The sequence below is a fragment of the Phoenix dactylifera genome, chromosome 5, assembly GCF_051530095.1.
Source record: "Phoenix dactylifera cultivar Ajwa chromosome 5, Ajwa_hap1_PhDact_Kaust_v1.1, whole genome shotgun sequence".
NCBI classification, from domain to species: domain Eukaryota; kingdom Viridiplantae; phylum Streptophyta; class Magnoliopsida; order Arecales; family Arecaceae; genus Phoenix; species Phoenix dactylifera.
The window spans coordinates 6,545,893-6,690,071 of record NC_143194.1 but is presented as its reverse complement, the minus strand read 5'-3'; the positions used below and the strand labels follow the sequence as shown (position 1 = coordinate 6,690,071).

Sequence of the window (144,179 nt, the reverse complement as noted above, 5' to 3'; positions counted from 1 at the left end):
CGAACACGTGAACAACATTCCGACCACGTGATGCAACCCACGTTCAATCGGACGCTTATGAGGTTATCCCGATCGCGTAACACCGTAACATCTCTCCTCCGCGGGACACCACATTCGGCGTCCTTTGTCCAAATAATCGCCGAGGGGAACCATTCTCGTGATGTGTAGCTGATTGGGACCGGCGCCCGGATTCCTCGCCGTGGGCGTCACGCCCGACGGCGACGTGGCTCTGTACGTGTCCGGCGCCAGGCGCACGGCGAACAACGCGACTGGATCGGCTCCGCGGATAGGCGGGGGGGGGGGGGGGGGGGGGGGGAGTGGGGGTAATCCTGCGGTACGCGCACGTGGGAGGTGACTGGACCAGCCGGTCGCTGTGACCGGACGGGCCCGTTAATCGGCAGGTGGCGCCCGCGAGGGCCCCGCCATCGGACGGCTTAGATCTCGCGCTCGTGGGTTGGGCCCAGGAACTTGTAAAGTTATATGGCCACGTTAAAGGGGTAATTATATAAAAAAAGGCAAGAGAAAATAGAAAGAAATTAGAGGCTTCGGTTTTTCTCCAGCTGCGAGGAAGGGAAGAAAGGAAGTAGGGCATTGCAGAGAGGGGTGGGAGGGAGGGGGAGAGAGAGAAGTAAAGGACGGAGGATGGACGCTCGTGAGGTGTAGGTGTATTTTGGGAAGAGTTTCTTCCAGAGGTAGGAGGGGTTTCTCCGGAAGACAATTAGGCCTGGTGCGAAATAGATCTGCGATGGAGAGGGACTTTCTGGGAATAAATGCCCAGAATTCCGGACCGCCGCCGAAGGAGGACGGCAGGGGGAGCCGCCAGGACTCAGGTCGGATTATTTTATCTCTGAAACCTTCGATTCTACTCGAAATATGTAAAAAAAAGCAATCATTTTGATTTAATTGTTGCTGAGATTCTTAGTGTCTAGTATTTTTCTCTGTTCGATGTTTTTTTTCTTTTGTCTTTCTTCAAGAAAAGTGGGTTTTTGTGAAGGTTTTGGTGTAAATTTGGAAGGTATTGATGAAATATTTGAGCTGTAATTGTTTTCTGATGATTTTTGTTTACTGGAGTGGTGTCTTTTTTTTCCCTGTGGATTTGGTGTTTTGATTGCTTTTTTAGAAGTTATTGTTGGAATCGCAGGATTAGGGTTTGTTTCTTTAATTGCAGCCATGTTTTGTAAGTTTGCACAGATTTGTATCGCTGGATTTTGCAAGTGTTCCCAAAACACCCCTGCTTATTAATGATTCTCGATTACTAAGTAAGGAAAGCGGTGTTGCTGGCGATCTAAAATTTCTTCCATGCTTTGAACTGGGATTGTTATTTGTCTGTGATATTGAACGTGGATTTGGATTTTATTCTTTTTATGAGTGAAGATCATGTTTAGCTGATAAAATTTAGCTGCAGCTGTTGAGGACCCTCTTTTGATCATAAATTAAGGTTTAGTTGCATTTTTTTTTCCTATAGTTGGATTACTGTTATCTTTTGAGAAGGAACCCAATCATGTCATACTGCGTTCATCTGGTTCATTTGGATGTATTTTTGGTATTTAATTCCAAGATTTTAGTTAGTAGTTCAAACCTGAGGCTCATAGTGTTCGAGTTTACAGACTATCCTTGGGAAAAGCTTTTCATTTCGTAATTGCTGACATAGTTGTTTACAAATTTGGGTATATAAATTTTGTTATTTTTCTAGGTTAAAAGATTGAAATTGGTGATGGATTATTTTATACTTAATTCATGACATTTGCATAGACTTATGCAGCTTAGTGCCAATACTGGCAATTTAGCACTAACTAGACTGTAAAGGTCAGTTATGGTTTCTAGCAATCATGTCTGAAGAACCTTTTTTTTTTTTTTTAATTTTGGTGGGTGAAAAGCGAGAAGAGGGAAATTTCTTCATTCTCCTCTTCATTCCCATTTTCCTTACATATCTAGTTTGTGGAATTTGCAGTCCACATAGGAAGCTCTGCTATGCCGTGGCCTTTCTCGAGCAAGACCACTGCTATGCAGCCGTTTATGTCCTTCAAACAACATGAAGAGAGACCAAGGAAGATTGTATTTGATCAGTTCTCTTCTGGATTTCAGCCAATATCTACTGTCGATGCCTTTGAGGCCAGTCACAAGTCCTCCCTTGCATTAGCACCACAGGTCTCAATAATTGTCAAACTGATCTTGGCATCACACTACTTGTTTTGATCAAGATATTGAACTAAAACTTTTGTCATTTGAGCTTGCAGAAATCCTTCAGTCTCGATAGACAAGGCATCCACCAATACGGGATTCATGCAAGTTCCTTTGGTTCTTCTGCTCACCAATCAAACGAGCCTAGAATGTTCCCAGTCGTCGCACATCACTCCATCCCAGTTGCCATGAGCAGCCCTTTCTTCAAGGTCCAAGGTGTACCAAGTGGTTCGAGTCTTGCAGTCAACCCTTTAAAGCAGCAGCCTTTTGGAGGAGGGCTTGCAGTCAGCGGCCCTGTTGGGGGTTCTGTGGTTGGAGCCCTTGCTCAAAGGTAAGTGCAAAAATACTTTGTTCTATGCTTATTTTTAGGAGGTTCTTTAATTGTTAACTAATTCCAAAATGGAATTTTGTAGGAGTATAACCAAGCCAGCTTCCACTACCGCACAGTTAACAATATTTTATGCAGGTTCTGTGAATGTCTATAATGATGTCCCACTGGACAAGGTAATGGATTACATGGATGAAATTTGATAACTTCTAAAAAAAAAATGAAGATTTTGTGGCTCTGAGGCTAGTTCTTACAAAGTATTCATGTTGTAGGCTCAAGCAATTATGTTGCTAGCAAGCAAGGGATCTAATGCGACCTCAAATGCTGTGAATCCACAATCTGAAGCACCTGCACAAGCCCCGACCAAAGTAGCAGGATCTGATGGTTTAAATACAAATCAGAACCAGACCCCTGCACCGAGCCACGTGGCTTCACCTTGCTCGGGCCTTTCTAGCCCATTATCAGGTACTTCTCAAACAGGGCCTCACTCTGGTAGTCGTTCTACTGCCAATGATGATACTCCTGTGGTTAAGTCTCTTGGCTTACTGGCTCCCACAATCCAAAACGGGACTTCAAAAACTCTCACTGCTGCATCAGGCTCTACTTCTGCTGAAACTATCATGCCAACAGGTATTTGTTGCATTATTTGTGTATCAGTTACAATTTTTGTTCCTTCATAGTAATCTGCTGTGCACAATTCAACGTGGTTTTTATCTCTTTTTAAGCATGATATTTTCACCAAAGTAGTCATGTCTGTAACTTTTACTATTGGAAACTGATATACTTTTGATAACACTCTATACATGTTATATTCTTTCTGGAAACATCATTTTTTTTTTGGCGAAAATGAGATTAGATATGACAAGAATAGGGTCCAAATACTTGTCAAACACGTCCAACATACTTTTGTGGGTTGGACTATTAAATTAGGTTTTGATTTTACTCGTACCTGGATCTAATAGTTTGTCAATGTAATGCACATCGTTCATTATTGTGTGTGCTTGAAGCAAGAGACAAAGCCTGTAAAAACAGAGTGATGAAGAGTTTAAACTGTAGAATTTCTAATAAGCCAAACAATTATAAGTTCTGTCGTATGGTACCAAAAAAAAAAGAGAAAGAATTAAATCTGCCATATAGAATGAACTCACATATGGCAATAATTTTATTTCTTTCGGTATCCGTGTTGTATCTATATCCTATTTTTTCTGGATTTATTGCATTGGTGTGTCCATATTGTGTTGTATCCATGACCATACTTCGTAGTATCTTGTATACAAGATCGAGAATTGGATAGCATCTGTTTGAAACAGATCCTTGTATTCCATTTTTGCACCAAATGCACCATACTGAAGCTCCTTGCTTCTCGTAGGCAAAGATTCTCATTAGTCTTATTATTAATTACATTGGCCAATCAAATCTAGTGCTATCTTAATATTAATAACTGCATCTGAATAAATGGGTGATTTGTATTTGCAGCTGTACCCCAAGCTCGGAAGGCATCGTTAGCCCGGTTCTTGGAGAAACGAAAGGAAAGGTAAAACTTTCATGCTAATTCCAAATATTACTTGCCTGTACTTGATTATATTCGAAGAGTTGCATTTCCGCTACGATACTATAGTTTTACTAAATTCGAGAAATGGAGAGTTTGCGGTAGTTTGAGTATGTGGTTTGTACCTTTTCCTGTCTGAGTATATATTTTATAGGAAATTGTCCACTTTCAGAATTGTGGTGCATTTATTTGATGACATTGTATATTTGTTTCAACCTAAAGTTCCTTTCATTTATTTGGCTGAGGAAGCTCATTCACGTTTTCCCATTTTCTATTTCAATTTTATGTAAACTTTTGAGCTCCTCTTTTTTTTTTTTAACTCCTTGATTTTCGCTACAGGGTGACAAATGCTGCACCTTACTCTTGTGTGAAGAAATCCCCAGAAAATGCTGCAGGATTTGAGTGTGCTGATGTATCTAGCAAATCCTCATCAATTGATATTGCCTTGTCAAGCAATCGGGAGGACTCATGGTGTTTGGGCCAGCAGAAGAATAGTGCAGATAGCAGGGAGTCCCCAAGTACAAAATTAGAGATATAAGCTTATTTATATATTTCGACATCCCCTTCTTTCTGCAACTGCAGTCCGTCATTCATTTGGGATCCTCAGCTTGTTATAATATATTTGGTTATGTAGAAGTCTTCTATATTTGAATGTAATCAGAAGAGTTCAACAACTAACGAGAGAGCTATTCTGTAAAAACTTCGATTATTTTTGCCCCTTCTATTTCCTATTGCCATATTGTAGAAACGATACTGATTATGGTTATAGCTCTTAAAATTCTCTTCTGTTTTTGTTTTTCCTTTAACTGTGAATGCTACCGGTGGTATGATGAAATGTGTACAATGTCTAATTTCCTTTTGATTTTGGTCAGATTCTGGGCTTTGTCTAACTCCGGTCAGTTGGCTCTGCACCAAAAGCACCGAAGCACCTAACATATTTTGAGACACAAATGGACTGTGTCCATGCTTTTCCTCTGACCAGAGGAAGATGCGGATGGATCATAGGTTTTTTTAGTAGTGTTCAAATCAAAGCCCTCTGTTGAGAAACAAATGAAAGGTCTAACCTGGTGATACTAGCGCTGAAGTGTTAGGTTTCTTTCCCAGATTTTCATTTCCTTCTGGTTTTGCAACATCCTTTTGAGCACCGGGGAAAGGTAATGGACTTCTCTTGGTATTTCTTCTTTCGCAGAAGATCCCTTCTTTATATGTTATATGAATCACCTCCAAGTGTCTCTCATTTTCTTCTGTAAATTTTGAAACCATTTATGAACACTCGCCTTTACAGCAGCATGAACTTGTTTTAACTGCTCTCTTCATGTGCATGTGATGGTCTCCTAACATGTAGCATTTTTATGAAAAAAGAAATTAAAAAAGAAAAAAGAAACAAGAATGTAGCATAATGATTCTGTTGATTGTCCAATGTTTAGCAAGCACTAGTTTGAGGTAAGAGTCATGATGCTGAATCATAGGTGAAAAGGAGGCATAAGAAGGGGTGCTATTGGGATGTACAAATACGAAGGTGTAAATCTTCTTTTAGGTCCACAGGAAGGTGTGAAACTTGATGTTCTCTTTAGATTTGGGGTATAGGAATTATTCCTTTAGGCGCTTTTGGGATGCACCAAAAGGTTATACATGCATAACCATGCCATTTAGATGCACCAATAGGTTATACATGCATAACCATTTCCACAGTGATGGAAATTGAGGAGTACAATGTTACCTGGAAGAGGAATTTGAAGAGCCTATTGGGGGGTCATGGTGTGAGGCCCAGCCTCATTGGGTCGGCCTGTTGGCTCCTTCTAGCATCCAATCGTGGCTCAGAGGCCTATCCAAACCAGAAACAAGACAGAGCTCTAGTTGAGCAAGGCGAAGTCGTAGCCGCCGGGATGTCTCGGTTTCATGGGTTAAGGGGTTGAACCCCTATTTTAGGAGAATTTTTCTCTCGCCGCCGACCGCCAGTTGTTGTCGGCCACTATTCATAGTGGACGGCCGTGGATCCCCTGACCCCAGGCACCACTACAGCCACCTCTCCTCTCTTCTTCTTCCCTAGCTAGCGAGAGAGACTGTTTCTCCCTTCTCTCTCCTCTCTCTTTCTCTTTTCTCTCTCTTTGTTGTCTCTTTCTTTGTTTCTCTCTCTTCTCATGGTTCAATGGACTAAGGAGGAGGGTTCCAGATATTCTCTTCGTGGACCTAGGTTGACTCCAGTAAAGGATCCTGGACTCGTATTGATGTGACCGTCCATCGTGCTAGCTTTTACTTTGCCATTTGTCAGCCCTCTTTGGACCCCCATCACCAGCAACCTAGCATGTCACCCTTGTTGTATTTGATACCTATTCCTTGATCTGATGATTTGAAAAACATTGTTTTGACTAATTTGGGCGATTGGGCACCACTGGACTCTATCATCATTAGTTTTTATTGTGTTACTCGTACCATAATCTGATTCTTATTTTATGAGTTGATTGGTTTGATTGGCTAGAATGGACCGACCAGGATCGTCGGATGCTACTATTTAATCGATCCAGTCCTTCATTCGCCTCGATTGTTGTCAGCTATCATTGGATCCATAATTGATAACCCTTAATCTATTATCTTTTTCTTGATTGGATATATATTTTTTGATCAGATGGATTGAGTTACATTGTGCTAACCGATTTGAATAGTTGGGCGTTGCCATCTAGCCGGCCTCACATATCATCCTATATGAATCTATTTTCATAGTCAGCCCCGGTTTTATATGAGACTACAATCATTCGGACATTGTTAGAACTGGTCACCCATGATTTCTATAGAAACTCCTGTTTTGACCCTTTTTGGGGCTGTCGGCCGCTGCCGGTTGCTTGTTGTTCGGCCATGGGTCCCTAACCCTGGGCACCACCCGCAACCATCCTCTTTCTTCCTCTTCCTTGGTTAAAGATAGAAGATTCCTTACAATCTCTTATTTCTTTCTTCCCCATCCTCTCTCTCTCTCTCTCTCTCTCTCTCTCTCTCTCTCTCTTCATGATCTGGGGCTCTGTAGAGAGTCCCTGGTCTTTACTTTGTGGACTCCAGATTAGCCAAAATAGGAGGTCCAAGACAGGCTTAGTTGTAACCATTCAACATGTTGACTTTTACCCAGTCTTTGTTGGCATCCTGATCATTATTGGATTCCACTAATTCTAGCCATACTCGATCGTTATATGTTACTTGTACTTTGATTTGATCTTTAATTGGATAGAATGAACTTGACCAGACCGACTAGATTGTTGGGCCTTACCACTCGATCAGCCCTATCCTTCTTCATTCTTATCAAGCATGAAGCCCTGCCTCTCTCTGTTTGGGTCCCAGTTGACTCCAATGTGGAGGTCTTGAATTGCCCCGATATTCGGCCTGTAGCTGACCCATTTCCTCGGCTCTTGTTAAGTCCTTTTAGAATTGGGCCATCATTGATCTTTATTGAGTCATTTAAATCACGCCCGACCTTAACCAGTTCAATTCACTCTATTCAAACCGACGCATATAGTCGGATATCGCCGTTTGACTGATCTTGCCTCTCCTTCACCCTAATTTGGGCATAAGGCCATGTCTGCAGTAGTATTTTAATTTTTAACTTTCCTTGGCTTCTAAGATAATGATAAAATTAATTATATTTTAATGATATTACAGCATGCAAATCTGACCCATCTAATTGAAGTGAAATTTTGAAGCAAGATGATGTAAGTAACCTAATGCTTCAAAGTATGTTTTTCGAATTTTGGTAAAATGATTATTAGTTTATTGAATATAATATCTATTTTATACTTGGAGAAATGTGTCTCGCATGTTATTATTACAATAATCAGTCTTTTTATTTTAAATATGTTATGTGTTATGTTATAATATTTAGAAAATATGATTGGGCAAAAAGGGGTAGGGAAAGCCCCTTGGTAAGCTATTTCAAGCTATAAATAAAAATACAAAGCAATGAAGAAAGGGGGAGAACCTCTCCAAAAACTCGGATAACTTAACCACCGGAGGGCCTTCGCCAGAATCCTCGGCCAAGACTTTGTGCAGGTACCCCGGAGGGCGGGAGGTGGCCTTCTTTCTCCATCCTGGCCGACGTCTTCTCGGCTTCCTCTGGCGTGGTCATCCTCAGGCCAAATTTCAACCACAGCAACATTCATCATAGTATGACAGTAGTTCCTTTAGTATATACTTGGAGACGGTAATTTTGGTTGCTGGGCTTCGTCACCACATAAGAATAGGAGACCACTCTCCTACAATTTGTGGCCTTGTGATTCGCAAACTCCGGTCTCTCTGAAAGCCTCCTAAAGCCTCATTTCCCATCATTTTTCACTCCAAGGCCGCCTTCACAAAGTACTACAACCCCGGCAAATCCTTGCAAAGATTTCATAAAACCATGGGAACCGGTTTGCGTGTCCCCCCCTGATCCACGAGGAATGGAGAGAGTAGGGCTGGAACTGGGCCAGGCCGGGCCAAACCCCTACCCAAGCCCGGCCCGAATTTTTTTTCCGGGCTTCGGGCCGGCCCGGGGCCCGATCAATTTTAAAGGAACAAGGCCCGAGCCCGGCCCGAGCCCATTTGGGCCGGCCCGATGACGAGCCCGTTTGGGCCAGCCCGATGACGAGCCCGGCCCGATCTCGAGCCCGGCCCAGTTTACAGGATTATACGCACGAATATATATATATCTCCCTACCAGAATGTATAATATTTCAGGCAAGGTCCGCCGTACCGGTACCGGTCGGCGTACCGGTGGCCGGCCGGATCGGTACGGTACCGGTCCGGTCCGGTACGTACCGGTCCCGTACCGGCCGGTACGCGGTGGTTTCAAAAACCACAGCGTGCGGCGCTGTAGTTCTAAAAAAAAAAAAAAATCGTACCGGTGCGAACCGGCCGATACGAGGCCGGTACCGGCCGGTACGGGCCCGAACCGGCCGGTACGCACCCGTACCGGCCGGTTCGGATAAAAAACCGGGAAATACCGGTTTTTTATCCGTTCCAGTACCGGTCCACGGCCGGACCGGTACGTACCGGCCCGTACCGGCCCGTACCGGCCGGTACGGCATTTCATGATTCAGGCATGACCAAACAGCAACCAACGTGAGATATTTGAAGCCTTATAACCTGTAGTTTGATGATCACATTCAACCTGCATATGTAGAATGATATATACCGTAGAAGAAAAAAATATGCCTTGAATTAACTAGCATGGGTGTTTTTAACAATATAGCAGCCCAGAGATTACTGAATTCTGCTCGAGTAACCTTAAGCATATGAAGCAGTAGGCCACCGGCCCATGATGATGTGAGCAAACCAGTATTATCAATAGACATAAGCAAAGCAAAAAAAGTGCCTTCAATTCCCAGGGGGCAGAGTTTGGAGCCAAGTACTAGTAGTGGCATCCACTTGAGCCGGCCAACCATTTGAGAAACACACTCATCAATCACAACAAATAAATAATCAGGCAAGCCATGATGTGACCTATTTACGGGCCAGGTGTTTCGCTTGGCCCACTCGAGCCTGAACTCTTTCGGCTAGCCTCTGGTTAAACATTTTAGGCCCGGCGGGCTGGATCTGGCCTGTAAATTTTGCCCATCTAGTGGACGGGTGGGCTTGGGCTTCGAGGATAAAGCTCGGTGCATTTTTTTATCTTCTTATTTTATTTGTTTATGCTGAATATATTTATATATTTAATTGATAATTATTGTTAATATACAGTAGCAGAAAGAATCGTAACGTATCTACATTTTCACCAATTTCCAAAAGAAAACGGAGTAGAGAAAATTCAGAAAAAATATGTAACCCCAGCCCATTTTCTCCTATTTTGGACGAAACAAACTTACTAACTAATTCTTTTATTCTAGTTAGTAAGAGAGAACATCGAATTAAGAAATAGACTTAAAAGCTAAAAGAGGGTATCTTGACCAATTGCAAGGTAGTAGCTATTGATTGAAGCAGTAGAAGCTAGTCGACAAAAGCAAAGCGATCTTCTAGGCCAGGAACGAGGCCTTTTTCCGGCGCGTAAGCTACCATAAAGGAAAAAGGCCTCCGTATTAGAAAGAACTTAAATATTTAGTGATTCAGATTTAGCATCATTTAAAAATAAATAAATAAATTTTATGTGTATGCTAAAAAATAAAAAAATAGTCATGAGGCTTGAGGCCTGGCTCGAAGTCTGAGTAAGGACTAGTTTTGGGCTTGGAAGGTATAAGCCCAAAGGCCGGGCCATGCCAAACTGGGCCCTAAATAAATTGTATTAATATTTGGGCAAAGTCCGGCCCACCGGCCCATGATCAGGTCTAAGGTAGAAGGCAAACTTTATTCTGGTCATGCTATAATTTGGCTCGATGATATCCACACAATGCTATCCAACCTGAAATGCTATTCTTGCAATTTTGGTTTTCTATAATTTGACTTGACTGCATCCACACTATGCTGTTACCAGCATGAACACCTGCAACTTAGGACTCCTTTGCAAATTCTGTGTATTGCTAGAACTGCTGCTGGATAAGCCAGCAGCAATCCTCACTACTAAAAGTCTGGGCCTTCCATGTAAAAAGGTGTTCCTCATGCTCCATTTACGTTACAAAGCAAAGTATTCCACAAAACAGGGGCAAGACAACTAATTTATCTAACACAACAGTAGAAATTTCAAGTAAAAACAGCAAAGAAGTCATTTAATTTAATTTAATACACGTAGTCCCATAAATACTACACATATTTTCTCATTTATCTAAATTATAAAGCCCAAAATTCCAAAACATGCTAAATGTACAGTCTCTCATAAAATATGATATTTTTTTTTTCTAAAAGACCCTGGACTTCTAATTCCTCCTCTATCTCTATTTTTTATTTTGAGTAAATTACAAAAATTCTCCTAAGATTAGATGTAAATTACACAAAGATTTACTTTTATCCAACATTTTAATCCATGCCGTTCGTCAAACCGTAAATAGGATCCAAATACCACATTAGAATAAATTTAAAAAATGATCAAAATAACCTTACCGTCCTACAATAACCAAATGGCCAAAATGAGGTTCGAATTCTCTATCAATTTATGATCTTCTCTAATAACCAGTCTCATCTCCCTTCCTACCTAGCTTCATTTTTGTCATGCGACAACAGCCTCCGACTCTTGTGCGATGTTGGCCTCCGGCTCCTATGCACCGCCATTCTCACTCTCTCATGCTCCATTGGCATCCTCTAGAGCCCCCCCTCCAAAATCTCTCCTCCTACTTGAAACCCTCTTTTCCCTTTTTCTTCTCCTGCGACACTGTTTTCCGGCTCTCATATGTCATCAAGTGGGCCTGTGGAATCCTAGACAAACTTCCTACACCAGAACCCTAGGCCTCTATTTGATGTTATTAGAGATTTGTTAGGCCTCAATTCTAAGTTATTAGATATTTTTTAGGTCTCAATTTCAAATTATTAAAAATTTATCTGAAATTTGAAACTAATGTCACTACATCTACTATTGTTTGAAATGCAATTTACTAGGGCTCTACTTGAGTTTATTAGAGATTTATCGGATGATTATTGTTTGAAATTAATGTCACTTCATCTACTATTCTTTCAAATTAAGTTTATTAGGCCTCTATTTGACATTGTTAGAAATTTATTACAAGTTTATTGTTTAAAAAGCATATTGCTCCCCTGCTTTTGATTATCATCTGCTGTGGTTATCTAGTATGAGTTATTTTTATTTTGACTTCAGATATATGTGCTCATAATGGATTGTTTCCATTTTCCCCCTCTATGTTCTAAAATGCTGTATTTTATCCATTTTATTGATATCAAAAACTACTACATGATGTTAGTGAACCAAATTGTAACATCTGAATTGTCATGAAAGGCTATCACTATACTTCTTGAAGTCAAAAAAAAAAAAAAGTTGAGGGTACGATAAAGTTTACCTTTTGGTGATGGGAATTTAATTGTTGTTACTAAATGCCACATGGCATATAACTATTTCTTCAATACCATTTGGGAGTCATAGCATTACTCATCATGATAATTGAGACCAATTATGAAAGTAAATGAGGCTATTTATATAGCAATCCAAAATATTAATTAATGATGGATCATACTCAGCCTCCAACTCGGTGGGTTCGGAGCAAACTCACGGTCTAACACTCAACATAACCTCTATTTCTCTCAAAATCTAACCTAAACCATCACTAGATCAAATTGGGATTCTCTAACCCAACCCCATCCAATCCCATCTGAAGCTAAATTCAGGTTGGGTTGGGTAAGTCAGATTAGGTTGGATTAGTTGGGTTGTGCCATATTAATTAGATGAAATTGAATTGAACAAGAATTTGAAAAATAGAAAAAAATTTGGGATTTTTTTTGGGATTAATATTTATTAAATTAAGGTCTCAATCATTCATAAATTTCAATGTTATACGTACATATCCGTTAAAAAGATTAAAGATAAAATTATATATATACATATAAATAATGTAAGTAGCTTATTTATGAATTAAAAATACAAATATAAAGTATTTAATAATTTACATATCAGGTTAGATTCGATTTCGGTTGAGTTGAAGGTCAACCCTAATCTAACCTCACATGAGATCAGGTCAGGAATTTTGAGTCCAAATTCAAACCAAATTTATAAAAGCTCAACCTAACCCTACCGAATAACCGGGTTGGTCCGGCAGGTTCCGCTTGACCCCAACCCAGGCTGCAACCTAACATATGTTCGATAAACCAATTAAATCTTCATTATTTTATTGTGGAAGTAATTAGGTAGAGCAAGCCTTCCCTATTAATGGGTCAAACCCGAAAGGCTCCCATTACTAGGCCTTAAACCCAAAAATATATAGTTGTAAAGATCTTGAGTCACAATTCTTGGTTTAGCTTAAAAACCCATTTTAAAAGCAGACAAGCACTCAAATTAAGCCCTCCCTCACTGGGCTCACTCAGCTGCCTCAATTGAAGTGGACTGGAGATCTTGGGTGAGGATTGGGCTCAAGGTCATTTGTGGTTTGGGTCTAGTTGTCATAGCCCTGGCAATGATGGATAAGCCCAATAATAGCTGTCCAATGTTGGAATGGTGATGAACATTAAAAAGCAACAAACAAACAACAAATAACAGCCTAATGCTCAAAAATAGCCTTTTCTAGATTAATCAGTGATATTTTGCACATACAATGATTTTCTCTTATCCAAGAGGAGAGTATTTGATGAACGATTATGATCTTGCCAATAGAGATTGTATGGAGAAGATAGTAAAAATAATTTTTTTTTAAAAAAATTCTCCAATGTGCTTCTCATCTTTCTCTCATTCATTTTATTACATAGGGAGGCAGATCAACTTTAAAAGGGTTGCATATATAAATAGGAAAGGAAAAGGAAAACATCCAAAAGATGCTATGCCAATACAAGAAATTGACAAGGGTATTGAGTAACACATTGTAGCATTTTACTAAGTTTCTTTAAAAAGATCAGGTGCAATAGATTTCTATCAAGAAAGAAAGTTTAATGAAGGTGCTAGCTTAGCAAATTGGTAAAGTCTTTGAGAATTGTTCCAAATAAGCTGACATCAAATCCCACCTTTGTTGAGGTTTGGGGAATGGGAGAGGGCTATCTCCCATTAACAAAAAAAAAAAAAAAAACAAAAAAAAAAAAAACCAGCACCAGGCCGTCGGAAGCCTAGGCGTTATAATGCAATAAAAGAATCATAGTTTTCATGAAAGTAGAAAGTTTGGATTCCAAGGTTTGATGCTTTAGGTGATCAACATCACTTCCCCTAAAGACATTGCCTACAAACTCGGTAATGGCGACTAAGCAGCGAAGGATTGCAGCGCTTGATCAATGACACCATATGAAAAGGAGAACCATATAGTCAAATAACCATTCATTGCACCAGGCTTTTTTAACGCCTTAGCAGAACAATGAATAGTGGGAAGTAAGAGGATGAGATACTTGAAATGGATGACATATCCACTGCCAACAATTCATTAGTAATGGATATCATGGAGGTGGACTTGAGAAAATGGAAGACGCTCAGAGCGCAGAATCCTGCCTCTCTCTTTCATTCAACTGTGGGGCAGCTTTGCCTTACTCTCTCCACCACACTCTGGCCCTCAAAGATTCTTGGACTTCAAGGGCGCAGCCACGACACGCTTTCAATTAGACAACACGGTGAGATTGGGGCCCAAGCCTAGTGGAAGGCAGGTGAAATGATGTATTCATTGGCTAAGTTGAAAACTATAGCTGCGGGGAGCTATACACTTCAATCAAACCTTCCTTCAGAGGAAATGGTCCCAAGATTGCTTCCCACAGGAATTTGAGATCAAAGGCTAATCAATGGTTTGACAAATTGTTTGCTCTACCAACCTGCTTTGGACCATTCATTATCCTTTCAGTCTGCACCGCATTGTAGGTGTTCACTTTTGTTTGCTTTTGGACATACCTTTTACTTCTTTAGAAGCCACTTACTAGTTTCCAACATGCAGTTCATGGTTTGTCCATTTTGTTTGGATAATGTCGCGTAAATAGAATTTCTTTTTTTTTTTTTTAGCTAGATGGGATAGAGGATAATTAGGTCCAAGTCGAGACTTTAATCTTATTTGCAAGGCTTAGATCCCAAATGTTGCTAGATTAAAACATGAAGTATATTGAAATTTTGTTGATGACACCTTTTGCTTATAGAGGTGACTCTGCTCAAATTGGACTTGAAACAGTCTACATTAATGTTAATAATTTCCTTTATACAATAACTTTTAGGCTTTTTTGGGTTGCTAAGGATAATGAATCCTTTTCTTTTATTTTAACATGATCACCATTTATGATGCAACAAAATAAGGCGAGCAGTCCATATCTGATTGGATGGTAGACTAGAGTTGTAACAATATTCCATATCTGTGTGTGTGTGTGTGGTGGGGGGGGGGGGTTGATAACCTACTCTCTGATATGGTAGGTTATCAATCTACCCATTTTTTATTGGACAAAAATGTCCTTACTTTCTATGACTTTTAAGGGTGTTTTTTATCTTTTCATAATTTTATATTAACTAACCCTCCCAACATGCAATTAATACTCTCTCTCTCAGAATTTTTACCGTCACGGAGAGAGAGAGATAGAGTATTTGCCGCCAAAATAGAGAGAGAGAGTACGCATTCTCTCTCTCTCTCTCTCCAACAATAAGGATAGTACACTCTTTCCATCTTGGCGGCAAATACACTCACACTCTCTCTTTCTCTCTCTTCATAAAAATTCTGTTCTTATGGCAGGGGGTTCTGTTGTTATGGCAGGGGATTGAAAATCACCAGTGAGCCTCTTATATTACAAACTAAGGTATCAAATCATCCGTTGCAATATACCTTTTATTTCTCAAAATGCCTGTTGCTCAATTTTTTTTTGCTAAGACCTTATAATGCATATTACACTATGTGTGTCATATGACTACTTCATACTTATGATATGTTTTTTCAATTAGATGTCAACAATTCCATTTATTGACATTAGTGAAGGTCAGTCAAAGCGAATATGTCCATGTGGAAGTACTGAGTGTTATCTTTCAGAAGAAAGACATGAGGAAAGCACTAGAAATTTTTCCGTATATGAAGATGGTGACACTAGTATTTTTCCGTATGCCGAACAGTCATTCAATAGTGATAATGATGCCTATATGTGGTATTCTAACTTTGCTAGAAAAAATGGTTTTTCAATAAGGCGGAATCATCTTTTAGGAGGTAAAAATCATCCGTTGGGAGTCTACTGGAGGGAACTTGTTTGTCATCGTGCTGGTAAAGCTCAGCCAAGCAAAGTGTTTGAAGTTGAACGACAAAGAAATCGAAAATCTTCAAGATGTGGCTGTGGGGCAAAAATGATAATATCAAAAGACATTGTTGATGGGGTTTGTCAGTGGAAAGTTCCTAAATTTGATAATGTTCACAATCATGAATTATTGAAAGATAATGAGGTTCGATTTCTTCCGGCATATCGTGACATAGATGTCGTTGATCAACAACGTATTAAAATATTATCAAAAGCTGGTTGTTCAATAAAAATCATAATGAGAGTTCTTGAATTGGAAAAGGGATTGGAACCAGGTAATTTACCATTTACAAATCGGGATGTTAGAAACTTAATTCACTCTCAAAGTTATCAAGGACTAGAAGATGATGCACTAGAACTTCTTAAGTTGTGTAAGAGTTTGAAAGACCAAGATGCAGACTTTTGTTATGATTTCACAGTGGATGAAAATCAGAAGCTGCAACACATTATTTGTTCTTTTGGTGACTCTGTTCGAGCATATCAGAGTTTTGGTGATGTACTTGTCTTTGATACAACATATCGTTTGAATCGTTACGATATGCCGCTTGGAGTATGGGTGGGCTTAGATAACCATGGAAATTCAATTTTTTTTTGGTTGCGTTTTATTGCGGGATGAAAAAACTCCTTCATTTGCATGGACCTTGAAGGTATTTACATTTTTTCTAATGGTAGATTTGGACTCTATATATTTATCATAAAATTTTATTTAAGTTAATTTTTAATATATGTTTATGCAGACTTTTCTTCAATTTATGAACAAAAAATTCCCACAAATAATTTTAACCGACCAAGATCTTGCACTCACAGAGGCTATATCAATAGAGTTGCCAAGTACAAAACATGCATTTTGCATTTGGCACATAGTAGCAAAGCTGCCAACTTGGTTCTCTTTTATTTTAGGTGGGCGATATAATGATTTCAAGGCTGAGTTCTATAGACTGTATCATTTGGAGAGTATTGAGTATTTTGAAAAGCAATGGGATAATATGGTTTGTCAATTTGGACTTGCTTCAGATAGACACATTGGTTTATTGTTTTCTCATCGAGCATGTTGGGCGCTACCATATTTGCGAGATTTCTTTCTTGCCGGAATGACAACAACTGGATGTTCAGAATCTATAAATTCATTCTTGAAAGCATTTTTGAATGCAAGAACAAGTCTAAAGGATTTTGTTGAGCAGGTAAATTAGACTATGCTTTATTTATTTTTTTAGCTAGTGAACATATAAATTTAATATTTGAGTTAAAATTCTAATATTTGTCTAATGAATTCTCATTACAATTTTCTAGATGGGTATTGCTATGAGTGTAAGAAACCGAGCTGGGGAAGAAGCAGCCATGCATCAAACATATCTCAATCCCAGCATAAAAACATCTATGCCAATGGAAGAACATGCCTCCAGTATTTTCACCCCTTATGCTTTTGAATTGCTACAAAATGAGATGGTTTTGTCTAATCAATATGCAGCAATTGAAATGAGAGCTGAAATATACACAGTAAGACATTGTACGAAGAATGATGGGGGGCGTTTCGTGACTTGGGATCAAATGAATGAGGAAATTCATTGCAGCTGCAAAGAATTTGAGTTCTCAGGTATTTTGTGCAGACATGCTATAAGAGTTCTCTCCATAAAAAACTACTTTCATCTCCCAGAGAAGTATTATCCAATACAATGGAGACGTGAAAGCTCATTAATATTGAAATTCAGTCATATCATAAGAAAGAAAGATGACAACTTGGAGCAAGCATTTCAATCTCATGTTGCAATTCTGCATTTAGAGTCTTCCAAGTCCAAAGGGCGTGCACAATGTACTAATAAAGAGTTGCAAAAACTTATAAGCCTTATTAGAGGCATGCCAATAGGCAATGATTCAACATTGGAATTGGAAAGTTGCCCAGTAGAGTCATTAAATCGTGATGATTGTCAGTTCATTCAAAATCCAGAACCATCCAAAACTAAAGGACGTCCGAAAGGGAAAAGACTAGGTGGAGGAGTTGAGGTTGCTAAGAAACCAAGAAGATGTCATGTGCCGAATTGTGGTGGAACAAACCATGATTCAAGGAATTGCCCAAACAAAAAAAGGCATATTGAAGAATCCATTGTTAATTCTCCCATCAAGTACGTATTTTTAGTCTTTTTTATAAACTTATAATTACTTGATGCATGTCCATATTAAAAGAATTTGTCTTCTTATTCTTGTATGTTAATAATGCTTTTAGGACACGGAAGGGCTGGAAACGAGGAAATGAACTATCTCAAAAATAATTGTTGTAGCTTTTGTTCTGATATTTGAGAGATTATTTTAAAGCAAAGTAGATATATGAGGCTCTTGGAGCAGACGATCTCTAAGCAGGGACAGAACTCGTGTTTGCATATTCAAGCGTCAATCATGTTTGTATATTTTTTGTGTGGAATCATTCAATTTGATACTTACAGTGTACTCTCTCTTTCTATTTTGGAGGCAAATACACTGTCTCTTTCTATTTTGGAATCATTCAAGCAGGGACAGAACCGATATTTACAATGTACTCTCTCTTTTCTATTTTGGAGGCAAATGCACTCCCCTATAAGGTCTGAAATGGATGATTTGATACTTTAGAAACTAATAAAAGAGGCTCACTGATGATTTTCAATCCCCTGCCATAAGAACAGAACCCCCTGCCATAAGAACAGAATTTTTATAGAGAGAGAGAGAGTGTGTGTGTGTGCGTGTATTTACCGCCAAGATGGAAAGGGTGTACTCTCTTTATTGCCGGAGAGAGAGAGAGTGCGTATTCTCTCTCTTTCTATTTCGGCGGCAAATACTCTCTCTCTCTCTCCTTGACGGTAAAAATTCTGAGAGAGAGTATTAATTGCATGTTGGGAGGGTTAGTTAATATAAAATTACGAAAAGACAAAAACACCCTTAAAAGTCATAGAAAGTAAGGACATTTTTGTCCAATAAAAAATGGGTAGATTGATAACCTACCATATCAAAGTGTAGGTTATCACTATATATATATATATATATATATATATATATGATGATGATGATGATGATGATGATGAGTTTTATGGTCTAAGCAACTTTGGGCCTTGTGAAGTTCAAGAGGGGTCATTAGTTTTAAATGGAAAGAGACTTTGCACCTAAACTTCTCTAACCTATATATCTAATTCCTGCAACTTGTTTTGTAGATGTTACACTACTTGGAAAACAAGAAGATCTGCAATTTTCAAGTTTGATTTGACATCCACTAGCAGAACTTCAAAAAATTGTCGATGCTAAGTCTCATTGCTAAAACATGACCAAGGAAATGAAACAAAGGAGTACAAGGGAAAATGGTAGAAAATATGGTAATGCTGACATATTTCCATTCCCATTTTACCAGTTGTAGAGAAGTCTAACATTGTCCCTCTTTAAACTAGGATAGATGCGATTAGCTGCCTCCTAATAATTAGGATTGAGCCCATAATTGTGCTTCCTTGGGACCTTATATTACATATGTTGTTTATAACGCCTATTAACCCATTTTGGGGGAGAAATTGCTCAGCATTTCTTGGAACATTTGGCATCACACTTTTTCTAAATTAGCACTACAGTATTATTATTTGTAAAATATTGAGGCTTGAAACGATTTAAGTTGGACCAAAGTTAGCCAATTCTAGCCCAATAATTTTTTATTTTTTTAAGTCGAGCTTGACCTTGACATAAAGACCATTCCTTGAAGCCTTAAGGTGCACTTAGTATCTATCCTATGAACACAAACCCCATATAGTGGACGATAGAGGACTCAACCTAGAATTACAGCTTTTTAATTTGCTGAAAAGAATACCAATCATTTCAGTGTTAACATGTTGTAGTTCCTACATGGTTATGCACATCTTTTTAAGATTTCCAATATCCACAGCACTGTCCTATATATTCTTAGCACTTGCAGTCCTCAGATGCTCTACATTTTTATGCAAAGGAAATTTCCATATGCCATTATATATACCATGGTCCAAACATGTGATACCCAATATTTGGGTCCGGTCCATTTGACCAGCCTAGAGTAATTGGCCCAAAAAAAAAATCGGCATGTGTTGCGCACGTGCCTGGGAAGAAGAAGACTCCCGAGTTAGTCAGACAGAATCCGACTCCGGGTTGGATTACAGTTGCGGCCGAGCTCTATTTAGAGCTCCTTCCCCCCATCCCTCTTCCACTTCACCGAAGAATCCAGCCATCGCCGGATTCTACTTCGATTTCTTTTGCGGCCGTCGACCGTGTCCACGCTGTTGCTGTGGCCAACCATCACCGAAAACCAGATAAGGACCCGACCTCCCTTGAGATACTCTTTCTCCCCTTCTTCCGGGGTTGTTGAAAACCCCAATTAGGCTGGTAGTCATTGGATTTTTGGTGAAAAGGGCGATGCCCTGTTTTTCCTTGCCAAATTGTTAAATTTGATCACCTTGATCTTTATTGAACCATCCGTACTCTATTTCGAGCATGATTCGATAAATTCTACTTTGATCGGACCAACCGGAGTGTCATGCACTCCTATTTGGTCAGCCCTGTGAAGGTGTTCAAATTTATGTCTTTTTTATAATTATGTTGAAATTTTAAGAAAAAAATATAATTTTTGGATATTAGGCTCTAAGAAGGATTTTCATGATTAATTGGATTTGTTAGTTGGAGTGCATTCAAGGCAAGTAATGTTTTATTTTTTAAAAAAAATTAACAGTAATTATAAAATTATTATATTTATGACTTTTAAGTAGTATTATTCATGATGCATGAATTTGATGGATAGTATATTATTACGAAAAATATTATTCTGAAATATCATAATGATATGTGATCTTATTATGGATATGATTGATTGATTTTGACACCACATGATTTTAAAACTGAAATATGAAATTTATAACTATTTTAATTTCGACCTAGCTATGTTGAGGACCCTACCAATGGAGGCTAATATGTAGGCACATGATTTGTCTTTAAGGTTGTGTCCAAGATGATTAATGACATATCGCCAGCAGACCAACGGTCTTAAAGAACTTTGCTACAAGATGATGCGCAACTCATCGCAAGAATATTAGTCGGTACTATGACCCTACCACAGGATGCTGTGGTCGTAACTCAGAATCGATAAGATGAAATAAATATTTAAAAGAATTTAAATCCATAAAAAGAATTTTAAGATTTTAAGAAGAATGTGATTCATATATTGGTATTGTATATATGCTGATTTTTACAAATTATTACCTATCTGATTGTCTGATTTATTTAGCTAAAGTGATCATTGTTTACTTGAGTGTTGAGCTCATTATACGATTTTTTATTTTTTTTACGGATTCAGAGAACTAGCCTACCGGAGTGTTTAATATGGGAGAGCGACTAGAAGAACTATGACACAAGTTATCTTAATTAGAGTTATATTTAACTGATATTTTATCTTAAACTTATGTTAGAATTATGAGACATTATAGTTGAGTTAGTTAATGAAATAAAGTTTGATTATTATTAGTCAAATTGTTCTGCTATATATTTATGATATCATGAGATGTCTTGCATGCTTGTGAGGCAAGCTTTCTATAAGCATACGGCAGTTGTTGTGATCTCCAGCTCGCGATCTCGAATCGGACGCGTGACAAAATACTCATTTTGTTTGAGCCAATGTTCACAGATAACTCTGGTGAGTGCATGCATGGAAACCGACTTATGGCATGCAAATATTTAGTGCTGATGTGTCACCACGGATTATTTGAATATAGGTTGCAGCATTTAACTTGTAGCATTGTCAGTAGTGAACTTACAGTTCACCATTATATATACCTTACCTACCATTCATATTCCTAGTATGGTAGTCTTCAATTGGTCAAGCTTCTTTCATGACATTGAAATCTTCCACTATCCATGAACTGTCCAAATCTATGTTTCTTATGATAGCCAACACTAATCTGCAACTGCGGACCAGAATCTTTTTCATCATCATGACGCAACTTAAACCTACAAATAGAGATAATAAAACAATTATTTAGTACATAATGTTATCATTTCAGTGTCAAAAGCCAATCACCCAAGCAATTACTCTTCTTTGGCTCCATCCACAGACCAAGCACGTACACATCGAGCATCCTCTACCTGGTTCGATGCTCACTTGACTCGCCGCGAGGCTATCGAGCCCACAACCCACCGCTCGCTCTCCCTGTGATCGGCATGAGTTCCCGGGCAGCTCGCCTCCTGGCTCCCTCCCTGACCCGTGGACAACCACAGTACCACACCGACAGCCACTATCAGTCCTCCTCCCATTGCCACCCAATAAACAACCAACAACTCCATCTCACCATCACCTCCTCAAAGCCATTCACCCTTCCACTACTAACAAAAAGCTAGCTTTCTTCCATTCTTCATCCACAAGAAGGGTCCCCCATATCATCCTCTTTAGTGACTGCTCTTGAGTAGGTAGGACATCATCGCAACCTTTGACGCATTCCGCTTTTACACCAAAGTTCCATTTGTTTAAGTGGTTGGTAGACACTTCCCACGCTTTAGTTCAAAAGATAAAGACCAAAAGGCCACCCCCTAGCACCTCTATCTTGTTTACATATATGAGATATATTTTATAAGAAGGTGAGTTGTGGGGTAAGCTTCTTTTATGTCCATCCTTTCTTACTGTTTGATTTGGTATGGGCTTCTGGAGTTGTAGGGTTTGTCCTACGGCTAGCTTTACGTGCATGCTCGTACCCGCGTGCGGCCGGCAAAAGGTCGAAGCCTCGTCAGCAGTGATTACATGTGTGACAGTAGTGGCCAACCACGTGTGGGATGTTGATGGCTACAGTAGTTGCGCAATTTGGTACGGTGATTTCTCTTTGGAAAGTGGCTAAAACTGGACGTGGAGCTTGGAGCCCGGGAGTACAAAAGGTTGGCGGCGTTTGCCATTAGAAGGGGAAAATGCTGCAAGGCTCGACTATGTTACGAAGTTTCGTCTCACCACTGTCATTGTCACTTGCCACGTGAGGATTAATTCCTTATATCACAACCACATGAACGAGCTTGCTAATCTCAGCCATCCCTCATGCGGCATGGCTTGCTAGTGGTGTAAGAAATTTTTTTAATATATGAATTAAATCTATAATTATCGACCAACGGTTCAGCAAATCTAACACCAATTCACTTCCATCTTGTTGGCCAGTTAACAAAGCAGTGAATAGAGAGGTGCTGCATAGCTTGAGTCATCATACCAAATCTACCCACTTCAAAAGTGGCCCAATATATTTGGGGGCCTAAGGCCGTTTTCTATTTGGAGCCTTTCTTGCAATGGGCCAGCCTAAGACGAACTCATAAAGAAGCTTTTTTTCTTTTCATTTTGTCTTTGAGGCTTTTTCTGCGGTAGGCCTTCTTTGGGCCGGAGCCTTAGGCGACCACCTCAGTCGCTTAAGAATTGGGCCGGCCCTAGCCCACTTCTAAGAAGACACCACTTTTTGTTATCTCATATTGGGTGATAGACTATGGAGCTAGGGTTGGGTTAACCACTACAACAATTATATATAATCTACAGGCAATACAATAAATGTTATAATACATCTTACCAACATTTATTAGAAGTGTCATGATGAAAAGCATTATCGCTTTAAACTTAAGTGACATTTCTAACAAATTTCGATGTTGGTCGTAAGCTATTCTAACATTTGTCATAAATATCTCTTTTCAACTTTATGCAATGATTATAAACATTGCTAAAAATGAAATTAATAACCTTTTTAATCTTCAGGTTTAGCGACAATTTTAGATGTGACTTTAGTGTTCTATTTTGACGTTTACTAACATCACTTATATTTGTTACTGAATGGATTATTTCAACATTGTTAAGTGTAGCTCTAATAGTGAATTAACATAGCTCTAATCTTTGTTACTGAAGCGGCATGAAGTATTTTGGAACTTATTAGTATCGCTTTGTCTTCTTAAATAATGTTTCTGAATATTGCTTGAAATTAGTCTATCCATAGCTTTTTTTGCATTCATTAGAGACATTATAGGTGTTTCTAAATGTTTCTGGAAACCAGGCTATTGAGAGGTTCTTGCAATTATTATTATATCACTTTAGGTGCTATTATGATATTTTTAATCATCGCGTTAGAGACTTCCCCCCCCATATTTACCATGATTAATCACATACACAAATCTGTAATTCAAATAGCTACTCCAAGACCATTTACATTCAATACTTCAAATCCATATAAAAAACACATTTTCAATTTATCAACCATTTATATTACCAAAATTAGAACCCAAAAGTATACAATGTGTTCAGTTGAATAAAATTTATAAAGTCATTATAAATATCTAAAATATCATAAATACAATAACAATATAAAATTATAAAAAAATTTGGAGCATATATGTCCTAGTTACGAAAGGAGTATAGAAGAAAATGGCCTGAAAAAAAATAGCATCAAACATATTGATTGCATAAAATAATAAACATATTGATCATTCGCTTGTTGTTATTTAATGCATTACAAGAAACAAAAATGTGAAATCCCTCTAGGGCCTTCCTTAAATTATTAGGAGGTAGGGATGTCATTGATCAATGGCAAACTATGGATGCATTTGGCATTGTTGTGGAGTCTGGATTGGATGGAATCCAATCAAGAATGTAGGCATTCAAAAAAGCCATAAATCAATCATACTAACTTATGGTGGAACTAGATGACAAGTAAATACTTTTGCCCACACTACGGTGTATGGCCCTAAGAACCAATAGTTGAGAACTTCCTTTTGGACAATATTTAAAGATAACTGTCATGCTCTCTAGGAAAAATGGTTATCAAGGGATGAATTTAACATTACTAACAACATCACGAGACATGGAGGAACTAGAAAAGACCATCAAAATATAATAATTTTAAAACTTTCATTCAAGAGTTGGATCTGGTTAGTTCCCTTGAAGAGAAGGAAATTAACTTGGTCTAAGAATAGAGAAATTCCTTCAATGGCGAGACTAGATTATTTCCTGATTTCTCAAGAATGGGAAAAGTATTTCTTGCTTTCTACTCAAAAAGCACTACCAGATAACGCCCCTCTTCTACTCACACGTTTTCCCGGAATGAAGCTTAAGCATATTTCACTCCAAAAGGTGGTGCCTCAAGGAAAAAGAGGTTAAGGATTATAATCAATAAGCTTTGACAACTTACCCCAACATGAGATTATATTATGAAGCCTTTGGTTCGAAAGTTGCAAGCTATGAAGATTGAACAAAAGAAAAGGAATGACTCAGAGAAAAGAAAAAAAGGTTGGAAGCCAATAATGAACTCTTAACTACTATCACTACATGAACATTTGGCATTGCCTGTTAGAGTATGTGGAGACCCAAGGTATTTTAGATTGCACATGGATGCATTCCGGATCGAAATTTCTCATAGAAGAAAACTTCTACAGGTTTCAGCAGCAGTGGGGTCGACTTCAGCAGTTCAGGAGTTGACTCGCACTATGCCGGAGTCTGACTCGAGTTTTGTCCAGATTTCAAATGTTTCTGTTTCGTCTGAGAGAGCCGACTTTCTCTGTGATGGAGTCGACTCGATATTGGAGAGTCGACTCGAGCACTGCAAGAATCGACCCCAGTTCGGACAGGAAGTTTGGAAATTCGCTGAAACGGAAGAAAAAGTCAAAGTTTGTCTTTGATTGAGACTTCTCCAAGCCAGAGGATAAGTTCAAGACATTTCAGAAGTAGTCTTCTCAGTTTCATATACAAAAAGAGTGCTAGATTAAGTCGATAACTTGAAAAGGTGTTTAAAACAGTTTAAACTCTTGATGGTGTTTCAATAGGACTCTATTCAGTTGTTGCTGATTCTGTCTCAATTACCAAATAGCCGGGAAGGCCTGGTGGTGGCAGTGAGCAACTTGTCGTCGACGGGTAAGCCGAAGTTCGATGACGTGATCGGAGGACTTCTAAGTGAAGAAGCAAGGAGAAAGGCCACGGGTGCTGCAAAACCTTTAGGGATCGCATTGAACACATATGAGCACGGTAGATTGCAAAACAAGAATGATCGCCATCGAAGCGGCTGGAAGTCGATAAGAGGCAGATCTTGACCACCTCAGAACAAGGAGACAGCATGCTGGAACTGGGGTAAAAAAGGGCACTTTAAGAGGAACTGCAAAGCTCTTAAAGGGAAGCAAGGCGACCACACTGAAGGAATCAACAGAGGTTTGGCCAATCTCGCTGAAGGCAATGATTCGGATGCCCTAGTCCTATCTTTGTCTACAAGTGATGAGTCTTGGATGATAGACTTGGGAAGTCTTTCCATGCTACATCCTAAAAGAAATTTTTCAGAGGATATCAGATTGGTGACTTTGGCACAGTCTACCTAGGGGATGGAGAGCCTTGCAATATCAAAGAAAAGAGAAGTGCGAAAGTGAAGATCAATAGTGGTACTTCACTAGAGCTGAAGGACGTGAGGCACGTACCTCAGCTACAAAGAAATCTAATTTTTGTTGGACAGTTAGCGAGCGATGGGTATAGGACGACTTTCACAGATGACCAGTGGAAGATCTCGCTGACGGTGGCTAGTGGCAAAAGGGTTGGGACTCTCTATGTCATCAACGGCACGCAAAACTTCATTGTTGTTGCAGCTGCAGATGTAGATGCCAAGGTGTGGCACCACTGACTTGGACAAATGAGCCATCAAGGCATGGTGGCTATGCATTAGATGGGCAAGCTACAAGGTCTTAAGGTGGTCGAGCTGGATTTTTGCAAGGACTACATTCTCGAAAAGCAGAAGAAAGTGTCTTTCAGCAAAGACGGTCAACTTCAAAAGCTAAAAAAGCTTGATCTCATGCACACTAGCGTGTGGGGACCTGCTCAAGTATCTTCTATTAGAGGATCTCAGTATTTTCTGACTTTTATTGATGATGCTACCCGAAAGTTATGGGTATTTTTCTTGAGACACAAATCATAGATGTTTGTTGTCTTCAAGAGATGGCGAGTAGCAGTTGAACTCGAGACAGGAAAAAAATTGAAGTGCCTAAGATTCGACAACGGTGGTGAATATTACAGTACATAATTTGAAAATTACTGTACAAAGGCTGAAATAATTATGCAAAAAACTATTCCAGGAACACCGCAACAAAATGAAGTTGCTAAAAAGATGAACAAGACGATTAACGAGCGTGCCAAGAGCATGAGGATACATGCTGGATTGCCACAGCAATTCTGGAAAGAGACGGTTAGTACTGCTGCCTATTTGATTAACAGAGGGCTATCTAAGAAGCTACAACTTGGAATTTCCGAAGAAGCATTGATGGAAAAGAAGATTGATTTGGCGCACCTCCGGGTCTTTGGCTGTACCGCATACATCAATGTGGATCCACCGAAAGAAGTAAACTAGACGGCAATTCAAAAAGATGCATCTTCGTTGGATATGGTGGTCATCAGTATGGATAGTGGTTATGGGATCCAGAAAATAGAAAAATCATCAGAAGCAAAAATATGATCTTCAATAAGAACGAGATGCAGAAGAATCATATTTCAGAAGAAAAACTTAAGGAGCCAAACTTTGTAGATCCTGAAGAGGAGTCTACAAATTCTAATTAGAAGACTCAGTTTGGGCAAGAGACGAAAGCTACAGTTATGGCACCCCCTCTACAGCTAAGAAGATCCACTTGTGGCACACACGGAAAGCCTCTTCAGCGATATGACGGGACTCTTAGCTATTTGCTGCTTATAGATAGTGGTGAACCTAAATGTTATCAGGAGGCATTGCAGGTTGATGCCAAGGAGGAGTAGGAGTTTGCCATGGATGACGAGATGAAGTCATTGGAGCAAATTCAGACATGGAATCTGGTGGATCTGCCCAAAGATAAGAAAGCACTGTCAAACAAGTAGGTTTACATGCTAAAGAAAGAGTATGATGGTAAGAAGCCATACAAGGCCAGATTAGTTGTCAAAGATTTTCAGCAGAGAACCGGTGTCGACTTCATAAAAATATTTTCTTCTGTAGTAAAGATTAGCACTATTTGAATGATACTGAGCATAGTAGCTGCAGAAGACCTATACTTGAAGCAATTTGATATGAAGATAACCTTTCTTCACAGTGATCTTGAGGAAGAGATCTACATGCAGTAGCCTGAGGGATATGGTAAAGGTGACTTAGTGTGCAAGCTCAAGAAGAGTTTACATGGACTGAAACAAGCACCTAGACAGTGGTATCTTAAGCTCGATAGCTTCATGCTTCAGATAGGTTATAAAAGATGCAGTGAAGATCACTGTTGCTAAAATGGTCAAAAATATGAGGTGTGGTCCTATCTTGGAAAAGAAGCACACTTGCTTGTAGCTGAGAGCATCAACTTCTAACATGTAATCTTGTTGTTCGACTTCAGATGCCACCCAAAATCAATTTTGTTCATAATATGGCTTAAACAACAACTTCGTGGGATCAAATCCAACTACCAATAAGCTAAATGGCCATATGGCCATTCAGCTAACGTGAAGATGATAGCTAGCCTTTTCAATTCCACCATTTTGTGTTTATGTAGTAGACATTATCAAGATGCATTAAGATAATACTTAACAACAGATATAAAGCTCTCGGCTAAGGTTTCGTATCTTGTGAAAGTCAAGAACTCTCAGGTGTGTTCTACATTTCCATCTATAAAAATTAAATCATTTCTGAAATTTTAAATGTGGAGAATTTTGTTTGGTTCTGCAGTAGCCTTGAAATGTAGTTCCTCCAGTCCCAGCCCCGCTCACTAGAGTTAAAAAATTGCATACCTCATGGGCCAAAGATAACTTCAGCTGATGAATTTGATGCAGGTCAACAGTTGAACACTGGAGAAAAAAACAACAGTGTGATAAACTCACAATTATAGTCTCAAATTTCTGCTCTCCACCTCGTCTCCAGTAAGCTGCATCTATGTCATGCGTAGGATATACTCCAAACTTTGGGTATATGTTGATGCCAAGGAAGCTTGAAATCTCCAAGTCAACTGTAATAGTTTGAAGAACTATAATATTCAAAGTGAGAACGGCAATGTCCTCATCGACAACTATAATGAGAATTTTTCACAGAATGCTGCAAATATGTTGTGGTAAATGTCAAAGCTGTGAAATTTCCTATTTGAAATGAGGATTTGGGAATCAATGGAATTGTATTCCAACAATTCAAGTTCGAGGATAAAAAATGCAACCCGAACCGCATATTTCTGCAAATTGCACGCTCCTTTCTGGAAGGAGGACTAGAATTCTTGAATAAGTGTTGATGACTTATGTGGGAAAACAATTCACAGAAAAAAAAAAACTCGAAAAGGTTGGCTTTAGGTCATTCATGTAGTGATGAACAGAACAATTAGTGGCAAGACCACCGAGTGCATTATTTGCTCATAATGTTCAAATGATTGATTACAGCTTCCTTTACAGGTGTAAAAGTAAACCCATCGACTCTGGTAGGTGGTCTTCTTGGGACACAGTCAAGTCGACGGATATGATTGGCCATCCACTGGACGTAAGTGATACAAGTAAAGCTCATGAGCAAGGGATATCCATTAGCATCAGACTAAATCATTTGGACACCTTTCAGTTCCAGCATAGCATGTACCAAAGTTGATATTGGTTGTTCATAAACTAGGCAATAAATTAAGAAGATTACATCCCCCATTAAGATCTAGTTTCCATTTATTCTTTCTCATGGAAAAAAACTAACCAGAATAACAAAAACAAAGGAAGAAAGAGAGATGATGAAAAAAGTTTTTTGAGTCCTCACAGAGCCTCTCTTTTTATTGTCTGTAGCCAGAAATTATAAAGACATGGAGAACGATATCAGAAAAGCTCAAATTTCCATGACTCCTGATCCAGAGCAGTTTTTTGGTATTGGCTAAAAGGATCAAGGCTTAATTTTCCATCTCCATCATCATTGAGAAATTCCAATCCCATGAAGTCATCCAGCCCCCAGAGGTACAACGACTCTGGCCACTCCATGCATGGAAGTTGTATTTCCTCAGCTTTAGCTTCAGAGCTGGAAGAAGAGCATGATGATGAGATGGAAGTAGAGGAGATGGAAGGGGTCGAGGAAGCACAAGGGACTACGAACTCATGGGGCTCGATCACAGGCACTTCATCAGTGCAAAATCCAGGGGATTTGCTAAGAGATGCATCAATCTCTGTAGGATCGAACGAGCTTGTGATGCCCTTCTCCTCTGCTTCCTCTTGTGCCATCTTTGGAAGAGGCTGCAAGCAGAGCTGCTCGTTTTTATCATTTCCGTCCACTGAAGCACATCCTTGCTGCTGCTGCTGCTGCTGCTGGTCAACAGTTGAAGGGATGGGCTTGTGAGTGAGTGGGTCAATTCCCATTTTCCTTAGCTTCTTCTTTATGTGGGTGTTCCAATGGTTCTTTATCTCATTATCTGTTCTACCAGGGAGATGAGCAGCAATTTTGGACCATCTGCCAGAGATGAAACCAAGAAAAAAAAAGGCTTGTTTAGGATAAAGTAAACCAAAACAAAGCACCAGGAAGAAATTAAATGCAACCAATGAGTCTAAGAAATCAACCAAGTAAACAAAAAAAGAGCAAATCAAAGAGCGCGCGCTGAGAGAGGACCTGTTCCCAAGTTGAGAGTGGAGTTCAATGACCAGCTTCTCCTCAGACTCTGACAGCAATCCGCGCTTCAAATCAGGCCTGAGATAATTTGTCCATCTCAGCCTGCAACTCTTCCCACACCTAAGCAATCCTGTACAAGCCATAGAATGGTATCCATCAATAACAACTCTAAAACGTTTTAAGAAACAAAAAAAATCAATCAATAAACATCAGACTTAACACTAAAGTTTTCATTATTTTTCACCACATACCACATAGTCTGCAATTAGATATCTTTTTTTTATTCTGAAGGTAATACTCCTAGATGTCACTGAAAGAGACGTTTATCACGATTACCAAAAGAAACATAGACATGAATCGTATCAAAAGACCAACATAAATCAAACTTAAGCTCCAAACTCTAAAACTCATCTAAATCAAATTCCTAATAAACAAATTGAAGTATCCAAACAAAGAAGAGGATCCCAAGCAAGCGATATCTAAACAAGGGACCTGCTAGCTTGGGCACAGCTCTCCAGCAGCATTGGCCATGGGTGAGGATAAAGTTGATGAGTTTCTTGTCCTCCTCTGCTGTCCATGGCCCCTTCTTAAGCCCCACCTTATCACAGCATGGCTGCCTCCCCATTCTTCCACCCCTCGCCTCTCAACTAGACCCCCTCCTACAAACCACCAAAATATGAGGGATGAATGAGAGAGAGAGAGAGAGAGAGAGAGAGAGAGAGAGAGTAGGAGATGGGACTATCAGCCTTCAACACCACCACCACCTGCCTTTATAACTTGAACTCTAGAGGGGGAGAGGCAAGGGCATGGGGCTCTCCATGCTTTGGAGTCCGAGGCTCGTGTACACGTGTCAGGGAGGGAGGGTGGCTTGGTCGCACGTGGGAAGTGGGTGTCCGGAAAGCGCCACCTCATCCGTTGGCGGTCTTTGCTTGGTGTGTAAGCGGCTCGGTCCCAAGCCTGCCGGGCTCACTTCGTGAAGTTTTCTTAGAAGATAGAGGACACCACGTAGATTAGTTTTACTTGGACTTGCAAGCATGGTTGAAGGAAATTTAAATGCCTTGATTCTTCATGAGGCTGGACTATAGTTCCCTCATGTTAGACCTTGATTTGACTGTCTAAAACTCGCAAATGTTTGTCTAGAAACACTAGGAGAGCATGTGTTACGTAATTACACTGCAAGAGTTCATGATTTGATGAGGTCATGACATATTTGATTCCACTTCTAGATCCACAACCAATGAATGTGTTAACCTAGTAATTTGCCAAGATGCATTAAGTTGTCAACTTTGTCTTAGTTGCACCCTTGTAATTTTGTTCATAATCTTGGTGTGTGTGTGACAAGCATGAGAAGGGCAAAGCAGTGTAACATCCTCAACTGGCATAAACTTGAAGAGGAAACTTACCTCTTCCATTACTTCCAATAGCATAACAATGCAAAGGGAATGAAGAATAATTAAATGGTCATGGTGGTGTCATCTTGGTGCTTTCAGTGCTCAAGATTAATTAACAAAGCAATGGATTCCTTCACAACTATAGCATTGAATGACCACTATGATTATCCTAGACAACATAACATAAGGTCCCATAGTTTAGAGCCCCTTGAACCCATGGGATATAGTTTGCCAATATATTTTAACCACTTTGTATATAATTTTATTTGATCTTAAAATGTTAAGAGACAGCTTAACAGAAAAGAAAAAAGAACATGCATGCCACTCTATGGGTGGAATTACCAAATTAATGAGCTGAAATTACAAATTCCATCATCTACAAGTGGTTTGCTCTTTAACTAATCAAATTTAGATTGTATGCCATTTGGATTGACGCGTAAGGAATAACACTAATTTGTTGGACCAAATTAATTCAAGTTACTTCATAAATGGCAACTAGAAAGAGAGGGAAAATAATTCAAAAAAAATAAAGAAAAGAAACTCTAATAACCATCAAAATTTAATGACTCTGCCCTCATTGAGCTTCTTGTAAGGTCCTTCTAAATTTTGTCCAAGTTCAAATAATAATTTTTTTTTTCTTCTGTCCTAGCATCATTTTAGCATCAACAATTCTAAAACATGATCGTCCTCCCTAATAGAATGAAAAGAAAATCTCTGACATGATTATCGACGTATTTCTTCTACTACTTAATTTTACCTATTCATAGTCAATTATGCTCAGCAAGGTGTAGACAAATTTTGATTGATCTTGTAACTAAATAGCTAGTCTCTTCAAAATTTACATGCTTGTTTATATAAAATAATATGCTTTCATGTTATGCTATGTGACTCCGGCAACCTCCATGATCAAATGCAATTCTTAATCTACCTTTTGGCTATCTTTGCTTCATAAAAACGACTAGTAATCTTTATTATTTATTACTTATTTATTTATTTGCTATGGAGAAATAAAATATTTGGCAGCTAACTTATTTCACATTAAGAAGTGGACTTTATAGTGCGGAAGGCCATGCTCATATGAACGGTGTGGTGGGGACAAAAACGCCAAGCGGCGGAGTTGGGCGAGATTCTCGTCAGCTCCATTACGGAAGATGGACCTTCAATAATACCTATATGAAACAAAGAAGAGAAAAGGGGAAAAGAACAAAAAGAAGAAGAACTGGGGAGAGTTAGTTCCGTATGTGTACATACACAATTGACCGCCCTACATACAGTAGCCCCTACTCCACTCCATGACAGATGATCACAGATCTCAACTTCACTTAGAATTTAATGAACTTCAGAAGCTTTTTGATGGACCTACTTGCATGGGTCTTTCTCCCATTGAAAACCAAGACTTGTTTTTACTCCATGGGAACATAATAGAAGACTTATACCCTATGCAAGGCAAGGTTTGTTCCGGAGGGATCACTGCATTGGCTTCCAGTTTCAATCAATCCATCTCACTTTGATGTGAACATTTTAGTAAATAATTTTCAAGTTACAAATGGGTACCAAGTGGCATGTATACTTCTAAACGAGAAAGGTGGCACATAATGAAGGTACGAAGGGTAACTTACTAACCCTGGGTAGCGTATTCTGAAAGGTAATTATAAAATAATTCAGACACTCTCACCTTTTTTTTAAAATTATAAAATAAAAATAAAAAAAGAGGCAAACGAGATGCCATAAAATTTTGGGCGAGGAGAACACAAAACCGGCATAGTTGGCCTTTCCTTAAAAAAAAAAAACATTGGAACCAATTTTTTTTTTTTTAGATTTTTGACAATAATATATATATATATATATATATATATATATATATATATATATATATATATATATATATATATATATATATATGTATAACAAATGGTCAAAACACAGAAAAGTTGAGGGAAATGTACTTTTCAAAATGTTCAAAATGGGGTTGAGACATGGTTCAAGAATATATAAAGAAGTCCTTTGAATATAAACTTGAGGAAACAGCATTTGCATACAATTTCTGCCATTCCTTGCTCCTTTTCTTTTTCTTTTTCTTTTTTTTTTTTTGAAGGCAACAAATTTTCCTGCCAAAACTCCAGTTTTTACAGACGATTCCAAAAACAGAAAGGCTCCATGATGCCTATTCATTTTTTTCCAGTTCAATTTTTTTCTTATATTTCCGAAAAATAAAAATAAAAAATAAAAGCAATACCAAAATGAGCCCTAACTCTCTTGTCATGCTTTTGGGCAAGCATTAAGGATTGTCTCACATGACCTTGCTTGATAAAATCAAGCGAAAACGGCCAAGCAAGCGAATTCATGTGAACATAAGAGGGTTTATATTGAAGTCGGCGCATAATAGTGGAGAAATCCGCGTAGTGGCAGCGTCACCGCAGCCCACATTTTGTGCTACATACTTGCAACCATGTCCACAAACTCGAATAACCTTTTGAAAAAATTCCATGGAAACATATGGTGGCATGGCATTAAAAACAAGAATCATCAAGACCGATGCAGGTGCAAAGACTTTTTTCCCATATTTCATGGCTATAAACAGCAACCATGGCAAAACCTCCTCTCAACCACCAAAAACCAATCTTTAAAATATTGAGAATTGACCAGGCCTAGGTTTCACAAAATACACTTTGGTCTGAACTCTAGGAGACCATATAAGGTCCGCAAGATTCAGCATACTTCAAATTTTCGATCTTTTTAACCTATCGAGGATATACTTATAAAGTTAGTCTAAATTTCATAGATTCTAATCTTAGATCCTTCCCCCAACGAATTAATCTTTTCTGCTCGAGCTCCATCATGTACGATTTACTTATAACCTAACACAAATTAGGTTTCCTAACAGAGCAAAAAAAACTATGTCGGGCCCAGAACATCTTGATTCCAATAGAAAATGTTGGATGTAAGAATCCACAGGCCACAGGTCCATAAATCAACGAGGTGAAGCCATTCACTAATCAGCTTCTGCTGGAATAAGCTTAAATCTACTTCTGATACGGTGGAGCCAAATTATGCAGAACATGCCATTTGATAATTATAACAAACCAAACATCTCCTCTAATAGACATCACAGCCTATCCTATTCAAATCTTTGAATGTTCAAGCAACCAATTCCTAACAGCCAGAACTGGTTTGACGTATATCCAGAAAAGTACATAGAACTTCCTTATGTTTTAGTACTTAATCTTAACAGGTACAACTGCACTTTTAAATACTAATTCTGAAGTTTTAATTAACTCTTCAACATAAGTAAATCCAATATCCATAGGACTTCTGCAAATAAAAAAAGGAAGTTGGGTATACATCTCAATATTGAGCCCTATATCAAAACTTAAGTTGGAATAGCTGCCATACCATATACAATTACAATGCCATATCAAGTCCTGTATCATATTGGTCCACGGCCCACTATCAATACCTAAATTTGAGGGACTGCTAGTTGTACAAGCTTACAATCCACAAGTTGGGTACATCTTTATTGAGTGTGTACCATGAGACATGAGGCTGTAGAAACACAAGTTTAAGTATATGATGGACTAGATATTTAACTGTTTATGCCAGATTTTGTACTATCTTTGGATGAGTTGCTGCATAAATAGAGGAGTTTGGGTCGGTCTTCAAATGAGAGAGAAGATGTTGTACATCGGGTCTCAAGAGTTCCAGCACTTTGCCACAGAGTGTCAATATCTCTAGTTTGGGCTTGCTGGTGCTCTGTACAGGCCCTCCTTGTCCTTCATACATGACAGCATGATGCCTGATGAAAATAAGCTCTTTTAGCTATGTGAAACATTGCATATTGATTGGAAGGTAAAAGGTACCATGAACTTTGCAAATCTCTCTCTCTCTCTCTGCAATGTATGTGTGTGTGTGCGCGCGCGCCTGCAATGTGCACGTGTTCGTGTGTGGGGATACAAGATGCAAAGTCTTACAGAAAGTCGATAAGGTCTTTTATCTCTGATGCTTCAGTTGGAGTTGAGGGCTGCGTATTCTTTCCAAACACATCCGCGATCACATTGAATAGAAGAGCCAAAGTCTACATATCACAAGGGAAGATGGAAAAGAGAATCTTTAATGAAAGGTCATCTCTCCAGAAAAAGAAAATGCATGAATACAGCATAGATTTAAGTGCAATAACTAATAAGTGTCTGAGCTATATTACACGCATTACGTGTGCTGCAGTAGCATGAACCATGGACAGAAACATAGAATTTCACTGGATAACATGTATTCAATTAATTCCCACACATTCTAGAAACTTGAAAGACATTTTGATTGGAACACTTGTCATGGTAACACAAGTAAGTCATCGCATAACTGTGCACCACTTGTACTCTATATGCAGCTAAAAAAGATATTTAGTCAGGCTCAATTTTGAATCAAGAAGAAACAATATTTCAACCGGCTTCATAATGTTATATTGAGCCAAAATCAAATCCCACTCGTATCAAGCACGGATCCAAGTTAGCTCAATATCAACTCAAGCTCGAATAAAAGCCCAATTCATGTCTAAATAAAAGAAGGCCCAAGAGGAGAGCACCAAAGGGAATTATGGATGTGATGCTGAGTTGATGAGAGAGTGAGTCACACCGAAAGGGTCCAGCTGTCTCACTCTACATGCCCCAGACTTCAGCCACTAAACCAATTTTGGCGGTTGACTACGTAAATACATATACTACATGCCCAATTTCTACCCTATTTAGCTGATATTGATCAAGCCAGCTTTTTTCTCAGGTTTGACTTTACAATAAATTCGAGATTGAGAACAAAGAGTTCGAACAGAGCCTAATTGGAGTTTTTGAGCAGCACTCAAGCAGCTTGGTTCAATTGACAGCCTTTATGCAGAGGTATAATAGTGCCATCAAATGGACTAGGAGCAGACATATTCTGAGCTGAAAATGCCTGGCCCAGGCTCAAGATTTAGGCCCTGAAACCTGACTCTGCCTGAATATGAAGCCCAAAAATATCCAGGCCAAGCCTAGGTTTACACATTTGGTTAAATTTGTCTGGGATTTGAATTGGGTCTGGCCTGGCATGCAAAATGAACCCGGTTTTGATCGGGTTCAGGCTTTAAGTCCCCAGCCCAGGTTCATGTTAGGTTGGGCTTGAGCTAGATAACCAAGCTCAAGTTCGGGCCTAGGCCAAACTTGGCCCATGCACACCCCTAAGTTACAAGGAAACCTAACAACCATGAATAATTAGGTTGAGAGTCGAATTTTAAATATTTATTTGAGGAGAGAGAAATGAGGAATTCATCAGTATGAACTTAGATTTTCTGTGAAAGGGAATTGTGTGACAAGGACTTTACAAATTCTGAGAGATAAGGATCAAATCAAGCTGTGATTAAAAATATATTTCAAATCAGAAAAAAGAGAAATTTTGTAAAATGCAGTGAAGTCCTTGCTCTGGGTTGAATGCATAATCAGCGGTGAACGGTCAACATATCTAATAATTTAGCTCATATATTCTAAGAGATTGCTATAAAGTCTACTTAAACACTAATTACCATTTTATTATAACAGATGAATTTCCTTATTATACTCGTAAGAGAAGAAGGTTCTTGCCCCTACTTTCCTTCATAAGAAAAGCTAAACAGAAGGGTCTAAGAGTCTTACAGCTTATGAGGATACTAAAAAAGTACAACATGAGCCCCTAAATTGGTCTTTGACAAGTATTAAGAAAGGCACCACCCATTTGTGACTACTGGCCACAATTCAGGCCTTTTGAAAAAGTTTTGCCCTTTCATGAATTCTAAAATGTGTATAGCCTCTCACTTGAATATCTGGTGTTCTCTTGGGTTTACAATGCATGTATCATGATCTGAGTGCAAAGATTAAAGTTTCATGCATTGTGCTTGTGCCGGTTGATAGCTAGCAAAAGACCAACATTTGATAGAGGAAGACAAGTCTTAAGTACACTACTTTATTCTTTTTTAAAAACAAAATAAAAGCAAATTTAAGAGCATTGAAAGTGTATACAGTAGGTTCTAAACAATTGAAAATAGTCTTCAAACAATCCAAGAAAATCCAGGACAACATAGGTATTTGGATTGGTCGTTTAAGATGCACAAGCAAAATTTTAGGTAATTTCTCAGTACTGACATAACACAACAATGCTTGCGTTACACATTAACAACAAAATTACACTTAGAATTCATATTAAATCCATAAAGGGACACTTGAGTATGCTTACGCGTCAACAAGAAACTGTAATAGTGCATATACAGCAGATTTGTATATTGGAAAAAATATGGGAAGCTTATTTACAATGCATTACATTCTATAGCTAACAATGGGTGAAATGTGACTTACTTTTTTAATAGTTATATATAATCTGTATGGGAGAAAATTGAGCATTTAAACTGTCAGGGACAGATTAAGTCTATTTAAGGTGGCTGAGTTTCAACAGGAAATGATGGGTAAAGTTTCTAGTAAGTATACTAGTCATTGCTCATGTCCGGAGTCTGTCGAACCAGGCCGAACCGTCCGGCTCAAGCACTATCGAGCCTATCCAGTACGAACCGAGTCGATTCGGCAATCTTATTCGGTTCCGGCTGTAACCGGTTCTTTACTGATCGGAACCGTCCGGAACCGGTCAGTTCGGTGCCAACTCAATGCAAACCAGCCAGTTCGCACCGAGTCAAACCAGTTTCGAACCGGGTTGGTTATGATATTATTGCCACTGCCACCTGATAGCATTAGGACAGCCTGAGAAGGCCTTCCCAACGTAATTTGAAAGCAGATCCGCCGCTTCTCCTTTCCAAAAAATCAACAAACACCAATTCCAGCTATCAGAAGGAAGATTCAAGGCTAAATAAGGTGTGCTTTCTCTCTCCTAACCCGGCGCGCATTTCTTATGTGACAAACGTACAAAACTACAATACCGTTTGGTTAGAGAGGTGGGCTAATATGCCTCCTGATTATGCGGATCACCCGGATATCTACGAGAGGCATCGCCGCTTGACCCGATTTTAAATATCAATATGTAACTTGGACTTTAAATATATGTAATTGACTGTATTATTTTTTAATTTTCACATTACTACTTGATTTGATGAATTTTATGTTGTTCATTTTATAATTTATATTATTTAAAAGTAATAAGATGCATCATTTAGATTAAACCGAGATCATACAAACATCAAAAAATATTAAAAAAATCAAATTAGACTTAAATTCATTGAAAAAATTCAAAAAAAATAATTACCAATTAAATATTTACCGAACAGGTCCCGACGTCGACCAGTACGGATCCCAGTACCGGTTTGACAGACCTTGCTCGTGTCTATTACTAACCAATATATAGCATAGCTGGCATACGTTGTATAGAGATCAACTCTCTTATTGCTCTTTCTTGATTATTCCACTTTGCAATAAAAAATTCATGGAATGACCTTGAGAAACTGAACAACCTTTGTAAGTGCTACTCCCTACAAAACTAGATGTTTATTTTTGCAAAAAAAGCGTTTTTCTAAAGTTCATTATTTCACTTTGACGCCATCTAATATGGTACGTCAAGTATGAGTTCAATGCTTATTGAACTTAATCTGGCTTCTTTAATTGTCTAAGCATTGGGTGAGTGTTGATCAACATGGTGAAGATGCCTATCTATTTGCAAAGATGCCTAATCACTAAGAAGCACAAGTCAGGTGGCAAAGCAGCAAGCGAAGGCTCTGATGTAGCTAGTAGTGCTCCTATATTTGATTGCCTTATCACTCAGGGCAAGGGGACAGAGATGGATGATACACTTGCAGCCCCTGTAAGATACCATGATCCTTCTGGTCACAGTGGCAGTTTGAGCCAAAGCCAAACATTTTGACTCAAACTACTCAGGAAGTTTTGGTCATTATTATGGCCATCATGGAAGATATACACGATAATTTGTGCATAAGTGAGGCTACCACAGTTGCAGGAGAAGTATTCCCATCCAAGACATGATGATAATGATCATTATGACACCAACTATTCTGTCTCTGTGGACTTAATAGGTGCGTTTAATTTATTTTATACTTTTCTGTACTTGTTAGTTTATTCTTAATTAGGTGATGTTTGGTATTGATACTCAATAGATGGTGCATTCCTGTAACATATATAATACATTTAGCTTTAACACAATTTAGTTTAATTAAAAAACAATCCGAAATGCAAATTATAACCCAAGATAAATACAATAAAATTATGTAAAAATATCACCTATTCTGTGTTTTAGTTGTCAAAATAATAGTCTATTATGTTTATTGCATCATACGGATACATCTATCAAGATATAACGCAGCAAAAATAAAATTTACTTTAGTTCACCAATCAATTGTAATAGAGCATTTCATTAATGTATACCTACAACCAGCAATGCTCCATTCAGCAGATAGACTTCCACAAGCAGCTGAAGCATACTGTGAATAGGTACACAATTTATTCACCACAATCACAATATTCCAGTATCTTTCAACTCCAAAAACTAATTTTAAGCTTCTTCATGATGATAAACACTTGAACTAACTTACGTCTGCAACATGATTATTGGACGGTTATCTTACCAGTTTCTATCCCTGGACCTGTATGCTTCACTGAATCACCCTGAGATTGACAACCATTTTCTTTACCACAGCTATCATTCTGATTTTCAATTAGAAACATGTCCCCAGCTCCATCATGATGTTTTATCCATCAAGACCCAAACTACTATGCAAAACATCACTGACATACACAGCAAACTTCATCTTTTCATGTATTCTCTTTTGTTTGCTAGCCAATGAAAAATGCCATGCCTTCTTGTTTGACAGATTTCAAATTGAAAGGAATCCTATCTGAAGTATGTGTAACATCTTCACCATATTGGTATGCTTGTCAATTTGCATGTGTATTGCTCTATGACCTTAACCATTTGACTTTGTACAATACGGGAGACAATGAGTTACCTATCACAATAACATGCCTAACAAACAAACAATCCATATCCACAGAAAAAGTTTCCTTGACATATGCACATCGTGAAAATGGAAATTTGACTGGATTTATTTTAGATGGAGGCTCAATTTAGTGGAAATGAGCAGATATGTTGAAGTTCAGACAGATTGGAATAATAGATCAACAAATGCCGGACTTTGTTGCCTGGTAATTGACACTTACATAGAGCACCAAACACAATGAGATTGCAGATATGCAATTTAAACCTGAAGTAACTAAATTTCTATGTGCTTTAGTAGAAGAATCTATCATAGTTTATGTTTTTTAATTTATCAAGATTTTTAAACTTCATGAAAAGACATCGTGAGGCAAGAAGACTAAAGACAGTTACAAGCAGCAATTATTTCAGAAGTAGATTATGAGGTTGTAACATTCATTATGACAAAGAATCTGGCTATCTGATAAAAGAAATTAAACAAGTAAATTCATATCTACTTGATACTTTTGAACTACAAGCTCCAAAGTCAAATGTTCCATATGAAGATGCTAGAAAAAGTTAACTTATGTACCTTCATGAAAAGTGGGCGAGCAAAGGCTAAACGAGGTAGCAATGGGCCCATTATCCGGAAAGCAATTCTCAGCATTGCAACAGAAGTAACTGGGCGAAGATGCTTAATGACTGTATGGGTTGATTCCAGCCATTCATGGGGAAGGTTGCTAAAGAATGAATGCAAAAGGGCCACAATATTACCTGAAACAAAGAAAAATATTACTTGCAAAGCATTTAGAGTTACATTCATGGGCAGAGGGCATGAGCAAAGGAAATACAAAAATATAACTTTAAATAGGTTTCAAGGCAAACAACTCATGATAATGCTAGAGGATATCAAGCAAATGAATCTGATTGACGTCGGGAGGTGTTGAACTTGGGTTAAAACTCGAAGGAGGAAGGGTATGTTGATACAACCAATTGTAGCAAGGTAGAAATCCCACTATGGCACATACGACACAAAGTGTTAGAACGGACAAACGGTAGTTGGAAGACAAGCAAGGCAGATCACTCTTTTCCAAGGCCAACAAATAGACTTTGGCAGGCCACTCAAAGGATACAGCTCTCACAACACTCACTTGCACACCCTAGGAATCCACCAAAAGCGAGGAGAAAGAGAATATGGAGAAGGCAATGGAAGAATAGTTCCTATAATAGAATTCTCACTAATCAATAATTCAAATATCTCAAGCATGATTACAAGAGGAGCCTCGATGGGGGTATTTATACGTACTACAATGAGATTCTTTTCTTCAGCTTTCCAATGCAGGATTCCAAATCCCATTCTAACTCAAAAAACCCTAACTATTAACTTTTCTAATAACATCAAAAGTTCTCAAAAAAAAAGTTCACAAAAATTAAAACACCTAGAATTAACTAACATCAAACTTTCCTAACAAAACAAATCTAGCTTGGCTTCCCATACCCATGCGCATACGGAACCCGCGACCCGTGCAGCGAGCACATGCGCTCTGCACGGTCCCCCGACTCATGCAGTCCAATCTCGTGTCTAATTTTGGCTCAACGCCACTCATCTAGGAAGTGAGCCCTAAGCACTCCGGCGTCACTGATTACATTGCATAAAGACGCTTCTTAAATAAATATATAAAGAAATTGGTAAACAGCTGCACAGTAAAAATTACAGAATTAATTTGTGCAGTAACTTCAGGATGCATATGATGATTCACATCCAAGATGCAATTCCTCTGTTAGAAATGGATACGGCTCCATGCGTTGTCCAGGCCATAGCCTAGCCATCCTTGGTCCTGTCCAAGATGGCCTAGCACTTTTTCCTTCTTTCTTGTTTGGAGGATTTTGACATGCCAAATTGTTTATACTACCACAGAGAATGTAATAAAAGAACCAAAAAACTTAAGAATTATTCCTAACATCTTTCTAGTCTAGCAAAGTAGAACATTGTATCAAGAACCTCTGCCTCCCAATATGCTCCCCCTTCTATGAAAGAACTGACAGTGACCGAAGGTAGCATCAAAACGGCTTACCAAGTGTTCAAACGCAATAACAAAGAATGTTCCAGATAGCTTACAAGAAACACTGGAGAGTTTAAGTTGTACCTATGGCTGTTGATGTATTATCCTGAGAAGCCCATGTTGGATCCAACAAAGCATAACCAACGGCAGAGTCTAGCTCCTTAAGCGACCTCTTACCATCAACAAGCCACCAACAATCTTTAATGATACGTGCTGCTTCAGAATACAGCTGCATGTGAAATTCTGGTGGGAGCTGGGCTAACAAAAGGCCACACGCTTGGATCATCAGACATGATAATTGCTGGCAAGAGTACCCACTTTTGGAAACAAAATTGGTGGCATTGATTCCAGTTGCTGAAGAAGTTGAACGGTTTGTGCTCAAGGATTCTGTACTGCCACCAGATGGAGATGTTGGTAGACCAGAATTTTGCCCAAGTCCACTTGACGCTCCATGTTGCCCATTGCTGGACTGAATCAGTGTTGGCTGTACATTAACAACAATTTGAACCAATGAAGTTACTATTTGGGAAGCTGACACTGGAAGCGAAAGGATCTCAATAGCTGCTGTTTCCAGGACAAGCTGTGTGTATGTCCCAGGATCCTGATTTTGATAGAATGCTTTCTGCCCATCAGAAATGTTGGTTGTGCCAGGCTGTGAAGATGATTGACATTTATTTTGAACTGGACGTGCACAACTGCTAGAAGGATCTCCTGCTGAATCTGACTTTGACTTAGTACTTAGAGGGGGTATGACATTATTCACAAGACCTAGTAAAAGGGTAGCAAAGTAGTCTAGTGGAGGGCAGATAGCAGGATTTGATGAACCAACATGTTGAGGAAATGACTCTGAGAAAGGTATCTGAAAAAAAAAAAGTGTCAATGGGACAGTTTGAGAAAATTAAATAACGTTAAAAAAATGAAGAGAAGTCGTTACCTTGGAAATATTAAGCATATTGAGCATCCGTACAATTAGCTTGCTTGGAAGGTGACCATAAAAATATGCAAGAATGTCCCGGACAAATGAAAATCTCAGAGGATGAAAGACCAGAAGTGAAGAATAAAAAGCAAGAACTCTATCGGCAATATCTGTGGCATCATTCTCAATGAGCCTATAAATTATTAGTGGGATAACCGGGAGCAAACGTGCTGCAATATCATCAAAGAAAGGAGGATACCTGCAATGATTGGAATCATTACTAGAAGGATTTCCCTAAAGAGGCTACGACACATCAAATAATACAGAAGAATAACTCAATAGTTCATGATGGCATATGAAAACCTGAAAACTATTATTTTAATAGTTTCTGCCTGAATAAACTTGACTCATGCATATACTATACTTTTCTGAAGTATTTTAAAATGAGCTACACCTAAATAACAAAAATTATTCTAAGGGAACATTTACTGAAACACCCCTTCACTCCTTAGAATGTTTTCTCGCACTAGTCTAAATTTAGATTTCCCTTCATCTAAGATGTTCGTGTATCAGTCTTTGTATAAATTGGTAGAACAAGGAGATCAATATGCAAATGTCAGGAGACAATAAACAAGTTAAAAATACTGCCTAGTGTCTTTGCCAGGCAAAAACAAGATGCACTGGAAAGGGGAGCCAACATGTAGTGCCATCGCAATATAACAGTTACACATTAAGGGAAATTCTAGTCATAATAAACTGGAAAAAAAAAATATATGAAACAGATATATCAAATAGAAAAACAGCAAGACATGATATTACTTGCCCTCTAATATTCAAAGATAATTAATGTCAACAGCAATTTTAGATTGGAAGGTGAACATGTTAGTCTAAAAATAACAAATTATTATCATTGTATGTAACATAACCCTGTTCTTCCCATATTTGATTACCTCCTTTCTTGTTTTCACCATTCTCTCTCTCTCTCTCTCTCTCTCTCTCTCTCTCTCTCTCTCATGCGTGTGTGCCGTCCCTCCTCTTCACCTTGGTGTCCATTCTTATATTCCACACCACATCTTCATATTTTCTATTTTTCACTTCTTTTATTATTTATATACATGATCAACCAAACTGTATTTCTTATCTCCTCATCTTGTGACTTTCCTTACGTATCTCTAATTTCAGGCTAATGTCACCAAACAGATGCAATTGAAGCACAAGTAATCGGCTTATCTTTTGATGACGAGAGCCATCAACACAGTATAGACAAACGCTACTGAAACGAGCTTCTTAATAGAAGGCTTGATATATGTCGCTACAAAATATGTCCATCATCTCCATGATAGTGGAACAAGAAGGTTTATGCAGAATTAAAAGGACATCCTCTAATGTAAATGTGAACAATTCCAATTGCTCATAGAATAAAAAAGTTCTGAACATAAACTCTAAAAGAAGGGATGAAGAAAAGCAATGGCATGCTAGGGGCTGGGAAACAAATACTTCAAGGTTTTTTGCAAGTATACATTTTTAAAGTTTCACATTTGCATGTATGACCATGTCATGTCGTATTTTGCATGAATACCCTTTCAAACAAGTTTTTTTGCATCAGGGCCTTGCCATTTGCTACTGTTAGCATTTATCAGTCGAATTCATGATTAGAGTCAGTTAACCTGAGTTAGAAGTTAATCTACAAAAAAAAAAGAAAAAAAGAAAAAGAAAAAATTACCCTCCAGACTGCTGTTGGACTAGTTGATGCTCAAGGTTATTTGAGTCAAGTGTCATGAAAAAAAGTTAACAGCAGTTAGTGGCTAGTTAACTGCAACGGTATTGGTGCACAAAAAAATGGTGTTCGTGTATAACACAGAGTAACAGGGTCCTGCATGCAAAATTCAAACTTTCAACAGGTATACTTGCAAAAGAACCTGTTTTATGACTTTAATAGTTCCATAGGAAGGAAAGAGAGATGAAAGTCTAACAAGGAATCCATGTAAGCAGATTCTTAAATTTTAACAATCTTCAATAATGCTCCAACAAAATCCATGACAAGGATGACAAGAGAGCCTTGTCCTTCTCTTTATAAGAGACTCCTTATTTTTGAAATAGATACCCATACCATCTAAATTGGCTCTACATCACACTGTCCTCAATCAAGTTAACTCCAATAGCTCTTCTAATTACCCTTGATCTTCACCTTACCCTTTCAAGTTTTGCCACATATTCATCTCAACATTCTTGCCATTGATTTAATCGTATTTGCCTGCACCCTGTTTACCATTTGATATTTGAGCAATGTAGCATAGGAGATGTTATTAACACTTTATATTATTTTCTGACCTTGTGTTAATTACAATAATACTCCAAAAGCACCTACCCATATCTAATGTTGTTAAGTTTGTTACATATTCTTTCTCCAAAACATCCTACAAAACAAACTGATCACTTGCTAATATCCCTTGTCCATTGATGTTGGCCTGGAACTCATTTTAAATTTGCATTCAGCATCTTTAAATTTCATTCTATTTTCAAGTCCCTCATATTTTTACATCTGCAAACAACATACACCAGGATACATACTATTGAGTACTAGCAACAAGTTCATCTATGGGCAGTGTAGAAAAATACTGGCTTGATGCTGATCCTTGATGTAATCCATTTAGTGGAAATTCACTTATCATGTCACAGTTACTCCTAATGCTCTTGAGTACTCTAGCAAAAAAATGTCCTTAAAATTTCAATGTATCATCCATACACAGTTACCATTCTTAGCATGGTTTCACAAGCTTTCTCCAATTTGTTAAAGAATAAATTCAGTGTTTTCCATTTCTCTCTATATCATTCTATCAACAATCTAAGCCAAGATCCGCAATCTCGGTACTGGGTACCATATCGGTATCTTATCAGTTCAGTACAGTTTGCTACAGTACAGTACGGTACAGTATATCTCTGCACCGAAATATCTCTCCAATCATTTTTCTCAATCTCGATCTTGGTACGCCGCAGTACGGATCGGTATGCACCTCGGTACACCTCGGTACAAGTTGGTACACCTCGATATGGGGCGCTACGCCTCGGTACGGACGGCACGAGTCTTGTACCGACTTGAAGGTGTGTTTCATACCGATTTTCTGCCGGTACGGTACGGTACGTTCCGTACCGAACGGTATGGCAGACTATAGTCTAAGCTAATAACCCGTTATTGTCTTTCCTCTCCTTATACCAAATTAATTCATTGAAATTGTTGTTTTTATTTCTCTTTGTTTTGTCCAAGGTTTAAACACTGACACATACAAATCCATACACGCTATATCAGATCTTACCAGTAAGGTATCGGTACCGGTACAACTCCCATTTTGGTAATGAACGAACATATGGCATCTCACCTCTATTTTTTTATATTGGTACAAAGAGATGTACCATGTGTTGGTGTGGTCTTGTACTGTATCATTATGCTACTAATACCAATACTTCAACCTTTGGTTCTATCAACTTTTTCATTCCCTCATATACTGAGTCATAATTTCATTTGGTACTTTATCTACCCCGAATGCACAACCCTTTTGCATCGTTTTCAATTATCAACATATTGACTATAGTATCGGCTTACATAAATACTTGCACCCACATTCATTTTTTATGAGAATAATGTAAACTCAATAACTCTGCTATTGCTTTTTGCATCTAGTATTTCATAAACTATGGAAAAATGTGATGATTGGTACAATATAAAATGCAACACTTACCGTTCCTTCCAAGAGAGATGGTTCCCAAGAGCTTTCTGAAGTTCAATTCTCTTTGGAGGTTGATTATTAAGCCAATGCTCGGGAGAAGGACGATTTGCGCAAAACATTTTAATCCTTTGTTGAAGCTCTGGCCTGTCTAACAAACTTATCTGTGCAATACGAAGTTTCAACAGATGAACTGCATTCTCATTTTAGGAAAAAGATATAAAAAATCAACTTAAAATATCAGACGAAATTTGACAACAAAATGAAATCTGAGGCACAAACAAGAAATTCATGGTTATCAATTCAAGTGCAAAAGTAAAAAAAGGAAGTATCGGAATGACACTTTGGGTTTGTATATTTGTTGGAACCAATCAAAGTCTTCCATGCCTAGCTTGACGACGAGATGTGTGCCAAGGAAACAAATGTGCACATGGATTTTAGGAATCACTAAGACCGGATTTTTAGCCTTTACTTCAGCTTTTAATATCCTTACATTTAGCCATTAGCAAGTCATTCAATGAACAGCTGAGATTAGTCCCACAAAAATAGATCAGATGAAGTTCCTACTTCCTAGTACAAGAAAAGTAAGTTTTCAACCAAATAAATAGCCATTTTAGTAGCATAGTGAACGTAGTCAAATAGAGGAAATGGATGTCTGAACCAAATAAATAGTCCTTTACTTGCCTCTCCCCTTTCCCTCGTTTCCATCCAGGTGGACACTACAACGCATATTGGTCTTTCTAAATTTTGATTAGTCGGGTAAATTATTGCGTATGTTGCTTCAAAACTAAAAAAGTTTTGTAGATTGAAATAAAATTGAAGCTTCTTTTTTTTTTTCTTTTCTGAGGCCATCTTGGCTCATCTCAAAATTTCTAACCTACCATAACCTAACTTAGACTGATCCCACAAAACAACTTTATAAACAAAGAAAGAGTCAAATCTATAACCAAGTTCTAGCATTAAGGGGAAAAAGAGAAAATCTAAAAGTTAACCTACAAGTCTAAATATGACAATCTCATACCAGTCCTCGATCATGCACTAAACCAAACACAAAGATCACATATCCAAATGCCAAAGTTAAATATGTGATAACCACAAATCTCCCACTTGAGGATTATAAAGCACAATTTTGAATAGGTAAAAATATTTTGACCAATTTTGACATAAAATATCAACCAGCACTTTTCAGTTCCTCACATCAACTATACCAAAACCAAAACCGACTACCTTAAAGTTCAAAGTTTGATTAAACATTTCAAAATGCCCTTGGAAAATCTGAAGTATATAGAATAAATGTAAAATTTTGAAATATAGGTCACCTAGTTCTATGGTTTCAAATACTAAAGAAGTGAGACGGTATGACTTGTACCATATCATACCATTCCAGAACAAAAACGACACTATGATAGGTTCTAGGATGCCAAAACAACTATACCAATCCTATATCAGATGTACTAGTTTGTACCAGAGTGTTTTGATGTATATCGGTGCTACCATATTAGTCGTACCAGTCTACCGATGGTTTTTCAATTTTGCGGTATGTTAGTTTTAGTACGTCCAATAATATCAAGGTCTGTTAAACTGACCCAGACCAACTGTATTGTACCATATAGTGCAATAGCGAGATTTGGTTCGGTATATGAGTCGAATCAGTCTATACCAGCTCGAACTAAGCAAAACCATCCGATACCGCCTAAAAACAGAGCACATATCATACCATACCAACTCAGATGGTATCATGATAAAAGGTGAGAAAAAAGGATGGTACTTGTCCCAATCAGGTACGCACCGTATTGTACCAAAATGGTAAGTATTGATACAATACACTATACCAAGATTGCAGGCCTTGGTCGATACAAATATCATATCGATACCATACCATTCAAATGAAAAAATAGCACGAAGTTCAATACTGGTATTAAAAACCTTGCCCACTTCCAAATTTGCACGAGATACCAATCACTACCATCCAGCCATAAATTTTTTTAGAAGTTCCTTCTCTTCCTCAATCCTATTCCATTTTAATTTTTAATTTCATTGTCACCTAAAGATAAATAAAAAGAAACTACCTACGAATGCAATTGACGAGCATCTCATTTGTTCAAGAGTCAAATTAACCTTCTGATGACCAATCTATCTTTTACATTGGTACACGTCTCAAGTCTGCATAAAATACTCTCCCTTTCAAGTAGTCTTAATTTGGTATGTCTTCCTTTATTTCCTTCCCTTTCAAATTTCTTCCTTTTATATTCGCTAACATCCCATCTAGCTGAATGTCCTTTCATGCACGACATCTGCAAGCATGGATTCAAAAACTATAGAACAGGATGGTACAACTAGCACTATACCATCGATGCAAAACTGACATTGGTATAGCTATAGGACACTAAGACTTGTGCCAGCATGTACCAACCTTACCAGCGGGCACTAATAGTACCATATCGACCATATCTATGCATACTATGTTTTTTATTTTTTGAAGTTTCGGTCATAGTTCACTGTACCAGTGCATACCGCCCCGTACTGGGCAATACTGCATTGTACTAGTACCGAACCAAGACTCGGTATAGGAGGCATACGAAGTCTTGGTGTGCCAAACCAACCCCCGTACCAAGCGTATCGATACTGTAATAGCAAGGTCCTGGTACAGAGTTCGACAACAAGACAGTGAACCTTGGTTTCGGTACATACTATTGGTGCCAGAATCGTATCAGTCCCATACCGTTCCAATGGAATAATGGTACAAGGTTTGGAACTAGTCTAAACCTTGCTTACAAGCATATATTTTTAGAAGGGAATTTGTTATGCTAAGCAGCAACTAGCCCTCAAATTTTTCTGCCCACTTGCATACAAGATTCCTATTTCTCAAAACTACAATGCCACTGAAGCCTTCTCATGTATCTATGTCAGTTCCAATGTTTGTCACGGCTAAGATAACATCCATTTCTTCCTTCTCAAGTAACCATTATTTTCCACAACATTTTCATGCCATATCCATTACAAGCATTCAAACATTCCGTATGTAGGAAACCCCATTTAAGCAATCAATCAAACTAGCTAGCAATAGCAACACTTGGGTTCAGTTTATGAAAACATAGGGAGCATTGAGTCAACTTCTTTCACAAGCTGGTAAACTGAGACAAAAAAGGAAATAAAAATAATGAGCTTGGATTTTCACATATAGTCAATGATATGCATACAAAAGACAAGGTAAAGGGGATAATACTCTAAAAGGTTTTATTTTCCTGTTGCGTTTTCTTTAAAGCACACAGGCATCCACCAATTACAAGACTCAAACCATCTTAATTCCATTTGATCAGGCATTTCTCTACCACTAACCCACTTAGCTAGATATAGGAAATCAACAAACTTGAGTCCTAGTCCTCTGTTTGACCAACATTTCATGGTTAGTCATTACATAGTTTGCATTTTACATTTGAGTCCCTCGCACACAGTTAGGCCTACTTTTAAACACCAGCATGCCTGTTATATACAAAGTCCATGAATTAAAAAAATGCAATCAGAACTGAGGGTAGGGAATAAAATTTCCAGTCAAGAGGGCCTCCAAAGACAGTTGCTTCAATTTTCCATTGGAAATTAGATTTGTTAAAATATGAATTGACATCATGTTGGTTAGGAAAAGAAGAAAAATGAATGACAGCTACAGATAAGGGTATGAGGCTAGTAAAATATGATATTGACTGAAGTTGTAGCTGCACTGATTTTATACCTACTCAAAAGAATGAGAAAAATACTTCAGCATATTAATCCTTTCCATAGATTTCTGAGTTAGTTGATTGATGACTTACATGAAAGTCTAGTTGATTGACACCTTTTCTTAAAATCTTTTAAGCCTCTCTCTGGGACAAACTGCTTGTATGTATACAATGATTGAATTCTTCTAGGAAATTTTCTCAACACGCTTTGGGACTCATGGAGGTGAAGAGGGAAAGAGGGAGGACAACTAAGTGGCAGTGTTAGAGACAAGATGATTCCTAGGGCCACCACAAGCATGAGGTATGTGGGCTAGCAGTGCAGTTCACTTGAAATGGGAACAATAAGAGGACAGGGTATGCTAGATGAGTTGGTTTAAGATTCAGGATCAAAGTTCTCATTAAAAGCTTCACCACAATTTGCAAAGCAGTTATTTCTTTGCCTGAATAAGTATTGAAGAGGACCTCATTCAGCAATTTATAACATATTCCAGAGATATTGTTTAAAGACCTCAAAGCCGATGTTAGAGAATTAATATAACAAATCATAACCAATGTGAAAAATAATTTTATAGTAATTTATATGAAAATTTATGCATTGTCCAGATGCATGGCAGAGGAGAAAAAAGAAAAGTGAAACAAGAGAAAATAAGAGAAACGAAGAAAAGAGAACTTTAAAAATGAGAAGTGAAGAGAAAGTAGCTTTTTTTCTCTCGAAATCTCTTCACGTTGGAGAGATTTAAAATGTGGTTTACCTAGGAGAGAACCCTCTTCTCTCCATTTCTCTTGTCTACTCCCCTTGATTAATGTCCAAATTGCCGACTTTGATTCTCTTCTCTCCTAGCCAAACAGGGGATTTTAACTGTCTTTTCTTTTTCTCTTCTCCCCAAATCCCTCAATCCAACCAGAGTATTAGTCACGTAATTATCAATGTGTACTAAAACCTGACTTGCCCACTGAAATAAAGTACGTGATAACACTTTCCGGATTATCAAATCCAGATTCTCCTATAAAACTTTCAATCTCCAACCATCCAATCATATTCTCAAACAATCAAACTCCTAGAGAACACTTGGGACTTGCAAAGACATTGACCCATGGTCTCAGTAAAAGCTGTGTAGCTGATTTGAATTTAAAGTATTTATATAGAATATGCCTTGCGAAAGCAATACATTAAATCAACAGATGATATGACTATGCTTTGAGCAAGTCACAAATCAATTATAAAATACCCATATATCTAATATATATGTATAGTAAAAGATAATGGTTTCCAACCATGCTTCGTTTCTGACCAACAAAAATATCCACACTTTCTAGTTGTCTTCTCTAATCAATGTTATATACACGTTCTTGCAATCATCAAACATAAAATATTTCACAACTAAGGTAATATGTATGTTGACGAAAGCATACCACGATACGTAAAGCATTAGGGTCATCATCTCTGTCAATAAGAGCTAGAAGTAGAATATCCAATGGAAGTAGCTCATGTGTCCAAATGAAGAATGTCAGATTGGCAATTGCTTTCGATAGAAGATCCTGAACATGACGGATATGACAAAAAGCAAAGCAGAACATGGAAACCAACTCAGAAAAGCAAATACCCAGTCACACAAAGATCAAAACACATTAATTTATTAATAGAAGACCTGAGCAAGATGTCCATGTTGCAGATCAATCTGAATATGCTGAAGAAGGACATCCACCATGGTGTAAATATTAGATGTCACTTCCTCAGGTGAGAATTCCCTCAAGACACGTCCCTGCATTCAAAACTAGTACAATAAGTTTCCCAAAGAACTTCACACAAAGGAAATGGGTAAAGGGATCGGCACGTACAAGATTTGTACTATTGATGCTCTCTGGATGTCCATTCATCAGCATCCAAGCACCAGCACAGAGATACTGGCGATGTTGAGGAAAGCTATGACTGAGGTAGGTCATAACATAAGTAGGGTCAGCTGACAGTGAAAGGAGCTGAGTGCATTGATTGATAACCGTAGTTTCCGCCTGTGTACACAGTACATCATTAATGGCCAGAAACATAAATACATGGCTGATAAAGTATTAGCTCAAAAGGACATTTTTGTACAATCTTCGCCAATTTTTGCTTCATAAGGAATCTACCTTGATTAAAGAAAAGCCCACAATCTAAAGCAAACTTGAAAATTACCATCTCATTACATCTCTTAGAAAAAATTCCCGTTTGAATAGTTTACCTCCTATATTTTATTGACCCCCCCCCCCCCCCCCCACACACACACACACCTCACTCACCCCTCTCTCCCCAAAAATTTACTAGTTTTTACTACTTTAGATCCAATTTCAGCCCGTTCTAGAAAAAACTTATTAAACCAACTGAGGAGGCTAATTTTAACATATATTTCTGTATTTGATGTTGTGTTGTGTTAATTTGAGTATATTAGGTGCTATTTTTTTATCAATTTTATTTCTCCTAGTTAAGAAAGAGAGAACTTGGTGATCTATCCAACAACTAAAAAGTTTTTACTTATAATTAAACTTAAACTCTTGCAATATCTGGAAAGCATTAGGATGGTCATAATAAATTCAAGAAAATAGATAACCTTCTTTTTCAAAGTTTTGATAGATTTTTGTGAGAAGGGAAGAAAAGAGGGGTTTTCTGGAGTACAGCACAACCCCCTCTCCCTGTAGAAAGAGAGCATATGTTCAAGATTCGAGATAGGGTCTTGCATACATCTATGTTGCAAGAATCCACCTAGGGATCTAATGACCTACTTAAGGTCTTATCATCTACGCATAAGCCTAGGCGATCATCAGTCCACTACGCACCGCCAAGAGCATAGGTAACTACTAATCTGCTAAGCTATAAGAATTTGCACGCATTAACTTAATTATTACTGCATGTATGATTACATTGCCTATTGGCTATCTATATTTTTAGACATTACACTCAAATAACGACCTCTAAGTCATATTAAAATAGTTTTATTTAATCAAGGTTACAGATTATAATTAATAACTTTTTTTTATTAGACAGAAAGAGGGAGACCTACCTACACATAGATTATCCAAGTCCATATTTTGGGAGATAAACTTAACAAGTAAACCTAGAACACTATAAGCAAAAGGGTGCAAGCAAGGTTTTAAATATTGTTTACAAGGCCATCCTGGTTCTACAGTAGAATGAGACACCACACATGGTGACACTTAGGATGGTGGATGCCCTAAACTGTCTCAGTCCATTTTCTGACTCAGCCCATCCCAACAATCAAGATGGTGTCTCATCCCAACTCTCAGGATGGTAGGATGCTCTGCATCCCACCAGCATTTGTAACCTTGGGTGTGACCACTGGGGCAAGCCCCATTTACATAACACTTAACATGTTACATTTTACTATGCATGTAGCGTGACCACTAAAAACCCCCTTGCTTTGTGCATATACATAGCAATCCCAAACCAGTTTGCTTGGTTGATAGAACAAAAGAATGACACACCATCCATTATCCAATCTTTGCCCTTCTTTCTTGTCTTCATTCCCTTTTCCATCTCCTTCCTTCTTCCTTCCTTTTTTCCTTTTCCTCCCTGATTCCACCTCTCTCTTTTCCTTCAATCCTTTTTTCATCCTCATCTGCACTATTTTTCTGAATTCTTAGATCATATTTTATATTATCTAACATCCTCACCCTCTTCTTCATCTCCATCTTTTTCTATTTCCTCTCCCTATCTAATTTTCCCATTTCAACTTTTCTTTGTAATGTCTTCTCTCTTCATTATAATCTCTTAGTTGTCTAATCAAAACTAACTGATGCTTTTTATATTTTGAATTTTTTTATTATTATTACTATTGCTTTTTCCAATTCTTTGTCTAGAGTCTAGACTCTAATTTAACATATTGTGATTCTACATCTTACAATTCCAATCTTTAAATGAGGCCACAAACTAACTAATGATTGAAAAAATCAAAAGGGAAAGCTTATCCCATACCAATTAGAGAAAATGTTGTTCAAGATGATCGTGCATGGTTTAAAAGGGGAAAGCAGAATAAATGCTTATCATGCCAGGTATTGACTTCTAATATGCATAGCGAAGTGATAATTTTAGGTCAACAATTAGTAAATGCTAAATAATGACATGCATATAAATGGATTTAATTATAAACAAACTCTTAATGCTTTATGGGTGTTAGGTGAACCAATAGTCATCTTTTGGCATAAAAGCAAAGAATAGTATAACTACAAGACTTGCGACATGTAAAAAAGGCCACACAATTGGAAGATTCCATCACCCCGCCATCCTCGCCTATGAATATGAAGACCTCGATAGCTTTAGCAAGTACTTAGGCATCAGCAACACCTAAGGTGGGTTTATGTCTGATCCTCCACCAGCGACGTACTCATCAAGCTCCCCTTGATCTCCGACACCTCAGTGACATCCTTCCTCAACTACCTCTCCTCTTGGCTCAACGAGAGGGACTCTTCACCTCCATGCTGATGGCTCCATCGCAGCCCACTGCCTCTAGAAGTCTGCCAACAACGATGACGACTAGGTCACCCTCTCCCTCAGCAACTCTTCGCGGCATGTTCACAACCTTGACAACCTAGATTCCCCTCCAGTGCTCAGCCTCGAGATATATCAGATTGGCTTGATGAGAAACAACCTCGCCAGTCGCCACAGATGACGGCGGGAGGATCGGGGTCTTCACGACTGATCTCACCATCTTCACGATTGATATGGGTCTTTGATTGGAAATCCTCTAATCACTACTAACCCTGAAAAGCTTGTGGTTTTGGGCTTTGACGATAAGTACATTAGGATATACTGGTCAAATTTTCTGGTATATTGAGGTGGAGACTAACGCCATCGTGTGAAGTGGCCCTGCTCTGTTGTTCCTCTTGTTTCTTATTAGTATATGGCAGTTTTATATGAAGAAAAGGGACTCTCTGGGGTGGTTTCTGGAGAGTCCTTCAATGCCTCAGGCAAAGCAACAAGTAGTTGGAGAAGATAATCACGTGACTGGCACATGATTTTTCTTCCCTTCGTGCCAAAATGCAAGCCCAATTGTAATTAGAGGGAAGGCCATTTCAAGAATAATAGGGGTAACAAGTTGTCATGTGTCATCACATGACCTAACAGAGATAGACGGCTGAGCCACATTGAAGAAAACTAATTAGAGGTTAAATGAAAACTTTAAAATTTTGAAGTCAATAGTCAATATGTTTCTCGCTCAAACTTGAAGTGGTGTTGCTGTATTTTTACCTTGATTTTGTGTTTCATGCCTAAAGAATGGTGTGACTACATAATGCATATTAAATTAATTAACAACCTAATTAATATAGGAATTACTTTAAAGTTGAGCTTTTAATCGAGAAAAGCAATTAACATGTCGAAGATTAATCAAATTTCTATCAAAAAAAGAATGCAGATAGCATGCTAGACCCAAATTATAATACTAATTTTTGAAATGGAACATCTCCTTTAACTTTCAATTAATCGAGTAGTGTGTGTGGACCTCAAGGATAAGAATCACCTTATTTGCATTAGCAACAAAGATAATGAGTAGACTGATCCTAATTATCAACAAAGACATAAGTGGCCTCGCTTGCATCCACAATGAGAATATAAGTGGCCTCGAGGGAAAAGTCAGAAAATGTGAAACAATATGAAAATTCAAAGTTTGATGTAAGATGTGTTTTAATTGTTTCTTCCGAGGAACATCGAACTGGTACCATCACTCGTATTGTTCAGCTACCAGTACAATATGGTGTGGGTCTATATTGTGCCATGTCGGAATGTACCGAAATAGGGAGAGAGAGAGGGGGAGAGAGAGAAGGAGAGGGAGGAAGAGAGAAGAGGGAGGGAGAAGGAGAGGGAGGAATTGAGAAGAGGGAGGGAGGGGGAGGGAGAGAGGGAGAGGGAGGGAGGGAGTTCTGGCGACGAGGGTGGTAACTGTTACTGTGCTCGGCATAGAGCTTAGGGCAAGAAGAGGAGAGGTACAGGGTTTAAAGAGAGAGAGGGGGAGGGAGTGTTAGCAAGGAGGTGGGCGGAGGGTTTCACCTATGGTCGGCAACAAAGCTTAGGATAAGTTGAGGAGAGGAGCCAAGTTAAAGAGAAAGAGAGACGGAGAGACGGAGAGACGGAGGGACGGGAAGAGAGAGAGGGAGCATCACCGGTCAGTGTACTTGGGATGGTCGTTAACAGGCGAGGGTGGTGGCAAGATGAGCTCAAGTAAACAGAGGAGTTTCCTCGAACGAAACTTAGGGTTCCCTGTGGAGGGGACGAATACAAGCGAATGTGGCATATGGATAGTCTCAAATATAGAGCATGAATTGTGCTAGTAATAGACCGGTCTGGTTCAGTACACTCCGAACCGACCGGTTCGACAAATCATGGTTTCATCATTCCTCTCTTATTAGAGGATACTAATTTTTGGAGTTTTAATTATCGAAATGTTTCAGTGAACCAATGCCAAAACTTTTGGAAAAACATACGACTAAGATGTAATGTGAATTATCTGAAGTCTATGAAAAATCAAGTGTTTTGATTCCTTCACAATAATTTTGTTTCTATTCTAACTTTTGATTTAATTTTCATGAAACAACACTTAGACTTTTAGTGATGATTGAATTTGCATTTATAATCTAAGAGACGTGTTTTTCAAAGGAAACTTAAGACTCTTGACTACAATAGAAGTTTACTAGCTGTGCGATGTACTCTATTTATTTTACAATCTTCTCAAAATTAGTGGAGAAACATCATAGCGATTTCTCCTTTTAAAATAAGAAGACTAAATGATATAAAGTTGTTTTGGTTGACTGACGACTGAAGAAACATCATCAACATAGCTTTGATGGTATAGGTATTGCATTAGAGGATATGAAAAGTTGTAAATGGATTTCTTTGTTTAACCACTATGGGTATCAATAAAAAATTTAGTAATACATCATCAATTCAGATGATATCTTTTGAGGACTCGGATTTCCAATCATATTTTGATTGAACAGGATAGTCACACCTCGGGATTCGATCAACTTTATAAGGGGTTGTGCCATGAGAAGAGAAAATTCATAAGTTAGGCCTTGTTTTTACCACTCCCATTATTTTTATAAAAAAAATCAACAACAAAAAAAGGACATTGAACCAGAAAAGATGTCAAGAATTTACTTTTTTCCTTTTAAAAGATCGCATGTAAAATTTCAGAAAATTTTTGCAATAGAAATTTTTTTCTTCTCGGCTATTTAACACAAAAATAAAAAATATGGTATTGCCACCCCTTCTTCACCACTCCCCCATATTCCCCCCCCCCCCCCCCCCTCTCTTTCAAAACCTTCACTTGCTACTCCACCACCCACGACCACCACCATCACTACTGCTATCGTGATTGCTACACTGCCACAACCACACCTCCACTGCTTCCATTGTCATGCCCAATACCACAACCATCACCACCAAAATTGTTGCCATTGTTGCTGCCGCCACCATCACAACCATTGTCATCACTTCTAACATTATCACCACCCCTTTGCTGCAACCACCACCATGGCCGCTACACCCCACCATCATCCTCATCACTGCTTTACCAGGCATTGCTACCACCATGGCCCAACACATTGCCCGCCACCACCACAAATAGCTACGGCCACCCACTACATCCACCACAAACTCGATTGCCACTAGTGCCATACCATCACCTATGCCACAAAACCCTTATACCTAAAGCATAATCTTTCTATCTATCTATCTATATACATACGTACATATATATATACACACACACACACACACAAAGAGAGAGAGAGAGAGAGAGATTTAAGAAAGAAAATAATTGTAATTACCAAACATGATTGTATTTTTAAAACATTGAACAAAACAAAGACAAATACAAACCATAGTAGAAAATGAAAACAAAAATCTATCCATGATGCCAAAGGCAATATTTATTTATGATGTTCCCATAAGACTTTTCTTTTTAAATTTGCAGAGATAGCCAAGCACCCAAAAGAAACAAAAGATTTGATGCAATACAAATCAAGCATTAAAGGGAAAAAAGACAAACCTGCTGCCATGCTTGGATAGCTTGTCCCCTCTTATCAACTCTACTTATTAGGAAATCACGAAGTAATGGAGGAAAATACCGTAGAGTTTTCTCTGACCATGTATGCTGACTGGTTGCCATAATTTGTTCTAGCAAGGGTTGAAGATAAAGCATGTGCTCAACCTCAGCAACTCCACGTGTCTTGATGGTGATAGCAAGGCTAATTATCGTTATCCGATTAAGTGTTTCAGTAAATTCAGTTGGACCCTAAAAAGTTAGTCTTAGTAAGAAAGGATTAACTTAAGCTTTAATCCAACAAAGTCTTAGATATAAAGTTATTTGTTATTAACCTTTAATTCCTTCTTCACCAGGAAAAAATCCCGTATTGAAAGAATCAGATTCATGCATAAGTTTTCAGCCAATCTGAAAAAGCGATGCTCTCCGCGTTTACCCTTTATCATAGAAATTATCTTTGTGACATCATACATTAACGCCTTGCTCTTTCCATGATACCTACAAGGAAAAGTAATCTAAACAAATTCAATGAATGGCATCTTTACTGAATGTAAAAATTAAGAACAAGAAAAAAAATGAAAAAGAGAATGATAGTGAAGTTAGTCAAAATTTCTCTAAGGTTTAGAAGGGACATATGACAACACCACAAAGGCTGCAGGCGGGACCAGAAGACAACTTTTCTCAAGTGGCAGTGCAAAAACTTTTCTCTAGCATTTAATGTATTTTTAGTTAATGTCTGAAGTATCAGTCCACATCATATTATGTTGCACAATATGTAATATGCAAGTAAGGAGTTAGCACAACATATGAGGCATGCCATTGTATACCTGAAGTATCAAACCCCAACGCATAGTACTGACCTGTGGCATAGCATCAGCATGCTACTCTAATAAAATAATGAACCAACACAACAGATGGCAGTGCATATTATGGTCAGCCTGTTTCTTTTTTCTATTTTAGCTTGTACTGATTGTGCATATTATGGTTAGCACAACATATGAGGCATGCCATTGTATACCTGAAGTATCAAACCCCAACGCATAGTACTGACCTGTGGCATAGCATCAGCATGCTACTCTAATAAAATAATGAACCAACACAACAGATGGAAGTGCATATTATGGTCAGCCTGTTTCTTTTTTCTATTTTAGCTTGTACTGATTGTGCATGTCAGTTTCTGCCTCAAATTGTATCCTCGTATCTATAGGTAATAATTCGGCCTCTCATAAGCTTTCTACATGTAAATTGAGCTTCTTAATGTTTGTTTAGTCCAATATAATCTGAAAATAGATTAACTCAGCATGTAAATTGAGCTTCTTATAATGTTTGTTAAATTTATTTAAATAGTTTTCTGTACATGTTGAATGTTTGTTTTAGTAATAACCAAGGTTTAAAGTACCAATACCATAACCTATACCAGTACCATATTAGTAAGAAATAGAATAGTAGGGTGCAGTACTGTACTGGCAAACAGGAACCTTCTATGTGCCCACACAGCAAAGATTTGGGTACCATGCATTATCATGGGGCCAATAAGGAGAGCATTCCAAAATCTTACCAGTATGATCCCCCATAGCCAGCATAGGCTGTACTTAATCCTTCCTGATAGCCAAAACATTTAGTAAGGATCAGTAGTAGGTCATTTAAAGAGGTCAAGAATCATGAGTTGAAACAAAAAGTATCATACATGCAAGGTTTGAAGCAAGGTTCGTCGATGACCCATATCGGTTGACTACTGGTATGGTATGGTACTACACGGATCCATACCGTGCCATGCCAAAGCATACCGAAATAGGAAAAGGAAGGGTGAGAGGGAGGGAGGGGGAGAGAGAGAGGGAGAGAAAGGAGGGAAGGAGAGGGAGAGGGAGAGAGAGAGGCCAAGGCCACTGGGAGGGCAGAGATGTGAGCTCTAGTCACCAAGGAGATGGCTTGAGACGCAGCAGTCGTGATGGCGAACACGCAGACCACACTCAAGAAGACAACAGTGTTGAGGAGCTAGATCTTGTTGAACCCTACTAGGAAAGAGGGAGGGAAGGAAGGAGGGAAGGGGAGAGAGAGAGGGATGGGGGACGAGAGCCTTACTTGGGACGATTATCGATCACCTCGATCAGCGAGGGCAAGAAGAGAACGGGAGAGACGAATGAACCACCGAACGAAACCCTCGGAGTCCTGGCCTCTTAAACCATTTCAATGTGGTGAACTATCTCGGTTAGTAAGTGGTCCAGCTCAATACGTCCTAAATCGTCCAGTTCGAAACAATTTGGGAATCCCTAGTTCAAAGTATTGAGATATCATGGTGTACCAATCAAGGCTAGGTATGGTATGCACCATACCTACGATCATAGTGACAAGTGGATATTAATGGTACGCATAGATACAGTTGATAGACCCTTGATATGGACTTTTTTAGCCTCCAAAATCTGGTTTTACATTCTTTTATCATGTTTTCTCGCCATAGGGACATGTTCCTACAAAAAGAAAAAGAAAAGTTTTTTGACCCAAAACACCCATGCATCACCCCAGCATGCGACACACCAAGGCCAACCCTCTCGAGTCCTCTCAGACATGCATGTAAGTGCGCAGTAGTACAGCCACATAGCCAAGCATTCAGTTCTATGCCCTTACCCAACAACCTTGTCAAACTAAACACATGCAACACCCTTGAGTGTCCGCAAGCAACCTGACACCTTGGTCAACTGCAATGCTCATGCACACCTCCGTGCCATCGCATGGACTCTCCTCAAAATTGCTCTGAACTTCGACTCTTCTATACCAATTCCACATCTTTGCTCTTCAAGCTAAGTACTGCTTATACAAGATATAATGATTTCCAGCAAAGTAATTCCGTGCCATGAAAAATCCAATGCGCCACCAATCTACAAGTCACCATGCTGCCCTTTGGGAGTACATAGACCGAACTCATATGGCATGCCATGCAACAACACCACTATGCACGAGGCTGTGGCAAACTCTCACATTGCTCAGTCAAACCACTAAGCTGGCATGCCTTATAGCCCCTTGAAGCTACAGTTGATAATGCATATCCGAGCCCTCCTGGGTTTCACTATCCAAGATCCCCCACAAGCTCTTGAGCTATGATCTTGGTGTTACATCCTCAGCATGCCTTCCATACATGGCCATATTGACCAACAATGTTCACAGCATGTTCACACATCACTACACACTGTCAAAATTCTCGAAAGTCCACAACCATACCACCCAACATTCTTTGTCCGCAGCCTATTTGCACACCACTGCACACTACCACAAGACTGGCATCCAAGTCTGCCCACCAAGTAAATATGTACAACTAGCCAATCATTGCATCCCACTGTCCTCTCCTAGGCACAACCCTCTTGGCCATCCTTGATCCTGGCCCAGCTCTAAAGCATATATTTTGACCAAAATTTCATAGGCTACACTTGTGCTCAACAGCTAACCGACTCCTGTGGATCCCAGCAAGACATCACCCTGCAATGTTTATGAGACTTGCCTGTCGAGATAAGCCAAACCCTTTCCCGACTAATCCCCTACTGCCTCTATGCTCTATCGCAAAGATCAAGAACGCATAAGGTAGCCCGGACAATTCCTCGAGGACCAACCTCTCGAAAATCCTCACTGTGCAATATGGCCAACTCATCTAACCAACGTTGCCCCAAACACCAATGCACGAGACCATCTAGACATGTCACTGCCTTGCTCCACAATCATGCCATAGCAGCCCCATGTTCTAGGGCTAGGGGAGTTGGGAATGCATACAAAGCACCGCGCACCTCAAACCAAGAGGAATCCTCGAGTATCCACGTATGTCTTGGCAATCCATCATCGTGCCAAATATCAAGCTTCCCAAGTCCCTTGATATCACACCATCGCCATGCTATGTGATGGCTAACCATTGCTCCCCTCAATACCCCAACAAGGCATCCACCCAATAATGAACTCGAGGCTTCCAAAGTAACTAGGAGCATTGCAGCTTTTGGCGCACACAAAATCCTCTATTGCACCATGCCACACCTATGTCGAAATCCGTGACAATTAATAATATTGAGTTAATTGTCCTAGTCATGGCTTTCTATTTCCCTGAAGTGAATAATATGCGCAATATCACATAAATCGCATGATTTGGAACTTAAAACACATTTATCTTTATTGGTATCTTATTGTGTCAGTTTTGTATGCTTTTGTGTATCCTTCCATGCTTGATTTGTTAATTGTCTATTTTTATTGGCAATGCTCGTGCATATGGGTGTCAACATGGTAGCATGCAACATAGTACTTAAAATGTGTCAGCCTTAACAACCAAGGGCATGATTTTAGTCATGATGCATCAAAAATTGTCACCCTATAATAAAATTATTAAGATCTACATTTGAAATATAAGAAAAAAGGAGATTCATAAGATAAACTTAGTTGCTTTTTCTATTTACAAAGTACAATATAAACTTTATGGACAAAGTATTTGCTCGACCGCAAGAACCTTCCACCTAAAATTTCTGCCATTTTTTAGAAACATGTGTATACCTCTGCTCTTCGATGTTTAATGTGTTTGAGCATTTTAATATTGTAAGAAAACAAGTAATAAGTTTATTTGAGTTACTTCTAAATTATTTCTGTCCAAGTTCAATTTCATTGTTTTTACATGTTCTAATCTAGCAAAAACTACTATTGCCGAAAAGAACAAAATTAACCACTATTAGGCACTATTATTCCTATTAACACTAAAATTTATTGTTAGTTCCCTCCTTCAAGCAAACAATATTTTTTTATTTATTTTTTATTTTTTTACGAATCAACAAGGAAAAAAGGATGATACAAAGGTAGAGGGCCCTCGTCATTATTCTTTCCTTCACGGTTTCCCTTCATTTTCCCTCTGCGACATTATTAACCTACATCTTCAACTTGGAACAAGCAACAAGATCCTGCTCTAGAGTTGATCATGGATTGGGCCTTGGGCCTAAGCTCTTTTCATTTCTAATTGGGCTTCGGACTAGGTCTATGTAAAATGTCACATTTTGTATGCCCAAGCCCAACCCATGATCAGCTTTATCCGGCCCTAATGCATGTTGAAACCTTGTTATTGGTGGGAATGGATGCAGGAGAGGATTTGTATGAGGGCTAGCAGAATCAGAACTCACATAAAAAGAAAACTAAAATAGGAAGCACTTAGGAAAGGGGTGCAAAATTATGTTTCTTAAAAGATTCCAAAGTAGATGCAACAATCTAGATAAAAAATCCCACTACTAAGTGTTGAAATGTGAGAAGCAAGTTTCTCTATGTCGGTATTGGACCCCATACCGATACCATGCTGGTATGCCAGAGGGTTGGTTCGATGCCCACAGATACTCAGTACGCCCTCGTACCGAGACTTGGAGTACAAAATGCCAGTACGGGGCGATAGCACTAGTATGACGAATCTTGAAAAGAAGCATGCTTAAAATATTCTTCATAACAAATAGAACAAAATCATTAAATTCATCTCGTATTAACTTTAACATAAATCTAACCACAAACATAGGATTCAATGAAATATAACCAAATACACAAGATTTTGTTTAATATGTATGATTTTGAGCTCCAATATAGAATGATTGGCGGATAAGTTTTCCATGAGTTTCTCAAAACCAAATAACAAAATACTACTGAATAAAAATAAAGTGAAATCGAAATTAAATTATGAAGAAAAAGCTTTCAAGAAGATAGATTTAGAATAGACAATGACGATGGTTACACATAAACATACATAGAGCATAAGAGAGGGATAGACTATAGTAAGCACAACTATACTCAAGGGAATATCCAATTTGATGCAAACAGAGACGTTCTAGTGAAAATTTAAATTGCTGCATGAGATGTATAATTGTCTAACTACCTAGAAACTAGAAAAAAAAAAGTTCTGAGTATCCCTTGCCTATGCATCAAGTCACCCAAAACCAACAATTTTAACAATCTAATAAAATGTTTTGATTTGACTTATGGGTTAGTAGAAACCAAAACAATTGTTCCTTGGTTTGTGTTCCAAGATGCCTACATTAATCAATAGTTTGTGTTTTCAAAATCGTTTGAATAGCCTACAATGTGTTTTAGTATCCTAGCTATATCTTTACCATCCAATAAGTGACGTCCAGGGAACATCAATGATGTCAAACCCATGCATGCATCTTTCACTTAATTTACAAAATCATTCACTTTTTTATTAAACAGATGCTTTCATGTTAGAGATAGATCTTTCCAGAAAGTGAGAACCTTCCAAAATTTTATATGCACATAAAAAACTAACCGCTTCTTTATCCCACAGCGAAGGTAACATCTCTACTCCAATAAAAGGCAAAAGTGTAAACAAAATTATGTAAATGACGGTTAAAACAGAAATCATCTACTGAACTTGCAAGCAGATCCCACTTTAAACAGAGTCGCTTCCAAAGAATCAACTTCCATTACTTCTTATACTTGCATTGAAATAAACGGACCCCCAAGGATCCCTAGCATGTTAGGAACCCTTAAACACTTTTTGCTTCTTAGCATTTAACCTTCTTGGGTCCATGATCCTTGAACTCTTTCAGATAAGACTTAAAAACCCTAGAGATCAAAATCCATCTGTCTGTCTTATCCATTACCTTGCACCATGCTAAGCCATTGAAATTGCAAACCTCAATACCCCTTCCCTCCCATCCTCTACACTCCCATATTATTTACTTTGTGGTTCTAGAAGAACTTCAGATCTATTTGATTAAAGAAGTAGAATATGAGATTTTTTTTTTTTTTTGTGTGTGTGTGTTTGTTTGGGGGGGGGGGGTTCGGTCACCTCCTAGCCTTTGAGCTTGGGCTTCCTCTCAAGACGAATGCAGGGAAGGGGGGGGGGGGGGGGGGGGGTGGTGGTTTCGGTCACCTCCTAGCCTTTGAGCTTGGGCTTCCTCTCAAGACGAATGCAGGGAGGGGGGGGTTCAGTCACCTCCTAGCCTTTGAGCTTGGGCTTCCTCTCAAGACGAATGCAGGGAGGGGGGGGTTCGGTCACCTCCTAGCCTTTGAGCTTGGGCTTCCTCTCAAGACGAATGCAGGCCTTTGCAGAGCACCAGAAGCCGCCTGCTAACCACATCCTCCTATTTTGTGTTTTACTTGGTTTCCTACTCCATACTATAATCAACATTGGTTTGCAATGCATGCTACTTAGCTTTATATACTTTTATGCCATCTCATTACTTGTTTGAACTTTGCAATGTGTAAAGCTCCATGGAACTAGAGGATTCATCTCTAGCCATGAAATAGCCTTATAATATTTTTTTGATAGTTTGACAACTCACAAAGTACATCTGCACTCAAAGACCTATAGTTGTCTGTGGAGGCATAGAAACAACAAATACTTTGATGCTCGCAGAACAATGGACAGGTTATGGAACAAGGACTCAGGACCTGGTCCATCCCAATCTATCCCAGCTATCACCGAGTCAAACCAGCGAGAGGTCAGGTCCTTGGACAGCAATGGGACACCAGCTCCAAGTAAACCAGGGTGTCCTGTGCCCATTGTTCTCAGCTCAGACCGACCAGGTCGGTGACCGGTCAGCCAGTACAACTGATACAAGGGTGGAAAGCCAGTTAATAAAGAGCCTTAGGCTATGTTTGTTGCACTGTCCGATGCAAGACGAGAAATAAGAGCAGAGAAAAGAGAGGAAGAGGAGAGGAAGTCCTCAGATCTGAAATCTTCTTGCTAAGATCCAGTATTCCCTAAAGTAAAATCATCTTGCAGACCGTGTGATCTCCTCCGCACAACCTTTTTTTGCCACTATTTAACTGAAATTCCCAAAAAAAGGAAAAATCATGCCAAAATTTTCCAATTGGCGTGAAATTCTAGTTTGCTCTAGTTTGGATATCAACCTATTGTTTTGCTTTTTATGAAAATAATAAATTATTTTTGGAATAAAATACTTGTTCATGATCTCAGGAGAAAATTTTTGCAGTTTGCCTGCGCTATAAGTGTGCACCTGCAAGCATATTATTGCTCAATGCAGATCAGTTTTGGGCATATCTGAGAGCACCTCATGATATGCTCAAGAGTGGCATAAATTTAAAATCAACCAGACAAAAATACCTTTCTTCATGTTTGTAAAAATATATGTACTACCCATGGGAGACTAGAAAACCCTGAACCAATTTTAACTTTTAGAATTTATGTATTTATTTAATTTTTTTTTCAAATAACATTTTAAAAAATAAAAATTAATGAAATATTATAATTTGGAGCCAGTGTAGACAATTTAAATTCATTTTCTGAGGTAGTTAGCATGCATTTCAGTAACTATCCAAATAAACCATATAAACAAGGAGCTCCTTTCCATTAATAAAATTTGTTTTGTTTACAGAATCATTTAGAAACTTCAATATCTTTTCTAGAACCTCAGTAACTTAATAAACATCATCTGGTTTTGCAATTTAATTCAAAATTTGAGCCTTTAGACTTTATTTTACTTTGTTTAATCTAATATCAAGCAAGTTCTAGTTAGCCTGTGGGAAAATTCTACTTGAATAGTGTAAAATATGCATCTTGGCTATATCCCTAGCAAGAACAAGCCTGTTTAATTTCAATTTGAATAGTATCTTCACTGAAATGAATTAAGCTTCTTCTTAGATGTCTAGAACATCTTGATTTATTATGACAAAGCAAACAAATCTAGCCTAAAATAGGGACGGGGTAATGTAGTGCAAAGAAGAACATTTACCCTCTATATCTTTAAAAAATCCATGTCATTTTATAGCAATACCTAGTAACAGATAGAACAGCACATAGTACCATGGCTGGCACAAGAACAATGCACAAAATTCTAAACCTTCTCACCCCTTTTAGACAACACGAACACATGTTTGTTCTAATTGCTAATTTAAATAATTTAGCAATGTTGACTCAATAACATGCATTGTAAGTTCGTTTTGACACAACTTGTATTTAACTACAACCATTACTCACATGCAAGAAATAGAAAGCTTTAAGCCTTTGATAGATTGAAACTTGAGACTTTCATAGCAAAGAACCACTATACTCAAATTTGTTACATGATCAGTGACTGTAAATCATTAAGAAAAGAAGGTTGAAGCACCTGTACAGAGGGAGCAATCTGTAGTTTAATATTTCAAGGAGAAGCAAAGATACACCAGTTTTTCCTAAAATTGATGGAGATCGTTGAGTCAAAGTCTGCAAAATACACAGACTCCTTAGACAAATAACATAAATACTCAATATTCTGATACATATATGGGTAATAAAGAACTACTTAAAGGGCTAAAATCAAATCAAGCAGGCATGTTATTTTACAAAAGGAATGACTATTTAGTATGAAGCAAACAAGTCAACTAAATGTCGCTAGGAATTATGCTCAGCATTGAGATGCTGTCATCTTCAATAGCCAAAAACTCAGGATCCACCATGAGACTTACTCAAGCAGAGGCATATAGAACCAGGGAGAGGGAGAGAAGATGGTGAGGAAGAGAGACAGAGATCGAGGGAGGAGGGGAAGAGAGAGAGAGGGAGAGAGAGAGAGAGAGAGAGAGAGAGAAAGAGAGGGAGAGAGAGAGAGGGAGAAAGGGAGAGGGGGCTTACCTGGGCATCGATCGATGTCGACTCCTGGGCATCAATCAGCATCAGTCGATGTTGATCGGCGTCGGTCGGTGTCAAAAAGGAGACAAGCGACTGAGCAAGCGAGACGAGCTACCAAGCGATTGAGAAGAGCTACGAGTAAGCGAAATGAGAACAAGCGCTCTCTCTAAGATTTGGTGGAGCTTTGAAGCTCCAATCATGGTGGAAGGGGGGGGGAGAGAGAGGGGAGGGAGAGAAAGAGAGAGAGAGAACAGGGGTCGAGGCCTCGAAAGGGGGAGGCTTAGGAGGTTTTAAGGACCAAATTGTCACGACAGCCCAAACCATCCTGATTCTTAACCGGTTCAGGAAGGTTCAGTGTACCTAACAGTGGACATTTCCTGCAAAATCCCCTAATTTTAATAAGTCTTGACTTTATACAGTCGAATTACACATTCTTTTGTGCGCTATGATACTAAAGTTATCATCAATACATGGTGTACACATATCCCGAAGCTATGATTGATAAGCCATCCCATCTAATGGTTGGGACTTATGAGGGCAGTTATAGTTGTTATATAAACAAAATGCCTGACCTTTCTACCCATATTACTCATTATCCATCTAAACGATAGAACACATACTACACCAAGATATGCCATCTTGGTACCAAGCCCCGTACTGGCGCCACCCTATCACTGTGTCGGTATGGTACAGAGTTAATTCGGCATACCAAATATTAATACACCCCCCATACCATGTACCGGTGCTGCACTGGAATGGTGCGTCCCGTATCGTCCGGTTCGGTACTATATGGCGTACCATGTGCTACTAGGGGTGGCAAAATATGATCCGACCCGCCAACTCGACCCGTGTTCGACCTGCCATAAACAGATTTGGGTTTGGCCTAAATAGGTTCGAGTCGTAAATAGGTTGACCCGTTTAGCCTGTTTATGAATTGGATCGGATACATATTTTAAATGTCTAACCCTTTAATTCGTTTAACCCGTTTATAATTTGATGCGCACAGTTCCTCTTCCTTTTTTTTGCTAGGGCCACAATTCCTCTTTCGTTTTCCCATTTCCCCCTTCCTCTCTACCCGAAGCTCCATGGTGGAAGATCTCCACCCCCTCCGAGCCCCACCTCAACCGCAAGCAATGGATGATCTCCTCCTTAGTCGACGATCACCCCCACCACCCCCTACCGTCCAAGAACCCTTGGAAGCCCCCCCTCCAAGACCCGTCCTCTCGCCATCCTCGGCTCCGACGACCCCCGCAACACCCCCGACCTTCCCCTACCCTCCTCCTCCTCTGGAGCCGCCGACGCCACTGAGGACAGGGTCATCCTTCCCGTCGATGATATCCCGGAGCCCGTCGCCGTCGCGATTCGGCAGGGGTTCCGGGATGCCAAGGCTTGGCGAGCCGTCACAAGGCGAGAGAAGTCGACCTGGACTCCCAAGGTCAATGAGGGCACGAATGCCGCCGACATAAAATCGAGCAGCGGGGAGGACGCCGGAGACGAAGGGTATCGAGAGTTTGACGACCTCCGGGGGGGGAATTCGAGAGCACGAGGGCGACGGCGGGGGCTACGGTTAGGGTTTCGGGCCCTCCCCTCTCTCTGTTCTCCTCCTTCAGCCCTCAAGACCCCAAGCACACCCTAGCGGCTTAAGGTTAGGGTTCCGACGTCGACGGCGGCGGCAATGAGAAGGTAAGAATTCTACAGCTCCTCAAAGATACGCCTACTCCACCTCTGTTAGGTTTCCATTCTCCTCCTTCAATTTAGGTCGTCGAATCCATCGAACCCCTCAGAGCCCAACCCTCAGGTTCTCGGCTGCCCAGCTCGTCAAACACTTCGCTCGTCTTCGTTCTTGAGATGGTGGTGATGTGATTGAAGCTGAAGGCTAGCCTGTTCTATTGATGGATTGATCAAGATGAAATGCATCCTGATCACTTATCACTGCCTCATCATTATAGAAATTGATTTTATGTTAGGTTGGGCAGGTTAAACAGGTCAGGTCAAAATGGGTTGGGCTAAACAGGTTAAACAGGTCGGATTGGGCAAACAGGTTACTTGTTTATTAAACAGGTTAAACGGGTCGGGTTACCTGTTTATTAAACAGGTCGATTCAAGTTGTAATTCCTAACCTGTTTAATAAAAAGGTCGGGTTCAGATTTATGATTTTCTGATCCAACCTACATCTGACCCAACCCGTTTATGTTTGACCCGACCCGATTGCCACCCTATGTGCTACACTATTAGCTTCACATATAAATACGAACATCAACATGCTAATAAGGATCATGATAATGGTATACACACACTACAGTATGATGCTGACTAGTTATGTATCGACTATCTATGTTAAGCCTTACGTTTTACTAAATATGAGTATTAAAAATTTCTTCCATTTTAATATAAATATTAGTCATGAAACCTAATAGAAAGAACACTTGGAAATATTGAAACCATCATATATTACACATAACTAACATATATAAATACCACCAACATATATATAACATTATAAAATGAACATGATAATAACAGCATTGTGCATGATGGCCTTAATTAAGTCCCAACTTTTTCTCTTACACTCGTCTCACTTTTGTTGTTTAATATTGATTTTTGATCCCATTATTTAGTTTACATTTTAAACATTCTGAATCAAAAATCGTTTCCCGGATATGGTTTGACCAGTTCCAACAAAAACTTCAACCACAACAATGGGCAAAGTAAGGTCCGCCGTACCGGTACCGGTCGCCGTACTGGTACCGGTCGGCGTACCGGTACCGGTCGGCGTACCGGTACCGGTCGGCGTACCGGTGACGGCCCGGACCGGTACGTACCGGTCCCATACCGGTTCTCCAACGATAAGCTACCGGTACCAGATTTCACGCTGATCCGGTACCGGTCCTAGGCTGGACCGGTACGGCAGACCATGAGGCAAAGTATTAATTTTAGATTTCTTACCCAGTCTTAAGCAATCTAAATTCATCCACAACCTCCTAAGAATATTTCTAGAAACTTTCAATAGCAAATGAGGACCAATTCTTTCTTTTTCTTTTTCCAATTTAACGTTCTCCAACATCTGTTATCTAGCAAGCAAATAGAGAACTTCTCTAATACAACTTCATATTTTTAGTTATATAAAAGACTTGTTTTCCATAGTATTTGTGGATGCCTTAAATTGGTTGTCTTGGCATCTAAATACGTATCGGATACTAAACCACGGCTTAGATACATGTTGCATACTTATTTTAAGTATCCTACATTTTATGATTAGAGAAAGGCTTTGGACACTTCCCATATGACCAAGATAAAGGATGGGATCCTTTTTTTTATTTCTTTGTGAATGTTAACCTTTTAATAATAGGAATGATGGATGGTGGTGTTGATATTATTGTATGGAATATAATATGGATTTTAATGATGATTAAATGATGTGTTAAAACAGTTAATTTATGGATGATGGACTTTGGTACTACCATGGTTACAGGTAATAGATCGTAAGGGGCAGCATGCACAGCCAAAAGGACTCAAAGTTTTTCCTTTCTTTTGTGTTATGGGCCGGGGGGTGGGGGATGGGGGTGGGGGGCAGGGGCAGGGGCGTTCATAGATTATAGACCCTAGTCATTTTAGGGAATGATCGTTCTAAAATCAAACACTTGGTGAAAACTCCAATGGCATGGGGATAAGATGAGCCTCAGAAACTCACATTTTATCCCAAAAGAATTGGTCAAGATCATGGGTGAAGTGATAGTCCAACTTGTTGACAGCTAAAAAGCTATCAAGAAGCATTTAAAACGCCCTTTAAAATTGAACCACAGCATCCTTGCATTTTATGGATTCTCTTTTCCTTTTTTAACCTCCTTTACGCGATGATTGCTATTTAAATTTTAATATGGGATTTTAACCATTAATTCTTTATACTTAAAATAATTTTTTGTGAAAATAAAATTAATTGGCATGGCTTAGACATCTCCTATTCTCCTTCAGGCCCTTCTCAATGAAAATCTTAAGTAGCTTTCGGGAGGTAGAGCCAATGCAGGGGTAGTGGAGTAAGCAATTTTCCTTAACAACTAAGAGAAACATGCCATGATGATGACCATCCTTCTCTAACATGCCCAAACCCATAAAACTTGTGAGTAGTATGTTTAAATTTTTCTAACTTTAAATTCTTATTTAGTCAATGTATGATAAATTATTTATCGTCTGATGTACGCATATACAGATGTGTGTTGCATATACAAGTGAACGGTTTTGTTATTGAATTATTAACTGAGGAATTTTAATATTAACAACAAAAATTGGGATTTTTAACATATGAAAATTTGGATTTATTATGTTTATTATGTAAATTAACTAATGCCATATTTGTGCTTTATGAGGTAGACAATGTAATTTATATCAACCATTTGATACTTCTACATGCATTTCCCTTGCTTTTTCTTCATTCGAAGCTTATTCTTTATATTTTTCATTTTTTAAAAAACAATATTATTCTTTTGCATCTACATGCAAGTCAACATTGCATGATATACTGATTGGACTGATAGACATCTGAGTGAGTCGAATTTCCACCTTCGAGATTATTTATTTGATTTATCTGTTTGTTCTTTTCAAATGAAAATTATTGTGATTGTTAAATTTAGATAAGATCAATATGACAAGTTTGTAATAATCCTCCGCTCCCCCAAAAAAGAAAATCCCGAAATAACCACTAACAACTAACAGGACTTTGTTGAGCCGGTGCCAAGACCTAGCACAAGTTGACACATGTCAGACAGGTACGATCATTACTTTCTAAATCCTTGGTTAGACCCATTATGCCCTGTGGAATGCTTTTCTAGATACACGCTTAAAGAATATTTATATATTGTCATCTCGGAGCCATAAGGTATCCTCTTTTCTCAAGCCATATTAGCGCGCTAATATTTATGTCCATATTTATAACCACTACTAGCAGAGGGTATCAGAAATATCCTTGTCATATAAGTAATGAAAATAATGGTAGTTGGGTATAGATATAATCAAGGTCCGCCGAATCGGTAGCGGGATCCTTAATGGTCGGCGAGCAAGTCGGACATATTGGTTCGATACCGTACCGACATACAGTACGCTTGGGCATGCTGATTCCAAACCGGCATGCACAAATTTTTTTTGTTTTTAAGTTTTTCAAGTTTGATTAATTGGTAATCAATTTGTTTCAATATTTTCAATGATTTTAAGTATAATTTGATAATTTTTTATTTTTTTTATGTTTTTATTATCGTGGTTTAATCTAAATGATGCATCTTGTTGTTTTAAAGTAATACAAAACAATAAAATGATTAGTAAGATATTGCATGCTACAAGAAGCAATATGAAATATCCTAAAATCAACTAGTGAGATACAAAATACAAAATAATACAATCAATTACATATATTTAAAGTACAACATACATACCGATATCTAAAATCTCGTCGAGTGGTGATATCTCTCATAGATATCCGAATCATTAGCATCATTAGGAAGCACATCAACCCACCCATCTAAAAGCGGCGTTGTACTCTTGTATGCTTATTCCGTGAAGAATACACTCTGGAATATAACCAGTCTCAGATCTCTCATTGAAGCTCTACTCTGAGAAGTGTCCTCTGGCTGATAATACAGCTATGAAGGGACCAATCCCAATATGCCAGCAGCAAAATCCGACCTATAAGATACTCCAGGCTGCATAGGATAGCAGCCACCGAAAGACGATGCTTCAGATGCACCATATCTATATCTATATCCGTATGGATCATAGGTTGTCTATGGCTACAGATAATAGCTTTGAACCTGATACGTCTATGGATCCTATTCTACGTGCGAGATCATCTGCAACTGCATTGTATCCTCCTGAATGATCTCGAGGAGCTCATCTCTTATATACAATCCTATCCTCGCGGGCTTTACCAAATCATGTACTATGGTCCACATTCTATGTAGCATGCATGAACTGGAATTCACTGGTGAATCGAAAACCACTATGCGGCTGTGTCTTATAAACGGTCACATATCCACTCCCTAGCCAGCAGATCCATGACCACTAGAATCAAGGTCCGCGGAACCGATATCGAGCACCACACCGGTTGCCCAACAGGACGAGTCGATATGGACCCGCGCCGGGCCCGTACCGACATAGTAGAAAAGACGGAGAATAGGAGGAACGAGAGAGAAAAAGAGAGAAGGCAGAGAGAGGAAGGCCGGCGGAGAGTGGTGGAGGCTAGTGCTGGTGCGAGTGGCGGAGGCTGCGGCCGAACCTCTGTTTTGTTCGAAACAAGGGTCCAATAGCGAATTTCGCCACTCGCACTAGCGCTAGCCTACACCGGCCTCCGCCGGACTCCCTCCCTCTCCCTCCCTGCCCACCCCCGCTCGCTCTCTTCTCTTCGGCGTGGCGTTTCGGATTCTTTACTAAAACCGTCCCGGCAAGCCGCCGGTACGGCTCGGGACGCCTTGAATCGGACGGTTCGGGACGGTTTCGCTAACCTTGACCAGAACTGTCATCGCTGCTGCTCATTGTCTCTTCCTTGAAGCTGAGTGAATTAGCTCGTCTACACTCTCTATAGGTGCAGCAAGTGCCTTTTCTTTTCTTTTTTGGTGTGCTACGCAGTTGCCTTCTTACCCTTTGTACTCTTCTCTGCCTGCTTACCCTTCGTGCCTCTCTGCCTAGCTATGTTGGAAGGAGGGATGTCGCTCTGCTGACCAAATCAATCGGACAGCGTACTAGCCTCGTCTAAGCATCTCTCGATCATATCTCTGAGAGGATGTCTAGGACAAAAAGTCAAATAATGATCAGCTCCTCAATGACCCCTGTGTATGTGGCTAATCAGCTGAAAGGATGCGTGGAATGTTGTGATCTGCCCATTGCCCTGCATCAATCCTAGTCTTGCTGGCTATGAAACTAGCCAGTCGTAGAGGCAATCCTCGCTCATCAAGCTCCGGCTCCTGCTGCTAGCCCACAAGCTATCCGATCAGAGGATCATCCTCATCATCAACAAAAGCATTATTGATCAGATCTGTGTATTTTAACTCCACTTCCTCCTAAATGCAATTCAGCCTCAACCTCAAATTGAAGTGAACATATATAAGATCGTTCAGACCATGGAATGCCGTACCGGCCGGTACGGGCCGGTACGTACCGGTCCGGTACGGGCCGGTACCGAAACCACAAGAAAACCGGTATCTCCGGTTTTCTTGTGCGAACCGGCCGGTATGGAGCCCGTACCGGTCGGTACCGGCCGGTTCGCACTGGTACGAATTTTTTTTTATGAACCACAACACGAGGCGCTGTGGTTTTTGGCTCGCGGTACCGGCCGGTACGTACCGGACCGGACCGGTACCGTACCGGTCTGGCCCGCCACCGGTACGCCGACCGGTACCGATACGGCGGACCTTGGTTCAGACGCTTATGTGTCAGACAGTTCCTCTGCTTGCTCTAGATGAGGGTAAAGGTGGACCAGTTGCGCTCACAATCACTTGAGGAGACCATCTGGAAGAGGATCCAAATAGCTAGCCACTTAAGATTTCTTGCGGACAAACCAAAATAAATCCAGCATCCAACTACAAAAATATTGAAAAAAATTATATATAAAATAATATCATATTAGTAACTATCTAATGCCAGATAATAGTTATTGTTGATGTGTAATATATTTGGATTCATACTTTTCTTACTTACGATAGCTGCCGAGACTCCAAAGCTATCAGTGCCCTCTCTAAATATTTTGGTCTGTTATAAATAACCGTGTTGTAATATGTTAATAATTGAAGATGCCAGTTAACTTACACGTCACTTAAGTTAACTTACCTCTTCTAGACATATGGCTGCCACTTGTAGATCAAGCTCCATCTTATAAATCACATTACGCAGAACAGTTAGAAATTCATCATCCATATCGATTTTAGGTACGATGTACTGAAACCTCGAGTTCAGATAGTATGCTATAAATAGAGTTCGTAATTGCCTTAGTAAAATTGTATAAGTAAAAGAGCAGTCTAATTTTCATTATTTTTGCTTACCTACTAGATACAAGTCTCTACTTATCTGGTACCCACTATCGCTCAATGATGTCGATGTACTCTTGGGCATATATTGGATCTGTCGCCTTGATCTAAATCTTTGTCCTCTCCATCATATAATAAAAGAAGCCCATCTGGAAATACCTCTCACAGTCCATGGCCCGAAGCACTTCGTACAATGGTTTGATAGCCTTCTGCAAGCAATCCCCGGCAACGGCGCCAAAAATTGATCGGTTCTTTCGAGTTCAAAAATAAACCACGCAATAGCACGTATCCTGTAGGATAGTGATTACGGGTGTCGGTCCACAGGGATTGGAAACAAGTTATTTTTCTTTTAAAAATAAATCACGAAGAAGAATTTGCTAACTTGATTTAACTAAATTATTCTATGAGTACGAATTGAAATTTATCAAAGTAGATGGATCTAGGGTTTGGAATCCACCGCGTAGCATGGCATTAGGGATTGTGTTCTTAATTTTTATCTTTTGGAGAGGCATGCAAATTGGCTACAAGCCTTTTAAAATAAAAACATAAAGAGTTTCAGGAAAATCCATCTTCGGTATAGCATGAAGTGTCTACCTAAGTATGCTAATCTAGGGTGCAGCACACCTCATCTTCCTAGGCATGGATTATCTTAGACTACTTTAGCAAACACGAATAGTAAATGGCATGCTCAAGGTTTAAACATCATAAAAGAAATATTTCATTGAAGATAAGAATTTAAACAAGCTCCAAAATAATAAAAAAAAATAAGAACCACAATGCCCTGATACATTGCTAGGGCTTCATCCAGCCCTAGATTGGATGTTTAGCCAAGCATGGCTTCCGGACGACCTCCCATCTTCAAATGAAAGCCTTCACCTCCCATTATTCCCAATATATCACAAAATATTCTCTTTCCCCCCTTTTTCTCTCTTTTTTTTATTTCTTTTTCTCTCTTTTCTCTCGGCTGGTGGCTTCTTCTCTTCACCAAAACAGGGGTCTCCCCTGTTTTTTTCTTCTCAACCGAGCTCCCCTTCCATCGAACGCCCCCTCCCTCCTTTTATAGCCGTCCGGCGCACGCGGAGAGAGGGAAGAAGGAATCACGGCGGCTGATTCCGGGGCGTGGTGCCGGGATGCAGATCGCGGGAGAGGAGGAAGAGGGGCCGCGAGATCTGGTCGGTGATGGCGGAGAGAGGTGCCGACTGATGAAGTGGCGGGGGATCTGGTCGCTCCGGATGCGCCACGGGCGGAAGACTGGGCGACGATGCTGGGATTTCGACGCGGCTGGTTCGCTGATCTTGGAGGAGAAGACGCCACACGCGGTGATGGCGAAGGGGCCGGATCTCCGCTGCTGGGAAGAGTCGACCGCACGGGCACGGTGGGCACGCGGCTGATTGCGGCCGACTGGAATCAAGGAGGACTGGTCGCCGGCGGATTTGGTCGCGGGATCGTCGGGAGGACGCTGCGGACGGTGGGTGGCCGCGGGATCAACGGGGAGACGCCGGGATTTCGACGCGGCTTGATGGCGGAGCTGGATCTCGGCTGCGGGCTGCGTCACAGGCGGAAGACGAGGCGGAGATGCTGGTCACGGGATCGTCGCCGCGGACGGTGGGCGGCCGCGTGAGGGCTCTTCGGGGGAAGAAGATGAACAGTAGCCAAGCCATTTATTTATTTATTTATTTATTTATTATTATTGTTATATATTTATTTATTTATTTATTATGTATTTTTTATTTTTTTCTCTAACACTGTTCACATGAACAGTGTTTTTACGGAACACTATTCATATGAACAGTGTTCTCGGCATTTTAATTTTTTTTTTTAACACTGTTCATATGAACAGTGTTTTAACGGGACACTGTTTATATGAACAGTGAATCGTGAATTTTTAGTTATTATTATTATTATAAATTTTATATGAAGGCAGGTAACGAATTGGTTGGAAATTGGCTTTGGGTTTGCGGTGGGTCATGATCGTTGAGTTGCTTGAACTTGTTCTCGAGCCCAATGTCTTCCAAATTTAATTATTGCTAAACTGCTTCAGATCGAACTCGACCAGTCAAGACTAGAAACAATACCATGACTTAATAAAAAGGGTTAATCAAACATTTTCCTTAGCAAATTATAACTTTTGATCGAGCCAGGACCAAAACCTATTTAATTATAACCTTAACTTCATCAGGTTACCAAACAGAATCAACACAATCTCCTTCTTATATATTTTTTTTCTATAGTTTTCATAAAAAATCGTAACCAAAAACATATTTCAAATTTATTTCAATGATTATTCAATTTTCTGGTAAAATATGTATTTATTAGTTTAAGAACATTGATAAGTGCTATGGAAAGATAACTAATTTATGAATTATTAAGCACTTATCACCTTCACTATCTTCTCGGCCCGTTGCTAGAATATCTACCTCGTCACCAAGTTCTCGACAGTGCTCCTTTCAGTGCTGGCCCTTGCAAATCTACTTTTTTACCACTCAAAATTGACAAACATCTAACGTAGGGCTGATTTTCTCTAATGAAGACTATCAAGTGCAATATAATTGGTAGTAAACTGTGTACTCCTGATCTCAAGATCTCTCTTTCTGCATACCTCCTCATCAGTAATAGGACCTATGCATGGTTATAAATATATCTGGTGATGGTTTAGGGTGTCTCCACTGTCTGTTGCACCCTACAAATTTTTGCAATGTCCATCAACATGAGGTCGATACAATGTGCAGCACATGAAATCCAAAAAATATGGAGTCGCCGCTCCATCAAGATCTCTCCGATGGCCTTATATTGTGGCCCATTATTACTGATGACTTGCACGACATTCTCCTCCTACCTGATCAATTACCTCTATCAATCTGAGGATGTATATGGCGTCGTGCACCTAATCGAAAACATCAACTGACTTATAGAAGAAAGTCTTCATATCACAATATGTCAAGAAGTTGATAATGCTCCGCCTGGTAGGACCGATCCAACCATCATACATCACTGTCAGTCCATATATGGGCCACTTGCTATTGTATTAGGCAATCTACTTCTCTAGCTCATTATTGTTAAAAAGCTCACCGTAAATGTCGTTCGGTCCTAGAGAATCTACACCGGAACCGGCAGCCTATATAGAGAAAACAGCAGACCAATAGCACTTATTGTATGCTACATTCGCTGGGATGTGGCTGAGGTAGAACCAAAATCCAATAGCTCGCCACATCCTTATTTTTAACCTTCTTTAGCATTTTGTCAACCCTCTACTGCTTCGAATCCTTACTGAAAAAGACATGTGGATCTAAATCATGGATGGTGGCTCTTGATAGAATCTTCCTAAAGAAATTTCTGCTACCAAAAGCCCCCAACGTAGATGCAATACGGCCAATCTCTACTGACGGCCTCCCTCACTGAGTTCCTAAGCTCTGGATCTGCCCTACTGCTCGCAGAACTAAAGACCAACTCGTAGTATAAGGGCCCAAATCGAGCCTTATGCCTGGCTACCTCATCCTACTGCCATTGATCATCCAAGCTCACCTGCATGGCAGTCTAGATTTGTCTTCTCGTCATCTGGAGCGGACGCCTCCTTTGACTTTATAGATTGATCGGAAGATAGCTCTGCCGCTCAGCGGTCCATCGCCTTCTTCTTGGAAATCCTCATTTGCTGCTTTGAAATCAGTGAAGTGCTTCATCAACTACCAAACCTTCTGTGGGCATTTCCGACACATACATCGGAATAACCACCAGCTAGGTGCTACTTCAATCTGGTTATTCCTCCTTCCTTAAACTTTATGTTGCACTTCCAATGGTGCCGATCCGAGAGCATTTACCCATGTCCCAACTAATATCATGCTCTAGCTTCTTTTTTTCTTGATGGTTCCATTCCTACAGGTTTATCACGTACGTCAGTTTACCAATTATTTAAAAATAACAAAATTTTATTGTGATGAAGATAATATTTTTTACTTCAGAAAATACATCTGATTTATCTAATACATAGTAATACTTTTAATTTTTTTATTTTTTATATATTTAATAATTTTTAATTAAAAAATTTGTTTAAATACCATAAATTCAGAAAAATATGTTTTTTACTTCAGAAAATACTTCTAAAATATATATTATATGCTACTAATTTTTCATAACTTTTGGCATTAATTATATTTTTAATTATTTTTAAATTAAAAAATATTTTTTAAATATAAATGTTTTAAAAAATTAATTTGAGTTCAAATCTATGTGAAATCCTACAATAGATGCTACATATATTTTTCTAGGCCCGTGGGCATGCATCAAAGGCTACTTATCTCTCAATTTTTTTCAAAATTAGGCCAAGGTCACTATGCATCATCGCATTAAAACTTGAATAAATAGACATCAAATTTAGTTGAAGAGTAGCTTGCATACCCCTAAATACGCTTCTGATTTTACAATTTTTTACAATTTTATTTTATTTATTTTATTTTTTATTTTTAATCTAAAAATATATTTTTAATTTTTAAATATTATATATAATCTAAAAATTAAAAGTTTTCATGTCGTGTAGATCATCCATAGATCTATCATAAAATCAAGGCAAGATCAAAAATTTTGACATGATCTTCCCTTTTTCTGCAAATTTCAAGGTCTTTTTTGGCGTCCAAAAAAAAGAGAGGAAATGAGATAGAGAAAAGAAAGCATATCTCATTGAGGGTTGGATCCTCCTTCAATCGTGCTGAATCAGCATATTTTTCGCTGTGGGAAAGGATTTACGAGTTCTTAGGCCTTCCCAACAAGTCTTTAAAATAAAAGAAAGAGGGGGGAGGGGGCCAGTTCAGAACCGGTCTGACTCAGTGCAAACTGGATGGGGTTCACCCCAGTTATGCACAGAGCCGGCTAGTTCGAACTGAGTCTGAACAGTTCGAGACCGGTTCCGGCCCATTTCTATCGGTTCGGAACCAGTTCCGACCGATTCCAAAAAAAATAGGTGAACCAACCCAGTCCCCTGCCGAGTCGGCAAGGTACGGACCTAATTAGGCGGTTCAGCTCGATTCGGCGGACCTTGGATATAATAATATTCCATTCATGAGTTAGGCATCTCTTTTATGTCACGGATTTAATCCCTACTAAATAAATTATTTGATTATTGTGGCAATTATTTACGTTAGAACATTATATGTATTTGTTCCTCTTTGAGTAACAAGCTTACTATAAGAAATTTTAAATACAAAACCAATAAAAATGGACAAACAATAAGCCGTGATTCAAGAAGCTGATCAAATGTGGTGGTATAGGATGTAATATACCAACATAGTGAGGAGTATGTAGTTCCTGCACGAACTGGGTTGACCAAGTTCATATTGCTTGGTACAAACCAGTACCAAGTTATTTCTGATCAAAATCTGACCAATTCCATCTGCTTCCAATTGGTTCTAAGGCCCTCAAGACATTTTTTCTTCATATGTTTTTTTTTAAAAGAGAGCAGGAAAAGGCGAGGGGGAAGCAAGTGTTGTTGTACCGACCAGTACTATCCCGTATCGACTATATACCATACCATGCCGATAAGGTACTAGTATGATAACAAGGTTTGATTCAGTATATAAGACAAACCAGTCCATACCTATCTGTATCAAGCAAAACCACCCTGGACCACCCAATTTCGAGTGGTACCATGGCTAGGAGTGAGAAAAAAATATAGTTGGAACTTGGAAGCCTATCTCAATATGGTGTACCACATGGTACCTACCATACTGCATTGATACCATACTTGGTATCAGTTTTGTAGACCATGGGCCAAAGGATTCAACCACCTGAAGTGCAAACTTGCATGACAAAAGTGTAGAATTGCTTCTAAGAAGGTAATATACTCTCTTTGTTTTTGGCCATAATAATGGCTAAAATACATAAAAAGGGACAAATCATGTCGAACTTTTTTGGCATGATTTCTTGATGTGTTGTAGGTCTATCATTGATCTACACATCCATGTACCTTTTCAGAAAAAAATTTCTTAAACTATGATAATTTTTTGAATGAAGAATAATTAAAACTAAAAAATAGAAACAATTCTTTGGAAAAATAGCATGTTAGAGCTGTGTATGTGCACATGTTACCCCTTTCTTTTGCACCAATTGCACAATTTTTGTGCACATTTCGAGCCCCCTAAAGAGAAAAATTAGCACATTTTTAAAATCAACCATTCAAAACACCTTTTTTTGGGTTGGAGAAAATATATGTAGTACTCCTCAAGTGAAGGTACAATAATCCTTAACAAATTTCAATTTTCAGAATTTCTATGAATTTCAAAATTTATAATTTAGAATTTTAACTAAACTCAGTTAACAAATCGAAAAAAAAAACTAAGAAACAATTTGGTTGCATTTATAGATAATTAGAAACTATTTTCAGAGGTAGCTGGCATATACTTGACATAGTTATGCAGAAATGCAAATTATCATTATTATCTAGTAACTTATAATAATAATATTGATAATTAATTTAAAAATATCTAAATGAGTTTAATTACAATATAAAATATGAAGCCATCTTCATGCTATGATTGATAAATGGTGTTCAATTTAAAACCATTGTTGTTTTCTTTAAATTGTTTCACATCATACCACATTGGACCCTAATTATAGGGACTTTTAGATGTTCTAGAGCCTCAATCTCTCAAAAGCCATTAAAACAAAAAAACCTGTAAAAACTTAAGAACCCATATAGAAGAAACCAAGAAATAAAAATATATTTAGTGTACCAACCAGTACTAGACAGGCATGCTCTGTCATCCTGTGGTGGTACAACACGTTCCTGATACATTGCAATAACCGATTATCATAGCTTATATATGCCATTCCTTATCGGACAACTAACAACGATTTCCAGAAAGCAAGGAATCAAGATGTCATTGGGAATTGTTGCATATATTTCAAAATTCTTAAGATATTTGTCAAGAAAACAAGAAAATAACATCCACATTTGATTTCATATCAGAATGCAATACATAAGTTTTTACTAACAAAAAATTGAAGAAATATAAGGAAATTGACTGCAAAACCAGAGATATGATGATTAAGAGGCCTTATTACAAATAAACCTAAAAGTGTATTAAGAGATAAATAACAAACATTAGAAGACAAGAAGATACCGTGAAATGGGGACGAAATAATGAGTGAGGTGCGATCAGCAGTAACCTGACATATGTTTCAACCATAGCGATGCTAGGAATGACCTACAGCAGTGTTAAACATGTCCACAATCAATAGTAAACTTTTAGATTTGCCCAGAAACTGAAGTATACACAACTACATCCTGAGAAATAATAGTTGATTTGAACTAAACCAGAATACTAGAGCAGCAGAGAAGACTCATGCACACACTTTACATTCTTCTAAGAATAAACTAGATAGATATACACACACATGCAGGCAGAAAATAATATACAAATGACTTTACATATACAATTGTATGAATTTACACATCTATGTCTACATCATGATTCGTAGTAGCAGTTTCAGTACCCATGTCGGTAACATCCTGGTACAGTTTCAGGACATGTCAGTTCATGGTACCGGCACTTAGTACAACCCCAAGACCATGTATCTGTTCATACCAATGTGGTATGGTATACCTAGTGGGAGCGGTACAATCTGGCACTGGGAACCTTATATTATATATCCTTCTGTATGTATGTATGCATGCATAGTTAGATGCATGTTTATGGATGTATTACATATGTATATGAGTATAAAAATATACAAACACAATTTTATACTGGCAATATTTACGGGCATGAACCCGATATACTGCCTATGCTAACAATAATCTTGACATTTTTATCTATAACTAATAATAATTCAGTACATACTGGCACATCATTAATTCGCAGCATGTTGTGCAATTATGCACCAGAACATGGTATGCATGCAGTTCATAGACACATGACAGCATGAAATAATTACTTGATGCATGCCTAGATGTTAAGATATACATAAACAAATATTTTAACTCGACACAAAATGAAATATCAAATTATTTCTGCGGTAAGTATAAAAGGGTAAGATATCATGACCAAAACTCTATTAAATCAAGCAACAAAATCATGTTCATCTTACCTGACCAAGAAATATCGCATCTTCAAGTTGATAGGCAAGTTTCAAACATAAGTTGGTTGACAAACCAGAAAGCAACGTCATAGACAGAGGGTAAGTTTCACGCAACATCACCATTCTATCATTAGACTGTACATTAGATCCTTGTAATATTTCTGTGACTCCAGCTGAGGTAAACCAGTTCATCACTGCATCACAAGCAGGCTGGGCCATAGTAAATGAAAGAACCCAAAACATCCCCATTGATCTTTCATCCAAGTTCATAAAATCCATCGTGCGCTCTCCTGAAGCTAAAAATTAAAAAAAAAATGCATTATATAGAAGTAAACTTTTCTGCAAAATCCAGGAAACCAAGTAGAACAATCTAAAGTTCAAAATCAATATGCACTAGACTGGTAGTTGAAATGATTAGATCAAGAAATAAAGGGTGTATCAAAAGAACAGATCATTATTAGATTAAAAATGCAGGTATGTCGCTCCATTTGATAACAGATGCATGGATGTACCATTGAATTAAAAGCACAGAAATTAATAAGATGGCATAGTAAAACATTAAGTTTTTAAATGGAATATCTAAGAAAGAGCTTTTGACCTAGATTAAAAATGCAAGTATGTTGCTCCATTTGATAACAGATGCATGGATGTACTATTGAATTAAAAGCACAGAAATTAATAAGATGGCATATTAAAACATTAAGTCTTTAAATGGAATATCTAAGAAAGAGCTTTTGACCTTGACAGATCGAGAACACCTTCACCCTATACAGTGCAGATAATGATATTTTCAGATATCAACCATATCATTCCATATCGATCCTTTGTCACATGCTATAACAATGATATCAACATGAGCATCGTCCAATTTGGAAAACCGTGAGTAGATATGTGGGGATGTAGCATGTCTCATATAACACCTATAATACCAGTACATGAACAGTATGAGGGCATGCCACAAGATCTGAGACCTTCAAAATTATTAATTGCCATAACCATGTCATACTTGTGTCAATTTTTGATTTTTTATAATTAATAACCTTTCACATGTAGTGTAAAGTTATGGAACAGAAATAATAATAAAAAACTACTCTCATTAAAAAAATAAAAAGTAAAACCTACATATGCACTTCAGATTTCCTCAATCAGTTAGAATCAAGATGTTTATGAATTGCTCATATAAGCCATATTGGACATACATGTTCTGAAGGGAGGTAGGAAAAAGTTTTATAGTTCAGCTCACATAACATAATGGTCATCAATATCCATCAGAATTTCCAAAATAAATTATTTGAGGCATCAAGAACATAATTTGTGATTTCTGACAAAAGAAAATTACTTGATTTACTTAAGAATGTCTTATAAAAACAATTACCAGAAATTGTACATCTAGTAGCCTGTATGCTGAATGGTTTGTGCACCAAATCAACAATACACCATATAAAGTGATTTTGCAATAATAAATTTAAAGAACCAGAATTAATTTTGCCAAATAAGTAGATCTCAAGCCAAAACCTAATGCAAATACCTTTTGCCACTTGCTTCCACCACTCATCTATTTGCTTTCCTTTCTGAAGCTGATCGTTGTTGAGATACTCTCTAATAGAAGCGTTGAAAGACCAAATGCGCAAGGTTTGGCTACTACTGATGAAGTCTAAAAGAATACTTTGAGCATTGACATTGTTTGAGTCAAAATTTTTATCTTCTTTATGAAAGGAAATGATCTTTTTTGTAGTCTCCACCTGGCAAAAACAAAAAATAAGACGTGTAGAAGCAAAAAAAAGTAATATATATTGGAAAAGAAAATGAGCATTAAAGTTACGAAAAAAATGCTCACAATAAAACATGAATAAATGTCAATTAGATTAGTGGCTCTTTCTCCATGGTAAAAAAGTGCAAAAGCACATTAATTTATGAATATGCACTGGGAACCACCTTCTTTGGGTCTGAGCATAAAGTGTTCATGACAATCTCAATACGAATAATTTGCGCAAGCAGCCAGGTCACATGATTACTCCGAAGAATCTGTTGGTCACCTTTTGTAATTCGAGATGCAAGTTTATTAACAAAATCGAGAAAATCAATACAGCCACTCTTCATGAGAAAGAAAAATATGTCCGCAAATATAAGCCATTCCTGCCAGCACTGGGTTTCTGCAAAAGTAGAATGAAAGAAACATGCCACTTATAAAAGTATGGACATAAGCATAAGCAAAAAAGGATGTTATAACTTGGGTAAAGACTAAAATTACCACAAGTTGAAAGAGAAAAAAAGAAGCAGAGAAAAACTAAGCTTGAAAAATAAAAGTATTGAATAATATAAGTGTTAGCACAAGAGTGTAGAATAATAGAGTTAAGGGCTTCTAATTCAGGTCATCACTTCCCATAAGTACACAGATGCACATCTACCATGCTTAAAACTAAATAGCAAATAGCAAAATCAAAATGCAACTAAAACAAAGGAAAAAAACCTAAATGATAATATAGTTCAGATAACAAAATATGCCTGTATCATTACCTTATACAAATCAATTAATTTTATCCAATACAATGTTAACACGTGTTAAATAAATCACTCCTAGTATTGTACTCCAGAAATACATAGTGTACATTGATATGGATTTGCAGCAAGAGGCTAACACAGTTTATATGATTCACCAAGTATCTAACATGACAGGAGGAGAAATTACAACAAAACATTAACTTAGAGGGGAATAACCAACAATGATGTAACCAGTGTTGCACGAAAACAGATACAAGAATTGGATTCCCACATGTATCCAAGCGTTTGACACCTCAAGAGGAGAAAAGGAGACACTCCGATAAGAGTATATGTAGAAACTATAGTTTTGAATAAATTATATATTCATTCTCCAAAAATTGTATAAAGAAGACACTGAAAATTTGTTATGGTATTTCAATTTACATGTTGCTCATCCAAATCTCCCAAGTAACTTAAGGATATAATAGAACTGGTATTTGACAAGGTTATGTAATAGTTAAATTTTTGACCAGTCTCTAAAAAGAAGAAAAAAAATCTTACATCTATGTTTCCAACTTTATTATAGCTGGCTGAATTCATTGCTAGAAGAATGCACTCTACAGCAATCTCTAGAAGCAGCAAACAAATAATTGATGAGTATCCAAGTTGTTTGATGCATAATCAATTCAACTGCATGTATGATGCAGCATAGGTAACAAAGCATGCAATGAATGACATAAGAACATATCAACGTACGCCGTCTCGGTACTGGGCTCCGTACTAGTATCACCTTATTACTATGTTGATACACCCGGTATGGAGGCCGGTTCGACATACCGAGTATTGGTAGTTTGGTACGCCCCCAATACCACATACCGGTACCAAACTGGTATGGAACGATACACCTCATACCATCCAGTTCAGTACCTTGGAACAAAAATGCCCTTGATCTAAGTTTATACATTCAATAAAATACCTTTAAGGATTGTGACTTGATATCCAAACATGATATAACATTGTCACTTAAAACTCACAGACAAGAACAGATGAAGTAATTAGAACTTTGGAAGGGGAAGTGGGTGCTAAAAGCCCTTGGAACAAATTATCATATGTAGATATTCACCAATCACAAGTGAAAGACAAAAATGCCCTTGATCTAAGTTTATACATGCAATAAAATACCTTCAAGGATTGTGACTTGATATCCAAACATGATATAACATGTCACTTAAAACTCACAAACGAGAACAGATGAAGTAATTAGAACTTTGGAAGGGGAAGCGGGTGCTAAAAGTTCCCTGGACCCCTTTTCAGTCTTTTAAGGCATCTTGTGTGAAGCTAAGAGCACGAATATCACTTGTTTAGTGTCAAATTCATACGAACTGATTAGACTATTGAAAAAAAAATAAAAATGCAAACAAGCAAAAGAAAAGTAAATATGGGATATCAAATCAAGCAATAAATAATAGAGCTTCCTGTGGAAAAGCAATTTAAAACATTGAAAGCACAGTGGGTTATACCAAACAATAATATCAAGCACACTAGAAGTTCATTATTGCATTTTGTGGGCCTTCGGAAAAATGGATAAGTTGTAAGACGAAGAACAGTTTAGTTATCAATATAAGCACTGAAAAATAACCACAAAAATCTGAGTTATAAGCATGACATATGATCTTGATACAAAAGAAAAAAGGTAGAAGACAACTGGATATATAATGTTGTACAGCATATTACTATAAGCTTTATCCAGGTACTAAATTGTTGGTTTGCATACCATCATAGTAGATTATCAGCACCATAAAGGAGTGCATATATCAATTTCATCTGTCAACCTATAGCATTGTGCATCAGCTAATATCAATACAGACTGGTATCTTGTGAAACAAGCTTATATTTCATTTTCCTGTTTCAAATCCGTTTTCATCTATCCTGTAAAGACTTATTTCTATTTGAAATGGCCTAAAGATCTACCCCATAATTCCTTTTCCTTTTTCCCCTTCTTTTTTCCTTTTCTAATTTAGAATCTGATGTCAAATCTCTAAAGCAGACATGATAGTCTTAATTAAAACAAATGTTTGGAAAAGGAAAAGGAGACCTGTACTATATATGCCACCCGTGATAACACAAGTATATAAGGTTCCCTTTTATTTTTGCTACCAGAGTGCAGAAAATGGATGCAGATGACTGTAGAAACCCAGAAGCAAAGAGGCTCTGAGCTTCAGAAATGCACTCTCCTCTGCAGTTTGAGTTAGGTTATACATCAGAATAGATGCATTATGAGCCTATTTTTATTTCTAGTTTGAGTTATGTGAAACAATATACTTGAAACTACACAGAAAGCAATGTTAAAAAGCAACCAGCAGAAATTTTTCAGATGGTTTATGATCCCATGATTAAGTAAATTGGTAAAATAAATAATGTTCACTTGTTTGCTTTCTTCTTTTCAAACGATACATTTTCTTGTTCAAAACTCATCAAAAAATTAGTACAAGGCAAGAGTCAAAACGAGATCCATATAATATCAGCTCTAGCAGACACAACATTCAAATATGATATTCAATAAAATGCAATCGTTCAATTTGCAAACTCAAACCTGATTAGTATGGCTCACACCTTCTATGGGTTAAAAATATAAGTCTGATCGAGTATCAATCAGTATTAGTCTCTATTGCAGTGCATCAACCTATCATATAGAGTAATACACACCAATACAGTTCCAGCATAGCCTAGCATAACTGAAAATGTGCTTCGTTGTAAATTGGTTGCTTAATTAATATCTTTATGTTGATTTCTGGATAGGAGTAATTAATGTGGAGCTGTATGCAGCTTTCTAATGATGCTTAGCAGAAACAGCAATAAATAATTGAGAAGATTCATATCACAATGTATCTATAGGACTTAAACATCTATTCTCATGGTTTTAAACATGGTCTTCCGAACCAAACCGTACCGGCCGGTTCAGCCCAGTACGGACCGGTCCGGCCTGGAACCGATATCTGGACAGCGTGAGAACCAGTTCTAGCTATTTTCGGAGCAGTACCGGCCGATACCGACAGGTACGCATGCATACCTCGTACCGGCCTGTACCGGCCGGTTCGCACCGGTACTTTTTTTTAATCACAGCATGTGCGCTGTGGTGTCAGAGCGCGTGGCTCGAAAGGGCCGCACGCGTTGTGGTGTCAGAGCGTGTGGCCCTTCCATCGCGCGCGGGCGCGATTCCCCGCGCTAGGAACCATCCCACATGAGGTTCCCCAACCCACGTGGGGCAGCACGCCCGCACGGGCGTGAGCCAGTTCATCCGCACGGGGCAGCGGGCGCGCTGCCCCACACGGGTCATAATTGCCACAGAGTGGCATTAATCCGCACGGGGCAGCGGGCGCGCTGCCCCGCACGGGTCATAATTGCCACAGAGTGGCATTAACCCACCTTTTATCCGCGCGCGAACCGAAAAAAAATAAGGCAGGAGACCGGTTTGTACCAGACCGGTTCCAGTATGAACCGGTCTCGAACCAGTCCGGTAGGCGACCGGTATGCCTACCAGTACCGATTCAGCGTACCTTGGTTTTAAACATGTTTGGGATCCCCAAGTTGCAAGACTAATTGGATGTTAGTTCTGTTGTTTCCATTTTGATAACAGTAGTTTCAAGTTTTCAACACCCTTAAATTAATTACGGTCTATGGACCACCGAATTCATGCCACATATTTAACAGAAAGGCTTTATGAATTAATGTTCTGTGAAATTGCAAAAAACAGTAGCTTGTTTTTGATTTCACAAAAATATCCGACCCAAAATCAGATAGAACCATAATAATTGCAGATAATAAGACTAAAAGGGGACTTTCACCTCTCTGACATCCAGTTGTGATTTTACTATGGAATTGCTCCACTAATAAATACTTTTGTCACCAACTTGAATCTTTATAAATGCGAGTAAAATCTCATTACTGTAAGTAATTCCTAACTGATGAAGCATCCTACACCAGATGCAGCTAACATACCGTAGACTAGCAAGCCAAACAGTAGTTACACTCAGTACAAGAGATTCCCCATAACAAAGGGAAACAAAAATATCTGATAACTAAGAAGAAAGAAAATAAACAAATGTTTCCATAAAGCTTTATATAGAAAGAACCTAATTCAATCCAGAGAATACTCCCAACGATCCTAGCAACCCCACCAACCAAGATAAAATAAAAAAGGAAATTTTAAAGGTACTCTAGGTGACAATTGAACTTTATAACATTTCAATAACTTCCCAATATCAGAAATGACCTAAACATTCTGAAATAGGATTCTAGTTCCACTTAAACTGCTAACTAAAACAGCAGATATAAAGATACAACTCTATGTTTGACTCCAATTTATGTGGTGTACTCAAATTATTCTGAAGTAGATCAGCAATTGCAATTTTGTTCACGATTATTTTGACTAGAATAGTTTTCTGTCTTTGAAGCATCTATTGATAGGACTATCTTTTTGCGGTGATTTGGCACAATGGTAAGGTTGCTCTATCATTACCTGGAGGTCATGGATTCGTAACACAGAAACTGCCTCTCCACAGGTGGAGGTAAGACTGCGTACCCTGCAATGGCAAGAGCCTCATGCACTGTGCTGACCTTTTATCTTTTAGTGGTGATGTTTTCCAAGTGCCAGCACAATAACCATGTTGTGCCAAGATTTAAAATGTTCTACTTAAAACCTTGAGCATACAACAGAAACACAATAGCTAAAACTGGAGTCTGTATTATTATAACATCCTACTTAGTCAATAGTGAAACTCACACACAAGTGTACTCCAAAAAAAGATGAAAAATAGTTTCACCAACATTAGTGCCTTACATTCCTCATAATGTGTGTGTATAATGCATTGTTGTTTCTCATATATTTTTCTTGCTACTATGATTGTAAGTGCATGAGCCTGCAATATGTGATAAACAATTTGCTGACTTCCTAATCAATACAGAATAAGGTCATCAATGAATAAGCTTTAAATATGAAGGGAATAGAAATGAATCTACTCGGGGTCTTGTAGTATATTTTGCTCCTGGAACAATCATATAAAATAATCATGCGAGATGAAACAAAGCATGAGCAATACCTGAGTTTGTCATTTTTAGTAGCTCTATCGTTCTGTCAACAACAGCCTCACAAATCATCTCGGGAGAAAAAACAGCACCAGGAGTTGATGCTTGCTGAGTTTTATAACAAGGGGCAACTAGAAGCACGCGCCTCCACCAATCTGGTGATGGAGTTGTACGAAGAGCATGTCTTAGACAGCGCAAAGCCCTTTCCCAATCAAGACTCCCCTTAGGAATGGAATAAGCAAAATCCTATGCCAGCAATATAAACAAAATTCAATAAGAATTGTAAAAAAAGCAGATGTGACAAAATATTACTGTGTCTAGAACATGTATTTCCCCACTTTTATGTTCTTTATTTTGCACATTTCTTGGTGTTCATGTCTCAAGTCTGAATGTTATCTAAGTACTTTTGTTGATCAGAGCAACAAGCATGTACAAGTCAGCGGTGTATTCAGAATATAGTTATTTCCCTTGAGTGTAGTAAGTTAGCAATACAGTTATTTCCTCTATTTTCACATTGAATGAGAGATAGTAAAGTTATTAGAGGGTGAACATTGGCGCAATAATAAACTGCTCCATTGTGACCTAGAGATCAGGGGTTTGAAACACAGAAACAGGAAACACGCAGGGATAAGGCTGCGTACATCTGACCCTTTCCAAACCGTGCAATGGTGGGAGCCTTGTGTACTAGCCTGCCCTTTCAATCATCAAAATCTGTGAATCCTGAATAAGACGCTGACTTCATCCATCAAAGTGTAAAATCATTAAATTTTATGAACCCCAAATATGAAGCTGACCTCTTCATCAATCGGAGCTCATATTCAGCAGGAGCAACCACTTCCTCCGTTATATATAGTAAGTCAGTAACATATATTATTTTTCCATTGTGGTGGAAATCTCCTTCATCCTAACTAGCAGTTCCTTATTAGACTTAAGCAATCCCTTAAATCTCCTACCATAAACTAAAATTGTCATGAACCATCAATACAATCCCCAAATGAAAAGCAATGTAATCTTCATCATCTTCTACATTGTACGCCCATTGTACTTCATGAAAGCAACCCAGCTTTTAGCTTCAAAAAGTAGACATATCCTTAATGCTAGATGAAGAAAGATGCATGCAACTATTTGATACACTGAAAAATCCCCATAAAATACAGTTAAACAATAGGGAGGTAAAATTCCAAAATCATTAAAAGAATACGTATTATATAATGGATACTTCTGCTAGTGGTGTTCGACAGATAAACCAATCTATTTAGTAGCAAACCATCGCATTTTTGTTTATGTGCTTGTAGCATGCATTTTTCTTAAGGATACTCCCATGATCATGGGCGTAGACGTAAAGAGACAATTAGCCCGTACATCAAGAAGGCACTTGCAGAGATTTGTCTTTTCTCTAGCTGTCTAACACATTCAGCATGTTGAAGTATTCATGGAAGGGTTTTTCCCACCACAAAAGGACCGTAAAAATGCTACACAACTTTCAACAATAATGAACAATTTTTAGTATCCGACAGACATATGCCCAATGATTCAAATCCCATGGTGGACGAGGCCATCCTAGTTTTTCCTGGAATGGGATGTGATGCCATCCCTCCCCATCTTGAAACTTGGGATGGGAAATGGCTCGAGACCAATGTCTACCAAACCGACTCGAATCGCCGAGCCAAACCGGCGCAAGACTAGACCGATTTGACTGTGGAGATCGGTACCGGCCTCGAACTGCTCGGAACCGATCCGAACCGGATGGTTCCGAGCGAAAATGGTCCGAACCGGATGGTTCCGAGCGAAACTGGTGCGAAGCGGTCTCGAGCGGAACCGGTTCCCCCTCCTCTCTTTTTAAGTAGCAGAAAGGCCTAAGAAGGCTTTCCAAGCCTTCTCAGGCCTTCATTCACGATTGTTTCAACCCGAAAGCCTTCTCAGGCCTTCATTCACGATTGTTTCAACCCCCCCCCCGAGCCAAAAAACGTGTTGATTTCAATGATTCGAGGAGGATTTAATCCAAAACGAGGTATGTTTCCCATCCCCTACCTCATACCTCCTTTTTTTAATGCCGAAAAATGATAAAAAAATTCCAAAATAAGGAAAGGTCGTGCCAAAATTAAAATTTTGGCATAATTTTACGATATGTTGTAGATCTATAGATGATCTACACAAGCCCACTAAAAATCTTTAATTTTTCAATTATATATAATTTTTAAATTAAAAAAATGATTAAAAATTAAAAAAATAAAATAAATTTCAAAAAATAACTATAAATTATAAGCTTATTTAGGGGTATGCAAACTACTCTCTAGCTAAATTTGGTGTCTATTTGTTCAAGTTTTGACACGATTATGCGCATAGTGGCCTAGGCCTAAATTTTTTTAAAAAATTAAAAAATAAGTAGCTTTTGATGCACGCCTACAGGCTTAAAAAAAAAATGTAGCATCCATGGTATGGTTCTACATGTATCTAAGCTCAAATTAATTTTCTAAAATATTTATATTTAAAAATTATTTTTAAATTTAAAAAATAATTAAAAATATATAATTAATACAAAAAATTATGAACAATTAGTAGTATGTATTACATAACTCAGAAGTATTTTCTGAAGTAAAAAACATATTTTCTGAATTTAAGATATTTAAACATATTTTTAAATTTAAAAACTATTAAAAATATATAAATAATTCAACAAACATGAAAAACTAGTACCATGTATTAGATAAGTCGGAAGCATTTTCTGAAGTAGAAAATATTTTTTTATCGCAACGAAACTTTACTATTTTTAAATAATTAATAAACTGACGTGCTCGATAAACCTGCAGAAATAAAATCATCGAGGAAAAATGACCCAGAGTGCAACATTATTGGGATCATAGATAAATGCTCTTGAATCGGCACCATTAGAAGTACAACTATTGCAGCACAGAGCTCAAGAAAGGAGGAGTAACCAAGTTGAAGCAGCACCTAACTAGTGGTTATCCTAAAGTATCTATGTGCCGAAAATGCTCATAGGAGGTCTGGCAGCCGATGAAGAAGCATTTCATTAATTTCAGAGCAGCAAATGAGAGGGTTACCAAGAAGACGGAGGTGGACTGCCAAGCGGCAAAGCCATCTTCATATGACTTTAGGGAGTTAGAAGAAGCGTCTGCTTCAGGTGAGGAGGAGACAGATCCATACTGCCATTAGGCAAACCTGAATAATCAGTAGCAACAGGATATAGTGGCCAGGCATAGGGCTCGATTTGGGCCCTCAAACTATGACTCGATCTCTGGTTCTGCAACTAGCAGGGCAAATTCAAAGTTCAGGAATGCCTCCTCAGCTAGAGAGGCCGTCAGTAGAGGCGGTGGCTGCATTTTATTTATGTTGGAGGCTTTTGGTAGCAGAAAGAAGTCCTCCAGAGATATTCCAGCAGGAGCCACCATCTATGATTTAGATCTACATGCTTTCTCCAGCAAAGATTCGAAGCAGCAAAGGGTTGACACCATACTAAAGAAGGATAAAAAGAAGAATATGTGGTGAGCTATTGGATCATGGCTCAACTTCAGCCACATCCTAGTGAATGCAACAGACAACACGTACTATAGGCCTGTCATTTCCTTCATACAGGATACTAGTCTTGGTGTAGATCTTCTAGGACCGAAGGACATCTATGGTGAGCTTTTGACAACAATAAGGAGCTAGAGAAATGGATTGCCTCATATCAGACCAAATGGCCCACAAATGGACTAACAGTGATGTGTGATGGTTGGACCAGTCCTACCAAGCAAAGCATCAACTTCTTGACATGCTGCAGTACGAAGATTTTCTTCCAAAAGTCAGTTGATGCTTCCAATCAGGTGCACGATGCCATGTACATCCTTAGATTAATGAACAAGGTGATTGATCAAGTAGAAAAGGAGAATGTCGTGCGGGTCATTTTTATTTTCTTACTGATAATGGGCCACAAGATAAGACCGCCGAAGAGATCTTAATAGAGGGCAGTCATATATTTTCTAGACCCTATGTGCTACACATTATATTGACCTTATGTTGATGGACATTGCGAAAATTTGTAGGGTGTAGCAAACAATGGAGACAGCCCAAACCATCACCAAATATATTTATAACCATATATAGATCCTATCCCTAATGAGAACGTATGCAAGGAGAGAGAACTTGAGACCGGATATGACATAATTTGCTACAAACTACGTTACACTTGATAGCCTTCTTGATAAAAAATAACCCTACGTCTCTGATGTTTGTCAGTATCGAGTGGCAAAAAAGCAAATTTACGAGGGTCGGCATTGAGAAAACCATTGTGGAGGACTTGGCAAAGAGACAGACATTATAGCTACGGGCCGAAAAGATAGTGAAGGCTATCAAGCCATTGTACGAAGTGCTTCGGATTATGGACAGCGAGAAGTACTCCTAGATGGGCTTCTTATATCATATGATGAAAAGGGCAAAGATTCGGATCAAGGAGGCAGATTTGATTCATGCCCAAGAGTAAATCGACATCATTGAGCGGCGATGAGACTACCTGATAGGTTGGGACTGGTAAGCAAAAACATTGAAAATTAGACTGCCCTTATACTTGTACAATTTTACTAAAATAATTATGAACTCTATTTGCACTTTTGCAGCTTACTATCTAAACCCAAGGTTCCAGTACACAATACCTAGATTCGAAATGGACGGCAAACTTCGGGCCGCTCTGCATCATGTGATTTACAAGATGAAACCTGATCCAGAAATCGTAGCTCTAGATCTAGAAGAGGTAAGTTAACTTTAAGTGACATGCGTAAGTTAACTCGTTTCTTCAATAATTAACATATTGCAACATAGTTCTTTTTCATAAACAAAAATATTTAAAGAGGGCACTAACAGCTTCGAAGTCTCGGCAGCTGTCATAAGTACGAAAAGTATAAATTCGGGTATATTACATATCAACGATAACTATTACGTGATGTTAAATGATTATTAATATGATACTATCTTGTTATGTAATTTTATTCAATATTTTTGTAGCGGAATGGTGGATTAATTTTGGTATGTCTGCTAAAAATCTTAAGCAGTTAGCTATGCAAATCAAGGATCACCGAACCGGTACCGGTTAACGTACTGGTCAGTGTCGGTACCGAACCAGCCACAGCGAGCGCACGCGCATGGCGAGCACGCTCGGCTGTGGCATTTAATGCCACAGCTACAGTAATGTGGCATTAAATGCCACAGCTACAGTACTGTGGCATTTAATGCCATTGTAGCTGCAATGGCATTAAAAGCCACAGTATGCCGCCCGCGCCCCAGCGCACCGCGCTGTGAAAACCAGACTCGGTGCCAGTTCGCACAGAGTCCTAGCCGAACCGGACGAAATCGGTCTGGTTCCGTCCGATTTGGCCTTGTACCAGTCGATTTCGGCCCCATAGGGGCCGAAAATATTTTCTATGGCCGAATCGGACCGGTCGGCACCGGTTCGGTACGGGTTGAACCGGCCGGTACGAGCTAAACCGGCTGATACGGGCTAGTTTAGTATACCTTGATCGAGATACTCTCCCAGATCTTCTCAAGTGGTTGTGGTGCAATTGGTCCACTTTTACCCTCATCCACAGGGAGCAGAGAAACCGTCTGACACAAAAGCGCCTCAATGACCTTGTATATGTTGACTATAATCTGATGTTGAGGCTAAAGTACTTTCATAAGGAAGTGGAGCTGAAGTACACGGATCTGATCAACAACACTTTCGTTGACAATGAGGATGATCCTATGATCAAATGACTTGTGGGCCAGCAGGAGCCAAAGCTTTATGAGCCTGATCGCCTCCACGAATAGCCAGTTTCGTAATCAGCAAGGCTAGGAGATGTAGGGCAATGGACAGATTGCAACATTCTATGCATCCTTCCAGCGGATCAGCCACAGCCACAAGGGTCACTAGAGAGCCGGTTATCACATACCTTCTTGTCCGAGACATCCTCTTAGAGATATGATCAAGAGTTGCTTAAACGAGGCCACCATGCTACCCAGTTGACTCAGTCAGGAGGGCGACGACATCCATCCTCCCAGCGTAGCCAAGCAAAAAGGGGCATGAAGAAAAAGCAAATAGTTGCTCAGCACAGTAAAAAACAATGGTGGGTTCATTTTGGTATGTCCGACAAAAATTTTAAGCGGCTAGCTATCCAGATACTCTTCCAGATCTTCTCGAGTTGTTGTGATGCAATTGGTCCACCTTTATCCTCATCCACAGCGAGCAGAGAAACAGTCTGACATAGAAGCGCCTCAACGACCTTGTATATGTTCATTACAATCTGAGGTTGAGGTTGAGGTTGAAATGCATTCAGAAGAAAGTGAAGTTGAAGTATACGGATCCGATCCACAACGTTTTCGTTGACAATGAGGATGATCCTATGATCGAATGGCTTGTGGGCCAGCAGGAGCCGGAGCTTGATGAGCCAAGATCACCTCCACGACCGCCCAGTTTCGTCACCAGCGAGACTAGGGTGGATATAGCGCAATGGACAGATTGCAACATTCCATGCATCCTTCCAGCTGATTAACCATAGCCACAAAGGTCCCTGAAGAACCGGTTATCATATGACTACTTGTCCGAGACATCCTCTCAGAGATATGATCGAGAATTGCTTAGACGAGACCACCATGCTACCCAGTTGACTCGGTCAGGAGGGCGACGGCATCCATCCTCCCATCGTAACCAAGCAAAGAGGGGCACGAAGGAGAAGCAGATAGTTGCCCAGCACAACAAAAAAAAGAAAAGATAGTTGCAGCCCCGATGGAGAGTGTGAAGGAGTCAGCTCACTCAGATTCAAAGATCAGAAAGAGCAGCGATGACAGTTCAGATCCAGTGAAAAGGGAGTGGAGGACATAAGATCATCATTTATGAGACAGTCGCAGGGTGGTCTTCAATTCACCAGTAAGTCCTTATTTATACATGTTACACAGGATAGGAACAATGGTGCATGATCTGATAAATTCCACGAGCATACAATTGCATATAGGAGACGAGCTCTTTGAGATCGTTTAGGAGGACACAATGTAACTGCAGATGGCCTCGCACGTAGAGTAGGATCCATAAAAGTATCAGTTTTCGAGTTGTATGCTGGATCCTATTACCTACAGCCAAAGGCAACCTATGACCGATACGGATACAGATATGGATATGACGCATCCGAGGCATCGTCTTCCGGTGGCTACTATCCTACAGAGCCTGAAGGTCGGATTTTGTTGTCGGCATATTCGGATGGATCCTTCCTGACCGTATTATCAGCCAGAGGACACCTATCAAAGTAGAGCTTCAATAAGAGATCCAAGACTGGTTATATTTTAGAGCACGTTCTTCATGGAATAAACGTGCAAGACTACAACGCCGCTTAATTAGAGGGGTGGGCTGATGTGCCTCCTGATAATGCTAATGATCCGAATATCTATCGCCACTCGAAAAAATTTTAGATATTAGTACGCATATTGTACTTTAAACATATGTAATTAATTATATTATTTTATATTCTATGTCTTACTAATTAATTTTAGGATATTTTGTGTTGCTTCTTCTAGCATGCAACATCTTACTAATCATTTTATATCTTGCATCACTCTAAAACATCAAGAGGCATCATTTAGGATGTATTGAAATCATAAAAATATCAAAAAACATCAAATTATATTTAAAATCATTAAAAAAATAAAAAAAATTGATTACCAATAATTCAGTGGACTTTGCTCGGGACATGCAGAGCAAGATGCTAGGACAATAGTGGAATGATTCAATCATGACTCGCAACACTTAGGGCGGTGCCCCATCCCAACATCCTGAGGGGCATCAAACCATGACTTAAATCCTTGTATATGCCTAAGGTGATTATCTTTCTCATGTGACTTTTATCGGTTTATGTGCTAAGTTGAATATGAATGTAAGAAGTCAACATAGCTTTATTGATGGGAATGGCAGAGGAAGTACAAAAACATGAACACATCTTCCTTGACAAAATACCCAATGAAACTGACTTGCTTTCCTTTTCTTCAACAGCTCTATCTAATCCAATATATATTTGTGAATGATCTCAAAGGGGTATGAAACCTTATCCAAGGCACAAAGTACTCTAAAATGGATACTTGAGCACAATAATGAATAGGAAAGACCTTCCCGAGATGTACCAAAAAATGGAGATGCTGCATCAAGACAATCAAACTACCGAAGAATCGCTACTCCATACCATGCTGACCAAGACACGGCCACGAGAGAGGAGGCAAAGCATGCAATCAGCAACACAACTTCAACTACGTAATCAAAGTATCAAAGCAAGAATCATGCCTAGTGTATCCCAACTATGTATCTAGTGTGAATGAGACTCATTTGGAGGACTTACACAAACTTCATCTTTTGGGCAAAACGACAGACTACAGACCCTCAGCAAATGCAAAGTTATACTCTTCCATGTCTATTAAGTAAATGTTATCTCAAAGTGAACAAGTTACCCTATCAAGAAATCAGAAGCTAGCTAATCACTGAGCAAGACATTCACCAGGACAACATTCACCAATTCATCCTTGAAAATTGAAACAATTACCCATAATTGACTGATTCAAGTATTGCAACCTCCTTGTTGCAAAGTTATTGTTGCACAACTGGGCAGGCCAGAATGCTATCTGTCTATGTGTGCAGCTTCTTGACAACTTATCTCAATAACGAGGGCCTGTCCTTAATGCAAAAAATTCATGGTCAGTAAATGCATGGTTGAACTTTTTAATTTTACCAAGTAAATGTCATATCAAGTGAAGGAGTCATACTATCAAGAAAGCACAACCCACGTAATCCAACAAGCAAGACATTCATTGATGCAAACCTTCACCAATTCATCCTCGAAAGTTGAAAAATAAGCCATACTAAAGAGAGAATTTTTTTAAGACAGATTTTTTTTCATTGTGCCACTTCACGCATTCAATCTTTGATCACTTAATGCAGCAAACCTAATAAAGCATCTTCTTCCATCTTTTACAATTTAATTTACATTTTCTACTATTTTATCACCTTTCTTTAAGCCCTTGCAACCCTAACCATTTAAACATCCAAAAACCCCTTTGATCCTTAATCAATAAACTATCTTACACCTGCCTATTCAATTCTGTAATCACATATACAACCTTGATTATTTATATCTTATCAAGTCCCATGTTTTATGAAATTTCTAAACCTTCGATTCACTTTTCATAACTCAAACCTCATCAATCAATTATTTTCACATAAGTTGCCAACTTCAATAGATAAAGCCACACTTCACAATCTCGGTACCGGATACCATGCCATACCATGGTAATCCAGTCTCAATAATGCCCAATACGGGCGTCGATTCAATGTACCAAGACTCATTTCACCCTCCGTACCGAGTCTCGATTCGGCACCAACATGGTATAGTATGTCTATTACAAGATGGTAAGCATTAGTACGGTGAACCTTAGTTCAAGCTAATTATAGTTTTTAGCAATGCAAGAAATTCCGTGAAGTTGAAACTTAAGCATTCACTATCTTTGCACCCTATAAGATTAAAAAAACCCATTCCTTATACCTTCTAGCATTGATGTTGATATAATAGACCATATCCTAGGTTGTTTCATATCCACTAAGTATTGCTCAATCAAATGTCAAAGTATCGCTACTAGTACTTACTAGTAATGGTATGATGTGGCATGATACTGTACATCTCCAAACAATAGCACCACAAAATGGAGGTGAAATGCCATGTGTCAGTACCAAATCTGAATGGGGGTTGGGCATACTTCATCTGATGTCTTAAGATGCGGTGCACAAGGCTGCGTATGCAGATGTTGTTCTTGACCACACTGCATTGCATATATGCTGTTACTATATGCACCATACCATATCTAGGCCAAAAAAGGCAGTCCATTTAGCAGTATGCAGCCATATTTACGGCTCAATTAGTAATGCACGGCAGCATATGTAGGCCACTTAGCATTATGAGGCCAAATATATACGGATGGAGCATGTTAAAACAAACAGCTAGGTTGGATTTCAGTTTCAACTATGTTATAATTGCTGCTATTAGTATTAAGTACTGAGTAATTAGTCGTAATAGTTAGTTGTTGTTATTAATATCGATATTGTTTATACAAAAAATATTACCATCATTGTTGTCACTTTTGTCGTACTTAATGTATTTTATTTATTTTATATAGTTAAAAAATACTAATCAGATATGGTCCTGCATATAGCACGTGCATACCGCGAATGCTATATGGTCCCTGCTAGCATACTTCAATCTCTTTTTAAAACACTGCTTGTACTTTCCCGTACAATCTGGTATAGACAATCACCAATATTTTTAGCCTTGGCTGCAATATCGAGATTACATCTTTAACATTTAGTACGTGTGACAATGTTGTGAATGTATTTGGTTATCATAAGATTACATGTACTATGTGAAACTATATTAGTAATTTATACCTATAGAACTGCTCATTAGGAATGACATTGAATCTTTAAATATTTGAATTCTTATAAATGCATTTGAAACATGGTGGAAATAATTTACATAAACACAAGCACAAAAACAAGCAAGCAATAAAACAAGATTAACTAATTGGATAACAAGAGCTTGTATTCAAGCACTAATGTAGTTTATTAGAAAAGGAATTGATAAAGGTTTTGAAAGAAATAAGTTTATTTTGCCTACCTCTCCATGCAATGGTTCTCCTAAGACGCTAGGATAAGTTATCGGAGAATAGCGCAAATTTGCTAATGGTTCACCAGTAATACTTGGATAGGATTGAGACAAGAACCGGTGAGTTGCAAATGACGGGCAGTGAAGCTGTTGATCCAACATTTGCATGTGTATAGCCACCACATCCCTCCTCCTATGAATCTCCAGGATGATGGTAAATAGTGCTTCATCATCAGGAATGTTATCCATAAACTGCAAGTTGCTGCGAAGCAACTCATAGAAGGGGATGCGGCATCTATCCTCCTCAACCAACTTCCATAAAACATCCAAACATATATGCATCCATTCGTGCAAAGGTCTCTCAGGCTTCCAGGCTTTCATACCATCCACTTCATCCAAGCATTGCAACCTTTGGTCCCAATTAACTAACCAATTTAGCATGTGCGAGAAAATCTCGATATGGGTAGTTGGCTTTAGACTGGATTCTAGTCCGGCTAAAATAATCCGGCATGTTAATTGGCGGAGGTAGCTAATAGCAGTACCCCTAAGTGACTGATTAGCCCTCATCATACTCTGTTGTGCAGAGCCAGACAGTTCAGAGGGTTTAATCGGTGATAGAGTTGCACCAGCAGACTGGTCAGTAATAGATTGAGCAGGAGATCCAATACCATGGATTGTTGATAGGGGAGAAGCCGGATTTGAAGCATGGAAGTTTGAAGAATTAGGTATCGCAACTGTAGATGATGAAGGTATCATCATGGATGATGACACACCAGTAGATTGTACTCCTGCTGCACCTGGAGTGCCCTGACCAACAGACGCCTCTGCAGAGGAAACTGCTGAAAGAAGAGAAGGAAGGAAAGTGTCCCACTTCACATAGCCTATGCTGCACAAGCCCCGTATTGCAAACAAGAGAAACTCTGATTGTGGTGCATGACCACTGCACTGAATGATGAATGACACGAGAACTGATTCTGTAACAGCACGCAGTTGCTCCTGGTCCTGAAGTATGCACATGAATTTAAGCCTTGCAAAGGATTAGTTTGTGTATAACTCAAGCGAAGACCAACAATTACCGGGAATTGTCCTTGCAACTGTTCAAAATCTAAGATAAACTTCTCGTCTCGAGGTGGAAGATCTCTGTTGGGAGCGGTCACCCTTTTCTGCATCTTGTTCCTGATAGGATTTGTCAGCCATAGCCAATTAGAAAATCACCTTTCAGATATCCAAGAAAAGAAAAAATAATAGAAGATAACAAGTGAAACATATAATACCATTTAGAAATGAAAAATTGTATTAACTACTTTATAGTCAATCAACATGCCCAAACTTAAGAAAATTGAAAACTAGAACATCAATTCACAATGTTTTAGAATTCAAATAGCACCAATTCTCTGACAAAAAAGTTTAGGCAAGAAACCAAAAAAATTTTAAAAAAAAAATTATTGGGTTAGGACAAGAAAAATACGATGAAATGCCGGTCATTCATACAAAAAGGCTCCCTTTGCTAGCATAGTGATGGCATGCAACGTCATGAATCAACCAATTCCCTCATGCCACAAAAAGCTCTCAGGTATTTTGGGCGCTCTCATCTTTTGCTAACACGCAAGGGTGCTAATAATGATTAAAAGCTGAAAATAATTCAAAAATAGGTCTCCCTGAGAATTATCAGCAAATCAGCCAGACTAGATTCGATCAAAATCAAGTATTTTAAGCCAAAAAGAAGCTCTTCAAGGTTTACAGACGAAACCAAAAACTGAACAGTGCTCATAGCAGCTAAGACGTGATGAGGAGAGTAGGCATACGAGGTCTCGCGGGAGGGGTCTTCGGGCCGCTGCCGGGAATTTCTCTGCAAGGAGAAAGAGGAGAAGCCATTGTTCAAAATCAATAGAGCGAAGGGGGAACGTGACGAAGGGATTGAGAGGATTTAGGAGTTACCCCAAGGTAGAGGTTGAAGAGATCGACGATGGCGGCCCGGGCGGGGTGGGGTTGAGGCGCCCTCGGGGCCCTCTGGTTCTGCTCCATGCTCTCTCTGTCTCGCTCGCTCCTTTCCGGCTCTCTCTCCCTCCGATCGAGTGTTTGTTTTCTTTAGCTCGAGAGCTTGCGAGAAATTTTTTTCAAGGGCATTTCGTGTCGCCGTTTTGTCTTCGTTTTCGATAGCCTCGGTTCAACGCTAACGGGTCCGATGGAATTTTGGATAGCATTTTGGTAATTATCTTTACTTTTTAGTGAAGCTTGATTTAAAATCTGCTTTGATTTTCTATTTTAATATTTCTATAAAAAGAAGGTGTGCCAACAAATCTATTTTAATTTTTTTTCCCCTTTACCCAGTGAGTGAGTTGGGGACTCTTTAGAGTGAGAAACTCTGAGGAGAGAGAAAGTTCCGTAACGGCTATCTTCACCGGTGGTCGGAGTGCTCTGCTGCTGGCCGGTGTGCGGTGGCGGAGAACGAGGCGGGCTAGCTATCGCCTGCCCTGGTTCGAGTGTTTGTTTCTTTTCAGGTGCGAATGGGCCGGAAGAAGGGGAAGCAGCCGCTGGTGGGATCGACGAGCTCCGTAGGGGGCGCCGACGGTGGAAGGAAATGGTCCGACGGAGCTGCCCGCGGAGCCGACGAAGAGGACGTGGGCGCAGGTCGCTGCTCAAGGGACAGGTACGCTTTTGGGGGGAAAAGGGGAGCGGCCCGCTGGCCGGCCACGGCCTGGACCGTGGGTTACCCACCGGCTGACGGAGTCGGAGGTGGCTCGCTTGAGCCACCACTTCTCGTCTGTCTTTGAGCTCCCGGGGGAGCCCATCGAGGCGGCACGCCGGGAGTGGGATGGCCTCGCCGTGGTTGGCCGGAGCCTCGGTCGGCGGGTGCCGGTCGAGTGGGTGGCCAAGGACGTGGCCGCCCGGCTCAAGAATGCAGGCGAAGTGGTGGCGGTCTCCCTCGCCGAGGACCACTTCGCACTGCGGTTTAGGTCGCCGGAGGGCCGGGACCGTGCCCTGGTGGAGGGGCCCTGGGTGGTGGCGGGGCAACTTCTTGCCCTGGAGCCGTGGTCGCCGGATTTCTTACCTAGGGAAAATCCGGTGAACACGGCGGTTGTCTGGCTTCGGCTTCCCGGGCTTCCTCCAGAATACTGGTCGACTTCGACCATCATGGATATAGCTGCCAAGGCAGGGCGGCCTTTGGCAGTGGATGGTGTTACGGAGGGACGCCGTTCCATGGGGTTTGCGCGTGTCAAGGTGGCGATTGACGCCTCCGCCCCCCTCCTCCCCGGAATCCGGATACTCGGAAGGACGAAGGTTCTCTGGCAGCCGTTCGTCTTCGAGAATATCTCGGATTTTTGCGTGCAGTGTGGTAGGATCGGCCACCCCGAGCTAGGATGCCCATTTGGGGTTCCGGCGACGACGGGAGTGAACCTACCGGGGGAGGGGGCTCCCGGGCCGATCTATGGCCCTTGGTTGGTGACATCCCGCGCCCGGCAGCCACGGGAGCAAGCTCCACGGTCGGGGAAGGCGACGGAGCCCTCGCGTGGGTCGCCGACGCAAGCGGGGAAGGTGTCGGAGCCCTCGGGTGGGCTTCCCCCTTCTCGGCCCTCCTCGCCGGCCGCCTCGCCTAGGCCTCCGGTGTCACCACCGGACCTAGAAGGTTGGCAAAAGCCGACCAAAGTGGCCCGTCGCCACTCCCCGCCGGTGGTGGTAGAGGCCCCGGCTCCCGGTGGGCAGAGAGGGGGCTCCCGAGTTGACACAGTCATGGGATGTGTTGACTCGGCAACAGGGGCGAGTTCAAGCACGAGTGGGCCAGGTGAGGTCCGGGCCGGCCAGTTGATTCAGGCCGGGCCGGCTGCTGGTTGGGTGGGCCCGCACATGGACCAGTCCAAGAAGCGGCCCAGAAATGCTGGGCCGCTACTGGATGTGGCCCGTCAACCCGGTAAGGGGCGCGCGGGTCCCACGGGCGACCGCGTGAACCACACGGTTCACGCGGTGAATCGCGCGACGGGCTCCCAGGCCCGTCGCGCGGTGGAGAACGCATGGCCCAGTTTGGCTGGGCCACGCGTAGTGGACTCAGGGAAGGCCCCTGTGGACGGGGGCCTTCCACTGTTCATGGCCCACTTGGGGCCTGCTGTTGGGCCTGAGTCATTGGCTTTGTTGGCGGGGCCCAGTGAGTCTGGGTTCCAGTTTAGGGCCCAGGCCCTGGGGGTGGTTCCGCCGTCTGAGGTTCCCATTACTTTGGGCCCTCTAGAGGTGGAGGTGGGACAGGGGGTTGTGGTCGCGAGTGGGCCCTGTTGCTGGATTTTCACCCCGGCAACAGCCTTAGTCCCAACCGAGCCGAGCAGAAAGAGACCGCGTCCCCCACGAGGTATTGTCCGCTTTGGGCGCTCCGGTCCGCGCGTCCAGCGCTGACGGAGGGAGACGTTTCCGGCCCGCGCGTCCAGCGCTGACGGGGGGATTGCCCTCACGGTTTTGTCCCACAAAAGGGCCCTCGTGAGGAAAAGGCTTCGCCCTCCTCATTATAAGGCACGGAACCTTTCCGCTCTAGCCAATGTGGGACTAAATTCAAGGCCCCCTCCCCCCCCCCACAACAGGCCCGATTTGGGCGATGCGACTATGGCTAGTGCACTCCCTGTTTGCGGAGACTGCCCTGCGAGGGACCCTCTGGCAGGGCGGGACGCGCCTGCATTCGTGGAGCCAGGGGTGGGGGACTCGAGTAGCCTTGAGGCGACGGTTAGTAGGTCCGCTGATCATTCGACGGTTGTTCAACGGGTGAAGGCGGCAGTATTACGAGTCGTGTCCGGGGCTAGCGTCGATGAGGGTCTGCGAGACGACCCTGATCATGAGTTGATGATGGACCCTGCGGCCCAGAGGGTGGATGCACCTGTGGCCGACCTCTCGGATTTTTCCCCATGAGGCTTCTTGCGTGGAATTGTAGAGGGGCGGCTAAGCCGGCCTTCATGTCTTCCTTTAGGCGGTTGGTTCAGATCCATAGTCCAGAGATCTGCCTTCTCTATGAAACACGACTATCCGGTAGTGGACTGGATCGTGTAGTACGCCGGTTTCAGGTCGACTGGGAGTCATATGTAGTTGAGTCCCAGGGGCTGTCCGGGGGTATCGTGGCTCTGTGGAAGCGGGGTGGGGCTACAGTCGATGTGTTCCATAACTGTTCCCAACAGGTCCTGATGATTATTACGGCACCTAACGCCGCACCATGGGTCCTGAGTGGTGTGTATGCTAGCACTGACCATCGGACCAGGAGGGTCCTATGGGATGAGCTCACCCACTTAATCGCTCAGGGTCTTCCAACGACGATAGTGGGTGATTTTAATTGTATCTTGGAGGGGAGTGAGAAACGTGGAGGTAGGGCTTTTACTGACACTGTGGATAGGAGGGAGTTCCGAGACTTTCTCTCGCGAAACGGCCTAGTGGATCTCGGATTCTCTGGCCCGCGATTTACTTGGTGTAATAACCAGTCTGGCCAAGCCAGGGTGTGGGAGCGGCTCGATAGGGCTATTGCTTCCCCTGACTGGCTTACCAGATTTCCGTCCTACAGGGTTAGTCATCTACCCCGGATTGCTTCGGACCACTGTCCTTTGTTGATTTCGACTGTATCTGGTTCTTCTCACCAGTGCCCCTTCCGCTTTGAGAAGGTTTGGTTGTCTCTCCCTCAATCCTGGGACATTGTCCGAGGAGCTTGGAGTCAGCCGGTTCGTGGTGACCCCATGCAGAGGGTTTCACGTAAATTGGAATTGACTAAGCGTCGGTTACGGCGTTGGAACCGTGAGGTAGTGGGGGATATCTTCAGGAGGTTGGAGGAGGTGGAGGCTGCGATTGCCGACCACCAAAGTAGAGAAGACCAGTTGGGTGCACTCCCCGAGGCCGATATGGTTAGCCTTCGGGGTCTCCTCGCCACTCACCACTCAATCTTGCGGCAACATGAGATCTTCTGGAGGCAAAAATCCAGAATTCAATGGGTCAGAGAGGGTGATCGAAATACTAGTTTCTTTCACCGCTCTACGATTATCAGGAGGCAGAGGAACATGATTCGATCCTTACGGGATGAGCAGGGGCACCGGGTTGAAGGCGATTCGGCCATCACCCATATCCTGCTTGATTTCTTTCGCTCTCGTTGGATGGAGGATTGTGAGTCTGATCCTGCCGGTCAGCTCCCGAGGGCTGCTTCCCAAATCAATACGACTGAGAACGCTATGTTGGTTCGTCCAGTGACGGAGGGGGAGGTGCGTGAGGCTATCTGGGCACTGGGTGCGGATAGGGCCCCTGGTCCAGATGGTTTCCCACCTTTCTTTTTCCGGAGATACTGGGGTATCGTTCGGACTGCAGTGGTGGAAGCGGTCTTGTGTTTTTTCAATCAGGCAGGTATGCCCGACGATTGGAAAGCCACATTTGTCACGCTTATACCAAAGCGTCAGGACGCGGCCGAGCCGAGTCATTTTAGGCCGATCAGCTTGTGTAATACTTTATACAAAGTTGTCGCAAGAATACTGATGGATCGAATGAAGCCCCTCCTCTCCGGCATTATCTGTCAGGAGCAGGGTGCTTTTGTGAGGGGTCGGAGTATCTCCGATAACGTTATGGTGGCCCAGGAGATGATGTGGGATCTTCGACGGGCCTCGCAGCGGCGGAGTTTGATGGCCGTCAAGCTAGATATGGAACGAGCTTATGATAGAATCAGGTGGAGTTTTCTTAGGCTAGCTTTGGAGAGCCTGGGGTTCCATGAGACTTGGATTGGGTGGGTTCTGGGGTGTGTCCGGGGACCGAGGTTCTCTATCTTGGTCAATGGCTCCCCATCTCCTTTCTTCAGTTCTACTATGGGGCTTCGGCAGGGATGCCCGTTATCTCCGTATCTATTTATTATTTGCTCTGATGTCTTGTCTCGGGCATTGCGGGCTGCGTGTGCCGCCGGTGAGTTGGGGGCCTATGTCCCAGCTCCGGGGGCCCAGCCGATATCACACTTACTATTTGCCGATGACTGTCTCCTCCTGACCCGGGCTCGCGTAGCTGATGCTCAGGCTATCAGGAGGGTGGTGGGTGCCTATTGCACGGTATCCGGTCAGAGAGTTAATGGCCAGAAATCCTCCATCTCTTTTAGCCCTAGCACACCACTCAGGGTTCGACGGGGGATTCGGAGGATTCTGGAGATGCCTGAGCAGGATGGGACCTGGACCTATCTGGGTGTTCCGATCTCGGGCAGGAGATTGCGAGTTTCTGAGTGCACCGGGATGGTGCAGCGGGTTCAGAGCAGACTAGAGGGCTGGCGGGCAGCGTCCCTGTCTATGATGGGCAGAGTCATGCTGATTCGAGCTGTTCTGGGCTCCATGCCCATTTATCTTATGGCAAATACGGTGGTGCCAAGGTCTGTCTTATTGAAGATTGAGCGACTTCTTCGGGACTTCTTATGGGGCTCACATGGAGGGGGTCGTGGGGTGCACATGGTGGCATGGGAGCGCATCTGCCTTCCCCTCAGGGAGGGTGGTCTAGGGGTGCTGTCTCTCCTAGAGAGACGAGAGCTACTTCTTGCCCAGCATGCTTCCCGTCTTATCCTGGAGCCGCAGGGGCTCTGGAGCCGGATTATGACTATCCGTTATGGGGGGGCAAGCCCGGAGGGCTGGGCCCGAGGAGGGCGGAGATGCTCCTTTCTATGGCGTGAGATAGCGACGTACTTGCCATTGGTGTCGAGTCACACCCGATGGCTGATAGGCGACGGATGTAGCATCGACGTAGCTGGAGACCCATGGGTCGACGGCCTCCCGCTGCGACTTTGGCCGACTATGGTTAGTGTCGAGGATGGGGTGGGTCTGCAGGTTTGTGATCTCATGACCCCCGGGGTGGCTGGTTGGGATGAGACTCAGTTGGCCCGTTTGTTCGGGCAGTTTTTGGCAGAGCGGGTTCGCTCACTACCGTTACCACAGAGTGGCGGACCAGATGTACGTGTGTGGGGTTCCTCGACCAGATCCAGGGTCAGGATGGGCGATCTCTCCCATATCCTGCGGCAGGATTATGAGCCTGGCCCGGATTTTGCCTGGATCTGGCGATTGGGGCTCCACCCGAGGGTCGCGTTGTTCCTCTGGAAGGTGGCCTGGGACCGTCTTCCTACGAGAGCTGTACTCGCAGGTCGAGGAGTGAGGATCCCATCGGTGTGTGGGGCTTGTGGTGTGGCCGAGACGGTGGACCATGCCCTGTTTCGGTGCACATGGGCTAGGGGCACTTGGCGGTTGGCAGGGGTTCCACCGGTGGTATGGCGATGTAGGGACCTGTTCTTACAGGCCATGCGTCAGGGTTCGGAGTCCTTGGTGCTGCGTCAGGAGGCTGTCCGAGCTACCTGTATTGCCTACCAGATCTGGTTGGCCAGGAATGCTCGTACTTTCAGCGAACGACGTATGTCGCCGCGATTTGTTGTCGAGAGTGCCCGCGCTCAGGCGGCGGAGCTGTGTTACACTATCCCTGTTGGAGGGACCTTGATAGCTCGGGACATCTGGGGTTCCCACTCTGCTTCGGCAGCCTCTCGTACGGTGTTTTTCACCTGGGAGCCCCCACCCCCGAGTTTCCTCAAGGTCAACTTTGATGGGTCTGTTTTGGATGGTGGCACGCGGGGAGGCGCGGGTTTTGTTATCCGGGACCCGTGTGCCAGGGTTGTGGCTGCCGGTGGCAGTCAGTTATTTGACACTTCAGTTCCCAGCGCGGAGCTGACAGCAGCCTGGGCAGGCCTTCGCCATGCCCGGTGTGTCTTACGGGCCAGGTCCATTATCCTGGAGGGTGACTCAGCCACCATTGTCAGTTGGATCCAGGGGGGTCCAAGGCGTGGCGGGTGTGACCATCCCTTGCTCCGTGACATTTGGGTTATGGCGAGGGATGGATGGGCCTTTCGGGCCAAGCATATTTACCGTGAAGGTAATGCTGCTGCGGATTGGGTAGCTGCGTATGTAGCTTCTCACTCCGGAAGCACCTTATGGAGTGGCGATGGGGAGGTGCCTCTGGCACTCCGAGGTATTTTATTTTCTGACTTTATTGGGTGTATCCGGTCTCGTCAGGTCTGATCTACCCGCATTAGCAAAAAAAAAAAAAAAAAAAAAAAAAACAAATCTATTTTAATATTTCTATAGAAAGAAGGTGATTAATTTGTTGGCACACAGTTGGCTTTCTCTTGTTTGCTAATGCATTTATTCGCGATAAAAAACATTCTTTGGCAAGTCAACCAAGTTGAATCCTTATCTTTGTCTTGGATGGTAGGCAAATCAATTTCATAATGATCTCCTCCTCTATAGGACCTGAGGACTTGCAATGAGAAACTGAATGAATAGGAGTATCATGTTGAATTTGGCATGTTGTACAAATTAGGTGTTTAGTTAATCCTATGAAACGGGATTGTGGTTCCATCTATAAATTTCCAAAGAGATAGCTCATTTAGATGGTAGCTAGAGATTTTCAATATTTTCTTTTGACCCGGCTAAGTTGGTGATGTGAGCTTCTCAATCCATCCCTACAAAGATTTTTGTAAATTGCTTTAGCAATGCATTATGCCTCTGATCTCTAAACCAAATATAGGAACGTTTCGAAAAATCTTTTGGAGCTGACATCTAACAACCATAGATATCATAATGTTTCCTAATTTTAGAATGGTTCAAAATACGTGTATAGTCGTAGAACTCTTTCGACACATTTTGACTCAGAATGACTTTTAATCAACATAAAACCTTGAACCCCAAAACTTCACATTCTAATAAATATTACTTCTAATCACTGGAACCATAAAAAAAAACCTAGTCTTTGAGGACGCTTTGTGATTTATCCTGAAGATAAATGTAAAAATCATGTCATACCATGCCATTCCGGGGCATGTCAAAATAAGGAGAGGAAGGGGGAGAGGGAGGAGAGAGTGAGAAGGAGAGGGAGGAAGGGAGGAGGAGAGAGATGGGGAAGATAAGAGAGAGAGAGAGAGAGAGAACCCTAATAAAGCGGCGTACCTAAGAGGTCTTCATGTGGAGAGGGTGGTGTGGTTCAAGGATTGTAGTGGCTGTAGAGATAGCAGGCTCTGGTTCTTCATGGCAAGGGGCTTTCCAATGATGGGAGTTGACCAGAAGGGGGACAATGGGGACAATTTCGAAGGGTTGGGGTCACGTTCGATGTTCTCCTGGGGAGTCACGGCGGCTGGTGCTTATGAGCGAGGGTTTTGCAGGTGGAACCCTTGCGCTCCTCTGGTCCGAGAGGGTTTTCATCGAGAGATCGAGAGGTAGCACGCCGGTAAGGGGTGGAGATCGGAACCCTAGGAGAGAGGGGAGAGACACGAAATTAGGACCGTGGGGAGGGGGGAGAGAGGATCGAGGTTTTATTAAGAGTCAAACCATCCGAATTGCCCAAAACGTTCTGGTTCTTGATCGATTCAATTCGGGATAGTTTGGCCAATCTTGGTTGTATTTGTATATTGATTTACGTTGTCTTTGAATTGTATTATTTTTAATTATCATATATCTTTGACATCATGAATTCATTATATGTAGTTGTATATATATCATATAGATACATATACATACATATGTAAATATAAACATATATGTGTGTACATGTATAGACATGAATATTATATGTACAATCATAAATTGTACATACGTAAATACATAGATATATAAACATACATACAGGTATAACATACTTATGTACACATGCATGTACGTACACATTTATATGGATCCTTATAATCAATACATGATGTTGAATGTATTTGACATTAAAAAATAACATGAACAAACAGAATGCATGCATGATCCCATGATTCTTGGTTGTTGACCATAGTATGATCGATCATCAATTTGAGGAGTTTCATTAATTGGATATCTGATGGGATGATAGAAAGGATCATGGAATTCGAACTTGACCATCATCATTGGCTCCATGTAAATAGTCAGTTCTGTCAATTGGATCTTCCATAACTAGACAAAATGGATTGTCAGTTGAATCGACCTGTTGATCCTTGATTGTAGGATCATCAGAAAGCTAATTTTCTGTTTTTGAATCGTTTCTATTGAATTAAAAGCAGTTGAATCATCAAGCTTCAACCTCTTAATATTCACTCCCTATTAAATTCCTATAATATTTTCTTTTTCTTTCCTCATATAACCATCCAATAATAAATATTATGTGATATCAGGATATGGTACAGCTCCATATGCAGGCACAGCAGAAAGTTAGGGTGCTACACATGTCAATACTAGCACATGGGGTTATATTGCTACTGGTACATTGCCAGCACAACAGGGTGTGGCTAGTATGGATCAGTATGCATTGGTGCTTAAATCCTAGATTGCGTATATCATCCATTATCTTATTAATGTTATGTAACATGGCATATTTTTGGCATGTTTAAGCTATTATAACATTGCATTACATCTTATTAATGTGATGTAACTTAGCATTGCTTTTGAGCTATTAAAGTTATTATGGTATTAGATTGCTTTGCTCTATATTGAATAGTATTGCATGGAATGTGCCATCAGTTTTTAAGAGATTTTATTATCATATAAATGAAAGAGAAGTTCTTTCTTAGATGACCCCCCCCCCCCCCCCCCCCTCCCAACAAAAAAAAATCCTAGGAAACTTGATCCCCCAATTCTTGAATGGAAATTAACCATATTCTATTTCTTTATGAAATAAACCCTTATAGTTAAAGGTCCCAGTAGAATTTATCACAATCTTGAATTACTAGTTTTGCCCGATGCCATGTTTTTTTCAGTGATGGTTTGATCCTTATCATCTTTTTGCCAGTCTCTCCCTTTAGTATGTTATCTCAATCTTTTGAAACGACAAATCACCAGAATGCCATCTGAAATAGGGTGCCCTATTTCAGCCACATTTCTTTCGAGTTCACCATCATCGGCCACCGAATTCGGTCGAGTTCCACATCTCTTGGGATCTTTGGGATCATATGACCAGTTGTTGGGAGAATCGGCTATGGTTTAGGCCAAGTTTGGCTAGATTCGAGAGCTTCCTTTGTGTTTCATCCTCTCTTCTTCTTTGTGATGACTAATCGCTATCGTCGGCCAGCGACGACCAAGGTTTTGGGTCGCCTATGGCCATCGTCAGGTGGGGGGGCTGGGCCACAATGGTTGCCACCCCTTTTGATATATAGGGGGAAGGGGAAGGGGAAGAGGAAGATGAACTTCCCTGTTCATGAAGAGAGAAGAAAGGTTTCTTTCTTCTTCCCTCTCTCGTTCTCTCTCCTCTTTCTTTTTCTCTGTTCCCTTCCTACCTTTTTTTCTTCCTCTCCCTTTATCTCTCTTTAATTAACCGAGGTAATTGGTAGAAGGGATTCAAGGGACCTAGTGATGGACCCTGTGGATGCCAGTAGGCGGTCTAGGTTACTAATCCAATGTATGGTTCTTCTTTTGATTATTGAGTTTGATTTTGTAGGTGGAGAGTCATTTATCCAAAAAAAAATTGATCGGGGTACTCTACACTTCAACTCGTAGATCATGAAGTAGGTCAGTTATAGTTGTTTTTAGTCAGTCTTCGGTAGAGATAAGAATCCTTATACTTAGTCACAAATATGTGTACATGTTTATTGATTTGTACTATTGGATTTGCATTATGAGATTTAGTCAATCTTTGGTAGAGGTCGATAGATTTGTTTTGGCATAAGATGGTATGTTTTATATGATTCTAGTATGAATTACCTGTATGGTTATTATATGTATCAGATATTGAAAACATGATTATGTAAATAATGATATCTTGAATTTAAGAGAAATGCATTGTGTAAGTATAAATTGATATAGCAAGAGTAACATATAAATCAAACAAATAAGATATAGTTTGGACTAACCTCATCGCGGAATAGTCTCTACAGGCTTACGCATGGGATAGTCTACATGAACTTATGCGTGAGATAGCCTCCACGAGCTTACACGCGGGATAGACTCTACAGGCTTATACGTGAGATTACCCCTACAAGCCTATGCCTGGGATAGTCTTCATAGATTTATGCGTGGAATTTTGTTTAGCAATCTTGGACTAAGTCATGATTTTAGTTAGTCCAAAGCCAAAAAAATATTGCTATAAAATCTAGAAATTAATTTAGTGAGAAATGAATGACATGACATAAGAAATTGTTGTTGAACAATTAGTTAAATTTGATATATATATATGTGTGTGTGTGTGCGCGCGCGCGCGCTTTTTTAGTAAGATGATAATGAGAGCTTATGTACATGTTATTAGAATGAGTTTTCCGAGTATTGATATGGTTTTCATTTTATTTGGTATTGTTCATTTGTTCATGTTCTTATTACTTATCATGTAGCTGTTCGAAATTTTTACTAGGCTGGAAAAGCTCATATTCTTCTTTATATTTTTCAGAGTCACAAGAGGCTTAGTTTTAGATGAGAGGGACATGAAGTTTGTGTAATTATTAATTAGTTAGTTAGTTATCTCTTTTATTTTTCTAATACTGATGAACATCGAAAACTTTATAATTGAGCTAGTTGATTATTTAATGTTGGTGGTTCATCTTAGGCTTTGATTATAATTGTTGGTATTATGTAGGTATTGTTCATCTTAGGCTTTACATGATCTCTAGGGCTTCGCTTTAGGAATTATGTAGCTGTGTCACGTGGTTGACCCGGGTGATGGTTTCGGGGCATGACACTTTAATTACTAAAATAATATAGAATCTCAATAATAAAATTAAAGTAAAAAATAAAATATTTTTATTTTAAATGATTTGATAAGAATATTTAATATTGTAGGGTGATATTTAACTAAAATACATATAGATTATTATTTTTGTTAGTTTTACCTAATGTACATGCTCTTATCTAAAGAAATAGTTAAGCAAACTACTGTTCAAGGTATTTCAAATTGGGAAAGCTATTGGAAGATGCCTGAGAGCTACATGCAAAGATACAATCTAAGCTCTGCACTTTTCTTGGTTATTCACTTCATCAAAATGCCTATAAATGCTATGATCCCAGCATCAAAAGAATCTATATCTTGCATCATGTTGTCTTTGATGAATCCATTTTCAATTCTACCTCGCATTCCTAAATCTCCTTATGTGATCACTCGAGTCTCTCTACATGGTCGGCTCCCTCACCAACCAACTTTGGTCTCTCTCATTTCACGCTACTTTGTCCAATCCATTAAAGCCGGCTGTTATTCTTTAACAATAACATGTCCTTGCATAGCAAGTTGCATGAAGTATCTCGAACTCTACAGACATTATGTCTGAGGCCCCCAAGTGTAGTTCCTCCTCCACTGCTATTGCATGGAAACTCTTCATCTCCATGTAAGTCTCCTTTTCACATACAAGTCTTTCTCATGTGTCATCCATTGGTCCTAATTTCTCGCCTTTGTACCAACCCTCTCTCTCCTACTCACCAGCACTATTTCCCATCTTTAACCAAATACCACAATGTATGCATCCTATGATCACGAGGTCCCAAAACAATATCTTCAAACTGAAACAACTACATACAGTCGTCAGTTTTTTAACAAAATCAAAATATAATGGGATGTAAATAGGTATGTCATATCAAACGAAATTCTAATGGTAGTATCGCTCTTTATAAAGTGTGACTTGCAGCTTAGGGCTTCTACCAAGGACCTGACCTTGGTTATCATGATGCCTTCTTAATCAAAGTTGTCCTCTGTATTGCTAAAATGGTGGGCTCTTCAACAGTTGGATGTAAATAAGGCCCTTCTGAATGGAAACCTTACTGAGGAGGTTTATATGCAACAACCACTAGATTTTGTTGATCTCTCTTTGCCTACACATGTTTGTTAGCTTAAGAAGGCCATTGGCATACTTAAATAGGCCCTTTGGGCATGGTAACATGTTCTTAGCTCCTTTGTTATTAAGCATCGTTTTATTGAAAGTCTAGTTCTTCTCTATTCATTTATTCTCATGTGGCATTTCTGCATATTTTCTTACTTATATGGATGATTTAATTCCCACCTACACCAATAACCCAATTTTGTACAAGTTTGTTCCCGCTCATTTATAAAAATTCTCTCTAAAAGAATTAGAGGATCTTCATTATTTATTGGGTATTGAAGTTATACCTACATCATCTAGTCATTTTCACACTCAACATAAGCACATCCGAGATTTACTTGATCGTAACCATATGCTTCGAGCTAAAGAAAGGTGCTACTCCCTTCCTTATAATTGACTCTTAGGCCCTCTTTGGGGGACTTTTGGAAGGCCAAAAAGTACTTTCTGGCCCTCCAAAAGTACTTTTAAATAAAAAAAAATATTTGGTAAAAAATTTTAAAAATCTATTTTAGCTTTTTCAGAAAGCTGAATACAGCTTTTTTGGAGAAACTCCATTTTGGAGATTTTCGAAAAAGCACTTTTAGGTCGCGTCGAAAAGCTATTTTTTGACCAAAATATCCCTATTTAAAAGTTCCTTTTTTCTGCCAAAACCCTCCATCCCACCGCCTCTTTCTCTCCCACCCATCCCCTTCCCTCCCCCTCTTCAATGCAACCCTCAAAGCCCTCTCCCTCTCCCTTGCTGCTGCCCCGATGCCCTCCACCTCTTCTCCCTCTTTCTTTCTTCCGATTTTTCACTCTGTAATAATTATTAAATTAAGAAACTAATTAAATTAAAAGAAGGAAGGAAGAAGGGGGAAAGAAATGGGGCTCCCGAACCGACTCCACGATGCCTCCAGTGACTCCATCCCGATCCTCCACGTCGTGGCGGCCACCGGGTGGGTCTCCTACCTCCGCTCCCTCCTCCTCTGCCTCCTTCACTCCCTCGGCCTCCTACGCCTCCACCCCTCCTCCGCCGCGGCCAACGATACCCTCTTCTCCTGTGCCAGGTCCGGCCTCGCCGGACTCGTCGTCATGGCCTCCTCCGGATGCCCCTTTGCCTACGAGGCCTTGCCGTCGGCGGCCGCAGAGGGGGAACGAGAGGAGCCGAGCTACGTGGTGTGCCTTTGCGAGCTCGTCGACGACAACCGGGTACGGTTGCTAGCGTGCTGCCATGTGTTCCACAACGAGTGCCTCGATGGGTGGTTCGACCAAAGGAATCTAAATTGTCCTCTCTGCCAGTCGCCGCTGGCGGCGGAGAAGCGTCAGGCCGATGCCGACCGCCGAATCGGGGCGAAGCTCGTCGCTTGGCTCTCCCCCTATTGATCCGATCATCCCCCCTATCGGACGGTGCTTATGCTACCTCCTCCTTATAATTATTATATATAAATTATTATGCTATAGTATACAATATTATATTACTATATTATAATAATATTATACTATTTCATATATTTATATATTAATACATATTATAATTTATTATGCTCTATTGTATAATACTATGTAATGTCTTTATAGTCATTTTGTCATACCAAAAGTACTTTCTCAATTTTTTTACCAAACATATGTTAAAGTAGCACAGTACTTTAGAAATGTAGTTACTAAACAACAAATAGCTTTTTATAAAATCTCCACTTTAGAAATGTAGTTACCAACCGCTCTCCCAAATAAGGCCTAAATATTCCATCTTCTCTTCCTCCTTGAACACCACCACTGCTATTATATCACTACAAAATCTAATATCCTCTTCGGTTTGATGTATTTGCTCCTCTTTCGAAGTAGTACTCGCGACAAGATCCTACTTAAATAGATCGATCTGATTAGATTCATCTCCGATCGCGCCTACCATTAAGAAATTTGAAGGGATCTCCCTGCTTTCCTTTGCATTGGCATGCGGGGTAGTGGTCTGGAAGGAGACCTCGATGCTTCGGCTTCGTTGAGAGAAGGAGACCTTGGCATAAGTGTCCTGGTAGGTAACCGACTCTTGGCATAGGTGTCCACGTTGGTAACCGACTGTGCTACGATTTAACAAATGATTGATACTTACCCACTTTATTATAGATACATATCTTATGTTTTTATCTCAAATTGAGGTAGTAAAAGTTTAAATAATTATTTTTCATATACTTTCCAATACATATATGAGCTTTCTCGGTATGATCGATGAAACATACGTAACAGCTTGCAGATACACACCTATTATTTTCTTGATACATACCTACACTTTATTAACATATACCTCAAATCAAGGTAATACATAGTCAACAATATTATTTTGTTAATAATGTCTGGATAATACACACGAGCTTTATTAATATTTCATACGTGCTAGTTTGACTTTGTATACCTCCTCAAGATTTTCAACGATGAGCTCAACCTACTGCTCATGGTATCCTCCTCAACAAGATGAGGAGGTGATGCTGGGAGGGAGAGGTCGGCGACGGCGTGACAAAGGCCTTGAGTCAGAGTAGATTTGAAGTTGAAATTTTACAGAAAAAGAAGAAAGATGATGGAGAAAAGGGGACGATGCTGAGGGGTTGAAAAAAAACTGGTTATTACCAATTGATAGAGCCCTTGACATTGTCGGAGGTACACTGGTAAATCAGAGAAGAGAAACATGGAAATGAGAGAGAGAGAAAAGGGGAGTAATTAATAGACTCACCTCTCTATATTTATCTTATAAGTGGATTTCTTAGAGGAAAAAATGTTAGTGCTTTAAGAGTTGGGAGATTGGGCACTTACCATATCAAGAGACAAGAGGCCCTTCCCAGATGATATACTCAGCTGACCTCCAAAGGATTTTGTCCTTCTATTGGCAGGATCAGGAAAGAGATCTGATGATGATGTTTTTGCGTCTCCGAAGCTTCTCCCTGAAGACACCTCCCTTCTGCAATTCTTCACAATTCTTCACAACGGTTTTATCATAACATTGTTCTTCTTAATTGAAGTTATAATTGTTCCATTTTTAAATGGAGCTCTATGCCATTGCCAAAAACCCACCAAATCGTGCTGTTGGGAAGGGGCATTAATATCATCCTGGTACAGGAGTTATTTGTGCTTTGATCCATATCCATCATCTCACAACAAAAACTCGGATGGAGGCACGCCGTGAAAAGATAGAGCCCGTCCATCGCCGATCACAACGCCGAGACCACCAACCCTTCTTTTCTTGGAAACAACTACTAAAACCAGAAAATAAACAGTGAAGGAGAACTAAAATTCCACTGACAATAAAATTTCAAAAAATTAGGGTTTAGAAACGGACTTAGAAGAAGAATTCAGATAGGGGGCGAGTCGACAAAAGCTTCTTCCCGTCCGCGGCCAAACGAGAGAGCCGTGGCCACGAAGGCGTACAACACCACCAGCAGCTAAATCAGGCAAACGAGGATCACGGATCGCACATCTGCCCAGAGGTCAAGATTCGACAGCCCATCTCTCGCCCTCGAATCCATGCCCGCATCTCCGATCACGATCTCGACCAGAGCTTCCACCGCCTTTTTGGATCCATCGCTCAAGTCCGGTGCACCGATCTCGAGCAGAGCTTCTCGCACGCGATCTATCACCAACACAGCCCTCACCTTCTCTTTGTCCATCTCCTTCTCCTCCCTCTCCGCAGCATCAGAATCGGTGCATCCGCCGGTGGGCTCGCCGGATTCCACCACTACGATCTCGTCAATCTTGAAAGAAACCGAGATTAAAGGCTTATGAGTCTGGAAAACAGAGAGATCGGGAGTCAAGAAAAGGAGAACATGCGATTCTTGAAAGATTTAGGGTTTGGGTTCCCTCAAACAAAAAGATATAGGGTTTGGAGAGCTCACTTCCGCCGGATCTTCCACGTTGCTGGTCGCCTCCGGCGAGGAATCGTCCGGGTCCGATGGATCGTGGTGGATGCCCTCCCGTGCGGTGGAGAACTCCCAGCTCAGGCGCTTGGGGACGATCCTGAGGGAAGAGAACAGGGAAGATGAAGAAGGAAAGGTGAATGGAGAAGGAATAGAATAGAAAATAGGGTTTGCTGAGAACTGCTTGGGATTTTCCTTCGCCAGAATTGGGATCGGATCGCTTCGAGAGAGGGGTTTCCTTTGATCGGGCGCGGTTCGCCGGTCGCGTGGTTTGGAGGATGGAGGCCTTCATGGCTGGGCGGGAAAGAGCAGAACTGTGGAAAAAGAAACGGAGAGCTTAGGATATTTATCGAGGGGGCTCAAGCCTGCGACTCGGTGCCAGCGCCCGGCCGCTGTGCCAACTGTGGGCTGGCTAACGGCATGATACTTTTAACTCAGCCGTGGAAAAGAGAAATTATGTCGTACTATAAGCCGTACTTATCACCGGTTTATTTTTGCTAATCCCATTCGCCAAACATTTATTTTGATACATCGCTATAGTAATATGTAGGGCGATGTGCACAACCAATATGGTACACGCTATATAGTATATAAGTACGTGAATGTCAAATAGTTTTAGATAATTTTTTATCATATTTGACATCAATCATGTATCGATAAGACCTGTTAATTTGGCAGAAGATAGTAGTTCTTGATTGATGATTTTATACAAGATTATGGAGAAAAGTTTCCTTGCATTTGTTATTTAAATAGAGAACAATGAATGAAACATCTTAACAATATATCATAATACTTATGTTAACATTATGTTATTGATATGTTATGTTAAATAATTTAATCTTATGTTATATTATGAGAAATTAATTTATGCTAATAATTATAATATTTTATATATTTATTATTGTATTATTCTATAAATATAATATTATATTACATTATATCATAATACATTAATATGTTATGTTAGATAATTTAATATTATATTATATTATGGAATATTAATTTACGCTAATAATTATAATATTTTATACCTTTATTATTGTATTATACTATAAATATAATATTATACTGCATTATATCATAATACATTAATATGTTATGTTAAATAATTTAATATTATGTTATATTATGGAAAATTAATGTACACTAATAATTATAATATTTTGTACCTTTATTATTGTATTATACTATAAATATAATATTATAATACATTATATCATAATACAATAATATGTTCTATTAAATAATTTAATATTATATTAAATTATTATGCTATAGTATACAATGTTATATTAATATATTACAATAATATTATATTACATTACAGTAATATTATACTATATCATATATTAATGTATTAATATATGTTATATTTTATTATGATCTATTGTATAATATTATACAATGCTCTTTATGGTAATTTTGTTATACAAAAGTACTTTCTCAGTTTGTTTACAAACATATGTTAAAGTACCATAACACTTTAGAAATATAGTTATCAAACAGCAAACAGCTTTTTATAAAAGCTCTACTTCCAACAACTCTACTTCCAAAAGCTCTACTGCCAACAGCTCCTCCAAACAGAGTCTTAGTCTTCATGGTGGTTCTTCTTGCATTGAAGCTATTGAATATTGATAATTTGTTGGTGCACTTCAATCTCGCTCACACTCAGCCTAATATCGTGTACGTAGTCAATATATTATCTCAATTCATCCATCAACCCTCAGAAGCTCTTTGGCGTGCTAATGGTTATATGCCTTGATATCTCAAGAAAATCATTTATCATGGCTTAGAGCTTAGGTATTATTTTTCTTCGTTCTTTCATCCTACTCTAATGCTGATTGGATAGGTGACAAAGATGATCGTGCATGGCTTACATTTTGTACTTTGGAAGCAATCCTATCTCATAATCTTTATGGAAGCAATGGTCTTGTGAGAATAGGGCCTTAATAGGCTGAAGTCGGCAGGCCCAGCCGACTCCAGCCCTTGGCGCAATAGAAGCAGCAAAACAGGGATTGCGATCCCCTGCTCCACTTTTCTCGGGCGAGATGGAGCGGAGGCGCCGTTGGCGCTCCGTGGCAGCCCCACGGCCGCCCCACGTTCGTTCTGCAGCTGCCCTATGGCCGCTTGAACAGCCGCCGATTCCGCACCACCGTCGCGAGAATCGCTGTGGTGAATGAGCCGAAATCCACCTATAAATTTCTTTGCCACTGAGCTGCCACCATCTAGCCGTCTCTCCTCTCTCTCTCTCTTCCTCTCCTTTTCCTCCTCCAATGGCCGGCATGCCACATCGTCTGAACGCCGTCCAAAGACCTTTCTGTGATCCATGTTTCCCTCTGTTTCAAGATCGGGTTCGAGCTGCCGCCATCACCGCCACCGTGAGATCCGCCGCTTGACGGCCGAACTGAGCCACCCTGGCCAAGATCTGTTTCTTCTATAGACTCACCGGTGAGCTCTCCTTCTCCTTATTCTTTTATTCTTAGCATTTGTTTCGAACCCAATTGAGATTGTTCTCGGTCTTGCTCCCCGCCGATCACCACAGTGGCTGTCGGTCGCCTCTGCGCTCGGGTGGCCGGAGGTCGACGACCACCTAGCTCTGGCCACCGCCGGAGCTCTCTTCCTCTTTGCTCTTTACCCTTTTTCCTCCTTCCTCCTTGTTTTCTTAGTGGGATGAAGGATACATTGTACAAACCATGCCACTGAGTTATGTGGCCTTAGCTAATTTATGTTGAGACTTTAGTATCAGAGTTTTTGTACAAATGATAATAAGTTTTGAAAAGTAAAATATGTTATTTGTGATTCATAGCCCAGTCATTATTTTATATTTTGATTAAATATCTAGCATGCTTTGATTCCACTATGGGGTATTATGTTGCTTACTGGACTAGTATAGCTCATTATCATCTATTTTTTAGATTTAGATACATGATATCACAGGTCTTGGGGTGTGTGCAAGATTTTTGAAGATTCCTTTTATTTATTGGCATTTTAGATAGACTAGTTAGAGTAATTGATTTATGTTGTCATATAATATTTTGAAACTTTGAAACTTTGCTTTAAGTAAATTATTGATTAAAAAAATGAATTTCAGGAATTTATTATTATTTTGATATGATCTGCAGCCTTGCATGCCTATACAGTCCACCGTGCAAGTGTACGGCGTCTGTCACGTTCCAAGATTGAGGTGTGACAGGTCTGTCACTCGATCATCTACCGAGGTTAGGGCTGTTAATGAGCCGAGCTGCTCGGGCTCGGCTCGGTAAAAGCTCGGCTCGGGCTCGGCTCGGTAGTCAAACGAGCCCGAGCCCGAGCCCAATATGAGGCTCGTTTACACTCGAGCCCGAGCAGCTCACGAGCTCAAACGAGCTCTAGTCTTCCATTGAAAAATCTTATTTCAGCACCATAATTCATAAAAATCTAATAACATAGAGAAAAATAGCTTGTTATCGAGCCCGAGCTCGGGCTCGTTCTAGAGCTCGTAATTGAAACGAGCTTTACGAGCTCAAGCCCGAGCCTTTGCTTTGCCAAGCAAGCTCGAGCTCGAGCCCAAAATAGAGCTCATTACCGAGCCCGAGCCCGAGCCTGAGCTTCTGTGAAACGAGCCGAGCCGAGCTCTTCCAGGCTCGGGCTCGGCTTGGCTCGTTGACAGCCCTAATCGAGGTTGAGATTTGAGTTGCTGCCATAGCTTTTGAATTAGCTTGGGTTCAGTCTCTTTTACATGAATTGGATATCTTTATCCCCCCTTTTTCCCTAATTTGTAGTGATAACATTGGCGCATCATGTTAATTCAGAGATTCTTGTTTATCGTGTAACTATTCAAAAATATTACTTATTGGCAAAAATCATTTTTTTTTGGTAAAAGAAAAGGAAATAGGGAGTGTGGAGAACCTCACCCGCGTAGCAACCTCCACTGGAGAATGTTCGATATGGGTAGACAAGTTTTACTCATACTCTCTCCAGCACCACTTAAATACTGGCATACCAGATGGCGACTCCACCAGGCAAACCAGGTGGGAGGCATCCGGTCTCCGCATTTAATCGACGCCCGCACGTTTCGAACTTGGGCCACTCCGTTGGAATCTTAGTCTTGTTCCAACCGTGCTACCACCTCGCGGAATCAAGGCATATAATCATTAGCACGCCAAAGAGTTCATTATCAACCAAGGTTAGCTAAATAATTCTTGCATATTGTACAGCTATTCAAAAACTTTTCTTTACACTATGTAATAATTTAGGAAAGTTTGTCTTATTTGTAAATCATTCTTTATTTTCTCCTATAAATTGGAATCCTACGGGCCTTTTACCTCAAATCTCTAGCCGAAATAATTCCTTCAATTTCTACATTGCACGGGTTTGCTCCGTAAGAGGTTTGCTCAACAACAGCCAAAAAAAAAAACCCGGTTAGTTTGTTATATAAAATCTCATTCTAATTCGAATTCCTGAAAAGCGAGATATTATTAAGTGATTAGAGTCCTTAAGGAAGGAGTTTCCTTGGTCAAGCTCATTCAATCCATAGCAACTCCAGTTCCGTGCACCAACGGCACTCTCACAGAGAGGCAAGCCACAACAAACCCAGAAGGCTTCGCCGAACAAAACGCGCCGGCCAACCTCGCAGAATCAAATCCGTTAGGGACTCTCGCTCATCCCTCCTTATCCCTTTATACAAAGCCCACAAGCTCATCTAAACGAGCAACTAATGGTAGAAGAAACATAGATAGAGATAGATATATAGGGAAGCCAAGAGAGAGAAGTTTTCATGGCATCCGAGAAGCTCATCCTCTTCTTCCTCCTCTTCCTCGCCTCATGGGCTTCCACCACCCTGTCTCGGGATGACCAAGGAGTGAAGCCATGCATAACGAAGCTGATGCCGTGCGTCGATTTCCTGCACTCCGGCAAGCGTCCATCGTCGGTGTGCTGCATGGCGCTGAAGAATGAGCTGGAGAACGACGTTGGATGCCTCTGCGAGTTACTCGGCGACGACAAGGCCCTCAAGGCCTTCAACGTTATGCTGGCCGAGGTGATCCAGTTTCCGACGCGCTGCGGTCTCCAGCCGGCGGATGTCGGCAAGTGCAAAAAGTCCGGTGGTAAATTAACATGAGCCATTCTTTTTACTTCCTTTTTTTCGTTTTTTTTTTGGTTATGTTTGGCCTTTCCTTTAACATCTGATTCAGATGAATATTATTTAGTTCTGACTTCAATTTTCTTTACGTCTATATAACCTGTGTCAGTACTTTTGCCGGAATATTTTGAAAAATCTTTTTATGTATTTAATTAAGTTTGGATATTTTAGTTTTACTAGGGTGATGTTTAATTAACTAACTACATTTTCTGCAACACCTGGGTATTAGGAGGTTGCTTAGATCGTTGGAAATTTAATAGTCAAGTTATCTTCAAAAGAGATGATTCCATGAATCATTAGCATTATTAGTTTTCATATTTTCTATCTAAAATTGTATTCTTTTTTTTTGCTTTTGTTCTTTGTGTGCAGATGTACCAATGCCGCCAGTTATTCCAAGGGACCCATCAACGCCTCCAAAATCCCCTACAAAAGGTACAAGCTTTTTTTCATTAATTTTTTTTTTAAAAAAAAGATTATTTTTTGAGAACGGAAATGTGAGATTTATCCATAATATGAGCATTTTCTAATTATTTACCATCTACGTATGCCAAATGAAGTTACGCCTTGGTCTGTAACAAAAAAAAAAGAAAAACAAGAGAGAAAAGAATAGAAAAAGAAGTCATCCATTGGGACTCGATACTCGATACGTATATCTATGCTACCAAAACTATAGATATGCTAGTTTCTCTTTTGAATTATCTTCGGCCAATAACATTAATTTCTACAACTATTATTCTGTGAAAAATGATTCGGAATTCATCGACTCTTGTTCTCTTTTGTGTTTTTTGGCATTTAATCTGCTGAAACTGATTTTCTTGTTTTACTAATCATATCTATATGCTGTAAATCCGTTTAGTGTTATCAAATTGAATCCTTTTCAGGGTGAATGTAGTACTTTTTATAAATTGGTTAGAAAAGTTCTCACCCCCCACAAAAACTAAAAATAAAGACTGGAAAGGAAACTAAATGTTACATTTACAAGCATTTTCAAGCTTAAATATGTGGACTTTCAAGATTAACAATGCTTATATGTAGTACAGTTTTTATCAGATCAGAACTCACCTCATCCTAGGTGATTTGGGTAACACAGACCAGAGTTAGGTCCTTCGGGTTTAGATCAACAAACCATCCTAGCATGTCAGAGAGACACTAGAATCAAATAGGGATTATTATTTGTATATAACAAAGATAAGGATCTCCATGACTCAAGTGCATGTTCCCTCAAGGGAGATTAAGCTAGTCTCCTACTTACTAGTCTAGTCCAATCAACAAACGAAAGGTTGGGGTAATCATCTATAATCATGACTTCATCCAAATGTTCGAGGTGTTCATAAATTTGTACTATAATCACAAATTCGAAACATTGATCAACAAATAGTTACACATTCTATTATGGTGCACACTTTGTTGATTGTGTACATTTGTACGAGGAAACATATATATCAAGACATGAATGGTTGCAGAAATTGTTCAATTTTCATTGATTACAAGAACTTTGCAAATAGTTTTCTTAGACAAACAATGGTTCTGTTGGGGATTATCTTAGATAATATGCAAATCTAAATTTTTGCACCCTCCTATTCATTTCTCTGATCAATTATAAAATGAAGAATGTGGAGGTTTGGAAAAAGAATCTTATTTTCTTAGCAATTATACTCAATACGTTATTACAATTTTCAATGGTGGAAAACTACATATCAAATGAACTAATCAAACTTTACTTTTTTTCATGTTAGGGACATCTCCAAGCGGTGCAGATCTTGGGAAAAGGATGATAAGCGTGGCTGGTTTACTTATTATTGGAGGAATGCTTTCTATTTTCACATTGTTTTAGGTTTTCTTCTTTTTGTATTTTCCTATTCATCTATGACTAGATTTTCATAAAAGAAAGCCAAATCATAAGACTTTGTGGTAGCAAAAAGCAATCGTGATTCTAAGACATGCAGTTTATCTTTTTCCATGGAAGCGTCTACTGTGAAGTTTGTTTTTGTTGCTTGAATGGTGGGGTCATATTATATATCTAGAGGACTGGGGCAGCCATGGCTCCCCCAATGATCCACAAACTTGGATTAGAAAAAATTCCAGAGAACTATATTGAGCAGGGAATAAAACAACACCTTGTTAGAATTAGAAGGATAAGTGATCTTGAAGAACATTTGATCAACCAACAGTTTCCTTGAAGAACACACCATCAACCATGCAGTTTCTTCCCAACCTTCTGTGCTAATTTTTGAATTGCAAATTCTTGTTCTTGGCTTACAATATGGCGTCTACAACAACTAACAACATCATGATAACATATTCAGAGATGACCATACTGCTGCAATTTCTCCCTTTGCATACTTGCAATCTTTTCCATTTACTTACCTTAATTTTCAAAATAGCCCATGTTGCTTTTTTTGTGGTAAGATCGATTCTTATTTACTGTGTACATGCACTCCTTGACCTTGCCTTCAAGGAAGATGTTACCTTTGGATGGTATCATCCTCTCACCTCTTAGATGATGGCATGCAGAGCTTGATTCTAAGTGGAGTTGGTCTTGATTTAGGGCTTATTCGGATGATTGGGTTAAAAATCCTATGAGATTCATAGGTTGACCACCAAGCAGGTCCGGTTCTACTGGCCTAATCCATAAATTCTATAGTATTTTCAGTCCAATCATTCAAATAAGAAGTTTAAGTTCCAGTCTAGCTGGGTGCATGGATTGAGCCAAAAGAGGCTGAACCCAAAATAACCTTGCTCAGAAAAAAAAACCTGTTTGATACCTTTGCTCAAAATAAACTTGTTTGGAGGAAGAAAAACCTATCTAGCGTGATTTAGATAGGAGTGAGCTTCTTTTAAATCATATATTTTCAACTTTGCTCACATGTTTTGTAGAGATTTTCTATTCTAGTCCAATTATATTTTGTTATTCTTTTACCTCTCACATCATTATCAATAGCGAAGAGTTTGCATACCAGCCCTATGAGGTTTATGAATATATATATATATATATATATATATATATATATATATATATATATATATATATATATATATATATATATATGTTTTAAAGGAGAGATTTTTTTTCTCTCTTTTTCTTATTATTTATGTTTTATTCTTCTTATTTTTAATTTTATGTTTTGTTTTTATATCAATTATAGATATGTTTAATTATTTTATTTTTAGTTATAATTATTGTAAGTCTTCCTTGACGAAGAATCCTGGATCCGTCACTGACGCTAGGCATCACTCGTGCTCAAGGCCCAAAGTGAGTTTTAGAAGGAAACAAAGTGCTTTTTATCCTGTGCGTCCTGGGCTAAACCACACACGCAGCTTCTCAGCAAAGGAAAGAAAAGAACAAAATAATCCTACCCGACTATGTTTGGTTTGGGATTGGGTCCTAAGGTTTTTTTAGTTGGAGTCAGTTGTATCCAAACTATTTTCAGGAGGGTTGTATTCTGAGGGTTGAACATTGTCAAATGGATTAGTTTATGGTTAAATAGGTCATTTTGGGTAAGTCGGTTTGGGTCGGGCTTGGGCCTAAAAGTAGATCTCAGAACAATTTTGGGCTAGCCTGAGGTTGATGTTGGTCCACACTGAGCCTAGACTTGTGACTGATCTTGGCCCGAAGTCATTATTAGGTTCCTCTCCCACTAATCCTTCAGGTTCTGCCTTCGAATTTCGGGATAAGCAGGCTACGAAATTTGGGTCTATCGGCCCACTTTGGGCCTAGTAAATACTCTTTGGCCCACATGGGCTTGTTCCATCAAGTGAAATTACTTTAGACAACTACATGCATTGATCAAATGTATGTACTGGCCAATAGATGATTTGGAGAGAGCTATTTAATGACACAAAATTTGATTTGATGGAAGTAAAAGAAAACCCATGATTAATGGAAATAATTAAAATCCATCAATTTTATCTTCAGCTGCTTCGCCTAAATCTTAAACTAGTTTGACATTGAAATGTTTGGCAAATGATCCTTAAGTTTTAGCATCAGCTATTCATCTATCAAACTATTGTTGGACTTCGATAGTCCTTATCACTCATCCTCAAGGATACGATTTGTATTTTAAAGAGTTTTGTCTATAGTTCAAACTGTAAAAGAATATTTTTGGGATTGGATTTATAATTCCTTGTTGAAAATTTCAAAGACATCCATGCGAAGTACTTAACTTTTGATCTAAAGCCTCTTTCAAAATTCAGTCCCTTTTAAGGGAGAAATTATATCTCGCACCATATGCACCATGTCAATGTTGCACCACAGGAACCAAGATGCGTGATTGTCATGGTGCACGGCCATGTGGTACATATGGTAGAGGGTAATTTCTCCCCTAAAAAGGGCTTTCCTTTATGTAGAATTTCATATAACTTTACCCTCCAAAAAATAAATATAAAAAGGAAAAGAGACTAAAGAAAATTGCAGAGACTTTTCACCTGTATCGCTTAATTAATTAAATCTTGATACCAAATTCTGATATTGAATCTGAACTTTGGATAGTCGTATAAAACAATTACAGGCTTTCATCAATGCATAAAAAAATTAGACTACAGATGCTATTCCATTCTACACATCGTATTACAATCATCGATCCAAAATTGTTTCACGTTCCAGCTTTTCATTGGTGGAGTTGCGTTCCTTCCGGTAATACATGGTACTTCATCTTGTTTTTTGGCTCTCGTCGCAGAACCATGCTCCCCTAAGACAAGAGTGCAGTGCTGTGGTAGCTGGGACGGAAGACCTCCATTGGGCCACAATGCCAAGCCCGGCAAACCAGTTTCTCATGCAGATGGTGTAGGTCGTCCCGTATTCATGCTCAAAGACCAAACTTTTACTTGCCATCAGAGAGCTTGCCTCCAGGCAGAGACGTGACCGCTGATGGTGAAGCCAGCAAGATGTAGCACACCGCACCATGCACCTTGGAGTTCCTCACTCTTGCATCTCACCACCGATCTGGAACCTGAGAAGCGGAAAGGTTCCATTTCTGCCTCATTGTTGATTCCATGGGAGGTGCAGAGCTAAGGGTGAAACAACAAAGAGGCAGCTGCAAGGCTTTTGCATTTCTTGGACACCTCTCCTGCATTGAGTATTTAGGTATGGATGGCATGGGACAGTAAGAGGATATCAAGTACGATAGCTTTGGTTTCCTCATCTCATTTTTTTCTCCCCTATAAGGTTACTCGACTTCGATATACCTTCCTACTCCCCTATGATATCAAAAGAAAAGAGGAAACAAATCACCCCCAGCGCGAGGGATGATTGTGGGAGGTGAAGAGATGGTAGGAGGAGACAAGGGTTGTATCTCACGTAGCAGGACTCTAAAAATTAAGAAATATAGAGGGGTTTGGTAATAGAAAAATAGAACGGTTCAGGTGGCAACCCCCTCCATCCCTGCATGCTTTTATAGACGGTACAACATTTAAACGTCGAGTTTCTCGAGTGTTCTAATGGAGCGTCCAACATTTAATTTTGGACATATCTTTTTCGATTGCTTTATTAGAGTCATTCAATTTTGTAACACCAATCCTGTTTTCTCGAATGTTCTAATAGATAACGGCTATCTATATTCTGGTAACAAATATCTGTTTCCACGAATGTTCCATTTGATAATTTTATTTTATTTTATCGAGTGACCTAACGAAGAGTTGAGTGATGTATACTGTTGGGTCATATATTCAGTCCTATAACATCTACATTGCGATTGTTTTGAGTCAACCAGTCCGGTAAAATCCATGTAGTAATTGTTCTATTTGTTTTTCTTGAGTGTTCTAAATTAATTGTGTAACATATTATACATAAAATGGAATTATTGTTACTAATATATGTTCTTGCGAGTTCTAATGTAACATCTTATAAAATGAAATGGATTAATTTAGTTTTGTAATGTATATTTGATTTAGACTATCGACAAAAAGGACCAAGTCTTACGATATTAAACTTTACTTACAATAAGACTTAATGATGAAATCACTTTGAATGTGAGGTCCAACCTCACTTAGCCGACCCGATGGCCCTACCCGATGTCAAGTGAGGGCCCGAAGGCCCACTTCTCATTCAGAACAGGGTAGAGCCTTATTTTTTTTTTTTTTGCTTAAAACGGGTGCTTCAAACAACATGTGTCCGAATGCACCCAAGAACATCAAAATACAAAATCTCGCGTAGTGCCGATGGCAACTCCCGCTCTTCTGCCCACAGGGCGTATCCTGAATGGTGTGCTGCATATGCAGCTACCCAGTCAGCCGCCCCGTTAGCCTCCCTGAATACATGCTTAGCCTCAAAGGCCACAGCATCCCTCACCATCATCCTAATATCCCGGATCAGAGGATGGTCAGTGCTCTCCCGCCGAATCCACCCAATGACAGTGGATGAGTCGCCCTCCAAGATGATCGAGCTAGCCCGTAATACCCGCCGCGCATGGTAGAGGCCGGCCCAGGCAGCTCGCAACTCCGCCGCAGGCACTGATGTGTCGAATAGCCGGCAACCGCCCGCTGCCACTACCCTAGAGTGAGGGTCTCGTATGACGAAGCCGGCACCGCCTCGTGTACCACTGTCTAGTACTGAACCATCAAAATTGACCTTGAGGAAACTCGGGGGTGGGGGCTCCCAGGTGAAAAACACCGATCGGAGAACTGCCTGAGCAGAGCAAGAACCCCAGGTGTCCCGAGCTATCAAGGTCGTATCTGAAGGGCTGGTAGGTATGGACTCCATCGCCAGTACTCGAGCGGACTCTGCAACAAACCTCGGCGACACCCTACGCTCGCCAAAGGTGCGAGCGTTCCTTGCCAACCAGATCTGGTGGGCGGTGCAAGTCGCTCGGATGGCCTCCTGACATGTCCGGAGACTAGCCAGCCACTGACGTATCATCTGTAGGAACAGTCTCCTCTCCCGCCAAACCTCCTCTAGGATACCCGTCCACTGCCATGTCCGCCTCGCCCAAAAACATCCAAATAGTACATGATCAACTGACTCATCCGCACCGCAGGCCCCACACTCTGCAGGGATCCCCAGACCACGTCGGCTCAGCACAGCTCTCGTCGGAAGGCGATCCCACATCACCTTCCATAGAAAGAGTGCTGCTCTCGGATGGAGCCTAGACCTCCAAATCCAGGCACCGTCCCATCCACTCTCATGCTCGCCCTGAATCACCCAGGCCAGATCACCCAGCCTAACACTGGCCCTGCATGAAGTACTCCAAACTCTGACATCTGGGCCCTCGCATCCTGGTACTGGCAGAGAAAGGATCCTCTCGGCTAGATGTGCCCCGAACAACTGATGGAGTCTGTCCACGTCCCACGCTGCACTCCCTGGTGCTAAGAGATCGCACACCCGGAGCCCCACTGCTGCCTCGAAATCCACCGTTGTCGGCCAATATCTCAAGGGGATGGTATCCACCCACGGGTCATCAGTCACAACAATAGTCCGGCCATCGCCCATCAGCCACCTGGTATGAGCTAACACAGTCGGCAGGTACCTCCCAATCTCACGCCACATGAAAGAGATGCGGCGACCACGCCGTGCCACCTCGGGGCTCCCTCGACCATATCTAGCTGTCATCACCCGACTCCAAAGCCCATGTGGCTCCAACAAAAAACGAGCTGCATGCCGTGCAATGAGTGTCTCACGCCGCTCCAGAAGGGACTGAACTCCCAGACCACCCTCACTGGTAGGCCGGCATACCCGCTCCCAGGCCACCAAATGTACCCCACGACCCCCACCATGGGACCCCCAGAGGAAGCTCCGGAGAAGACGTTCAATCTTCAACAGAGTCGTCTTAGGGACCACAGTGTTGGCCATGAGATATACCGGCATGGACCCAAGCACCGATCTGACAAGTGTCAGCCTCCCCATCATGGATAGAGATGATGCCCTCCATCCCTCCAGCCTACTCTCGACCCGCTGCACCAACCCCGAGCACTCCGCCACTCGTAGCCTCCGGCCTGTGATGGGACTCCCAGATAAACCAGAGTCCCCTCCTGCTCGGGCATCTGCAAAATACTCCTGATCTCCTGTCTGACTCTGCTCTCTGTGCTAGGGCTGAACTGGATAGCTGACTTCGTGAAGTTAATTCTCTGTCCGGATGCCGCACAGTAATCTGCCAACACTCTGCGAAGTACACGTGCCTCCGAAACCCGCGCCCTGGACAAAAGAAGACAATCATCAGCAAAAAGTAGGTGAGAGACAGGTCCCGCCCCCGGTGCTGGAACATAGGACTCCAGCTCCCGGCTTACACACGCCCTCTGGAGGGCACGGGACAATATGTCAGAACAAATGATAAATAAGTAAGGGGATAAGGGACATCCCTGCCGCAACCCCATAGTAGACTCAAAAAACACCGAAGGAGTGCCGTTGACCAAAATAGAGAACCTCGGCCCCTGGACACACCCTAGGACCCATCCAATCCATCGCCTGTGGAAGCCATAAGCCTCCAGTGCCCTCCGGAGAAAGCTCCATCTGATCCTGTCATAAGCCCTCTCCATATCCAGCTTGACAGCCATCAAACTGCCCCGCTTCGATGCTCGCTGGAGATCCCACATCATCTCCTGAGCCAGCATGATATTGTGGGAAATGTTCCTTCCCGCAATGAATGCCCCCTGCTCTTGGCTGATGATGCCCGGCAATAGGGGCTTTATCCTGCCCACCATAATCCTCGCCACTACCTTGTACAAGGTTGTGCACAGACTGATGGGCCTAAAGTGCCCCGGCTCTACTGCCTCTTGGCGCTTCGGGATGAGCGTAATGAAGGTGGCCTTCCAATCCTCAGGCATGGCTGCCTGAGTGAAGAAACACTGAACAGCCTCGATCACAGCTCCCCGAATGATACCCCAATATCTACGGAAGAAGAAAGGGGGAAAACCATCTGGTCCTGGAGCTTTGTCCGCTGCCAGCACCCAGACAGCCTCCTGCACCTCCTCCGCCGACACCGGCCGTATCAGGGTCGTATTCTCATCATCAGCAATACCTGCATCAACCCGCGGAAAGTGGTCATCAGCACCAGGGCCTTCATCCTCAGTCCATCTGGCGCAGAAAAAGTCAAGTAGAACCTGTCCAACGGCAGGCTCACCCTCCACTCGGCGGCCAGACCCATCACGCAGTGAGTGGATCATACTCCGCTGACGCCGAATAATAGTCGTCCGGTGAAAGAACCTGGTGTTGCGATCACCCTCGTTAACCCATTGGACCCGAGATTTCTGTCGCCAGAAAATCTCATGCTGCCGTAGCAGTGAGTGGTGCGTCGCAAGAAGCCCCCGAAGATGGGTCATGTCATCCTCCGGGAGTGCACCCCGTAGGTCTTCTCTCCTCTGTAGTGCCGTGATCTCCTCCTCCACCCCCTCCAATCTCCGAAAAATATCGCCCACTACCTCGCGATTCCAACGGCGAAGCCGCCGTTTGGTCAACTCGAGTTTGCGTGAGACTTGCCGCATCGCGTCCCCCCGCACCGGAACACGCCACGCATCGCGAACGATGTCCCAGGACTGGGGGTACGAAAGCCAAATCTTCTCGAAACGAAAAGGACTCTGGTGACCCGATACCGACGAGGTCGAAATCCAAATCTTCTCGAAACGAAAAGGACTCTGGGGAAGCAAAGGCCCTATCTAGCCGCTCCCACACCCTAGCACCGCCAGGTTGATTGTTGCACCAGGTGAACCGTGGCCCCGAAAAGCCTAAGTCCACCAAGCCATTTAGCTGCACAAAGTCGCGGAACTCCCTCCTATCAATCCTATCAGTGAAGGGCGCACCTCCCCTCTTTTCATCCGCACTTTGGATACAGTTAAAATCACCAACTGCCACCGTTGGGATACCCTGGGCAAGCAAGTTGGTAATCTCTTGCCAGAGGATTCTCCTGACCCTGTAATCCGTGCTCGCATATACACCGCACAGCACCCAAGGGTCCGCCTCAGGTTCCGATACAACCATCACTACCTGTTGAGAACAGTTGTGGAAGACATCAATCCTAGCCACCCCCCGCCTCCACAGGATCAAAAGGCCACCAGACAGCCCCTGGGACTCGACTGCATAGGTCTCCCAGTCCCTCCCCAGGCGTCGCCTCAGTCGACCAAGCCCATCACCGGACAAACGTGTCTCGCAGAGAAAACAAATCTCAGGACAGTGGAGCTGTACTAGCCGTTTAAAGGAGGACATGAAGGCCGGCTTGGCCGCCCCCCTGCAGTTCCAGGCTAGAATCCTCATGGATCAACAACTGCTCGGTCGGCCTCAAGTACATCCTCCCCCTGGGCCTCGGGAGCTAGCTCAGGCTGGCGGCCTAAATCCCCCAGCTGCTCAACCTCACCAGATACCTCGCACATGACTGCCGCCCTGATGAGTCGCACGACAGCTGGGTGGTCCCCCTCTGCCGCAGCTAAACCCGTGGAGCAGTCACCGCTGGCATCTACCTCCGGGAGACCCTCATGTGGCGCCTCTCCGAGCGGCACCCCTGACGCCTCATCACGTGGCATCAGAGGCTCTACCCGACCTACCTCCCGTGGCATCCCTGGGCTAGCCATGTGCTGCTCGCCCAGAGCTTGGGTCAGGGTACCAAACCGGTAGACACCATCAGGCCCTCTCCCAGGGCCCTCAAGTGAATCCCAGGGGTCCCGCCCAGGAGGGGTCTGACCAACAAGCGGGTGGGTCCCCTGCACTGGGACAGGTCCCCGACCTGGAGATCTATACTGGAAAGGACCAGCTGGCTCCCCGGGATCCAAGGTCGGATCATCCTGGACCTGCAAATCCTGAGAGTCCTGCGCAGCCCCTGACTGGGCTTGTAGGCCCCCCGCTGATGGTCCACTAGGATCCCCCCTAATAGAGCTGGCGGGCCCCGTCCCTGCAGCAAGGGCCGTGATCCAGGCCGGCATATCCCGCGTAGCCCACGGAGAGCCCGCGAGAGAGGAGTGTGGCCCGTCACCGCTCGTGCGCCCAGCTGGGCCCGCACTGCCCCCGCCCGTCGGGAAGCCAACGGGCGCGGCCTGCTACCCACGCGCGACCCGCCATCGGCGCGGGGCGCGCCATCGGCGCGGGGCGCGCCGTGGGCCCCGCGCCGGGCTCTGAAGGCTCGGGCTCGGCGGCCCAGCCTAATCGACTGGGCCTGCTTGCCTGGGCCCCTTGGCGGACCAGGGCCCGCCGGGGCCCTGGCCCGCTTAGCGCAGCCCCGACTCGGCTCACTGGGCCCAGAGGCAACCAGGGCCGAGTCAGCCACTCGGTCGACCTCGTCGAGGTCGTCGACCGAGTCGACCCAGAGCGGGATCGAGGGGTCCCGGTGCGAGCCCTCCCCCCCACCCGCCGGCGATCGTCGCCTGGCGACTTTCGTCGGCTTTTGCCAGCCTTCGGTGTCCACAGGGGACTCCGGTAAGGCAACTGGCGATGGCGGTCGGGCGGCGGGCGACTCGGGCTGCGGGTCAGACACCGACATCTGCCGTCCAGCTACCGGAGAAGGCGGCCGGGACGGGCCCGATCTGTCACGCCCCGGATCCGGTTCCGTGACACGGCCGTGCTATTGCCGACTACCGCCCACAATAGCACGCAGCCTCATACTTGGGTAATAGGGTAGTCAAACCAACCGAATCTTTTCATATGAAAGTATTCTTAGTACAACATGCTGGTCAGTACCCAAATACAGAGCTTCTACATAGTTTATGTACACAAAAGTATGCTTGCTTTACCCCAGAAGCCCTGATACCAAATTAACGTGTCTCTGGCAGCTATCAGTGGTGAGGATCTGAAAGAACAAGTAAATGAACGGATATGAGCTACACGGCTCAGTAAGTAATCATACATAATCTTACCGGATCGAACATAACGGTAAGCATGTTTATGCAGGGTTTGAGAAGCTGACATGCATATTTATCTAATCATCTTCATGGCATAATATGTATGCAATTTAAAGGAGATATCGGTTATAGCAAAATACAACATTTCATAACGATATATCCAAAACCCGTTGTAAAACAATGTATGCTTTGGTCAGGCACGTTCATAAATGTCACGGCCCGCCTGCGCAGGGCACGTGACTATCGGGCCCACATGAGGGGGAAACACGGGGCTCCCCTGCCAGATGTTGGCCGGTTCCGGGGCTTCACGCAAGCGTCCTTCACCCCTCACCGATTTTGCTTCTCCCCAAAAACACATCTGCAGGATTTGGAAGCACCCGCCTCATATACCCAATCTCTGAAACGAGCCTCATGATCATGCTTCAAATATCATTTTCATAAAGTATGCAATTTAAACAAAGCAGTATTGTAAATCACAAAATTTTCATAAAACATGCACATGAAACCGTGCCCCCGGCATACCGTGGTCATGCTCTTAAATGCTACTGCGAAGTCATTCTTGGCCACTGGCGGGACCGGCTCAGTTATTAGGCGGCCACTGGCGGGGCTGGCTCAGTCATTCTCGGCCACTGGCAAGGCCGGCTCAGTTACATTGGGTCAGTAGCTCTTAAGAGTTCATAAATAATGCTCAGTATAGGTAGTACCTCATAGATGCTACGGCGAATTCATTAATGGTCACTGGCGGGGCCTGCTCAGTTATTAGTCGGCCACTGGCGGGGCTGGCTCAGTCATTATCGGCCACTGGCAAGGCCGGCTCAGTTGCATTCGGCCCGTAGCGTTAGTAGTTCTTAGGTACCCCCTTACAAGCAATATGCAGCTAGGGCAAATCATTATCATTCTTTACATTCATGCTAAGAAAAATCATAACATGGAACTCCATTCATTTTGCATGTATCACAAGAGCTATGAAAACATAATATGTGCACAACTATGAATTATGTGACTGACATGTACCACTCATGTTCATATTTCATAACTCATATCTTAGCATGTAACGTAATCCCAATATTTTGTAGGCATAACGGAATATAAAATATATATCATCATATCTTGTATGACTAGAGCATGTCAGATACACATATCATTCTTAGCCTACAGTACATGCATGACATGTTAAATTTCATGTATGTATGATCCATAAAGATTAGGGCAGGTTACTTACATTCTTCACTAATCATGCATACAATTCAAATTGTATAAAAAGCACTGGTTCATCTTATAAAATGTAATACAGGATCTACGATAAGATTAAGGCAGATTACTTACCTCAATTCGCTTTCCAAATTGCTCAAGTCCAGGTGACTAATCCTCAATCACCTAAAACAACATCATAGGGATTACATTATTCCCCCTTCATTTATTATAAAATTTCTTAGTTCATCATACTATGAACTTACTTGCTTGGGTCCTATCCAAGGATTTAGCCCAAGTCCAATTTGAAGCCTTTGGAGTTCGACTTAACACCAGATTGGGCCCACATGGGTTGATTGGGTTTTTAATTGGAGGATTGGGTCTCGTTTATAATTGGGTCCAACCTTTTCTAGCCAATTGGGTCCTCTGTCAATTTACTGGGCCTAATTTATTATTAATTGGGCCTGCTGGGATTAACTCCACTCAACTGGGTTCGGACCCAAATCAATTTGGGCCTAATTTGGTTCGGATTTGACCCAATTTGCAGTTTGGGCTCGTCCAGACTTAGCACAATCTGATTGGGCTCGGGTTCAGGTTCAATTGGCTAAACCAATTTCTTATTATTGGGCTTAACGTGTTTCGGATCCGAACCCGATTCCGGCCCGTTAACCCACTCTTTTCTTTTCTCTTCTCATTTTCTTTCTTTTCTTTTCTTTTTCTTTTCTTTTCTTCTTTTTTTTTTTTTTTTTGTGTTTCTCTTTTTCTTTCTTTTTCTTTTTCTTTTTCTTTTCCTTTTTTTTTTTCTTTCCTTTTCTTCTCTTCTCCTTTTTCTTTTCTTCTCCTTCCCGAAGCTTCCTCTCCTCCCTTCTCTTTCATCCCGATCTCCCCCTTCCTCTCTTCTCCGACGATGGCAGGACGGCGAGCGGAGGGGAGGACGGCGAGCGGAGGGGGGGCCGGGCCACGACCGGCGGCGTCCGCGGCCAGCCTACGACGCTCTCGGCCGCGCCTACGGTCGACGCTCGTGTCGACGGTGCTCGCAGCCGAAGCCGGCGGCCACCGCACACGACGCCGAGCTGATGAGTCCCCTCTCCCTCTTTTCTTCTTTCTTTCCTTCTTTCCTTTCTTCCCGTTTTCTTTTCTTCTCTGTTTTCGCCGAGACCCTAGCCTCCGACCGATTCTCCGGCCCTCTTCTTCTCCTACGGCCTCCTCTCTCTCTCGGTCACTCCCTCTTCTTTTCTCTCTTCCACTCTTTTCTCTTCCTCGCCCTCGCCGGAATCATGGGTGTTTCGGCCGATTCCTCGGTCTTCTTCTTCTTCTCCGGCCGAATCCACGGCCTCTCTTCCTCCTCTCTCTTTCTTTCTTTCTTTCTTTTCTTCGGTCCTTCCCTCCGGCACCACCCCATATTCTCTCTCTCTCTCACTCCCAAACCCTCTCTCTTCCTCTCTCCATTCTTCCCCTGTGAAGGAAGAAGGGGGGTTTGGGAGGGCCGAGCCACAGTCGGCAGTGCCATGGCCGAGCTCGCGGCGTCCTCAGCCGTGCCTGCGGCTGAGCCTGCGGCCACGCCCTCGGCCTGCCAGCAGCCCCCCTTCCTCCCTTCTTTCTTCCTTTGTTTCTTTCTTTGTTATTCTTGCACAAAACAGGGGGAGAGAAGGCAGGGGGCTTACCTGGCTTTTTGCCCTTCCTCTTGGAGCTTCAGGGTTCCTTCGCCTTCGACTCCAGGGCTTCGGCTCTCTCTCCCGTTCCGTGTTCTTGGGGTCTGTGACTTAGGGTTGCCGGCAGAGGCTTAAATCAGTGTTTAGAGGATAAGACCCCCCTCTGAGAGGTCCCTTCCCTCTCCATTCCCTCCTGCTCCGGGACTGGCCGCCGCCCCCCTGTCTCCGGCGCGCCGGCAGCGGCTGTCAGTAGGGGTGAGGGTCACCCCTCCCTGTCGGTCTTATCCCTTCGTTTTTATATATATATTTTTTTTTTTTCAATCCTTATACAGCACTGCCCACAGTGACATTTGGGCCCAACCCTTAACTGGGCCCATTTCTTATTGGGCCTAGTAGGTTCTGGGCCCGGACATTACATCCTACCCCCCTTAAAATAAATTTCGTCCTCGAAATTAAACATACCTTAGGTTCTGGTTTTTAAAAGTAGTCAACCATTGAGTCATCTTCTAGTTCTCGGTTAGTCTCCCTCTTAAAATGCTTGCTGATAAGATTTTGGCAAAATCATGGCACCTCAAAACTTGAACCTTTCCATCTATGACACGTAGGAGTTCTTTGATCTCTCCCAAAAGAAGACTAATCTTCCCACCTTAGATTTTAAATGCTATGATTCTTGGCCCAAGAAATTAATTGCTCTCGATTAAGTCCACACAACGGTCGTAATCGGGTTAATAGAAATAGGTGAGAGCATTAGCATCACATACTTTTCATAATCTATAATCTTCTTTCTTCTCTTAACCTTGCCTACAATTTTATGATCAACTTTTATCCTAGCAAAACTTCAAACCCCTTTTAGATAGGTAGATCAAAGATGTCATAGCTAGGAGTAGGGAACATTTCAGGTCTAAGCCCAACCAAGGCACCATCAATCCGTTAATACTAAATTTAAGATGCCAAGATTCTCCCGGGAGTTACCAATAATAGAAAAACTCACGGGTGAAGATTATACAGCTCTCTCTCTAGATTATTCATAGAATCAACATCTTAATTCTGAATAAGAAGATCAAGTTTCTTTGTCAAAGTATCAACTGCTCTCGATTACCCGATCTATCACAAGATTAGATCATAAACAACTTCAATCCACCCTTGATAGATATTCATCAAAGTCAATTGACAACCTTAATTTCTTTCAATCGAATAAAGGATGGATATTAATTAAAAAAATTCAAGCTTCAAATTTAGGAGGGAGAAGGTTCATACCAACATATTCTAGATCCAAGATCAAAATCGATGATCTATTAATTCATGTCAAAAGATGCTAAGAAGTTTCTTAGCATGACATAAAACTGGAGAATCTAGGATAGCACAGTGCTATCCAGAAATCAGAACATTCTCCTTTTATTTATCCAAAAAATCTTACTATACAAGAAAACAGATCAAATCTTTTGTTATTAAAACTTTCCGAATCAAAAGAATAATACTTCTGGCCAACTTAGATAAATAATTCAGATCACTATGTTTTCGCTGCGCATTCTGATCAAATTCCTTTGAATTCACAAATAACTTTTGATCAACATACTATTTGCCTACAAACAGAACTATTTAATTCCTCATCTGTATTTGCATTTCAAATCTTTACTCCATCTAGATCGTATGTTACTTAGCTAGAACTTCCTTTTACCTTTTCATGAACGAGTAAAGAAAGGGTATCCCAACATAAGATCCCCTTAAATAAGTAACAATGCTTTAAATAAATTTTACATTTTCAGCAACTTCATTCATATAAAATGAGCCAAAAATATTCTTCAAGATTGGAAATTATCCCAGAATTTACTAAATGACTTCCAATCAAAATACCAATCTTGCATTGTAATTTGAAAAGATCTAATATGTCACATTCCAAGTAAACAAAGGAGAAACTCTTAAATGTCATTCTCAGATATATTTTCTTTCTATACAATAGTTTCATGCATAATTGTCATACCGATTTTAACCTCAAAGAATATAAAAGCTTTCCTTGTCCAAGCCTTAAACAACTTATGAATGAACCCTATCTTGCCATCAAAATGATTAACTTCAAACTAGAAGTATTATCCACAGTACCCGGTATCAAATTAAACTTCCAAAATCACCTATATACTAATACACAAATAATCACTATGTACTTTAACATTCCATGGCTAGTACTCCACTTAATATCAGTCAAAATATACTTTAATCATAATCCAAAATACAAATTACTCCATCGAGAAATCTCCAAACTAGCTTATTCTTATTTTGGCATGGCTCGCTACCATTCTGTTTGAAAACACCAAAATTTTTTTTTTTATAGTCTTGAATTCTGATACCATACCTGTCATAATCATGCTCCTAGAATGATTTTGTATTAGTCTTAACTTCTTTCTTTTTGTTGCTCATTGTCACCTATCAAAAGATTCATGTCAAGCAATTTTCGTGATTGACTGATGATACGACTAATAAAATCCTTTCTTTCCTTTCCGGTTATGCGGAATCTCACTAAATGAGACTTAACTACCCATTTCCTTATTAAAGCTTAAAATTTTTACTCATGGTTAACCTATTGCTCTGATACCACTAGATGTCACGCCCCGGATCCGGTTCCGTGACACGGCCGTGCTATTGCCGACTACCGCCCACAATAGCACGCAGCCTCATACTTGGGTAATAGGGTAGTCAAACCAACCGAATCTTTTCATATGAAAGCATTCTTAGTACAACATGCTGGTCAGTACCCAAATACAGAGCTTCTACATAGTTTATGTACACAAAAGTATGCTTGCTTTACCCCAGAAG

The 144,179-nt window shown here is 40.5% G+C and overlaps 8 protein-coding genes across 11 annotated transcripts; 5 read left to right on the top strand and 3 right to left on the bottom strand.

Annotated features, from left to right (window-relative positions):
• Positions 1-505: 505 nt before the first annotated feature.
• Positions 506-4,844, top strand: LOC103717027 (protein TIFY 6b-like). Of its 3 annotated transcripts, none has more exons than XM_008805255.5 (7): positions 506-830; positions 2,086-2,148; positions 2,238-2,512; positions 2,595-2,685; positions 2,782-3,139; positions 3,986-4,043; positions 4,398-4,844. In XM_008805255.5, the coding sequence occupies exons 1-7, from the start codon at positions 771-773 to the stop codon at positions 4,594-4,596; spliced, it is 1,104 nt and encodes a 367-aa protein (XP_008803477.4). In that variant the 5' UTR covers positions 506-770; the 3' UTR covers positions 4,597-4,844. The 3 variants fall into 3 exon arrangements, with proteins under 3 accessions (XP_008803477.4, XP_008803476.4, XP_008803479.4); XM_008805254.6 differs by having other exon boundaries at positions 1,952-2,148; XM_008805257.6 differs by lacking the exon at positions 2,086-2,148 and having other exon boundaries at positions 508-830.
• A 10,076-nt stretch (positions 4,845-14,920) lies between these two features.
• LOC120111742 (protein FAR1-RELATED SEQUENCE 11-like) lies at positions 14,921-18,508 on the top strand. Of its 2 annotated transcripts, XM_089923498.1 has the most exons (3): positions 14,921-16,437; positions 16,568-16,978; positions 17,121-18,508. In XM_089923498.1, the coding sequence occupies exons 1-3, from the start codon at positions 15,490-15,492 to the stop codon at positions 17,982-17,984; spliced, it is 2,223 nt and encodes a 740-aa protein (XP_089779624.1). In that variant the 5' UTR covers positions 14,921-15,489; the 3' UTR covers positions 17,985-18,508. The 2 variants fall into 2 exon arrangements, 1 of the variants encoding a protein (XP_089779624.1); XR_016395566.1 differs by having other exon boundaries at positions 14,921-17,011; positions 17,121-17,158.
• A 10,875-nt stretch (positions 18,509-29,383) lies between these two features.
• Positions 29,384-31,125, bottom strand: LOC103717026 (transcription factor MYB20-like). The gene is made up of 3 exons (XM_008805253.6): positions 30,878-31,125; positions 30,386-30,515; positions 29,384-30,229 (listed from the first exon to the last, which is right to left on the bottom strand). Exons 1-3 carry the CDS (start codon positions 31,008-31,010, stop codon positions 29,608-29,610), a joined length of 885 nt encoding a protein of 294 aa, XP_008803475.4. The 5' UTR covers positions 31,011-31,125; the 3' UTR covers positions 29,384-29,607.
• A 3,895-nt stretch (positions 31,126-35,020) lies between these two features.
• Positions 35,021-105,236, bottom strand: LOC103721130 (mediator of RNA polymerase II transcription subunit). Its single transcript, XM_039129345.3, has 21 exons — positions 104,961-105,236; positions 104,828-104,871; positions 104,099-104,198; positions 103,035-104,024; positions 92,379-92,610; positions 86,734-86,951; positions 86,327-86,540; positions 84,808-85,094; positions 83,841-83,924; positions 68,229-68,323; positions 59,478-59,640; positions 59,149-59,394; positions 52,952-53,122; positions 52,762-52,875; positions 52,526-52,651; positions 47,412-47,560; positions 43,693-43,933; positions 42,843-43,617; positions 41,288-41,469; positions 35,745-35,848; positions 35,021-35,569 (listed from the first exon to the last, which is right to left on the bottom strand). Exons 1-21 carry the CDS (start codon positions 105,045-105,047, stop codon positions 35,368-35,370), a joined length of 4,824 nt encoding a protein of 1,607 aa, XP_038985273.2. The 5' UTR covers positions 105,048-105,236; the 3' UTR covers positions 35,021-35,367.
• Positions 105,237-105,529: 293 nt separating this feature from the next.
• Positions 105,530-117,786, top strand: LOC149753440 (uncharacterized). The gene is made up of 4 exons (XM_089931131.1): positions 105,530-105,672; positions 105,773-107,252; positions 107,981-111,460; positions 117,682-117,786. Exons 1-4 carry the CDS (start codon positions 105,530-105,532, stop codon positions 117,784-117,786), a joined length of 5,208 nt encoding a protein of 1,735 aa, XP_089787257.1.
• An 852-nt stretch (positions 117,787-118,638) lies between these two features.
• LOC103721136 (E3 ubiquitin-protein ligase RHA2A-like) lies at positions 118,639-119,147 on the top strand. The gene has a single exon (XM_008811201.4). It carries the CDS (start codon positions 118,639-118,641, stop codon positions 119,137-119,139), a length of 501 nt encoding a protein of 166 aa, XP_008809423.3. The 3' UTR covers positions 119,140-119,147.
• Positions 119,148-120,018: 871 nt separating this feature from the next.
• LOC103721135 (uncharacterized) lies at positions 120,019-123,983 on the bottom strand. The gene is made up of 4 exons (XM_089931130.1): positions 123,634-123,983; positions 121,635-121,941; positions 121,082-121,526; positions 120,019-120,998 (listed from the first exon to the last, which is right to left on the bottom strand). The coding sequence occupies exons 1-3, from the start codon at positions 123,981-123,983 to the stop codon at positions 121,185-121,187; spliced, it is 999 nt and encodes a 332-aa protein (XP_089787256.1). The 3' UTR covers positions 120,019-120,998; positions 121,082-121,184.
• Positions 123,984-126,411: 2,428 nt separating this feature from the next.
• LOC103721134 (non-specific lipid transfer protein GPI-anchored 3-like) lies at positions 126,412-131,880 on the top strand. The gene is made up of 3 exons (XM_089931129.1): positions 126,412-126,739; positions 127,144-127,206; positions 131,780-131,880. The coding sequence occupies exons 1-3, from the start codon at positions 126,412-126,414 to the stop codon at positions 131,878-131,880; spliced, it is 492 nt and encodes a 163-aa protein (XP_089787255.1).
• Positions 131,881-144,179: the final 12,299 nt, after the last annotated feature.

What these genes read in the sequence shown, in the direction of transcription:
- LOC103717027 (XM_008805254.6), top strand. Translation starts at nt 746, where the DNA reads ATGGAGAGGGACTTTCTGGGAATAAATGCCCAGAATTCCGGACCGCCG. An exon ending in CCCTTGCATTAGCACCACAG is followed by an intron (nt 2,149 to 2,237) that starts GTCTCAATAATT and finishes TTGAGCTTGCAG; the next exon opens with AAATCCTTCAGTCTCGATAG. An exon ending in GTTGGAGCCCTTGCTCAAAG is followed by an intron (nt 2,513 to 2,594) that starts GTAAGTGCAAAA and finishes GGAATTTTGTAG; the next exon opens with GAGTATAACCAAGCCAGCTT.
- LOC120111742 (XM_089923498.1), top strand. Translation starts at nt 15,490, where the DNA reads ATGTCAACAATTCCATTTATTGACATTAGTGAAGGTCAGTCAAAGCGA. An exon ending in TTTTTTGGTTGCGTTTTATT is followed by an intron (nt 16,438 to 16,567) that starts GCGGGATGAAAA and finishes ATGTTTATGCAG; the next exon opens with ACTTTTCTTCAATTTATGAA. An exon ending in TCTTGAAAGCATTTTTGAAT is followed by an intron (nt 16,979 to 17,120) that starts GCAAGAACAAGT and finishes ACAATTTTCTAG; the next exon opens with ATGGGTATTGCTATGAGTGT.
- LOC103717026 (XM_008805253.6), bottom strand. Translation starts at nt 31,010, where the DNA reads ATGGGGAGGCAGCCATGCTGTGATAAGGTGGGGCTTAAGAAGGGGCCA. An exon ending in AGCTGTGCCCAAGCTAGCAG is followed by an intron (nt 30,516 to 30,877) that starts GTCCCTTGTTTA and finishes TGGCTTGTACAG; the next exon opens with GATTGCTTAGGTGTGGGAAG. An exon ending in CACTCTCAACTTGGGAACAG is followed by an intron (nt 30,230 to 30,385) that starts GTCCTCTCTCAG and finishes CATCTCTGGCAG; the next exon opens with ATGGTCCAAAATTGCTGCTC.
- LOC103721130 (XM_039129345.3), bottom strand. Translation starts at nt 105,047, where the DNA reads ATGGAGCAGAACCAGAGGGCCCCGAGGGCGCCTCAACCCCACCCCGCC. An exon ending in AACATGGACATCTTGCTCAG is followed by an intron (nt 52,652 to 52,761) that starts GTCTTCTATTAA and finishes CGTCATGTTCAG; the next exon opens with GATCTTCTATCGAAAGCAAT. An exon ending in CTCGCCCACTTTTCATGAAG is followed by an intron (nt 35,849 to 41,287) that starts GTACATAAGTTA and finishes TGTGATATGTAG; the next exon opens with ACTTTGGCTCTTCTATTCAA.
- LOC149753440 (XM_089931131.1), top strand. Translation starts at nt 105,530, where the DNA reads ATGGGCCGGAAGAAGGGGAAGCAGCCGCTGGTGGGATCGACGAGCTCC. An exon ending in GGTCGCTGCTCAAGGGACAG is followed by an intron (nt 105,673 to 105,772) that starts GTACGCTTTTGG and finishes GGCTCGCTTGAG; the next exon opens with CCACCACTTCTCGTCTGTCT. An exon ending in TGGGCCCTCTAGAGGTGGAG is followed by an intron (nt 107,253 to 107,980) that starts GTGGGACAGGGG and finishes CGGTTGGTTCAG; the next exon opens with ATCCATAGTCCAGAGATCTG.
- LOC103721136 (XM_008811201.4), top strand. Translation starts at nt 118,639, where the DNA reads ATGGGGCTCCCGAACCGACTCCACGATGCCTCCAGTGACTCCATCCCG.
- LOC103721135 (XM_089931130.1), bottom strand. Translation starts at nt 123,983, where the DNA reads ATGGATCACAGAAAGGTCTTTGGACGGCGTTCAGACGATGTGGCATGC. An exon ending in CTATTGCGCCAAGGGCTGGA is followed by an intron (nt 121,942 to 123,633) that starts GTCGGCTGGGCC and finishes CCAGCCATGAAG; the next exon opens with GCCTCCATCCTCCAAACCAC. An exon ending in ACGTGGAAGATCCGGCGGAA is followed by an intron (nt 121,527 to 121,634) that starts GTGAGCTCTCCA and finishes TCTGTTTTCCAG; the next exon opens with ACTCATAAGCCTTTAATCTC.
- LOC103721134 (XM_089931129.1), top strand. Translation starts at nt 126,412, where the DNA reads ATGGCATCCGAGAAGCTCATCCTCTTCTTCCTCCTCTTCCTCGCCTCA. An exon ending in CAAGTGCAAAAAGTCCGGTG is followed by an intron (nt 126,740 to 127,143) that starts GTAAATTAACAT and finishes CTTTGTGTGCAG; the next exon opens with ATGTACCAATGCCGCCAGTT. An exon ending in TCCAAAATCCCCTACAAAAG is followed by an intron (nt 127,207 to 131,779) that starts GTACAAGCTTTT and finishes TGGGAGGTGCAG; the next exon opens with AGCTAAGGGTGAAACAACAA.